This window comes from Netta rufina (assembly GCF_964035555.1).
Source record: "Netta rufina genome assembly, chromosome: 1".
NCBI lineage: Eukaryota > Metazoa > Chordata > Aves > Anseriformes > Anatidae > Netta > Netta rufina.
This window is the reverse complement of record NC_140123.1, coordinates 129,363,975-129,508,153: the sequence shown is the minus strand read 5'-3', so window position 1 is coordinate 129,508,153 and position 144,179 is coordinate 129,363,975. Positions and strand designations below refer to the sequence as shown.

At 38.8% G+C, this 144,179-nt stretch overlaps 4 protein-coding genes across 14 annotated transcripts; 1 reads left to right on the top strand and 3 right to left on the bottom strand.

Moving 5' to 3' along the window:
- Positions 1–18,026: 18,026 nt before the first annotated feature.
- BCAT1 (branched chain amino acid transaminase 1) lies at positions 18,027–41,166 on the bottom strand (the record flags this gene model as incomplete). 6 transcript variants are annotated; one of them, XM_084306517.1, is made up of 9 exons in its annotated part: positions 18,027–18,126; positions 23,471–23,545; positions 24,141–24,281; positions 26,212–26,297; positions 31,714–31,856; positions 34,432–34,595; positions 36,581–36,700; positions 37,563–37,673; positions 41,041–41,151. In XM_084306517.1, the coding sequence occupies 9 exons, from the start codon at positions 41,149–41,151 to the stop codon at positions 18,085–18,087; spliced, it is 993 nt and encodes a 330-aa protein (XP_084162643.1). In that variant the 3' UTR covers positions 18,027–18,084. The 6 variants fall into 6 exon arrangements, with proteins under 6 accessions (XP_084162643.1, XP_084162646.1, XP_084162645.1 ...); XM_084306520.1 differs by lacking the exon at positions 24,141–24,281 and having other exon boundaries at positions 41,041–41,166; XM_084306519.1 differs by lacking the exon at positions 36,581–36,700 and having other exon boundaries at positions 41,041–41,166.
- Positions 41,167–86,243: 45,077 nt separating this feature from the next.
- On the bottom strand, positions 86,244–97,814 carry GOLT1B (golgi transport 1B). Its single transcript, XM_084306238.1, has 5 exons — positions 97,694–97,814; positions 93,966–94,057; positions 92,024–92,202; positions 88,595–88,676; positions 86,244–87,202 (listed from the first exon to the last, which is right to left on the bottom strand). The coding sequence occupies exons 1-5, from the start codon at positions 97,716–97,718 to the stop codon at positions 87,164–87,166; spliced, it is 417 nt and encodes a 138-aa protein (XP_084162364.1). The 5' UTR covers positions 97,719–97,814; the 3' UTR covers positions 86,244–87,163.
- Positions 97,815–97,870: 56 nt separating this feature from the next.
- RECQL (RecQ like helicase) lies at positions 97,871–118,418 on the top strand. Of its 5 annotated transcripts, none has more exons than XR_014619047.1 (17): positions 97,871–97,998; positions 99,810–99,879; positions 101,934–102,131; positions 103,437–103,616; positions 104,308–104,414; positions 106,012–106,210; positions 107,431–107,597; positions 108,149–108,230; positions 109,335–109,483; positions 109,569–109,686; positions 111,332–111,470; positions 112,255–112,346; positions 113,967–114,186; positions 115,042–115,171; positions 115,373–115,608; positions 116,831–116,901; positions 118,303–118,418. XR_014619047.1 is itself a non-coding variant. In XM_084299753.1 (15 exons), exons 2-15 carry the CDS (start codon positions 99,864–99,866, stop codon positions 115,559–115,561), a joined length of 1,986 nt encoding a protein of 661 aa, XP_084155879.1. In that variant the 5' UTR covers positions 97,871–97,998; positions 99,810–99,863; the 3' UTR covers positions 115,562–116,184. The 5 variants fall into 5 exon arrangements, 1 of the variants encoding a protein (XP_084155879.1); XR_014619048.1 differs by having other exon boundaries at positions 115,373–115,570; positions 118,283–118,411; XR_014619049.1 differs by having other exon boundaries at positions 118,283–118,411.
- A 1,895-nt stretch (positions 118,419–120,313) lies between these two features.
- Positions 120,314–135,733, bottom strand: PYROXD1 (pyridine nucleotide-disulphide oxidoreductase domain 1). Of its 2 annotated transcripts, none has more exons than XM_084299811.1 (12): positions 135,599–135,733; positions 132,242–132,322; positions 131,022–131,141; positions 129,463–129,591; positions 128,103–128,176; positions 126,901–127,061; positions 125,661–125,761; positions 124,499–124,628; positions 123,851–123,963; positions 122,080–122,202; positions 121,664–121,801; positions 120,314–120,865 (listed from the first exon to the last, which is right to left on the bottom strand). In XM_084299811.1, the coding sequence occupies exons 1-12, from the start codon at positions 135,677–135,679 to the stop codon at positions 120,617–120,619; spliced, it is 1,500 nt and encodes a 499-aa protein (XP_084155937.1). In that variant the 5' UTR covers positions 135,680–135,733; the 3' UTR covers positions 120,314–120,616. The 2 variants fall into 2 exon arrangements, with proteins under 2 accessions (XP_084155937.1, XP_084155938.1); XM_084299812.1 differs by having other exon boundaries at positions 124,499–124,547.
- Between the last annotated feature and the right edge of the window lie 8,446 nt (positions 135,734–144,179).

The window sequence follows — 144,179 nt, the reverse complement described above, 5'->3', positions numbered from 1 at the left end:
TGTTCTGGCAGCCAGACTATCTCACCTAAGACTTCTCCAGCTGGTGAAGCATCTTGGCGTTCTTGCCTCTCTATGCCCACACACTTTCATCAACTTCAGCAGTAACCCTTTTAAGTGTTATCTTGCAGGCCTAATTACTTCAAATACATTTTCTGGCTGACAGTGTTGGACAGGTGGAAATTTAGCGCCATCTATTGCTAACTAATAAAACACTGATTTGGTAAGAAAGCGAGACAGACCCTTTCCTTACAGTAGCCTTGGCTGTAGGATTTGAGCAATCCAGCTGGAGCATCCCTGTGTCTGCAAGGAGCTCTTCTGCTTTCAGCTAATGAGTAAAGCCTTGCAATTTTCCAGAGAAGACATCTATAGGTCTGGAATATGACCCTACCAAATTTATTCAATCTGGAACTACTGAGAGAACCAGCTTTTTTGAAAGATTTCTAAAATTTCTTAATTAAAGCTCATCCTGAAATACTATGACATTCATTTTGCTCTCACCCTATTATCCCACTTGTACTTTGGTAATCTTTGCACTGTACATCTCCCACAGACAAAAAGTAAGCCCAGACTCTGCACAGTTTGTAGGCCCAAGCCCTTGGCAAAACTAGCTTTATCTCCTTTCCTACTTTCAAGCAAATGAAGAGAAAGAAGTGAGTAGTCCCCTGAGGTCAGCTGCAGCCAAGGCACACCCCAACCACCTGGGACAGAGTCAAAGTGGTCAGCATTGCTGGCTGGTGGGGAGAGGACTATGCTTCTGAAGAGTCAACGAAACTGAAGGTCATAATCTTGTCAAAGATTTTGGGACTTTTACTTGTGTGTGATTTACAAATGCATATCCCCAATAAGACAAGAATCCTGAAGAACCCTATTGAGAAACAAGGTCTAGAGAGTAGGGTGTGCTGATTTGCACAGAAAGAGCAGAGGCTGGGTCTTTGCACAGCTCCAGAACATTCAAATACATCTGAATTGATGTGTGTTAGCTGCATGACATGTTAGCACAAAGTTACAATGCTGCTAATCTGTTTCTCACTGTAATCAACTAGTCATACTGCAATATTTTTCACACACACACACACACACACACACACACAAAAAGTAAAGACTTTTCACAGTAATGACAATTCAAGTCAGTGGGATGGATGGATAGACATTTGAAAACACTAAACTAGGCTGCTGCTATAGATAACCTGCAAAGACTGGAATTGTGTTGTCTAACTCTGCAATGACTCCAATAGATATGGCAGCAAAGATTCCTGAGAAATGGTGAGGTAAGGGATGACAAATTGCTGGAGCAACACTGCTTCAAAATATCTGCAGCCATGAAGTAGGGACCTCTTAACATTGTTAGAAAAAAATACCCGTTAGAGAGTAAACAGCTGCCTATGTTTTATTGCAAGCTCCACAATACCTAGTACTTTTTTAAAAAGCTCCTCATGCTGTAGACAAGAAAGATTCATTTTTAAACATAATTTTTAGCACATCTGACAGGGAGAAAAAGGTAGAATATGCACATCAGGCAGTTTAAAAGTATGGAAGCCAATAAAGAGAGATACAAATGTTTAGTTTATTTTGCAAATGATGCTTGCGTTTTTAAGGTTGTATCAAAAGGTTGTAAGACCTGACTCATGATTTTGTGTTAGGCAACACTACTGATCCTTGAAAGCCAGCATAAACCATGTAGTCAGCATGCTAATGACTTCCTGTTTTTTGTAAATGAATTAAAACGTCTGTCAGAAGCTGTTCTTCCTCACAAAGAAACTGAAGGGTGAACATGAAATCAAAATGAGAATCAAGTAACCCAGATCCAGGCATGTTCTATTTAAGACTGCAATTCCCTCAGTTTAATATACTGTAGCCCAGTGTGGCCACATGGCCATTCCCTCACCTCTCTAGGCAACAAGCATGGAGAGTTTAGGAGCATAACATTGTCCTGTGTATGCCAAGGGGCATCCTCTCACCAAGAGAATGTAACTAAACAGATCATAAAGACTAACAGGTGAATGGCGGGCTGAAATTCAAACAGCAAATAATTAGAAATTACTTTACTCTGAATACAAATGCTACTGGTTATGATCTGGGGCATATTAATGAAAAAGTAGAGAATATGATGCAAGACTCTAAACTTGTAAGGAAACAGGAACCTCTTTAACTTTTTGTTAGCCCTGACGAGCTCAGGCAGTTGGACTTGGTGATCTTTGGAAGTTCTTTCCAACTGAACTATTCTATTCTAAGTAATGGAATAATGATGATTGCAGTCCGTTCTTCAGTAGGTTCTCCCAAATGCTCTCTTTTGTACATTGTTTCAGCATAAGAGGGATTTTCTTTCAGTTTTTGTTTGATTTGGAAGAAACATAGTCCTAAAGTTTTAAAATAAGTATAAAGGGGATTAATACTGTTGTGTTTGTTGGCAGGATGGATATAGATGGTTTCATGTTTAAATACACATTCTACTTCTGTTCTCTAATTTTTTTTTTTTTTTTTTTTTTTTTTTTTTTTTTTTTGAGGCAGGGTGCTGGATGACAGGGTAAAAGGGGAATGTTATTTTGTCTGTAGGGTTGAGATATTTTTTCCTGCACAAGACTTAAAGCCACAAAGGTAACTGGAACAAGATCTGATTTCTCAATCCAATGGCAAACTTCACCATTTAAAAAAGCGGTTATGGGTTAGAGTAAAAATTGTTACAGATTATCTCCTGGAGAAGACAATACACAAATCTGCTCCTACAAATAGTGTGGTAGAAGCAGCTACGGGTGAAGAAGGGGAATTCTTGTTTAAAACAAATCATAGTGCATTACAAAAGCTCCGCAAAGGACTGTTCTAACTCACACAATCTCCCAGGACTGTAAAGAAAAACACCAAAGACGTAAGTCTCCTGAGATCAGTAAGTTCAAAGGCAATCTGTTCTTCTTGAACTATGAGAGTCCTGTGAAACTATGACTCTGTTCCAAACTTCTGCTAACAGCAATGCCAACTAGGAGCATGGAGAATTGTGATTTCCCCAGCAGAGCTGTGCCAGCCAAAGCCCCAAATGACTCCGTTGTTCTAGCAAAAATGTGGTTTTCCTGGTATAGTTTTCCTGTGTGGGGTTGTGGCTAGGTATGGTCTTACTATATAAGCAAAAAATGAAGCTTCATGGTAGAGCTGCAGCTGTATGTCTGCACTGATAAAAAGCACCTAAACATAGACATAAGAGCATAGTATATCAGACAGGTTGTAAGCCAGCTTGGAGGTTGCATATGTATAGCATGTCTAAAAACCCACTGCTACCTAACAGAGGCTTTACTGTTCTCTTTCACAGTGTTGTGTTTACTCAGATGAAGCTATTGCAAACAGAAAACATGCAGGGCTTTTTTTTTTTTTTTTTTTTTTTACTTTATTTCTTTTTAGCATGAAAATCAGTACCACTTCTTGCATCTCCTACTGTTTCCAGGGGAGCAAGAAGCTGCACATCTCTCTCGATGAACATCTTTATTCAGGCAAGAAGAAAAATCCAGCCATACATCTTAAGGTAAAATATTTTGCCTGGAAAGTTAGAATTGTGATAGAGTTATTCCACCAGTGGAAATCAGAGAGGTCACAGCCTGACTGCTGGAGAGAAGACAGGTTTCAAGTGCAAAGCTAAATGAAGAGAAGTTGGGAGTTCTGTGTTTTCTCAGGGAATTAATGTTCCCGCAGTTCAGGCATTTGAAAATCGGATTAACCTGGAAGAGACAAAGCAGGAACAAGCTGCAGACATGAACATAATAGATACTAACTGCTGGGGTTTCAAGGCAGATATCAGGCCTTACTTGTGCAGTGGAAGCCATGGAAGAGTCTTTTTAGTAATAGGTGCTTCACTTTTTTAAAAACAAACAAACAAACAAAAACAACACAGCACTACAGAGTGAGTTTAAATAGCAAAAATAGTTCACTTGTGGGCAGAAAGGAAGAGGCCAAGCATGGGTCTTTCTTTCTATGTCTCAGCCATCTTACCTCATCTTGTACACCCAAAGACTATCTGGTCAGCTAAACAAACGTGGTGCCAGAAGGCAGAATAGCCTCCTTGTGAAGGGGACTCTCCTGCAGGTACAGAAAGCAGAGCCAGCCTGACCGCATCCTGCCTTGGCCAGGCAACAGTCCACAATGCTCGATTCTTCACTAACACACAGGCACCAAAGGGCTCTTGCAGCTATGAACTGCACATGCAGGCAGGCAATTTTGGAGCAGAAAGGTCTTGGGTAAGTCACTGAATTGCAATTTAAGTCCATCTTTTCTCTTTTTCTCTCCTAAGGAACAGCAATATGTTCTTCCTTCCCTCTTCCTCCCCCTCCCCTCCCCCCCCCCCCCCCAACCCCCCAGATGGCTGTGGGGTTTCCTAGTTCTGTGGGCTTGGGAGACGATCACAAAAATAAACACAGTAAATGTTTCAAGTCTCAACTGTGTGGATTCTTTTACTCTATCCTGGTTAATAACATAAAATAACTTGACGCTTGCAGAACGACTGGTCCTCTATTAAGAAAACTACATATGCAAAAAAAAAAAAAAAAAAAAGGCCACTGAACAAGTAGGCACAGAAGTACCTTCTTCTCACAACCTGCCCCCCTCATCTGAGGTCCAAGTTATATTTGGTCTACATGAAAAACAGAAAAGGATTTAGATTTCAGGTAGCCAAGCACCCTTTTGCAAAAACATAGCACTGTACCTAGATGCCTCTTGTTGGTATAAATACTTCTCTTATGAACACCCATAACCCCTTGGATCCAGAGCAGAGCACTTAGGTGATGCAAACTCTTCCAAGGTTAGTGAAAATGAGCTGGATGTTTATTTGTTTAAACCAGATCTGTACCATAGACTGACAAGGCTTGGAATTATACAAGGTTTGGCCATGAATAAGCTTGGTTTTCTTGCATTTAAATGTCACTGTCAGCTGTAGGCAATGTTCCAACTTGTGAAGTTTCACTGAAACTGGAAGCAACACTAAGCTTGGCAGAAATGTGATTGTGAGGTTTAATTGAAAACGCATGCTATTACAAATTAATGTGGAGAAGGCAGCCATGGTGGAATCTGTCTTCAGTTACATATGGCCCTCCATTGCTCATTGATCATGCAGCCTGTTCTTCTGCATTTATCCTCACAGGAGTCTCTCAGCTTGCTGAGAACTATTATCCCCATTTTACAGCTGGAAAATAGGAGCTAGGAGAGTTACCTGCTTTGCTCAAAGGCACTGAAAGTAACTGATGAAGGCTAACTGCTAATCTTTTCCTTTTCAGATTGCTTATAATTTTCCCCTAATGAAAATCACTTATCTGATAAACTTATATTATGCACTGCGGAGGAAACCAAGAGAAGCAGTATCTTTTAAAAATAAATTGTTAAAAGCCAACAAGGTTTTAGCAATTTACTATAATTGCAGTTTGATTTTCAGTTTTCCCATGAAAGATCTCAAACTTATCATCTTAAGACTGAATGAAACAGTAATTGTTAAAATATACTCAGTTGATTACTGATGATCTGTGAGTCATAATTTTCCTTTTTCCCTGAAAAAGTACTTTTTTTTCTTTTTTTTTTTTAATGAAAACCATACATTTTTCTGGCTACGAGCTTTACACAAACTAAAAATTACAAAATTATTTTTCCTGACAACATTTGTTTTATCAGAGAGAAAGCAACAACAACAGTTAAAGCAGGTTAAACATCTCTACAGCAGAGGAATTCTGCCCTGACCTTCACAGATGACTTGATGTTAGTCTCACTGGGTCAAACATTACTGGCTCTTCTTCCTGTTGCTTAAATCATAGTAACAGATAATAAAGCCTTGCTCACGTTACTCTCTCTTTCCAGGAAGAAGTTGCCACAAAGAGGCTGCAAGTTCTGGCAGAGATCTACGCTCTCTGATCTTTTCTGATCATGCTCAGAAAATAAAGTTTGTGTTTAAATATGTTCCTATCCTGTAAAATTTTGGGAATTTCCATAAAGCTTTTCCTGAACTTTGGCCTTATTGACATCTGTCTTAGCTGCTTATTTGATGTTGTCCTAGTATTAAGAAAGCTTTCCAGTATTATACATATGCAAAAATGGGGAAAGAGTACAAATGTTCTTCTTTTTTATTTTTTTTGTTAGAATGTGAAATGAAATGTGGACTAAGTTCTCATTTGTGTCTCGTTTGCATGTAGCAGCATGTAGACTAACAAAAGGAATCCTTCCAATGGACTATGAGAGTTAAGTAGCTGTAAGAGGTGCAACCAAGCTCTTAAGTTTCCCCTTAGCAGAGGTAAGGAGTTGTAAGGTAGAAACCCAGCAGCACCGATCTTTCAAAGACAGAGCACCCATCTGAACTGAAAATCTACTGTTTGGTTATGCTTCATATGCATAATGCCAGTAGCAGTTGCAAGGTTTCACGCATATACTGTTAAATAAAACTGCCTAGGCTGATACACTGTAGTCTGGTCTCTGAAGTAAAAAATAAAATCATGCTTTAGCGCTTTGGAGGTCATATTGCACAAGGGTGAAAGTAGACAGCATTTAGGGTCTCACCAGATTCCTTCCACGACAGTGAAAAACAGGCAATGAGTTAGGTAATATCTCTATACTATCTCTTTACCTCGCTTATTTGTTAAAAAATAAACTCATATATCAGGAATACAATGGGAGCAAACCACAAAAAGGTAGGTTCCTCATGCAGGAATCCTTGAGTGTGCCACGTAAATAAACCTTACTTTCCCCAAAATTTGATTGCTCCTTCATGAAACAACAGACAATGCTATGTTTCTCTGCTTTGCACCCTAACACATACACAGGCAACAAACTGTGCAAACTGAAAAGCCCTTAGCACAGCCATCAATAAATCTGAAGATCTTCAGATTAATGACCCACCTGATAGCAGCTATTAGTACTTCCCAGCCCAACACTATCACCACTGGTAAACGGAGATACCAAAATAGAGCAAGAGAAAATGCAATTTATCTCAGTAAAGCAATTTACCATAGATACATAATTCTCTCACCTACACAATACCCATAATGACTTTGCAATCTTATATGACTTTGCAATCTTTGCATAATGGAAGATTGCCACCACCTGATAACTAAGTAAATATTTTGATACAACAAGATCAGGACAGACAGGGTCTCTCCTCAACTGACATTGCCCCTTTTGGAGGGAGAACTCTCTGTAAAAAAAACTGATTGGCTGCTGGGATTAGGAAGGATTTCTAACCTTGAATTTAGCACAACAGTTTTTCCTCAAGAGCCATAAAAATATTCCACCTTGCAAGAGAATGGCAAAGGAAGCACGTGCTATGGATGATGCTTACTGGATGATAATTGAGAGATGTCATTTTCCTGACAGGAATACAAGCAGCTGGCAAACCACTCAAGTTTTCTGTTTTTTTGCATGATATAAGGGCATAGTTTGTGGCAGAGGAAGGCAGCGATTTTAAGTTTACAAGCATTTGGGAGAAAAATGAGTCTTAGCTGGTGGGATCCAGAGCAATAGGGTGGTCAGTGACCCCTCCCAAGAGGTAAAAGGTACTGGTAGCAGTAGTAGCAGCTGTGCTGTAGTCTGAGCTGTGGCATTTTTCTTACTTCAAATTTTCAGGCACTAAGATTTACTAAAAAGATTTAAGTATTTTTCACTGTTTTTATTCTAATCACTTTTCAGCCATACCTTTATGATGAAGATACAAAATTTTTCAGACTTCTGTTTCTTTTCTAACCTGAAACCTCACAGTAAATCAAACATTACAGTCTTTGCTCAGGCACAAGGATTGCATGAGCTAAAGGAAGAAAAAAAAAAGAATACAGAATTCATTAATGACTTAAGCAAGGTCTGGTGCATATAAATTTAAGAGCCATAATAAAAGTGGCTTGCACGTGGGAGATACTCAAATCCTAACATTTCATATGGATATGACTTTTTAACAGGCTTAGTCCCTTAAAAACTGCTACTACTAAAAGGGCAATCCTACTCTTCCCACACATGGGCTCTGCATATGTCTTCCTTTCTGTGGTCAACGAGCAATCTGGTCTCTCTGAGACTATTTTAGTGCCATTATTGCCATAAGAGAAGAGTGGGGATCAAGCAGCAGTAAATAGGAAGAGCAATGCCATTCCCTTCATTAGCAGCTCAGAACATGAAAGTCACCTCAGTCAGGGTGTGAGGCAGTACCAGATGAATAGAAAGATGTTTCCTCTGGCTTTGCTTGGTGTTGGTTTATGTACATTTCACTAAAAGCCAAGTGAATCACAGTCTTTGTTTTCTTCTTCAGTGCACAACACCAGATGAACTTCATCCCTTTTAAAAGTGAAAGTCAGTACAGCCCTAGCTCTTGTATAGGTGATAGTGTCTCTGGTAGTGGCAGCCTCCTGGTATGTATTTACTTTGTACATCTACCCAGGACAGATTTAAAGGCACCTCCCTCACACGTACAAGCCTGCAAAAGCACATGCTTCCATACTGCTATGCAGCTATAGCTGCACAGTCACCATCTAGACCAGTGCTCTACCTACACCTGTCTTCTGGCAGACCTAGAAGGATCATCAAATACCTTCTGCGTACAGAAGATGAAAGAGCTGTGTGCCAAGCATTTACAAAATGCCTGTATCATTGGTGTTATCAAATCAGTATCAACCTGATCAGTCTTTTGTTCTAAAGACATTTTTTGCAGACCATGAATATGCATATGTGCTTTAGACATGTAATTGTTACCTCACTCAATCAGAATATAATTTAAAATATTTCATTATTAAGTCCCTTTGATATATAAAGTGTCTAAAATTAAAGGGTGGATGTATTTTACAGTCTGTAGTTAGGACATTTAAAACATTTGTTTTTCTGTTTGCTTTAAAGTCACGTATTTATCCCACAAACACAGAGTTTAGTTAGGATATTTTTCTTGCATAGGAATTCTCTTCAACTCCATCTAACAAACAAACAAACAAAAATTTGGCTTACTTATACTTTATGTCATAGTAAAGAGTAAATGCATATTTATTACTGAGTGTAAATTAACCAATGTTGAAACTATGTTGAAATGTTGAAAATTAACTAACAATTGAAACTAACAATGTTGAAAATACTTGTTCCACGAGCAAGATATAAAAACTTTAATAAAACAAAAGTTGCCTGAAGTTGTTCTGAAATAACATAATCTACTCAAAATCGCCATAGTGATGACACAATAACAGAACACTGAGCAAAAGAAAGGAAAAAAAAATCCCAAAATTCATTGATTTATCCTTAAAAATGACCTATTTCTTACATTGACTGTCCTTGTTGTAATCTCCAGCCTGATTTCTTTTGTCCTGTTCTGTATGTACAGAATGCATTATTTTTGCTTCTGCTTCTTCCTCCACTTGTAATATTTTAAAAACTGTTTTTGTCACATCAGCTTTACAAGACTCTGTATCACAGATCATAGTCCATGGAATAGATACGCTCCATCCCAAGAACACAGTGTTGGTGGTGATACTGCTACAAGTGCTTTATTAAATGAAACTATTGCTAGTTACTTGGATGTTTCAAAAGGCAGGGAAAAAAGGGATCTTCCAAGTTTTACTTAAAGGCACAGGTCTGTCCATGTCTGCAGCCCACTCAGTCCCTTGCAAAGTCCTCAAATTATAACTACTTGGGATAAATGAGTTTTGAAAACTTACTAAAGATCAAGCTTACAGTTACAAAAGGTTCCCTTAGGATAAAAGTAGAGAGGTCAAAAACACAGGAATAGAGTTTGATTCTGACATGTTAGGTTTGTTTCACCAGCAGCAATTAACAACTCTTAATACTTACATGTCTACAACTTCTTTAAAGTGTCCTGTACCCCTGCCAGCCTTCTCTGAAATCACTGAGAGCCAACCAGATGGAAAATTTACTCTGATGTGTACTTTACCACAGCATGGATCTGTACTACCTTTAATCACAGTATTCCCTGCCCTGAAAAAGGGGAATACGTCAAGTATTTTTGTAAATATAGCTACTACACATGGCAAATGTCAAGATTTTAATGACACTCACTTTCCAGTGCTTTCCATCTTCAAAGGGCTTCCCACTGGTTGACGTGCTTTAGAGTAATGACTACTCAAAAGTGCCCTGTGAACTAAGTGCACAAAGTATAACGTTGTTTTCTGGCTTCTCTCCCTTGAGTTTATCACCCCAAACTCCTTAGAATTGGGGGCTGTATTCAATCACTGCTACCTAGTCTTGACATATTATAAGCTGTTTCATGACAACATGGCTAGCGGGTAGGTAGTTTTGCTGCTTGATTCGTCCAGCAGTAGTGAAACAACCATCTCAACCTCCAGGCTTGGCCGGGCAGATGCATGTCTTCCATTGGTAAGGCCTCATTCTTCCCTTTGTTACAAGTGCCATACCCGTGGACTTTGGTGGAAGCCAGAAGGCAGAATATAGGCTCTGCATTTTGGCTGTAGATGTAGCTTATCTTGCACCACTTGCATCATATTCAGTTGTACTTAAATGCCACACTTCGTTCAGTAGTTCTTCTTTCTTTCAAGCCAATCTTCAAGAAAATATTTAATAACAGCTCCCATCTATGGGATAATTATGCTTAGTTAGCTGTACTCGACAGTGATGATTTCATAACATGCCACAAACAGGTACCCATTAAATTCCTTTATTGGAGACAGAAACATTGCATAATTACAGATTTGATGAGGAAAACTGCAAATAGTATAGACTGTTTCTATGGCCAGCAAAATACAGTTATTACAGGATTTACAGACATACAAATATAAAGTGTTTCTTTCATGCCAGATGGTCTGTACGTAACAATGCCATTAGGAGCGTTTAATTGTGCTTCTACAAAACCTTTAGAGAAGAATGAGGTAGAGTTTCCTTTAGTTGATGCAGTATTTTTTTTCACACATCTGTCCTTTACTGCTTTTATATGCTCAGATCCCTGTAAAATACCCTGTTAACTTTAAGACAACAGAGACCCTTCAGATGTGTTTACTTCTCACTCTTAAGTTACTGATTTCCCACTGCTACAATTCCAAGTACTACTACTGCAGCTTTCTAAATGCCTTGAAGGTCAGGTAGATTGGGATATCTGTCTTTACAAATTTACTGGTGTGACAAAAATTGTTTGCAAATAGCTTTATATAAAACTCCTGCTTGTCTCCATCATGGCAAAGAACCTTCTGTCAATCTTTACTGTAATGGCCAGGTTTCCAAACCGTTTTCCCAGGTGGAGGGAATAGATTCACTCTTTGTCAACATTCTTGACTAATGGGTAGAATTAATGATATATTGGTCTCCTACCTACAGTTCTGGTCAGCTACTGGGCCGTTAGAAAATGAATTGAATTTATGGGGACAAAACAGGCCACTGACACGTAGAAATGTTTCTCAGTTTTACGTGGTCTGGATCACTACTATTTGTTTTTATCTATTACTTTACATTTTCATGACATATATAAATGTGTTGCAGATTTTAACTCAGATACTAGGGCTAAAATTATGAAGAATGTAGGCACAGGTGTAGGCATTTAAGCAACTGAATAGGAGCATTCATAAATAGCAATCTACCATGCTGCCAGATATTTGGTACACCTGGGTTGTCACTATTTTGGACTGAATGAGAATGGTAATTACCTTCCGAATTCTTGTCTTGACTGAAGTAAGGAGATGGGCAATTTTACTCATTCCTAGCATACCTGTTCTGGAGACAGAGGACTTTTCACTTTGCTTTTCGCTCTGACATTTGCTGCCAGCTCTTAGTACTTACCAAAAAGCCCAGGGTGCACTTGAAAGACACAGTAGAGAAAAAGACCTGTTATTTCACCTGAAGAGGTCACAATTCTAGCAGAGACCAAATCATAATAAATAGGGGATTTGGTATACAGGAAGAAGTTGATTACATAAGGAATAAGAATGCTTGCATTCTTCTCTTAATCTACCAGGACATAATAATTTAAGATAACTGTTCAGTGACATTGTATCAAGTTCTAAAATGATAAGCATTGTCTTTATAAAAAGATGCAAAATTTAAAAGACACCATGTTCATATCTTCAAGAACGTGATCATAAAGTGAAAATCAATCTGTTCCTGCATGATAGTACTGCCTAAGATAACTTCTGAGCTCTTCCATCTCACACTTAAATGACTGCTAAAAGCATGAGAAAATCAAGTCCTAAAGAGTTAGCATTATCAAGAGAACCAGCTCTTAGAAACTTTCCTAACCCTTGCTTGGTTAAAAAAAAAAAAAAAGCACTAAGCATATTTGACCTACTTCTCCCTGCATGCCTCTTTGGTCAATAACAAACACGATCCTGGACAGGAGGATGAAATGCAATATAATGGACTCCAAAGCATTAGAAAATCATTTGGTATGCTATAGCTATTTTTCTCCACAAAGTTGTCTTCTCTTTTTCTACCCTAACTACCTTAACTACATTCAACAGATATTTTAAAGACTTTCAAAATGTGTTATCAACCTCTTTATTCCTCCCTAAGATCCTTCTGTACACATTAAATTTAATATTCTATTTTTTAAAGCATGGAGTAAGAATTCAGAACTGTGGTAAATTAAGACACAATAATTTAAGTTTTATGGTAAGCAAGCTCAGTATCAATTCATGTTCAAAGACAGGCACAAGTGTCTAGCCATGCTATTACTACTAAAGAGTTAAACACCAGCATTTTTAGAAAAGTTGGGTGTGGTAAACCTTGCTGGTGCAATCAATAATATTTATTTCCATCTGAGATACTAATTCCAAAATTTCATTTAAAATCTAAAGCTTGACTATTATAATTCAGCATTGCACACATGCTAGGTCCCAACGTACTTTATCATTCAGAGTAAGAAAGAAGTTAAATTTTATTTATGGAGCTAAAGATATATTTGCCAGTTGTGCTACAGACAGCACTCAGATTTTGCGTGGTCAGGGAAAATATCCCGAAATTCCCACTAACCATTGGGCTTAAAGTAAGAAATAGGCATGAGTGCAACTGCATGGTTTTCCACCAATACAATATCAGTAGTCTCTTTTGCTATTATGCGAAGAGATTAGTATTAAATTGTTTTTCCAAATCTTAAGGATAGTGACAAAACAGAGTAAAATACAGCTCTGACACTTCCAAAAGCTAAAGACTGCAATTCAGAAAACTTGTAGCCAAGATTCATACAGAGGTTTGTCTCAGTGCTATGTGGCAAGGTGTACCTCTACAATATCTGCAATCTAATGATTCTACATTGAGAGGTACAATGCTTCCTCCAGGCATCACTTTTAAAGAAGATAGGAAGATAGTACTGTCTGAGAGGAGGAGGTGAACTTTCTTTTCATGCATGCTACTACATTTCTGAACTACGTATTTTACTTGTTTATGGATTCACATAGCAAAACTTAAATGTATTGCACTGTACTTGGTATCTTTGTCTGCTGCTTAAAAAGCTTTCTGGAAAGCTTATTTGATCTGTAATAAAATAACTTTTTTTTTTTTTTTTCTCCAAAAAACTTTGGATTAGAGTCAAAAGCAGCAGGATTGGTATTACTACTACTCTGCACTTAAAAACAGATTAGAATACTTGTCCAGGGTCAGCCTGTTCAGGCATTACATGCTCAGGTAGAAAAATGAAATTCTGATCCCTGCACACCTGCAAGATAATTTTTTTATTATTATTATTATTTTATTTTTTTTTTAACTACCACTACTGCTGAAAGCAAAACCAATGCAAAATTTTCTTAAAGAGACACTTTTAGTTTTGAGACCAAAGGACATCACGACAGGAGAGGGAGAGGCACAGGCAAAGTGTTTGCAAATCTGTATGCAAATCTGTTTGCAGGGAGAGAAATACAAAAGAATGGCCTACCTCAGGCCATGTTAAGCCATTGTTTACACCTTCCCACCTCTCGGTATACAAGCCTGCCACTAAGATGTTAAAATTTACCATTGGTAGGGTGTATCCCATGCAGAGAGAAAAACATGTCATAGTCTAACAGGATGAGCTATCATCTTTTATTCTACTTTGTAGCAAGGCACTATCAACAGACAGATCACCCTAAGCAATCTGCTGAGATTAGGTAGATTGTTTTGGAGAGGCCACTGAATTCAAGAGGGTTTCTCTTCTAAACAGGTGGCTATGGAACCCACTCCCAGCTGTTTTTCTGTCTACCTCCATCAAAGTCCATGTACTACACACATTTCAAAAAACTCACATTACAAATCATTCTTTCAAATATCCAAATAATCAAATCCAAACTAATGTTCATTCCTGAGGAAAAATAAGAATATAGTAAGTGTGCAGGAGAAGATCAATAATATCTCTCTGTTGAATGAGGTAAGCTCTAAACAAGAGTTTACCTAGAAAGAAGAGTGGAAGACAGTTGCTTTTTGGCTTGAGAGAGATGAACAGGTGTAAGTAAAGGCTGGGGCAGAGATCTCGCACTACCTTGGCTTTTGTCTTGTCAGATTTCCTTTCTACATCCCAGAAAAATCACATTTGCTTTGCTCTGCTACAGACTGGAAAGATTATCTACTCTAAGCAGAGACCTTTATTAGCATTCTTACTCAAGTTTGTCACTATAAATCCTCAGTGAATTTGCCCTCATTACAGCTAAGAATTTATTTAAGTAACACCAGTTGCTGATGCCACAACTCTTGGCATCAGAACAGTCTGCATGAAATACCAATTTCATGAAGCAATCACTCATTTGAAGGACTTTCCTGAAACATGAATCATACTCACCAAACTGAAAATTAAGGACATGTTCAATACTGAAAATAACAATCAAAAGAATGAAAGGGGGAAGAAAGAACATACAAAAATTAGAGTTCATCATTATCATTTTAAAGTACCAGTGTTTGTAAAGCACAAACGTGTGAAAGTCTGAATCTCATTTGATCAACCCAATTAGACATTAAATAATTGCAGCCAATTATGCAAATATCACACAATATTAATTTGTTGATCTTTTTTGAACAGTCTCAAATCCTCCTAATGTTAGACTATCTTATGTCTTAAATGACCAATTAACAGAACCATAACTAAGTAATGAAGAACGGATAATTGCCTAGTTATGATGTACCATACTCTTTCTATGTAAATCTGTTGCAATTAAACAAATAGGGCACATGGAAAAGAGATGTGCAGATGTTCTTTTACAATCTATTAGTAGCTCAGGGAATACCACAGTTCCCTCAAAGAAATTTTACAGGCAAAAAAAAAAAGAGGGGAGGGGGGAGAACAACACCAAACAATTATTTACCCATATTATTTCTTTCCTTTGGTTAACAGGATAAAAAACAGTGGTGTAATACAGGGTAGGACATCATGCAAGATCAGAAGAATTTCCTGTATGATGCTGACCAAATAGCTCCCTTTATTTAGGTTTTAAAGTTTAAAATCTAGAATCTATCTACCTGGATTTAGAAACAACCAGAATGTTGAGTTTCACGTGAGAAACAGCCACAGCCAGAGTAAAGCATGTAACCAAGACATTAAAGATAACACTTGACCATACACACACTACATTTTCATTCTTCTCTGCTAGAAAAGTTTATGCATTTCTGTGGGTCATTCCAGCTTCAACCCTTTTAATTTTGAAGTCCCCACAAACTGAATATGTACACTAGAAGGAGAGGTGTTTCTCTGTTTGGTATAGGCAACAGTGCAAACCACAATAAAAGAAACTACTTGGTTTCCTCACATTAAATTACTTGCATCCAATTTAAGAAGAGTTTTACACAGCTTTCAGCTTCTAAAGCACAGTAAAATAATTATTCAAACTGGTCCCTATTCATTCCAACTAGTGAATAGATTAATACTGGTACTCTCATGCCTTCATGGGGATTTTCGATACAAGATACCCATCAACTCTATCAAGATTTTGAGATGCTAATGTATCGTTCAACCACTTTTCCATATATCTGAAATTAGATACTTCCACTTTTCTTTTAGCTGCTAAATCTAAGATGAACATAAAGGGACAAATTTAAACAGTTCAGTAACAGAAAGCCATGTGTAGTTGCTCATTATATGACTTTTACAAAGTTACATGCCACATTTTAGTTAAAGGCACTCTTTAGTTATGATACTTGCCTCATTGGATAAAATTCTCTACCCCACATTGCATCTTGACATACTCCTCATGTTAATTTTCTACCCACCTTCTTAAAGAAAAATGAAAGACTACCAGCAGCTTATGACACATAAGATACTGAACAAAGTTCAGTAAGATACTGAACAAAGACCAGCACACCAGACCAATTCAAATGGTTGGAAAAGCAGACACACAGTACTATTGCTACTATAAGTGAAACAAATTTTTGTGCTTGCAGTTGTATTCTAAAGACAAAACTGTCTAATATTTTAACAATAGTTACACTGTCAGAAAAAAAACTTCAACTGTTCTTCATTAAAAGATCAGATTGGACCACAGTGAAAGACAGTAAAAGTCATGATTTGAGGGAGCAAAAAAAAAAGATGGCTAAGTAGGGGTATGTCTTTAAAATCTGACCAAAAAAAGAACAGGAAAGCTATAATGTTACTTTTGAGCAGTTGTATAAGGCATGGATGGTCTATTAGAAATTCTACTTTGCCTTTTTGAACTATGTTAACAGATGACAGTAACAACAAAGAACTTATAAACCATGGGAGAGATGTTGTTGGGTCTTCTTAAAAAACAAACAAACAAACAAACAAAAATAAACACCATACAATAAAGTGCTAAGCATTTCCCTTAATACTGGTGGCATCTCTACTGCAAACTATGGAAATACACTTTTCTTCTTACAGAACTCCATTAGTGTCAATAAAGTTCCACCAGTTTTATACTGAAGTAGCACTTTGGAACACTGATACAGAATATGATGATCCTTTTTGGCTAGAGATATCTTAAAGCCATTTGACAAATTGGTGTGCAAAAAGACAAAGCTAATAAATATCACAGGATATTTCTTAGCGAACAGATGTTGTTTCTCTAACTATGGGATATATACTTTATAATGTTTCCAGAAAGTATCAAGACAGCATGTAAGACAATAGCAGAATATGAAGAATATGCTTAATTAGAACAAGACCAGGGCTTGCACTGAATCTCTTTCTGTCTTGGGCTACGTATTTTCTGCTGACAACATAGCTTGTTCCTCAAACAGGAAGACCCCGGTAAGATGCATATGTAGTAGTGGATGCTGGATATATTTCACAGTGAACAGTGAAGGATGAGAAAATATTTTGCTGATCTAAGTCATGTGACTAGATGTTGAAGGAAATTCCTTTTAATTTATTCATTCCAAAGGCTTGGTTGCTTTCACTTTGTCCAAATGAAGAGCGGTTCAACTTCTATAGCCACTGTTTTGTTTAACGTTATTTTCTAGACATTCACCAGAAGGTGACACTGCATCTGCAGCTCTCTGTTAAGCCAGACAAAGAGTGATTCTTGTTTTGGCATGGTCTAGCTCAGTCCTGAACATCATGTACGGGAGGATGTATTCAGCTATTCGTGAGGTATGCCCTGCCCAGGCAGCCACTGCTTATCCCCACATGGAGGGAAAGGCAGCAGTCTATCAGGGAGCATTTTGCATGCTAAATCCACTCTGAGTGTGTGGGCCTAAAGGACAGAGCTGTTATTTGACAGAATACAGATGAAGGAATCTGTGGGACTACACAAACTAAGAAATCTCCAATACAAGTGGGTTACAAAAGGAAAGAGCATATGGCTAAACTTAACTGTTTCTTGAACACAGAGCAAAAGGCAGAATAATGTCAATAGAACCGTGCAGCCAACTAACAGGCAATGTCTGTGTTATACAACTTGCTCTGCTGGTGATGACAGTTAAAACAAACAAAACAAACTGAAGAGCAGTTGAAGAGCATTTTACAAATTTTTACACTGTACATAAGATACAAGGAGGCACTAAGAAACCATTAGGGAAGTTCTATTGCTAACATTTAGCACCTCTACCAAGAAGACAGGCTTCTACTAACAGGCTTACAGTAGAAAACAAAATGATTGTGTTCACATTTGCTGGATTGTGGAAACAATCATCCTGGGAAGTAAATTGATAAAGAAACTATGCTATGCACAGGCAGCTACAGAAGTTGTTATTATTTGTGTTTGTTCTGTCTGGAGGGTCTGAATTCTTTCACCTTCACGACACCAGCACAGCCCAATCGCTGTCTTCTCTTCCATACTGAAAGAAAGCAAAAATGGAGTTTAAGGATAAAATTTAAAAGTAAAAGTGCACAGTAATTATGATAATTTCTTCTTAGATCTATCCTCATAAGGATTCATATCCAGCACCCTGATAGTAGCTTACATTATTTCTTATGCCTTCTGGTTTTGATTTGAGCAAAGCCTAAAAGTAGCTTGCAGATTTACACATCCTCCAACGAGTAAATTGTAAAGGGGTGATTCTGATCCTCAATTAGAGAAGGTACAGTATAGTCCTGCCTCACTAAAGCTTTCCATCAATTTAATATTGTTATTCCCGGAGGTCAGATTCCCTGAGCTTATTCCTAAGTATGCCCCTGCTCAAGCTCCAGTAAACATACACTTTTTTTTCTTTCTATTTTCAAGGTGTCATTTTATTACAACATTCTGACTGAATGTGCAATAAAACCAATCACAAATACCACAGAATGCAGTTAGAGAGAATTGCAACCCAAATAAAACAAGGTGTCTTCCCATACATGAACGAGTAGGATCACCAGGCAGAAATGAAGGTGACCTACTACATGGAGCTGTTTTCCCTTCCAGGGAAGCATACAGTCCCAAGGCAGCACTTTTGGTTGTTAAATTGTCTCTGTGTTCTAATGTCACCAGGCCTGTAAGCAACACTCCAGAGAGCCCCAAAAATGCACATATGGTTCATGTATGTAAGTAAAGCAGAGGTGGACAGGCTAGTGGCAGATGTAGGTTGAGAGCCCTTCCCCTTACAGTACCATATTCAGTGAGCTTGGAAACACTTTTTAGTGAGGAATAAAGTACTGTTTTTGGAGACTTTCTGTATGCAGAAAAGATCACTTGCTATTCACTCCAAGAGAAGGTAAAAGAAAGTTCCTCCAAATCCAACTTGTTTATCAGCAGCAAATGAGATAAAGACACACTAACATAGGGAAGAGAGAACATCTCCAGATAAGGATATGCCAGAAGAACACAATTCTAGATGCACAAAGAAATAACATTCAGTTTGCTTGCATTTTACTCTTTGATCCAGTAAGTAAAGCCTCTAAATGAGCTGCAAGTATATCTACTTTTTTTTTTCATTATTAATTTTGGTGTGCCTGTTCTGCAGTTTGTGACGTAGTTGACTAAACACTGCTGTGGTGCTGCACAGGACCTTGGAAAGAATTACTCATTGAAAGGATCTCCAGTTTACATTCCCAGATGTCAGTGTGGTTGTTTTGTGAATTGTAACCAAGAAAAAACAGATGTATCATTAGTTTAACCACAAAGTACTGAATTACCCCGATGTGAGGCAGTTTTGCTGTGGATGGGGGAAATGGAGGAGAAAAAAAAAGTCTTTGACCTTCACATTGTTGTTTCTCAGAGAAAAGATGACTCCCCCGCCACTCACAAATCAGAAAGCAAGGAAAAGACAGGAGATTACTTGGAAGTCTTGATGGCTCTAGGTACTATCATAATGCTCTGATGCTGATTTCAGAAATTGCAAGATCTGGTCTGAGTTGCCATTTGACTACGGTTCGAACCTACTTCCAGAATTAAAGAGAGAATGAAGATTCTGACCACAGTCAAGATGTTTTCATTTTGGAAATCAAAGCAGATTTAGTTTCCTTTTCTGACTCTGTCAAGAACACTATGACCTTAGGCTAGGCTATCCCATCCTTCTTTTTCTCCCACAGGTCCTGCTCTGTAAAAACGAACACATCCATTATCCTTCCCTAGCTGTCTTCCACTGGTCTACCCATATAGATTCTGTGACTTTGAAAAATATGTGCTTTTTGACTAAACCTCTGTTCACTGCTGTCTTTGACTTCAGTGTTCAAATGTATTTTTATCTCATGCAGTATAAACAATACATTTTACTTTCTATTCACCTATTCCAAGTTGCATCCTGATCTACATTTTAAAGAGTACAGCAAAAGCTTTTTTATTCTCAAAGTATGGAATGCAAAACCACAAAAACATTTGACTGCTATTTCAGTATGTTTCCAAACAAAAGAATCTCATGTCTGTATCTCTTAACTCAAGCAATTACAGAAGACAGTCTTCTATGACTAATCCATTCATAACTACACCATTACTGTATACATTGTAAATTATTTATATAAAATCTTTATCAGCCTTATGTAATCATGATTTCCACTCAGTGACAGGAAGGGAAATGTATATTGCAGTACTACTACTGTCTCTTTCAATTGGTGTGAGAAATTAAATAAGTTCTGCCCATGAGTTTCTAATTTGTCACTCTAGCTCTAGTTCCCACTGAACAGCTGTTCAAATCCAGAGAAATCCTGTTGAATACACAAGACTTGCAAAAGAACAACGAGCAGCATGAAAACAGACTTGAAAACACAATAATCAAGATAATCTGAAAACATTAAACAAGGATGTTTTGTACTCAAAGGAGTCAGTATAATGATATTGGATATGGATCCCTGCACCTCTTGGTCATAGGTTCAAATCCAGGACACTGTTGGTACTGACAGCTATCACTGCCTCACAAATGTCCATTGTCCAGAATGAAACAGATACATTGCCTTAATTCAGGCAACACAATGGCACAGAGACTTAAGCTATGTCTGGCTGTAATTTCCATTGCATTTTATTCTTCAGAACCTGCATATTCGTTGCAGTAACAGTCTCAGACTGCTCAAATGATAATAGCACTAGTCCAGTGGTGCTGCAAAGAGATCTTTTTTTTCCCTTCTGGTAGAATATATATAAGATCTCTGTGAAAGAGCTTGAAAAATGTCTTGACATTCATGAATATTATATATTCAATTTTGTGTATTACAGCATCATTTTCTCTATGACACTCTGTTGTCCACTTGAATGTAAGCTCATACTTCCATAGGTAGGAATGTGCAGAAATATAACCAATAAATGCTGAGTGACTCTTAAAGAGAAGGCAGCCTTGAGTCTCTTTAAAACCATGTTTCTAATGGTAAAGCATTCGAACTCCCATGGCTTTTTTAAAGAAGGAAGAAAACACAGAAGTATATGTGTTATGTAACAATCCAGCAGATTCTAGGAATGATGGATTTACTGTTGGCCTGCAACTAACGAACACATGCTAAGTACATTCAACTCTGTATGCATAATTGTAATGTATAAAGGTCCAAAGAAGATAAAAATTAGAAGCAATCCATACTTTTTCAGCCTCCTCCTGAGCCTTGAGGGAAAAAGGAAAGCTAACGATGGGCAAGGAGGAGAGGGGTAGCAGGGAAGGAAGGTAACCACAGGGAACAAGCTGGATGAATTTGTCTTGATTTGCCTTGACTCATAATCTACTGGCCAGGGGAGGAAGACTCATATTCCAGTGTAGTCTTCTGAAACAACTCCGGATTTCACAATCCATTCTTCTACAGAACAGACCTGCTTGTCTTGTAATACAAATGGCTAAAGCAGTACCTAACACCTCACACACAACATTCAAAAAGAAGGTGCTAGAACTGGCCTGAACTCTTTCCGATGCTGAGCTGTTCCATGACTGCAGTTAGAAGCGATCTGTGGAGACTCAAACTGACCATACGTTGTTGAAGGCCCTAACTTAGCTTTCAGAAGCACGATGTAGGCATCGGAAAATAACACAAGAATTACACAAACGACAGTAGATGTTAAAGATCCCTGACATACTAACAAGATGTCTTTAACAGAGCAGAGCACTATGGAACAGTGATCAGTATACATCACAATAAAAAGTATATCAATAAAATTATACAGTCCATAGCTTGTCCCTGACATAAAACCAGACAGATGGCAAGAAGAAGAATAAACTGATGGACACCAACAATGATGTGGTCTATTAGGCACTTAGGAATGAGAAAGATGAAATAGGACTGTGGTATGTAGGATTCTGGAGAAAATCCATGGTGTAGCATTGTGTACTGAGATGATAAAAATATTATATATAATTGACCTGGGAACACAGAGTACTAAGCCTCTCCCTCCCCTCAACAAATAATAAAAATTAGAACCAAAGATGCCTATGCTTCTTCCTAGCTGTCAGTCCTAGTCTTTAAAGAGAAAGATACAGATCACAAGCCATTATAATTGGCAGAGCTGAAACAACAGAAAAGTGGCAGGAAGAGCATCTTTTTGCTTTCCATGAAAGTTAACTCAGCCACCAACACAAAAGTAACACAATATCAGGACTTCTTTATTGAGCTAGCAATGCTCAATATTATTCTAAGGAAGAAAAGACATGGATCTTGTCATCCTTTTAATGAAAAATAGTCAAGTGGTCTTGCTGCAATATTTGAGCTACCAGGCTTAGAAAATATTTGAAAGTAAAAAAAAAAAAAAAAAAAAGCGGTTATGTTGGAGACCAGTACCTGTGAACTTTAAAAATATATAGAGAAGCAAGACTAAAGAAGAATAGCAAAAGAACCCTGTGTCAGATTATTTCTACACGCTAGTAAAAGGCCTGTAAAACAGAAAATTCAGTTTTAGGAATCTGTCTTAAGAAGTTCTGATTATTTTAAGGGATCCATACTGTTGCTAGGTACTGCAACAGAACTCAGTGTTCACTGACAGGAAGATAAAAATTTTAGTAGCAAGTCTAAGAACCTCCTTGAGCCAAAAGCTAAGAATGCAGAGCAGTAACTATCAGATGAAAAATCATGACAACACTGGCAAACAGCTACTACTATCAAATCTAAAATAAAGGGCCTAGCAACTTACCAATACCTACTCCTATCCCCAAATCCCCCACATTATTAAGTACCCTAAAAAAAAAAAAAAAAAAAAAAAAAAAGGAAAATAAAACAGTCAAATAAAATAAGGAGGGTCATCATGTTCTGCTCATTTATGGTAAATGAAACAATACTGATTTCCATGCCCAGACATGCAGGACAAGCACAGATTCCATATAGAATGTGATATTTAGCAAATCACAGAGGAAGAAACTGTTTTAAGAACAAAAGGTGGCCTTCTGATTGGAAAGTACTGAGAAACAGAAATGATGATCAGCTTGCTGTACCTAGTGAGTGCTTACTACTGTACATATCTCTCAATTGATTAGTCCATACTCATTTATGATTGTGGTTAATAAGATGATTCATCTATTTTTTCCCTTCAAAGGGAAACTTGTTACAACTGTGCTGGATTTTTACAGATAAGAGTAATATCTTAAAACAATATCCATTTTGGAAGATCAAGGGAAAAAGTATACCACTCTCCATCCATATAACTTTTTTTTTTTCATCTTGAGAAAATAAAGCTAGATAACCACAGCAAGCTAAGACATAATACTATGCCTATAGCACCATTATTAAAAATACTTGTTTCCAATGTTTTCATATTGTCACTTTTTACTATTTTATTTGGTTAAAGAAGAGCAAATATCTTACCTGGATATCACTCAGCTTATTCAGGAATCGGGTTGTTAACTGAGGTCCATTCTCCATAGTTGGAATGTGCAAATGCTAACAATGAGTAAAGAAGGTTGGGGTGGGGCATTGGAGAAGATGGAAGGGAGATAAGATGGAGAGAGAAGAGAAAGAGAAAATAACATAATAATAGCTTTATATAAATATAAATTCCTTTGGGTCAACAAGAATTTGAATAAGTATTTATCAAGCTTCCTAGTCCTCCTTAAAAGTAGGTAAGGTTAATTGTAATGTTTTAATAGGAGAGCTTGCTCAGCCAGTGAAAAGTTAAATTAGTTGTACTGTTATGCTGTTTTGAACAAAGGCCAATCTAAGCCTTCCAAGAGATCCATCCAAAACACACAGTTAATTGTACAGGCAAGATACAATTTCTTAACTAAGAAAACAAACAAACAAAAGATGAGAGGGAATGCCCTATTCTGACAACATACTAGTAACTCATTTGGCAAATAACATACTGACACTTCATCTCTCTACAAGCCTCAGGCAGCACTCTTTTTCCACCTCATTTGTGGGTTTCTTTGTTGTTGGTTGTGGTTTTTGTTTTGTTTTGCTTGATTGTTTTGTTTTTCTTTTGACTACAATTCATTATGAGAAAATTCTGGAGAGGCAAAAAAAAAAAAAATCTTACCTTGCCCTTGTACAAAATTTTGGAGATAGGACATACAATACAAGCTGTTCCAGCACCAAACATCTCCTTCACTCTGTTCTCTTCCAAGGCAGCTGTCAGGTCACTCATGGTGATGTATCGCTCAGACACTTTAAATTCTCCCTGCACAAGAAGAATTAAACAGAAATTGTAAAAAGTTTAACAAATTATGGTGTTTGTTGTTGCTTGTTTTCCATGGTTGAAACATCTCTGATAGAACTATCTTGTGTTTTTACTTAGCCCATTTGCAACCAACTAAGTTTTGGCTGTGATTTTGTGATCTTTTCCAACCTCATAGTATCACACAAGATAGACTCTAACAAAAAGGAAGCCGGTGATTTGCCAGGTAGAATGCTGATGACTAAATGGTACTTCCTTTTTATTTGGCACACAATGCCAAATATTGCATTAGGGAATAATACAGCAGAATTTGTCATGGGTTATGTGACACAGGATCTTAGTACTTATGGTCTCTAGAGTCCAGAAGTTTGTACAAAAATGATTCTTGTACAAGAACTTTCCATCCCACTCTCGGACAATTCCTAAGCAAAATACTTTTTATTAATTCCACCTGTAATGCCAGTTGGATGCAGTACTTTTCTGTAACACCTGGTGAAATTTTACATTGCAGTCTGCACGCAACTGTCACCTACAAAAATTAACTGTACTGCAGGTATGCATAAAGCAATTCACACTGGAAGCAGTCTTTAAAAAGGAGAAAAGTTTACCTTCTATAAGTGTTGAAGAACAAATAGCAACTGACTGAGGGGAAGCTTTTAAAGAGCAATAGTAATCATTGACCTTTGTAATATTCAAGTGATGGCTTTATGTAGACTTTATTGTCCTACCAGACCAAACTAAAGTTTAGCCCTTGTTTTATATGCAATCTTTTAAACATGGAACAGAGGTGCAAAAGAGAGCAAAGAAATATGATTAGCTCTGGAAAGGACAGCATTTCAAGAGAAAGGCAGGGACACCATGTAAGCAAGGTATCAGACAGGTTAGTAAATGGAGGACAGGAAGATGAGAACGATTTTTGGGAGAGTAGAAGACACCTAATTATTCATTAGCACTAAGGTGAGAGAGATTCTGACATCTCACTGACAGGCCCTAGCAACCAGGAATACCTGTCTGTCTTGTAAAGGAGACAAGTCTGAGAGGTGCATGTGCATATCTATACTAGTTTTAATCTAGATCACAGTAGTACTAGTATGAGTAAAGATGCATGAGAGTTCAATGTAGATCAACAAGTGACATATATACCCCACGAAGCATGTGCTTAGCTCTCTCCATTATGCTTAGCTCTATTCATTACATTGAACTGCAAACTGTATTTCAGGAAGTTTTTCAACTACAGGCAGTTGGAAGCTTGGAGAATACCAAGGGGAAAGTATCACACATGCCTACTTTATTCCTGTTATTCCTCCCTGAACATAACCCTGGGCAAAATGAGGAGACATGAGAATGGGCTAAATGAACCTTTGGCTGTATGGTATTTTTACCCAAGTAATACAGTATAGGCAGAGTGAAGAGTTCCCTGCATTTCAAGATATGAGCTAGTCCATTCAAGTGCCAGATAGGTACTTGGGATGGGTACATTACACAATTGGAATCTGTAAGCAGATAGATGGCTAAGATTGTGGGTTAATTTTAGGTTTCATGCTAGATATTAGGAGTAAGGGTGGAACCATGAGAAATAAGTGGAGAGACAGGCAGACAGCGCTGATAACTAAAATATAGTTGTGGTCACACATGGTAATTGTTTCTATCCTTGCTTGATGTTGTTGGTACTGGTGGATTTAATGAGAATTTTCATATTAAATACTATATGGAGCTACTTTAACAAGCTCAGTATTGTTCTCTGTGACAGGTTTGGGTATTCTGATGAAGTTGCTAGGAATCTATGAATCAATAGGCTTGTTAGTTCCCATTTAGGTTAATGGATTTGACTAGACCAGTTGAACTTCCAGATACTGAACAGCAGAAATACATATTTTTGTAGGTATTATAATATGATGTTTGAAACCATTACTGGAAAGGTCAAAGCACTTACCCAGTTGCGTGCCAGATCCAAAATGCTCTGTCTTGTCACTCCTGGAAGGATGATGCCATCTAAAGGTGGGGTTGCCAGTTCATTTTCTGTCAAATACAAGAGAAATTAAACAAAACAATCAAAAAACACCGAAAATGAAAATCAAAAACTTGTTCAATGTTATCAGAAATGTTCTCTACCCTGTAAGATGCAACATTTTTCAGAGTTTTGTGAACACAGACTGCTCAAATTTAACTCCAACACGTTACTGTTGAGTGTTTGAAACCTTTTGACTACACATGAGTGGACAGGGAAGAAATACATTTAATACATGAATAAATACATGGTAAAGGCTAGTAGTAAGATTTATTCCTCAGCATTATTCCATAATAATGGATTCACTGAATAGTTATTGGGAACCACTGAACAGCTGTCTTCAAATTCAGGCTAGAGAGACACAAGGGAAAGCCATGCCTAATAATGCCAGGGCAGATCATGACTCTCCCTGAACCACTTTAACTTATTTAGGAATATGGTGTTCAGTATTCCAAATGCTATAATGAAACATTTCCCAGGAATTTTGAAGCTTGTTTACTGAATTAGCAAAGCAGTAAAAATCTTGCCAAATTCATTTTGAAAAGAGACCTTCTTAATGATCTTTCCACTTAGATAAAAAAATAAATGTTCATCCAACACTAACTAACGAAACAGTAATACATGGTGATTCATACTTGGTAAATACTTAAATTTACAGTCAGTGGGTCTTTCAGGAATACTCTTCTTTTTTTTTTTTTTCTTTTTTTTTTTCTTTTTTTTTTCCTAACTGTTTTCTTTTCCCCTTGAGGATCCCCTATCTTTGTTGAACATACATAGATATTATCCAGATCATTAAATCCACAAACCATAATGTTTGGAGCAGCCGTAAAAAATCTCTAAAGGTCCTACACAAATTTGCAGCTGGATAGAAGACAGAAACATGCTATTCATCCTTGCATTGAGAGAGACCAATCTGAACTTAGCAGCTGAACACCCTGTTTTCAGCAGTCAGATAATGTGTGCACAAACACTGCCTGGCAGCTAGTGCATACACAACTCCAGGCTGACTACAGCATGCTCTCTCTCCTTCTCAGGACTTTGGGAGCTGGTGTGGAATAAAAGAACAAAGGATAATAAATGGAATTGTTCATTGAATCTGCTACTCATTGTCCATTCTCTTGAGAAAAGTCTGTTACTTTTTTAATGCAACCAGCTCTAGATTTATTTATTTTAATAAATAGATGTTTTTTCCAACTTATGCTTCCACATTCCTTTTATGAGGATCCACATGCACATATGTTATCGACATAAACTATCATCTCAAAACATGTAATGAGCTGCCCTAGAATAGGCTATATACATTCTGCTCTAGTTTGACTCACCAGTAGTACCATTCCCTAACCTATCCCAGATTCCTAAGTATAGGAGTGGTGTCTACTTTCTCGTGTAGTCAAGAACGATACAAAGTTCTTCACTCCTAATCACGATGCTCATCACATCCTAATTCTGGCACAGCTACCAAAAGAAGAGGACTTGAAAACTTTCCATGAGCCACAGACCTCCATTCTGAACAGTAGGAAGCTGATAGTGCACTTTCAACCTCACCTGCTATGGACTCTGCAGACACAGTCATATACAAGTCTTTCTCTAGCAGAAAGCTTCAAATAACATGGACCTTAATACCAAAGTTTGTGACTACATACCTTATAACATTCTCTTTCTGGTGCTTTTGCTACAAATCTTGTCCAGAACCCATTTAAGTTCAACATAGCATATTAACTGATTTGAGCTATTTTGAAAAGATGCCAGGTCAGACCATTCCCCAAACAGCACTGAGCAGACAGGACATGGGAGTCTCATAATGTTTCAGACAACCTGTTCTGTATAATTTTGTCAAGTATACATATGATGCCTACCAGCCTAGGGCTACCTAAAGAACATTTGCTCCCCCGGATATTTGGCAGAGCTGATAATACTATACAATAAGGTATTCCAAAATGTTTGTTCTCTGTGAATTGATGCCAAAGCAGGCTCCATGTGACATCAGATTGTCCATCTCCGGGTATGCAGGCTGTGAGCTCAGGCTCAGTTTGCCTTCTGAGTTATTCTGGTGGGCTAGGAGCCTTAAAATTTATAGCAGTTATAAAAGGGAAAAACATAATTTGAAGGAAAATGTTGGGGTTTCTCTTCTTTTGAATACTGTTATTACTTGTTATAATAGTAGCACTTTAAGTCCAGTGACCCATTGCACCAGACATGGTATAGGCACGCCATAACAATGGAACTCCCACAGGGAGTTTAAAGGTATTTTTAAAATGAAGTCTTGCATTTTACATAGCTTCAATTTTAATACACCCACATTTATGAACATACAGGAGATAATATTCCAAACATGGGATGCCTTCAGTACTAGTCAGACAACAACAATGCAGAGAAATTTACCAAAATTATCATTTACCAAATGATTTACCAACATAAAGTGAACTTCAGAGTCAATGATAACCCAGTGAACCCTGATTTCATGGATGTGAATGGCTGACTTTTGCTCCAAGTTTGTTATGGACCTTTCTATTTCTTTCTTCTCCTTATTTCCCTCAGGCTTTTCTTCTACTCTCCCCTCATGCAATCATTCCACCTTTTCATCTCTGCTGATTTCCTTTCCTCAATTACTTCTCTCTTTCTCTTTGTCTGCCGTATCATTCATGCTGCTCTTCCCTCCATGCTTTTGCTATGAACTCCTATTAGAGCAGAAGGTACAATAATTACTCTGTTAGTAGTCTACTTGCTCCCACAGCAGAAATAATTTTCCACTTACAGAACAGTAATCAAGCTTGCATGTTATTTTACCTGAGTGTTCCAGTAAGTCCTTTAAAATATTTAACCCTATGTATGGTGTTTTGAAGTGGGTTTTATTGATTCCCATTTTCTTAAGAAACTGAATTTTTGGCAAATGTGTACAGATTTCATAGTTAGCAACCTTCAGGTTGGACATTACGTTTAAATTTCAAGGTTTTCCAGAAAGTCAAGCTTATGTTCTAGGAAGAAGAAAAAAGATTATTTAAGGAAATAAGAGCTTTAGTGTTAACAGCCTCTTGGGAATATTATGTACTCTGAAGAGGCAAGTGGACAGTACAGCACGGTGACCAACATTTTCATTTTGTGAACATAAAACTATAAATAGTTATTGACAAATGGAATATCATGCTCCCTTATTTATGCAACAGTGGTGATCCAGATTTGGTCATATCACAAGCCTCAACCAGAGGAACAGGGGGAACACAAAAGTAGCATAGAGGATGTCATATTATTTTACAAAAAATTACTTAATTTCCTACAGTTTCCTCCACAATGTTACAAATGAGACATTTTTCCAGGCTCCCTCACTACCCAAGACAATGTGTCATGTTTAGTAACAATGTTGTAATTGAGAATATATAGCAAAGGCTTACAAAAAAAGCCTGCTGTCATTGGAAGCATGGATGTTCTTTAGAGTGGGCTTTACCGAGCTGGGTCCTTGGTTTGTTACACACCATGTAGAACACATTCAGACTATCCTGCAGTGACCTTTTAACACACAAACAGGGGCATTTTCCTTTTGATGATGATTTGCAATTTTTGCCTCACTTTTTTTTTTTTTTTTTTTTTTTTTTTGTGTGTGTTAGATCACTCTCTCTCTCAGCTGCAGAATTTGCATAACAAAACAAAAACACAGCCTAAGTATCTGTTGTAAAGTGAGAGAAAATAATAGCAGACACTTAAAATCACTATGTAAAGCTATAAGGCAGGTATAGGATGGCTCATATTGGCAGCAAGAGTCATTTTCAACTAAAGATATCATAAATTAAGCATTAATCAACACACTAGAAGATAGAAAAGTGCTCCAATGATGCTAATGACCATGTTGTGTGAAATGGCAGGTTTGCCAGTACACTGTTAGCCTGGGTGGCATGAATTACAAGTTGTTTGCTACGGCCACCTCACAATGGTACTATTCAGCGGTGCACTGGTAATACAGTGATTGGCAGATCTTTGGAACAGTACGGTGCTGCAGCTGGATAATTTCAGCATATTCCTGGTTTAAGTACAATGAGAACATTGAATTCTAATTATGTCCCCCCTTCACTGTCCCTTCCCTGGACAAAATGAGCCAAAATCTATTTTCATGTCTCTCTAGTGAAGTTACAAAAGGCGTGAATTCAGCCATCTAACTACACTGACAAGTCCACTGCTGTTATAATGAGATTGCTCATATTTACAGTTTCATCCACAAGACTTCACAGACTCATTCAACAATGAGAAAACATCATTTCAGTCCTTCAGAAATGGTAAAGATTTTGCAGAAAAACAAGTAATGAAACTGGAGATAGGAGTCAAGTAGCTGGATTCCCATTACACTACATTATCCAAAGCTGTCTCTATACTGCAGGTGAGCACTGTCAGAAAAATGGCAGTTTTCAAGGATACCTACAGCACTATGACTAAATCAGAGTCTAAACCCTGCATATGCTGCCATGCAAAAATTCAGTGACAATTTTCATGAAGGACCAGCACTCATGAAAATCGAGAGGTGTCCTTCCATTCACCACCATATATGCTGGCTCGTTCTTCTAAGGACTCAAACTTATGTGGTCTTCTAAGCCAGTAGTCAGGTGCAACTATTTGTTCTTAAGCACTGAATACTTGCATGCCCAGTGGGTGTTTCCAAGATGTCTAAATAGATGTCTGCTTATTAACTAGATAGTTTTCGAAGCAACATGTACATTACTCAGAGGTGTAGATGCAAAAAGTTAAAAACTGTTTTAAGAATAGCATATCTTGAAAGTATCATTTGAACACCACTGACATAGAATGCTGACTGACACATTTCTGTTTGCCTCCATTGGACATTCAAATTCTTCAAAGAAAGAGCTTTATCAGCTAGATGCTGAAGCACTTTTGGCCATGCTTCTGAAACATGTGACTTGCTGGAAAGTGATGATGGGAAAAACCCATGTGCAAAGGGAGAGTTTGAAGAGTTGCACAGCCATAAGGTGGTTTTAGTATGTGTGCATTGTTTCTGACACATCTCCAGGATAAAGAACGCAGCTAAAACTGACAGCAAATCTGCTATGCTACCCATATGTGACTAGACTCTGTCCTTCTGAGCATGTGGAAGGTTCAGCTGTTTAAGTATGTTGTTAGGCATTGCTCATGGCTGCTCTGGAATCTCCTCTTTCATAACGGTAGGACTCACCTATCAGTTCTCAGAAGGGAATAGACATTCCCTTTGTTAAGTCATTTCATTAAAAAGTTTATGATTGGCACTCTAACAATCATTTTGTGGATTATAGAAGGAGGTCACTATCCCACTAAGATGATGAAGTGGATGATGGCTGGCATTTTGGGGGGTCCAAATAGCTTCTAGAAGCCTTGTACATAGAATATGAATACCTGCCTTATGATCCCAACTGTCTACTCTAATAGTTTTCATGTTGTGTGTCACTATACCTCCATCTTCATTTATCCAGTATAGAAACAGATTCATTGTTCCAACTTCGGTTATTTGGTGATCTTCTCCATAGAGCCACAGAACCTGCTGGCAGCCTAACTCCAGGGCTTCTTGCTGGGCATAAATAGAAGAACCATAATTCCTTTCAGAAACAAAAAAGAAAGAGCAAACATATGAGTATCTCACTGGGTATTTTCTTATTTCTGTGCAAGGTTCAGTGCCCATGTCCTTTACTGCAAAGGGCTCATTTTCCATTAGAAGTACTTCACTGTTTTTGTTTGTTTGTTTGTTTGTTTTTACTAGATCATTTTGTATCTACAGCCCCCAAATTTTGAAGGGCTAAGTAGCATCAACAGCTCAAACATATCCATCCAAATTTTCTCAGAATTAATTCTTGTTTCATTTTCTGGATATTCTAATCACTGCAATTAGACACCTTAGTAAAGAATTCATCTTTATTTAGCAGTTGGAATCATGGACAGATGCAATAATTCTCATCCAGAGCATGGTTCAAAAAAAAGCAAAACCAAAACTATCCACCTAATCTTAAATATGTCAAGTGAACAGATGAGTAGTTAGACCTCTTAGAATACAGAACCTTCAGAGGTAAGCTATTTCTTTTCTAGTAAAAAACATTCACAGAACTAGTTTAACAAGAACTAGTTTACAAGTTCTTATTACTAGTTTACATTCACAGAACTAGTTTAACATGAGCAAGTGTAGAGTCCTGCACCTGGGAATGAATGACAACATGTATCAGTACAGACTGGGGGATGACCTACTGGAGAGGAGCTCTGCAGAGAAAGACTTAGGGGTCCTGGTGGATGACAGGTTGACCATGAGCCAGCAGTGAGCCCTGGTGTCCAAGAAGGCCAATGGGATCCTGGTGTGCATTAAAAGGAGTGTGGTCAGCAGATCAAGAGGGGTGATCCTCCCCCTCTACTCTGCCCTGGTCAGGTCTCACCTGGAGTACTGTGTCCAGTTATGGGCTCCCCAGTACAAAAAAAAAAGATTCTTTCTCCTGGAAAGAGTCCAGTGGATGGACACAAAGATGATATGGGACCTAGAGCATCTTCCTTATGAGGAAAGACTGAGAGACCTGGGTCTGTTCAGCCTTGAGAAAAGAAGACTGAGGGGGGATCTTATCAATGTTTACAAATATCTTAAGTGTGGGAGACAGAAGGATACGGACAATCTCTTTCCAGTGGGGACAGGACAGGGGGCAATGGTCAAAAAATGGATCATGGAGAGTTCTACACCAACATGTGAAAGACTTCTTCATGGTGAGGGTGATGGAGCACTGGAACAGGCTGCCCAGGGAGGTATATATCTCCTTCTCTGGAGATATTCAAGGCCCACCTGGACAACTACCTGGGCAACCTCCTCTAGGGAACCTGCTTTGGCAGGAGGGTTGGACCTGATGATCTCTGGAGGTGCCTTCCAACCCCTACAATTCTGTGATTCTGTGAACTTATTTTTTTTTTAGTAGCTCTAGGAGCCACAGATTAGCCTTGATGAATTTCATGTCCTTGAGGGGCAAGTGTTTTCCAAAAATGTTGCCTACAGGATGAACTTAACTACATAATTTATGTTCACCCTGTAGCTGCTCTGGGAGGAAAATAAAACAAAACAACCACAACAACAACAAAAAATGCTTAAAACAAAACAAAACAAAACAAAACAACCTTTCACTTCTCATGTTCAATAACCATCAAACCCCCAAGTCAGCAGGTCCAAAGTGCAGACTGCACTGGAATTCAGGTCTCGGCTCTGGGCCACAATTGTAAATCAAGTCAACAGTGACTCCAGAGTATTCTCTTTTTAACAGCAAATTAAAGAATGCAGAGGAAACAAAATATTTCTCAAACTCAACAAAAAGCAACAAGTAGGAGATCAAAATCTCAGAGCATCAGACCAAAGGTAGAAAAGCTCTTTTCTTGCCAATTGATTATTCTAGTAGTTCAGCTGAGCAGCACTTGACAGTTACTAACTTCCTGCCTAGAAAAGAAACTCTCAGGTAAATACAAAAAGCCTTGCTTAAACCAAAGACCACTTTTGCACAATTAAATCATTTATTTAGCCACATCCCAGTTGCTTGCTCCAGTCAAGTCCTAAGCAGCTTAATTCTGACAACTCAAGTATGTGAACATAAATAATTATGTTTCTACTTAAGTGGCACTTTGGCCTAGTTCAGCAGAAAACTGCCAGACCATGGACACATATACACAGCTAATTGCCTCATGCTTTTCCAGAAACACCCATACTTCCCTAGCTAACTGCAGATGGCTTGTCAGGACAGTCTGCCAAGGATGAAGGTCAGCAGTCAGTGCTGCTCACTGCCCAGTTGGCAGTGGACCACTATACTGAAAGCTGCATCACAGGAGTGATATCTTCAGTGTCAACTTCTGCAAGGAAAATGAGCCAAAGTACTACATGGACACCTTCCAGGTCCAGTTCCTCAGCCTGAGAGGCTGTAAAAATTGTCTCTCCCCGTAGCCCACTTGACTGTAGTATCCAAACAAAAATACACAACTGAATTGTATAGGTAATATTCATAAAAGACTGCTTTGAAATCTTTGTCATAGTATATTGTTTGCTTAACTGCTACATCTAATACCCCTACTTCTGCTAGATTAGACACTTCACTAAAAAACGCATCTCCTTTGTGAAGTATGTGGAGATAGATTCCATACAAATGCAGAATCAGGTTTTCTTACCCTCCCAGTTTGCAGTCCCCTGTTCCTCCTTTCCAGGCTCTTACATATTTGGGATCTGCCCATAATGATATTGGACTAAAGCTTCCACTTGCAAAGTAAGGGCCCACAGGGCTCAGTATGACATACAGTAGAGCTTTAGTTGGCTTCTTCACTCCAAGAGAAGGCTGAAAATAAGGAATGTAAACAAGTAAAGTTACAGGTTTACTTCACTCTGAACATCAAATGCACAATTAGCTTCTGAAACACTGTGTACAGAGAAACTGTAGCAGTGGAGTGCTTTTACCTAAAAAATGCAAAGTTCTGCAATGAAGAGGAAATATTTATATAACTTCCTCCCCCATCCTAAGCAACATGACAACACTAGTTTTATGTACAGTCACCACTCATTTACAGCTCTTTTATTTGTCGAAATATTATTTTTATCTTCTCACATAATCTCAAGCTTTTGAGAATTCAGAAATTACCTCAAGAAAACACTATATAATTATACGAATTAATTAGAGCAGTAGCCTGCAAAACCTTCTGGGGAGGCAAGGACCACCATGAGCAATAGCAATGGCGGAAAAACCACTGTCAGCTGTATTAGTGATGAGAATTAACCAATGACAATTAGAACTGTCATTGGTAGAGTCAGGTGCTGGCTCTGTGACAATCTCAAATGATTTGTCTACTGGAAATGATTCACACAGCAGGACAGAAAATAACGTGGAATGTATTACTTTTTCCCCTACAGATGGCTTCTCATGCTTCAAGTCATCACTTTCAACACCTGAAGACAGAGGTGAAAAGCCTGACACTGGTCAAGGTCTGAATTCTGCAGCTGAAGACTCTGCTTATATATATGATACTTGGCAAAGCTTTAGAGTGATCACAAAACAGTTGAGGTTGGAAGGGACCTCTGGAGACTCTGGACCATATGCAGTTCTTGGGATCTTACAGGCAGCTGTTTGGGCTACTATTTCCTCTCCACTCGGAGGAACTAGTCCCCTAAAAAGAACAAGCTCATCCTTGGGTTCTAATGTTAAGTCTCCACAACTACTAGTAGTAGTTATTGAACTAAATTATTCTAAAGAAGAAGACTTGGACTAAAGTTTTAAGCAAAATACTGTGCACAAAGCACATGAAGCTAGACTGGGAAGTACGGGGGGAAATGAAAAGGTAAACATGGAACTACTGGAAACTTCACAAGAGTCTTCCTCAGGTGCAAAGAGGATGCTTTTGATTTCTGTCCACCTTACTCTTTCAGCAAAACTTTTAACAAAATAAACATTAAATAATTGAGGTCTTGGTATTTTTCATCATTCTTACACAATTATTCAAAATATAATGGTGACTGGGTTTTCGAACTGGGCTGATTCAAAAAAGGTCAACAGGACTTGCAACTCAGGGACAACACATGATATTGTGGAAAGGCCAGATATGTTGTGTACCTTGAAACAAATCTCAACAGAATTTCCAAAAAATGAATGAGAAAAAACTCTTAATATTAACACTTTATGGTTGCTGAGTGGTGATCCTTCCATCCCCAAATCTGCAACTAGTTTACAGACTTTAAGTTAACAAAGTCCTAAAACACGTGTGTATAGTGCTCACGTATGCTAGCTACATAAGGGTATGGATATTGCAGAAAAGTGACTTGTCTAGTTGGGAACCACAAGTTCTTTAGTTTCTTTGTACTATGATCTACCACTCTAGCTTTCTCTCTTGCTGCTGCTAAAAAAAAAAAAAAAAAAAAAAAAAAGTTAAAAAGTTTTAATTCAAATACACTTCCTGCTTCTAACTTCTGTACTCTCACATATTCCCCTGATTGTTAATATTTTAAAGGCATACATTACCATATAAAAGGCATTTATACTTAAAATACAAAAACAAATAGAATTTAGGTTTTACTGTAATTGCTTATAATAGATGATTCACTTTACTTTCTGTGATCTGCCTCAGTATATCCACTAGATGGTGGTGTGGTCAACATAAATTTGTTAAGTAGAGCTACAGGTGACTAATACAGAGGTAAAGAACATAAAAACAAGTTGTCCCTGAAATGTAATACCGTTGCCTACCAACTGATGCATATTTGCCTTTATGGATGAAGGATTTTGCTTTGTGCTTAAATACATAAAAATTAAAAATGAAAAATAAAGTTTAAAACCTCAGTTCCGATTAAGGTAGGACGGATATACAGGCTGGCAGCAGTTGAGTATGGGACCCACTCCTTTTCTACTTCCACAAGTTTCCGGATGCACTCCAACAGCTCGTTCTGGTCAAAACTCTGGGAAGGAAAAACAAAGGGAGAAAAGAAAACAGAGAAATATAACCTGAACAACCTGTAGTCCTTATAGATCCATATGTTAAGGGGAACATTTCCTCAGCCCATAGGGTTTCATAGGACTTCCTTGAATTCATTTCTTAAAGATCCCATTTAAGATCCCAAAGTCTTTGCCTCTGTGCCTTCTTATTTGTTATCCCAAATGCCCTCCTGCTGCTACAAAGCATCCTCCTGAGTTAGGAAAAAGGAGCTATTGACCTTTCTTGCCTTCAAAGCACATGGAAAGAACTCCCTGTGCAGCCAACCCTCTCACTTCCGAGGGCATGCTGTGAGCTTCGGCAACATCTCTTCTGCAGAAGAGATTTGGATTAGAGATCCAAAGGGCGCACAAAGTCTCCCAATTTTACTGCAAAGCTAATAAGCATGGGAGGAAATTCATTGGCCAATATACAACTGCTTAAAAGCAGCATGAATTTCTAGCAAAACCAAAAGTGAAGGTACTCAGAGGTCAAAAGATTTAACTGAGGCAAAAAGCAAGAACACTAGCAACAGAGCAATTTAATCAGCTGTCTGCATGCAAACAGAAGCTGTCTGCATGCCTACAGAGCAGTGCTCATCTCTCAGAAATAGATTGTGCACACCTGAGGCAGTAGGGACACAATGCAGAAAGGAAAACACTGCTTTGATTTAACAGAAAAAATAACTCCTAACCATTCACAGAACAGGATCTCTTAGAGTTTAACAGAACGATTCAAGAGTTAGCATACTTGATAAATGTTACATTACCATAATGTTTCAGAGATTTGCACTCTGAAAATAAAAATACGCTCTGACTTAAGGAGAGTAAGATGTCTTGGCTACGTACTGGCAGAGTTGTTCGTCTTGCTGATCGTGCCATCCTGTCCATGTTGAGGCTTGGTCGGAACAGGCGGATTTTGCCATCTACTCCTCGGTAAGCCTTCATTCCTTCAAACAACTACCAAGCCAAAAAGGAAGAAAAAGAAGTTGGATGTTACTTGAGGCATGCTATCCCATGATGATCTGTGCAAAAGTAGAACATGCCTTTTGGAAGTGAAATAACTTCACTTTCCTGCTCACAGTACTCAAAGCATAAATGCTAACTAATTAATCCTTGCAACACACTCCTGTGAGGTATAGTATTACAAAGTTTATATTACAAAGATGACTTGTCTGTGCTTCTGATACATCTTTCTCTGTCAGGTAACTTACTGATAAATGTTCTTCTCATAATTTGGTTACAACAATTAAAATTTGTAGCATGTGTTTGACATAACTACTCCCTTACATTATGACTGATATTTAAGGCTTAGCCAAAACAGTACTCTCCCTTATGAAAAAGACCCATTGAATTCAATGATATATTCTAATCTTTATGAGGGCTCTGTCCAAAACAGATTTTGGCAAGAAGAGTTTGATAAAGTAATTAAGGGAAGTCTGTTGCAGTTCATGCTGTAGTCATAGCAAAATCTTGGTCACTCATGTCTCCCATCTGCTCCTATACTGTAGAAGGGGGGTTAGTTAGCACGTGAGACAGGTGCATCAGCTTCATACTAGAGGAATAATGTATGCAAATGTTCTATCTACTTAAATTTGTCAGAATTGTCCCATCAAACTGCAGAACATGGATGACTAATGCTGACAATAAACTTACCAGAAACTCTTATCCCACCCTGCCCTCTCAGCGGAATACTCTACAGGGTCCTCTAACTAAAGCAAAAATAAAAAATAATTAAAAAAAAACTTATACCCACTAAACATCCATAGTTATTTGCAGTTACAGTTTGATAATTTCCAGTTTCAGTTTTAGGTAGATAATACATGTATTATATAAACATATTAATATATACATGTACATATGTTAAATTATTGTTTAGATTAAGTATTAAATGTTCATTCATGCTTACTTTGTTCCAATTTTTATAGATTATTTTCTGAAGCATTTCTTTGTACGTTAAGTTTTACTTGAAGTTCCATGACTGTAACTGCATCACTTTTGTCAGTGTCCTCAGACTTATTCCTAACGGCTTCCCCAAAAATGTCTGCAAATTCATTCTAAATGGTTGAAGGCTATATATGCAATTTTTTGATTACGGAAAAAGATTCTTACATTTGTGTGTAAGTAATTTTAATATAATACTCGAGGCTTCATTATTATTACATTCTACAATATTTTCCCATAAGGATCAGTGAAATGTAATGTTTAGACAGAGTCCAGACAGAGTTAGGTCTTTCCACATGACAAATTTTAATTGTGTTGTAACTGGGTTGCAGGAATCCTGGCAGTTTCCCTTAGGCCACACACAAATTATGCAGGAGAACCAGAATTAGAACCCAGAACTTTTTGCCTTCAAAATATAACTTATTCCTATGGCAATACAAACCTTACTAAAAGCTTTGTGCACAGATAGTAAAACAAAACCAACAAAACAAAACAAACAAACTGTTCCTAAGATAGACATTGTAGCTACAAAGAAAAGAAAAAAAAAAAAAAAAACTAATGGCATAGCTGGTGTAATGGTTGATACTTTTATATGAGTTTTATTGAATCAGTTTCTTATACCACATTTCTGTAATGCTACAAGTTCTTATCACAGAACAGTTTTTCCCCCCCCACCCTTCTTCCAAAGACATTCACCAAACTTATTAATGAGAGGGAAAAGGAAGGAATGTTACTACTAAGATTTGATCAATGGTTTGAGAGAAAAAAGAATCACATCATTACTGAAACACAAAGCGTTCTCAAGCTGTTAAATCTTTTGTTCCAAAATACTTTTAACCTTCAAGAGCTCAGCAAAACCTCTCACTTATTAAAAAGGGAGATAGTGATGTGTTCCAGAAATGCCCGTCTTGAATGAGAGCAACTGCACCAAATGTTGCTTGATGGTTGGTTACTACAGTGGTGTGCAAACAATATTATCTGATATCTGTACATCACAGGAACTGGATCTGGAGTTCAGCAGATCCAGACAATCACACTGCATCATGAAGGGCAAGGAGAAAGGGGAGGAAATGCCAAATTCATCATTTTTTTTTTATACCCACTGTGTATTCATTGAGCCACAGCATTGGCACCAGACTCTCCTCTGTCTGTCCTCTTGGCTAGAGGAAACGTGATGCAGTAAGGGTAAAAGAATAAAAAAAAAAAATGGAAAAAAAAATAAGAGCATATTCATATTAGCAATGACTTCAAACTGGGCCAGAGGCCAAGCATTAAAGCAATATGCTACTAAGAGTGAAATATAGATTTGGGACTCCAGCGTGGTTTCTTACTCCTTGGGCAGATCAAGAGCTGCAGCATTATTCACAGGGGCCTGTTGTAATTTACACAGGAACTTCGGGAACTAGGTGGGAAAAAACAACAAGCACAAAAAAAAAAAAAAAATGGTGAAGGGAGGAGCACAGGGACAACAAGCAGGGAAAAGCTCAAACCTTCCCTTTTACTAGCGGATTAAAAAAAAAAAAAAAAAGAAAGAAAGAAAGAAAAAAAGAATAATAAAAGAAGCATGAGAAACTCCACTAACTTCAGTGGAGAGACTCCCAGACTCCCACCTACACAGAGATGGGAGGAGAAGCAGGCTTCCATTTCTCCTGTATGCTCCCAGGTAGCTCAGTGCACCCTACCAAAGCTCTCACACAGATGTGAGTAGTGCTGAAACTGCCCTGGAGGTGCAAAAGGCAGCTTTAGATGGTAAGTAGCTAAGCACGGAAACTATTAACCACGCTGGTTTCCGACTTAACATTTCACTTTCCAAAGTTCCTTGCCGAGTATTCTCTGCGTCAATACACTTCTATATGCCAGATCTCTCAGAACTTGTTTAGAGTTCTCCAGACCAGTTTGGATGTGCAAAAAACCATCTGTGTAGTCTATCCTGCAATCCAAGCTATGAGCCTTTAAAACAGCTTAAAATTTCACAAAGTGCGTGTTCAGTCCTCAAATTAAAGTTATGCTTGGAATCTCACACAGTTGTATCCAGGGCTTCATTAAGTCACATCAATGACAGCAATTGCACTGATCCCCTGTCAGTGACCTAGAATGCTTTCTCACATGAATTTGCCACCATACAGGAAAGAGTTCACCTTCATTAGGCTAAGAAGTTAAGTGGGCTGGAATCCACTGACCACAGCTGGTTCTGAATTATACCAACATAAGCACACCCCTGGCTGTAAATAGGAAAGTATTCTGAAAGGGCATCGGTTATCAGATCAAAATGTAACTCAACACTAAGGCAGTAATAGTTCATGTATTAGAAAGCTACAGTTTCAGAAACTAATTAAAAAAAAAAAAAAAAAAAAGTGGTTTCCAAAGGGATTTGGGTACTCACTTCTATAGCATAATGCAAAGATGAAGAGGCTGGATGCAATGAGAGGTTCTCAAGTGGTTTAATATAAGGTTTCTCCCATCCTGATGCCAAAGACCATTCAATCGTCAGCATATTATCAGTGAACACAGTTCCAAATACCAGACCATTGGGGTCTGGTTTTTCCTTGAAAGTTGTAGCTGGTATGATAACCAAGTCTGAAGCCTGAAAAAAACATGAAACCCAAAAGTAAATAAAGTAATTAAACCAGACTGATTGAAAAATACTCCTCCACCAGTGAACATGGAAAAATACAGTATTTTATCTGCAGGGGTAATTATGGACAGAATTGCTAATTGTGACTACCTCTAAGTAGTTGCCAGAGCATTCATATGTACGCACCCATACCCACAGTGCTGCTTAGATCAGTTGTTCACATATTTTGAAGCACTTTTAAGTGAAGAAAGCAATACAAGGTGGAAAAAAAACAAAACACAAACACACAAATAGAAAATTATCAGATGAAAATTTCTTGGACAATTAGATTAACACATCTATATAAGTTCCAGAAACTGCCAGATTCTGTATCTCAGAACTTAAGCTGATCATCAGAACCTCACAACTAAGTATGTTGCACTGATTTGCCTTTAATGCATAAAACCAGAGTGATGGACCTAAGTCAGCAGGTTACTTGGGTAGCACCAGCTTGTTCATTCACATTTGTGTTTTCCTAGAAAGATCCTATTAGCACAAAGAAGGCTAAATGTTTCCCTGCATGATTAACAGTAGAGTAGAGACTTTCCCTTATGAGCCATGACTAGCTGCAGAAACGCAACATAGTTTTTTGTATTGGTTTTGGTTAGGAGAGAGTGAGTGTTTTTCATAGTAGCTTAAATAGTGTTAATCATAAAGAACAGCAGAGGAAGGAGGAAAGCAGGATCTCTGGCATGTCACTTCCCTTTATAGATAGATAGGGGCAAAACAACAGGAGAAAGCTATAAGTCTTGATCCACTTCTCTCATTCTCTTTCTACAGTTTCTGAGTATTTAAGCTGTGCTGGTCAGAGAGTGAAGGAAGAACTCAAAAATCCCATTCGAAGCTCCGTTTTCTTTCCTAACGTGACTCAGAAAGCATCAACCCTTACTACAGAACCCAAAGTGAAACCTTACTCCTCTATGCTGGGTGCATATAGAACAGACTAGACTGCAGTACTTCAGATTCTTTTCAAATTACTTGTCTGGACACTAAAAAGGAGGGTACTACTAAAAGGATGGTGTCACTAAAAAGGAGATACCACTAACTTGTGCTTTTCAGACCCTGCATATATTTTACAAAATGAGAAACAACTAGTCCCAAGCTTTTGAAAAAACACACAGGCACCATCTCTGTCAACAACCTGATTTTCAAGATGTCTTTAATAACAGTGGTCTGTTTCTTATCGGTATTTTTTGTTGTTGTTTTCCCTAATGGCTTAGATGTGAAATTAACTTAAGAGCACATAATTACATCCTTGCCTTTATCTCAGGGCAGAAATGCTTGAATCATGGTCTCTAAAGAATTCCTAGTGCCAGTGGTGTTAACAGCACTCCCTGAACTCAAAGTTCCAGTCTTATTTTGGGTCACTTTTGTTAAGGTAATTATCCTGACACTGAATGGGCCTGGGGACAAGAATATGTCCCCATATTCAGTCTTGTCCCCTTATAAATCCCACCAATGTGCTGATTTCTGCCTGTATGCCACATATTGCCCCTTCCTCAGTTTTAGCAGCACAAGTAGTTGTAACACAGCTCTATAATACAATTTGGTAAGCTTAACTGTATTAACAAATAGCCTTTACTTTAAGGATGATGAAGGATTTTAATGTGGTCCTTCTGATGGGCCCACAAGCATGTATAGAGGGTGTAGCAAGCTGCAGCCATAAGCAAAGAAATGATCCTACGGGAGCGTTTGGATTTATTTAACCAAATATGTCATCTTGCTGTAAAAGATATTCCTCCAGATTCGGAGACATGAGGTTCAAAAGATCCTTGGAAAGAGTCTCTATGAGTGATAATTTAATAAAATTATGTCACTCAAATATGAACATACTGCTGTGTCCCGACAGCTAGTACAAAGAGAAGCCCAGAGCCAGAGTCACTCCTGTTCTGCCTCATTAGAGACAAGAGCTGGACAAAGAATTTGCTCCTGCAAGCTCAGTAAAACAGGTACTGCTGTGTGACAGGCAGTCCAACAGCAGCACCTATGGCTCAAAGCAACAGTCCAGGCTGCTTGGCTCTCAGCCCCAAGGACTGGGGACCTTCTGCAGTCACAAACAGAAATCACTAGACTAGATTTCGGATTGAGTCACATGAAGGCAGAAAGCCTAGAGAGGTAGCTATGATACTTGTACTGAAAGGAAGCAAGTGCTTCCAGACCACAGAGCTTCCTGGAGCTGCGCACTGTGGACAAGGAGCCTACCTGCTGTTTCTCACCTCTTTCAGCAACAGGAAATCCTATTTTTCACCTTTCCTTCAGGCATTTTGCAAACACCAGACCCAACATCAGGTAGGACACCTGACTTGCCCTTCAAACAGTGGTAGGAACATCCTTCAAAGGGGCTCAAAAATAAGCTTAAGTGCAGAGTAATAGGGCAGCAATCATCGAACAGGCAAGAAGGCAATCTTCCTGGTCCTCATAATGCTGACAAATTCTGTTAAACTCTCAAGAGAGATTTAAATTTTATTTTATTTTTTGGCCATTACTATTCACTATTTTTTTTTTTTAAGGATCTTCCCCCTTTATTCATTCTATTGTATTTCTCTCTTTCTCTGTTTTTACTAAGCAAAACCCTAATGCTTTTTATGTCAAGACACCATCAAGTGCTGCAATGCATTTTTAATTTTATTTTTTATTTTTTAAATAAAGGAATTGAGGGTGGTGCTGGTTGGAGAGCCCACCCTGGCATACTCCTTCTTGCTGTGTCATCTGTGGTACAGAGTATTTCCAGGACCCTCAACCTCTTTTAGGTCCCTGAGCGATAAGGCTCCTACATAACACCTCACCTGGCCAACAGACCCCTTTCACTTAGCTTGCCCCAAAGTCCTGCCCCAGCATTTTTTGTTGTTCAAGCAGCACCAGTGGGAGGGAAAATGGACACACAAAAGAACCTGCACAAAGAGAGCAGAGAAAGGGCAGTTGACTATGTCGTGGTTTAACCCGGCCGGCAGCTAAATACCACGCAGCCGTTCGCTCACCCTCCCCCCTCCCTCTCTGGGACGAGGGAGAGAAATGGAAAGTGAAGCCCGTGAGTTGAGATAAAGACAGTTTAATAAGACAGGAAAATAATAATAACAAAATAATAATAACAATAATAATAATAATGTTACAATGGTGATAATAGGAAAGTAATAATAATATGTACAAACAAGTGATGCACAATGCAATTGCTCACCACCCGCTGACCGATGCCCAGCCTAACCCCGAGCAGTCCGGCCCCCTCCCCCCGGCTAGCCACCCCTATATATTGTTTAGCATGACGTCAGATGGTATGGAATACCCCTTTGGCTAGTTCGGGTCACCTGTCCTGGGTCTGTCCCCTCCCAGCTCTTACTGCACCCCCAGCCTGCCTGTTGGCAGGACAGAGCGAAAGGCTGAGATGTCCTTGGCTTGGTATAAGCACTGCTCTGCAACAATTAAAACATCGGGGTGCTATCAGCACTCTTCTCATCCTAAGCCAAAACACAGCATTCCACCAGCTACTAGGAAGAAAATTAATTCTGTTCTAACTGAAACCAGGACAGACTAATACAACAGTACTGATTAAGTATAAATGCCTGTTACTTTTACATTGTTAAAAAAAATTATCACGGTACTGCCATGGCATCACCTATGACCTTTATAAATCACCATTTCTTTCTTTGCTTTGTCAACATTGCCCCAGCCCTGTAAGCAGCATTAAAGTTTGTCATTAAGATCCACCCAGAACCCCGCTGTTTGTACTGCTTATACACAGGGCATTTTTTAATTACATTTGTGTTTTGCTTGTTTTGTTTATCAGTGTACTCTTAAGCACTTTCTGACACTGCCACCTAATAATGCCATTAAACTGGAAGCAAAACCAGTAAATGCTGGGACAAAAAGGAAAATGGAGATGAAGAAATAGATGAGACACACAGCTGAGTTTCAGCCCTGTAAAGTCTCGATGTCACAGCAGGATAGTACCTACAAGGTGTGTGCCTAGGTCCAGCTCTGGACAACCTTGTAAGAAATAGGAGTGCCTGCACCAGGCAGAAAGGGGTGGTGGGAAAGCCAGCTGGATACTGCTGCTTTTAAAGGCTTATATAATAACGCTGCACTGCAAACAGCCACTGGGTGCATGTTTTCGAATAGCCCCTTATCTGGGAAATGCCTGCTGATTCCAACATGACTTCACCCAGAGTGAAGCTCTGCCCAGCCCAGTGAAGATGCACTGTGACCTGAAACTAAAATTCATCATTTGATCAAAATAGATCTTGTAAATTACAAGCTAAGTCAAATTAAATATGACATGCTGATCAGTGTCAATTTTAACCCAAGCCACAGCAAGACATCCTGGTGCCCATAGCCAAGATGTCACTTTAATGTTTATTCCATCCAGCCTATGGAATAGCCATAAGTGGATTTGGAGCTGACAGTAGCCTCTGGACAGTAGTCTAGAGTTTTTACTACCATTACTACACTCCTACCTTTCTTATCCTAGAGAGCTGCCTGGGGTAGGTGCAGATAGTGTTTATTTTGTCCTATTCTTTCCATCAAATTTTGCCAGTTCCTTCCTAAATGATCCTTGGCTGTGGCTTCCCAAATGACCCTTGGCTGCAGTGATTTTCACTGCACTGAAACTACTAGACCATAATAGAGTTGAAGAACTGTAAGAGGTCTAACCCTAGCTTTTCCAAACTCTGTACTGGGCCAAGCATTTCTATCATTTACTTGAATACAAACAGAACTGGCAGCCTCAGCTGTACAACAGCTTACAAGTTACCTAGCTGTAACAACAAATTGCAGCAGACACCCTCAAAACATTAACATATTTTCAGTGAAACTGGCTGTAATCTATTATGAAATAAGTAACCTCTCTGACTTCTAGTCAGGGTGATTCATTCAAGATCACAAAACAACTGCAATTATTACTTTTTATGACTTACACTGAGTTTTTAAGCATATCCTAGGAAAGATGACGCCTTTTGATGCCATAACAGACATGGAAGCATAGATAAAATTGAATAACTTGTTTTGCCCTTGCACTTGAGAACAGTGAACTGAGGTTGCTGTTATGGAGTAGATTTTGAGGAGAAAACAGATTACAAAGAGCATGAGGCATTGTTATAGAGGAAAAAGTTAACAAAGTGTAGCTGGGGGAGTTGGGCAGAATGAGGCTGGAACAAAACAGAATGGTTTTGAGGAGGGCATCAGGGATGAGGATGTCATTCTCCTGTCTTTCTGACTGTGGCTACATCATCACTGCCTTTGGGCCCTCCCTAAGACACACGTCTCTTCTTCAGGAATCCATTCTTTCTGCTGGAACAGCTGCTTCCTCCCCTCAACACCTTCTGCCTGGCCACTTCAACATCAGGCTCCTTCTGTAAGACGGACTGAGGAGAGGACACTTGCACTGCCAAGGAGAAGCAGTGGAGAAGCTAGGGTGGGGATACTAACCAGGTGAGTGAAAAGCTCCTCCGTCCTCTGGAAGCCGAAACCCTCCCTTCTCCTGGACAAACTCTTTTTGGCCTTGCAGCCAATGAACAAATGATCTGTACTGCATTAAGCTCCTTCTCTTCCCATATGTTAGGTTGCAAGTGGCAGAGGATTGCCCACATTTTATTTATTTCTGCTTACCTAAGCAATGTTCTCAGCTCTTTCTGAAATATTCCAGCCCAGCAGCCTCCTGTGGGAGGGTTCAGGCTACTGTGTGCTGCACATAATTGCTTCTGTAGAACAGGTACTACGAGCAGCCCACAGGGAATTGCAACCCGGTCCAGGAAAAGCCTTCATCATATGGTCCTGCTTTCTGTAGGCTGACATCATAAATCACGCTTAACAGCTACTACTGCACAAACAGAAATGGCTTGTGCCAAATTATTGCCAAGCCTGAGAAATCAGGGATGGCATGCCAGCTCCTCCATCAGTGGCATCAGACCAGACAGCAGCAGCGCTGGGCTATGCAGCCAGGAGATGGGAAAAGTTATAGAGGCTGTGTGTTGCGTCAACTTAAGGCAACTGGTCCTTTTCTCCTCTTAGGACAAAATAAACCATCATTTACTTTGCCTATTCCTAAATCCTGTCTTAGAAACAGAAATACTGAACGCTGCTCTAGTGGATGCAATCAGTTGCAAATTCTTCTAGCATGTCTTATATTTGTCTCATTTGTCTGACTTACTATCTCTCACCTCTATCTACTAATCACTAGCAGACACCACAGCAGCATGGTCTATTTGAACAAAAAGTGAGAGATTTACTTCCTATTAACCATGGACAAACCACTATTCCATGCTTTTGTTTCTTTTCTCATCCTCATCTTTAGAAAAGCTTGCTTGTTTTCTGGGGCAGAGACCATCACTTTCTGTATAGGGCTAAGCCCAGCATGGCTGTGAAAGTCTACAGTAGAAACAATAAGATCAAGAAGAATTATATCAGAATAAGAAAATAATAAACAGAACAAAAAATATAAAACAGAATAAGAAAGTTTAAAAAAATCTTAGAAATCTGTTACTAGCTTGTAGGTATAAAAATAACGTAACCTATCCTACATTTCCTTTACTGTCACTACTATTTTAAATTTACAGTGGAGCCTGAGGCTTGAAAATGGAAAGTGTGTCAAGATATAATAAGATTACAACAGGAAGAAAATTCAAATCTTCCTTCTATTAAAAAAAAAAAAAAAAGAGAGAAGAAAAAAAGAAAAAGAGAGAGAGAGAAAGAAACAAAATAAAATATATTCTGCAACCTCAGGAAGAATGTCCAGAAATTTTTCAACATAAAGTTTCCCTGAGACTTCATCTGGGAATATTTGTTAGCACATGTAATTGGAGTGGGGCCTGGAAATATTGCATCAGGTTGACAGTACATTGGGTAATAAAAAACAGAGTAAGTGACAAAGCAAAAGAGATTCAAGACCCTGAATCATTTGTGAATTAATCATGGAAGCAACAGAAAATATGTCTGGAAGGATTTTGTCTAGCTTTGTCCAGATGTTGTTCTCTGCAAAGCACGTATCTAATCTATTCACAACAGATATTTATCAAATATTTGTCAAACCAAAGAATGAGTTTCTACTACATCCCCAAGCCATGGGAAGAGAGGAGGGAACAGCACATTGTTGACTTCTTTAACCTTTCCCGTCACCTGATGAACGCTCTGTCTGATGCAGCAATGTTTGATTTGGCACAGTAGGCAAGTAACATAAAAACCTGATGTTGAATCCTAACAAGGCAACATATATGGGGTTGGAATTGACATAAACTTCTTGCCTAAAGGGTGAAAAGGGAACGCATGGCAGCAGACCAACTCAAACTGCTATCTCAAGCTTCCAAAACAGGAAGGGAAATAAAGGTGGTGGAAAGCTAGTCTGGGTAGCTTGTAGGGAAAGCACTGAAGAAACTAGCCCTGCCCTACAAAGAACTGGAGCACATGGATAATGCATAGTATCGTTGACTTAAATGGCAGCAACTAAATTTTAAGTTCTTCTGCATTTGCTCAAATGTTGCCCTGCACCAACTCCTTTTGATCTGGTCCAAACATCATTAAAGTTAATCAAGACCGCTTCCTCCAGCTTTATAGAAGTTTGGATCATAACGGAGGCAAAACTACCCACATCTTTATAGCCTCACCCATTTCTGCTGCTTCGGGAAACTTAAATGGACTACTAATCCTTTATTAGTAGTAGTAGTAATATTTTAGGTCCCTTTCTCATTAGTCTGGTTCTCCGCTGATATTTTCACATCTACTAAAAATTCAGTCATCTAGTATCTTATTTATCAACAAATTATAGAGAACATTTTGAAATATAACTACCACCTAAAATATAAACTATCAGGATATTGATAAGACTGTTAAACAGAGAAGCAGAAACTGGATATTGATACATTACATTTTGGTCATATTAACCACTACTTTTTGCCAACAGCTATTCCACTTACCTAGGGCAATCAGAAAATGTCAATAGGGAGGAAGCATGAGCAAGCTTTAATGCAGTCATTGCACTGGACTGAAAAACACATTGCTGCAGCTCGCTGCTATGGCTGGCCAGGTTAGTTATATAAAAATCCTTTTTGGCACTTCATGTATGCAGTGTAGCTGCTTTTGCTTAGAAATAAGCATATAGGACAATAAGGGAGATCACAGACTGAAGGTCTATAATAGCCCAATTCTTTGCACAGGCAGCCCTCTCAGACTCACTCAAACATTTCCTTAAATATAAGGCTAGGGCCCTTCTTCACTAAAAGAACACATTAACTAGTAACACTACTCATGTTATTCACTGTAAGTACATACTGCTCCTTCTCAAAACTCTGTCAACTTGGTTAACATTGTGGTGCTTCTCTGTGCTTACAGCCACTATATTTCCGCATTGTAGCATAAACACAATGTTCCATTTTTAGAAAGTTTGCCTAGAAGAAGGTTTGAGTCTAACACAAGCTGAGTGCTCACACTGGCCTGTGACACATAACTGCAATAGCGAGATCTGTGACATTTTACCAATACCACATTTTTGTACAGAGACACAGTGTTAGATGTTTGAATAATGATGTAGGAAAACATAAATTTGGTGTGCAAAGATTAGAGATGTTGTTGTCTCTGGGTTCCAGAAATACTGTCATTTCTATTTCACACAATTAAAGTGAAATGTTCACTTTTTTACTTTTTTTTTTTTTAAAAAAAAAAAAAATAGATTTTTTAAAAAAAAAAAAAAGGTTATCTGCCTTAATGAAGGAAGAAATGAATTGCAAACCTAAATTTCAGACAAACAAGTTTGAAATGCTTCACCTAAGCAGCCTGGCCAGTCAGAAACATGCAAATGTGTTAACGTGGGATAGCCGAGAATAGAACCATAATCTCACATGCCCAAGTCCTGGGCAGTTGCGATTAAATCTTCTTACCCTGATTTTAATGAGCTTGCAGACATGCAGGGGAGTGGATTCACAGAATGAAGGCATTCAGAATTTATTATAGAATCACAGAATAACCCAAGCTGGAAGGGAACAACAAGGATCATTTCACATGGAATTTCAAAACCAAACCAACCAAACAAAAAAACATGAAAAACTTCTCTTTGGGGGAATATAAAATGCTTTCATGGTACAGTCTCTTACAGAGATTTAAAGACTTACTTCAAACCTTCAGTTAATCGCACCTGTCTTTTTCCCTAATTCCATCTCTTACACTGGTAGACAGAAGATAAGGTTTACAAATTGCCATAAATTTCATGGCTTGATCTGCCACAGAAACTGTCATACTATTCCAATTCATTCTATTCAGTACTTTCCTAGAAATAGGTACTATGCGTAAGATTAGGATAAAAATCTTTCAGCCCTCTAGGCTGTTAGCTCATGAGAATTAAGATATAGAGATGATTTCAGAAGCAAGCAGAAAGGGCCAGGGTCGGAGGGGGGGGGGGGCAGGGGGGAGAACAAAAACAAAAACAAACAAACAATCAAACAAAACAAACAAACAAAAAAACTTGCTGGTGCTAAACCCTCGCATTTTAAAAATAACGCTTCACTTTATGAAAAATAAGTCCAGAAAAAGATAAATCCATATGGTTTGTCCAACCTCTGTGCTTTAACAGACACCAACTATATCTTCACCACCTAGTTAAAAAGAAGATAAAGCATCACTTTCTTTGCGCTATAAATTAACTTAGCAAAACTGTCCCCTGGCTCTGTAATATCTTTCTTTTATCTTGGCTAAAAGCTCCTGCTATTTGTTGAAGACAATTAGCTTTATTTGCAAATCCTACAACTTCAGATAATTGGACAATCAGTTTCTCTATTACAGCTTAGAAAACCTATTTGCTTTAGCCTGCAGCTATTAGAGGGACATTACTCATCTGAAGAGAAACAGAACTACTTCTTGCCACCAAGCTAACACAGAAGTTTTAGCAGTATAGAGCTGCCACTGATGTCAAGCACTCCTGTAGAGGTGGGGCCCCCATGACACGAGAAACCTACTCGCAGACTGCTGGGAAAATATTGCGTAAAGTACCACAGCGGAATCACAGTGACTTATTTCCATAGCACTAAGAACTTGTGCTCAGCAGCAATTCTTGGCTCCTCCAGTCCTGAAGCAGTGACACTACTCTACTTGCTGCTACTACTGCATGTTAGCAGACTTGATTTAGAAATGCTGATCTGCCAAATTGAGTCATCAGCAAAATTGAGCTGCATTAGTGGATCTTCCACCTGTGCACACACTTAGAGAAAGCCATTTTCTCCTAGAGAACAGCAACCACTGAAACATTCAGTAACACACACTGGGCTTTTCCTCACCCGCATCAAAACAGGACACAACTGCAAATGCACTGTATGTTGATCATTACTCTGACCTAGACGCATACTTTCTAAATAACTGGAATGAAAGCAGCAGATACGAAATGCAGTCAGTGTTGCCCAGCTATTATTAGTAATACTCATACGACGTAATGCCTGTGTCGGTGCACAGTGCCACAGAAACCACTTGGCCCTCAATCTTCTCTGTGCTGTAGCTGGTTTCCTTCTTGGTAGGTGAAGGTGAGGGTATATATTTGATTGTAAATCACTGGAAGTAGTTCCGCAGCATATATATCCTCTACTAGGAATCATAATCAAGTGATGTGAAGTAACTGCAGTCTAATAATATTATTACTCCCCAGTTTGTTTTGGAAAAAAAATGGAAACACGAAAAATGTGTAGATGCACTCAGTAGATGAAGCCACAGCTGACCTGATCTAATGCTGATGACAGTCCCACTGGGCTGGATGACCTATGGTTCAAAGACACAAAACTTACGCCATTTGGATGATGTTACACACATATGTATCCACTCACAACTCCCCACTTGGTCATATTTTACTGCTTCAAGACAGTTTACATAAAACCAATATTCCTCTATACTCATTTTGGAGAATGACTGCCCATTACTGCATCAAGATATCGGGAAGTTTCTGCAGACAATATTTCCCCATACAACTTAAAGAGCATGAACTTCTTTTATGATTTATCTGCTCAATCTACATTTAAAATGGGGTATAACAGAAAATTATATAGAATTTATATATAAAAATAGAATTTAAAATGGAAAAGCAGGGCATTTTCATAAAAAGAAAGATAGAAGAATCAACAGCTGCAATATGATAAAAAACTTTATTGAGTTCCCATATGCTTTAGCAGGTAAACAATTTATTGATGTCAGTAGAAAATGACAAATTGAGAACAAGGTAGAGAGGAAAGGGTATGAAAATATATAAACCATGTAAAACTGCTTTATACATAAAGCAGTTAGCCTTATACATAAACTGGTAACTAACTACAAGTGCATGTATGTCCTCATGCCAAAAAACATTTCAGAGTTCCCTTGATGCACATGCTCTGGTCATGTCAGAAACTCTACCCTCTGTTCGTATAAAATAAAAGTGCTATATTCTTCCTAACCTCTTCAAGAAGTGAAACTCTGACCACGTTCCAGTATTATGTCAGTGTGAGAGTCAATTAGTTCAAAATTTAAAAAGATGTTTCATAAAAAATAAAGAATTATCTGGTTTTATGTTTTTAATCATTGCATTGGAGGGGATGTAAGAAAATTTGGCAGAAAAACACTTCTCTTTAAAAACAGTGCCCTTGGAGAATTGTTTGTTTTTATGTGTCAGCAACATTTTCACAAAGACAGTATTTTTCTAAAATAAAGTGTAACTGCCTAATATGTCAAAATGGATGGGTCATTCTCTCTATTCCCTGAATAAGGAATACTACATCCTACTGTATTTGGTAGGAATTATAGGCAGGCTTGAGTTACATTAGTATAATCATGCTAGTGAATCATGACAACTAGTGAAGTTTCATTAAAGCAAATATACAATCTCTCATTAGTGAAGTTTTCCATTAAACAGACAGTTTTGAAAACAGAGGTATCTTCCTCCACAAGAAAAAAATGTTTGCTTGTTTGTTTTTTTTTCCAACACTTTCTAACATATACTACATAACAAGAAATGCTGCATAATGTAGCCTACATTTTAGCTGCATAGATTACTCCTGCAATACTACTTTATTTACAATTTTAATAATTTTCCAGGCTAAGATACAGACTTTATTTTCATCTTTAATGCTATTACATTGTTTGTAAAGAACGTGAAACAAGGCAGGGAAACAGAATGAGCATAATGTTTTGCAGAGAGCCAGCCAAGGTCATAGACATATGATGCAAAGGCTACATGTTTTAAAACATGCAGCTAAAGGTCCTATTACAAGAACAGCTACATCTGTGTGAAGAGACCTGTAAGAATAAATCAATAACTGTAAAACTTGAATTGTCAGTTTCTCAGTTTGAAGCACAAATGCCTGCTCTGGAATTGCATTTTCAGTTTCCTCATACTTTATTTAAAGGTGAAATAGACTAAAGATTTAGGCCTCTGGAAAAACTGTCAGAGATTTTGGTTATTTATTTGTAGACTATACCAATAGCAAGGAAGTAATCTTCATGTTTTAAGTCTTACAATACTTAACACATTGATAGATAGTTCACAGCTTGGGCTCTAAACCATTACAACGATGCAAGAAACAAATATTAAAACATACCTTGTTACAGAAAATACCCTCTATCCACTGTCTTGCACAGTTCGATATCAGCTAGTGTCTAACTGGAGGCCATGCAAGCATAGTAGCATAGCATTGCATTCCACCTTGTAAGTCCAAGATCTCAACAGGGCGCATCAGACAGCACTCAGCACCAGCTGAGCTTCCAGCCTGCCATGGGCTCACATCCCACTGGCTTGGAGCCCGGAATGGCTGGCTCTGTCTGTAGAAGACAGCACAGGAGCACCAAGAGTTGCTTGGAGTAACATGAGAAGTTGTCCAGACACAGAAACTCCATTCCACTACCATAAATCTTCTTATTAGCATATCAATCTAGATCCACTCATGAACTACGGCTACTTTATTCTGCTTTAGTATAACAGTATCCCCCAGAAGGTCTGCACCATTTTGGCACAGTGGATACGCCTTTAAAAATTAAAATATAAAAGAACTATATTTTGCACCAAGAAGATGCCCAACTAATTCTACATGGCTTCAGACAATCAGAAGCACAGAGAAACATAACAGATAATACCTCCTTAAAGTATTCCATGTGTCACTCTCAATAAGAAAATAAATTCCATGACAAAGTTGCATAAAAACTAAAATCATCTTTCTTCATACAGATCGATAACATGAGGGAAATAAAAGGCAATCACAGATGCCTTTAGTTTCCTAAGACCAAGTATTATGATTTCAAAGTCAGAGCTAATAAACACATTAAGAGAAAGCAAATTACAATGAGTATGGAAGCACACCATTACGTTACCCAAACAACATTCACTGTCTCGTGACAGCACAATGAGAAGAATGAATTCATTAAAGAGGTTCCCTAACCTCGAATCATAAAGTGCCTTAGACATAGCTTGTGCTGTTTCATGGTAGTACTGAATGCAAAAAGACATATATAATAGCAAAAACAGATATGTGCACTTCTTGGTGCAACATTCTGTAATACATTTGGTGTTAGAGAGGATGACTGAACATTCAGTTAGTGGGTTTGTATGCCTCTCCTAGAAATCCAGTGCTCACAATGCACAAAAACTACATTTTTTTTGGATATAGTCACAAACCACAGCCATTTTATATATATACTTTCACATAACTATGTGTACATATATGCATATATGTATGTACATGTATGTATATAGATAAATAAATGACCAAGGGACTGGAGCACCTCTCCTATGAGGAGATGCTGAGAGAGCTGAGACTGTTCACCCTGGAGAAGAGGAGGCTCAGGGAGGATTTTATCAATGTATATAAATATCTGATGGGAGGGTGCAAAGAAGACAGAGCCAGGCTCTTCTCAGTGGTGCCCAGTGCTAGGACAAGAGGCTATGGTCACAAATTGGAGCACAGGAGATTCCATCTAAACATCAGGCAGCACTTTTGTGCTAGGCATGGGCCAGAGCATAGGCATAGGCTGCCCAGAGAGGCTGTGGAGTCTCCCTCTTGGAGATCTTCAGAATCGACCTGGACATGGTCCTGGGTAACCTGCTCTGGGTGGCCCACCTTGAGCAGGAGTTAGACCACTTGGCCTCCATAGGCCCCTGCCAACCTTAACCAGTCTGTGATATATATTTATATATATATGTACAAACAATAGTTGAAGAGAAGATATACATTTCACTCTAGTAGAACGAGCTGCATACATTTAGTTCTGGGTATTTGACCTTTTCTACAATACAGGAAGCTGTAGCATAAGAAATGTCAAAGGAAATAATATTTATCTGTTCCACTGGTTGTGTGATAACTCTAAATGCAATAGATTAAGTACTTTATAAATCACATAGCAATCAGGATGAGATTTTTAACATTGAAAGGGAGTAAAATTGTGGTATTTCAGTTGCAGTTAACATGAACAAATTGCCAATTCTGACCTGCTGACTAGAGAGAACTCCATGAGAACTGAAAACAGTAAGCAGCTAGCAGTGGGGTTCACAGCTCTCTAGATCCTCCATGTTATACTCCTTCCTTCCTTCCCAGTGTATGGGAACACTTCATGTCCATCTTTTGAAGCCAGACAGAAATTGCAGGTAAATTCAAAGCCTACCCACACCTAAAAAGCACAGCACTACATTCTAAAATGAAAAACTGTCTTCAGAGGGGTAATCTTGGATTCAAATATTGGCATCATCCACTTTAAATAATATGTTTTATATAAGCATAAAGCAAAACCATGCCCTGTTATCTGTATTTCCATTCCCACAATATTGAACTACTTAAATTACTGGCACAAAATTGCAGCTTTTTTTAGCACAGGCAGCTCCATGGGCCAACTCTGAAATATCATTATCTATAGATTCTAAAGTAGCATCTAACTTTTTCCCAGAACTGTCTGTGAAGTTCCTTAGAATGAACCCAGGCTATTTTATTTGTCATTGCCTAGTGCTATTTTTCCTTCGTTTATAAGCCTTTTTCTTTATAATTTGATAATGAAGCTAAAGAGACTGCAAGTAATTATACACAACATTGTAATCAGTTGCAATATCCCCATCATAACTTCCATATACACACGCATGCCCCATGGTAAAATATTTTCTGAAGAACTGTACCTCTTTCCTGGTGACAGCAGCTGATCTTCAGAAACAAAGCCATAAGGCAGGAATGGACTTACAAATTAGACTTCAGCTTAGGCCAGCTGTTTTTCTAGCATTATTCCCTCTATGACCATCTGTCCCACCTGCTAGTATATCTTTCCCCTCACTCAGACTCTCCACTAAAATGATTTGCCATGCTGGCTGATATGCAAGTACAGATAAAAAGGAAACTGGATTAAATCCAGTTTTGTGCCACTCAATATTTGGAGCTTTGGTAAGGGACCCATTTGACTGACAGTATAATTTAAATCTGTCTCAAGTCTGCTTTAATTTATGCCTACTTCACCCATGACCCAAACACTACCAGAGATCGCTGCCACTCTGTCTCTCCTTCTGGACTATGCCAACAAGTATAGTTATACAGGATTCTCTTTTCTTTAAAGCAACTTTTGTTTTTAAATACACTAGCACACTCTACTGATTGAATCCACTGAAATCTATCTTGTCTATATCTTAAAGGTGTTTCCACAAAACTCTGCACTCCATACATGTGAAATCTTGAAGCTCCAAATCTGGATGCATGCCTGGATATATCAACATTTTCCCAAACAGATCTTCAGGCTGAAAATTCATCCTAAAACATCATTTGGGGCAGAATTACCAGAAGGACACAAAGCAAAGAAATAAGGAAGAGAAGAACTGGAGGGGGTTGAGATTTGGGGAAAAAAATATCAATTACATGTTGTTACATCGTAAAATCCTGCAGTCATGGGCTCTTAAGAATTTTTAGCCATTTTCAAAGGGACCAGCATCAGAATAAATCTTATCAAGGAGGCCAACACATTTTCTGCAGCATTTATTTTCTATATATAGTTAAAGCTTGGAAGCTAAAAGGGAAATAACTACTTAAGCATAATTCAGAAGACTGCACAACCGTGACACTGCCTGAGAAATTCAGGAAGAACGTGATGGTTACAAAGTGTATCATTATAATTTCGTCTCCTGTACTGCTGACAATAGTCAGCAATAACAGGAAAGGAACTGCTGAAAAAGCACAAGTGAGGTCAACAGTTTTGGGGTAATTTTTTAAAAAACATCTGCAAAAGATAGATGAGGCTTTTTCAAGGTTGCAAAGCAGAGAAAGTGAGGGAAAGAAAAAATTACAGATATGTGACATAAGGCATAAATACAAGAGAAGTATAAAAGAGAGGCAGAAAATAAAAAGGAATGAGAACAGAAGGTAGAACTCAAAGGACTACATTTTGATAGTCTCTATGTTTTCAGCAGAAAATTAGAAGTTGGCATCTGTGTCCATATTCTGTTTAAAATGAGCTCTTATTACTAGCACTACACTCAGTAAGGAGGCAGAGGAGAAAAGTGGTATCTTAACTGAGCTCAGTTTTAAGCACAAGATTAAAGAAAAAAAAAAGAGGGATTCAATTTCATGTCAGTTCCTGGCAGCTGCTCAGTACTATGATAATGAAGAATGCTGTTTGCTCATTGAGTGCTGATAATATGCCAGAGCTGTGGTGTGCTTTAGAGTCCTTCTGAGATTCTTAGCTCTGTAATTTTGAGACCAGATGGTAAAAACTACTTTTAAACACTGTTTACAATGCCAAATTTTAACAAATAATAAAAGCATAGAGTGTTACATAGACTTTGTCTGGAGAAAAACAAAAATCAAACAAACAAAAATAAACAAAAACAAAAATCAAACACTAATGTGGAAAAAAAAATCAATTTTGATATTGCTTTTGAAGCAGACAAGTTTAAAAAAACACTTATAATAGATTATTTATTCTTAATGACTCCTAACCTTTTAGCTAGTACTTAAAATGGTAACAAATTAAAGCTCTTCTTATAACTTTCTTAATTTCTATACTGAAAATATTTTTATCAAATGCAACTTACAGAACTATGAAATTCAAGCAGTAGCTTGTCAGTAGCTAAGTATGCCTGATAAGGATGCTGTCTGACACCACCTACTGAAATGCTCCAGATGCTCATCTTTTAGCAAACAACATACCTTGAAAGATTCAGTCACATGCTTTGTTGCTTCACCTGAACATCCTCCAGCCATACACTCGTTCTGACAGCCCTAGAAGGAATAAAAATCAAATTCAATACTTGTTGCAGAAAGGTGAAATACACATTCAGCTAATGCTTTTAGAGGCAGATTAAACTGAATGATCACTCAGACTTCATCATCAGTAAATATATCAGCAAGACCTTTCTTTGTAGTTTCTTCGCATAATTTTCCACCTTCTAGGTTTTCAGTTTCACTTCAGTTGTGTTATTTTTTGTAACTATTTCAGTACTTCAGTAGGAGTGACAACATCTTATGTTAGATTATTGCTCTGAAGGGTATAAATCTACAGACAACAGTATGGGCATTCCAAACTGAATAAATACATTGTGTTTTTACACAATTTCATCAGATCCTAATTTCTCTACTAAAGCATCCACCCCAGGAGATTTGCCTCTGCTTTAACTCAGAGAAGTGTAACTAAGCAGAATGGAAGAGAGAGAAAAAGGATTTTAGTAAATCCTTTGTTTGGCAATGATAAGCAATGCCCATCAATAAAAATATATAAACAAAGTATTTTGAATTATCTATGTGAAACTTCAGAGTTCTGCCACTGACAACACAGAAGCTGCACAGGCTGCAAAGAAAGAAAGAAAGAAAGACAGACTGACTATAAGAAAAGGAGTGATAGTTTTAGATATCCTTCTGTTTGTCATCAGAAGGCTAACATGGACAGGTGCAAACAATCTATCCAAAGCCACAATTCCCAGTTCTCACAGTATCAGGATAGCACCTTTGTGGAGTCTCCTGCACTAGCTAGACCTTCCTTGCCAGTGGCCAGGAAAATGCATATTACACTCAACCGCATGCAGGGAAGGAGACAAATACAGCCTGACAGCGTTTCTTGTTTCTGAGCAGCATATTTAATGCCTGGGAGCAGTGAAGGGGATGGCTAGAAGGCCACGAAGGGGATGGCTAGAAGAATGGCTAAAGGGCAGCGCGACTGGTGAGATGGAGGGGATGGCAAAAGGAAGAGCTAGCTGCTGAGATGTGGCAGAAAATGGCTGGGCCTGGGGGGAACAGCAGGCTGGTCGCAGGGGCTGCCTGAAGCAGGGAGGGAAAGACAGAGGCACTAAGGGATGTTGCTGCTGAGGCTGACAGACAATGGGCTTTCGGCCCTCCAAAGAAAGGCCCTGAGAGGACCTGGGGAAGTCCCACCCCAGGCAGGAAAGGCCCAGGTCAGAGGTTTAATCCCCTAAAAGAAAGAGGAAACCTTTTGGGGCAGACACCTCACGGACTGACTGCAAGACCTTATCCAGGGCAGCCCTCACCCTCTGAGGAGTGCTGTGTGAAGGGCGGGTGGCAGTGTCGTGGAGAGCACTGGCCAGCTGAAGCCTGCAGCAGCCGTCATGTCCTGTGGGGCTGAAGCTGCACGGGCTGCAAAGCGTGACCCACACACAAGGCAAACAACATGGTCTTTTTCCTTTCTGCAGATCTTGGGAACTTGGCAAATGGAGGTGGGGGGAAAACAATGTGATCACTGAGCTGTTAATGGACAGCAGGCTTGCTAACAGCAAAAGAAAAAACAAACTCCTAGCCACAGAAGATCTCACTTCCTCCCTTTCTGCCCCAACAGCCAAGGGAGGCAATAACATCCCTCCTGCCTTTTCTAAGTATCAGCTTTAGCCCTTCTCTTCCTCTTTTCTTTTTCCTAACCCTCTACAGTAAGGCATGCAATCACAACTACAGACTCTTTCCTATCAACTAAAGGAAAAAAAAATCACAAATCCCTTTACAATGCACAAACATAATTTCTATTAAAACAATATTTTTAAAAAAGTGTTTCATTTGCCATAAGCCTTGGGGCAGAGGGGAGATTCTCCAGAAAAACAAATCTTTTTGGTAGAGTCTGGTCAACAGCATTTTGTATCAGACTACAGCAGAACTGAGGTATTACTTAAACTGAGGGTCAGCCTGAACTAAGCACTGTATAAACAGGTCCTTGCTTTCCCTGTAATTCTTCATACACCTCCAAATTCAGTGGTAAAATCCCAAGAGACCTCCACGATACCATCAGTATATAACAGATACTTTTTCTGCAGGTCAATTAGATTAGAATAGTTCAGTTGGGAAAGGACCTGCAAAGACCATCAGGTCCAACTGCCTGACCTCTTCAGAGCCACCCAAATATTAAAGTGTGTTACCAAGTGCATTATCCAAATGCCTCTTGAACACTGAGGGGCTTGGGCAATCAACCATCCCTGTAGGAAGCCTGTCCCAGCATTTGACTACCCTCACAGTAAAGACATTTTTCCTAATGCCCTGTCTGGCCCTCCTCTGGTGCAGCTCTGGGCCATCCCTGTGTGCCTTGCCCTGTCCTTGGTCCCAGGGAGCAGAGACTGATGCTTCCCTCTGTGCCTCCCCTCCTCAGGGAGCTGCAGGGAGCAGTGAGGTCACCTCTTGGCCTCTCCCCTCCACACCAGACAAACCAGTGTCCTCAAAGGACATGCCTTCCAGCCCTTTCACCACCTTTGTTGCCCTCTTTTTGGATGCTTCTGAGGACCTTACTGTCATTTTCATACTGAGGAGCCCCGAACTGTACATGATATTCAATGTGATGCCGCACCAATGCTAAATATAGCAGGAGAATCACCTCTTTTGACTGGCTGGCTGTGCTCTGTTCAATGCACCCCAAATGCAGTTTGCCCTCCTGGCTGCCAGGGGACACTGCTGGCTCATGCTGAGCCTGGTGCCAACCAGCAGCCCCAGTGCCCTTCTGCTGAGCTGCTCCCAGCTGCACTTCTCCCAGGCTGTGCCTGTGCCCACCATCACTCCAGCATTTTCCTTTGTTGAACTTCATGCCAGTGCTGACTTCCCAGTGCTCCCATCTATCTAGAGCCCTCTGCTACGCCTCTTGTCCCTCCAGAGAGCCAACAGCACTTCCCAGTTTAGCATCATCAGCAAACTTGCCGAGGATGCATTCAACACCTGCATCCAGGTTATTGTTAGAAATGTTGACTACAACCCTTTGGGCTCTCCCATCAAGCTAGTTCATCACCCAGCATGGCACGACCCTGTTTATCTCACAGTTGGACAACTCGTTCACAATGATGCTGTGAGGGACAGTATCAAAGGCCTTTAAAATCCAAAAAAATATTACATCCATGGCCTTCCCTTAACCCACTAAGCAGGTGATCATATCACGGAAGGAGAACAAATTACTAAGACAGGACTTATTACCAAGACAAAACTAATTAAGCCAACTGATTTTATTCACACTGCAGAGAATTAGGATGGAGGCAGAGCTGACAGGATGGTAGCTGCCAGCTATATAAGCACAAATTTCTCCAGCAGCTCCAGCTCCACAGGTGGCTTTTCTCTAATATCCGGTATGCAAAATCAGATTTCCTAAGATTAACTATTGGTAAGAGCAAATAGAACAGATAGTTATGATTCTTCAGTTTCTTCTCATCTCTGCTTTATGAAGTTGCCCTAAAGCAAGTGTTGACATCAGTGCAGAGAGGATAGAAGCTGGATGTTGTTTAATCTTTGCTTTCATCTCTAAGAAGATACAAAAATTTAGGTGAATTTCAAGTGTGGACCACCTACAGGAACAGTCCCTTAGGGGCTTGATCATGTCATTCAGTTCAAGGCTCCCACTAAACTCAGTGAAGTCAACAGCTCATTTTTTGGGCACATGCCATTGGGGCCAATCCTGTTCTCCACATAGTCATTCTTTTTTAGAGATTTAAAATATGTTTAAAGCAAGTAGCTAACTGCCTTTGTTAACCACACTGAGATTATATTGAGTTAATCCCTGAGCACTAGAAAGACATACCACAACTGCTTTCTAATTGATGGAGTCATATTTTAATGGTTCCATGGCTTTTAAATCTGAAACATGTTGTTAAATACAATAGGGAAAATTACTCCCTGGTTTAGTGCCAACTTTGCCAAGAGAGATGTGCCAAGCATAAATTTGCCCTTTGTTGTTAATAACATGGTAGATTTAAAACTGCATCCATTAAAACACTGATGTTATCCTAAAGATACATTTGAGCCACAGGGTCAATGTTTCCTCAAAAGTGACTCAGGTCTGTAAAACCCTTGTAAACCCAAAATATCAAGATGCATTACACAAGCATAACTTCATAAGTTGTAGCACAGACCTAGCAACATTTTCTTTATGATACGTGTAACTGCTCTTTGTAAATTTTAAATAGTACAGTATTCCATAGTTTTCCCTAAAAAATACTGGATAAGTTTGAAATTGCACAGTTTTTTTTATCATTACCATAGAGCCTGTATGAGAAAAAAGTCTGATATATTACACTCCAGATTAATTTTTGTTTAAAATTGTGTTTTAAGTGTCCCTGTATGTGAGAAATGCAACTAAAATAAAGACCTGGTAATGAATAATTTATCATTTATTTTTATAGAGGAGCTCAATGGTATAATAATTATCACAAATCCTTTGGTGTTTGCAAAACTAAACACAATAAACTTGGTTGGATAAAAGTACCTCCTCCTCATCACATTAGTACATAATTCCAATCAAATAATAACAATAAAATCTAAGATATGTAAGATATAAGCTTTATTGTAAGGATTAGTCTCTTTCCAGTAAGTGAAGGACTGCTATGTGTAACTTACCTGCGCTTTTGGAAATTTTATGCTTCACAGTTGTCACCTGCACAACTGTTAGAGCTTCCTCAAACCTGAATATTTACCTCCTTCATTTGGCCCTCAGACTCTTTTAGATGTGAGAATTGTAGCAAAAATACTGATCTGCGATTAACCTCACTATTGCCCTTTCGTCATGCATCTATTTATGCTCATCTTTTATAGTGTCCTTTTGTTGCTCATGGTCTCTTCAAATCAGAAAATCCACCTTTTTAATGCAGACAGATTGTTCATCCTTTAGCTGAAAGAACTTTCTGCTACAAAAATTGGCCTGTATTCTGCCTAAACACTCCCAAGGCTTCTGAGAGTTCACGTCTTTGTTCTTCCTGTGCTCTCACATTAGATAGCTTTTGAGACAGAGTGGCAGCATCAATGTTTCCATTCTCACTTGGGATTCATCTATTCTGTAAAGAGTGATAGATCAGATATTCTATCCGATCCTTTGTCAAACTGCTCTTCTTGGGCTTTAGCTATCCCATTATCCTGTAGGCTGGTCCTGTTATGAAATAGAAACTGAAGATTACCAGAAGCCTCACTTATTTTTAAGTGCTCGATTATTTTTTCTATGTTGTTTAATAACTCTTCTCACCACTGGGGAACAGAAAGCTTTCCCTAGTGGAAGGCAGGAGTAAAGAAATAGATTACAAATTATTTCTATAGAGATCACAGTTTCAGCTAGGAGGTTATATTGGCTGCTTTTCAAAACAACTCAAGATTTGCAGCTTCACAAACTCCTTCACCATCTTTCTGGTTTCATCTCCCCCACAGAACTGATGCACTGCTGATCTTCATTAACACTCAGTTCTTTCTTAGGCAGTGTTCTCAGGGCTACTAGAATTTGAGTATTACAAAAAGGAACTTGTCATTCAAGTTCAGCTTTTTTGATAAAATTATTTTGGGGCATTTAGTACCAAGTTCTGTGCAAATACCTCTGTAAACGTCGTCAGTGTGCCCAAGTCAGCCTGCAGACAGCTCTGATTACTCCACACTAAGTCAGAATTTTACCAATAGCTCCAGTGCTCCAGTGAGAGTACTGGTGGCATCAGGGAACACCAGACACCCAACTCCATTCTGCTGCTGCCTACAAAGGAACTGCAGTCAGTGCTTTGTTGGCAGGAGTTGGCTATTTATGAAGGACAAGAATGCAAAGAAGCCAGAGACACTCAGCTATGGTTGTTCCTTAGACTGAGGTGACCCCATCTCCTGCTATGCAGAGAAACTGAAAACCAAGACTATCCTACAGCAGTCCTCAGGCCCCAGTGAAGATGAAATGGAACATTCATCTCAGTCAGAAGTCATATGAAAAACAGTTTTCAATTAAAAAAAAAAAGTCCTTTCTGAGACATTTCTTCAAGCTAAAACAGTGTCTTACTGCTTTTTCCCATGCTTGCTTCTGGCAATTAAGTGTCTAAGAAACATTTCATGCTCTGATTTACACAAGAGGATAATGAAATTACAATATTTATCAAAATCTATGAATCTAGCAAAAAATAAGTTTAATACATGACTTATACAATGGTACTGCCTATAGGCAAACCAAATTAAGCATGTGATGACAGGTACTCCTTCATTCAAAACCATAGAAATTAGTTATCTTTCTGTTCCAGATATAAAATAGAGTGCAATGTACGCATAAGCCACATATTCTCCGTATTGCTACAGTTATATAGAATATTTCCATGTTTTTAAAACAGTTTTCAACTACCTCTAGGAAATGTTATATGATTTGACAGCCGCAACACATAGAAAATGATTTTGCAGAAATAAATAAATAAATAAATAAATAAATAATGATCATAGTTTAAAAAAAAAAAAAAAAAAAGAATGACCCACTGTCTGACAGACAAATTCTTAATAGTGCTGCAGGACTGAGTCAAATAACACTATTTTTGATATCAACTAAAAAGACATTTACTTAATGACCATTACAAAAGACTTGTACAGCCTGGGAAGCTCAGGTTATGGAACCTAATAGCCAGACATATCTACTTCAGATGTCATAGCAGTAGTTGCATGATCTAAAAATATTTTAAAAGCATCTTTGTGTTGTGTGTATATGAACATGTACATACACATTAGTGTGTGTTACAATGCCACCATCACCAAGTAACTTCATCAGACTGGGTTATTCACATGATAGCATGTCTTACTACACACTACCATCACAAAGCTTATTCTCACAACTTCTTTTACATCTACTCTTTTCAAGATCAACAAAACAGAAGGAGCAGGAAGATTAATTCTTAAATTGTGTTTCTAACCACTCATCAAATCAGAGATCTTAGACATATATTTTTGTTGGGTCAGAGCACTCTGCATTCTGTGTATTAGCTCACTGGTCTTCAATGATGTATTCAAAGAACATGGACCAAGCAACTCCACTGATACACCTCAATGTATACACACATCAGCGCCAAGAAAACAATGGACAATTCAGCATGGGCAATTTCAGTGCTTAGCTTTTTCCTTAGTTCACCAACAATCAAGAGTGTTGATTTCTGTGCTTCCTTTTCTTTAAGAGTACTCTTATCTGCACTGATGTCTTGTTAGCTGGATGTTATCACCTTACCATGACTGCTTTCATACCAATTCCTTGAGCTGGCATTAACATTAATTACACAGAGAAGCAGCATAGTAGCAGCATACAATAAAGGAGAATAAAATGTGACTATCATATCTGAAAAAGAAAGCTTCCACTTTATTTAATCATGATCTTTATGATTTTGCATCAGAGTGAAAGCGCCAGAGATCAGAATATACAAGAGTTTATTTATCTAAGACAGCTGCACTGCATAAAGTAAGATTGAATTGAAATAGATTATCATTAAAGCACTCCCAAGTACAGACACTTATTTCTTGGCTTGAGTAGTTAGTTTAATATAAAGAAATTTAAGGAGCTTAACCAAACTAAAATATACTCCTCTTGAAACAAATATCACTGTTTTTATTATGTTTAAATAAAAGACTATTTTGTTTATATAAACACAACTTATTGGTTAGAAAAACCTTAAAACAATGATCATAAATCAGTGGAAATATTCAGTTAATCTGTCCGAGAGTCATATTTAGTATCATTAATAGCTATATCAGAACTCTAAAAGCAGACTAAGATGGCGTCACAAGATTAAATAAATGCAGGCTATGTTGCCAATATAGAGTCACTGCTGTCAGCACTCTAGGGAGAAACATGTCTAGGAAAAAGTGCCAGTTCTTTGACTCAGTGTTTAAATTAATATCTGAATAAGTTCAGTAACATCTAATCCATTGTACAAGAAAGCTTATATCAGTTCACCTGGAAGGCAAGGTGAAGAATAACGATTTCTGAAACCTCCAAAAATGTATGCTTGACAAACTGGTTTATTAGTAAGGCTAGAGGGCAGAAATGAATTCAGCATAAACACAAAATAAATCAACACATAAATTAATACAGTCTATTAACTCACAGATTAGATAGCAGAACCTAAGGATCTATTCATCTTCAGGCTTAAGGTGTTTTTTGTTGTTGTTCTTTTTTTTTTTTTTTTTTTTTCTTTTTCTTCCAAAAAATTAACAAGATGAGCTCTGAAATATGCAACATGGAGTCTGGAAGGTGATCATTCCCTTTTGAAGAGCATTGAAAGCCTACCGTCACTTTAATCCAATAGAGGACATAAATCAGCCATACATCTCTGTTCAACAGTTAGATCTGTCTTTATATATTTCTTGTACAACCATACAGTCCTACTTCCTATTTTGCTATTTTTCCTATGTTTTCTAAGCCCACTGCTCATTCCATTCACATTGGTTTTCCTCCCTGTGACCTCCTGTTGCTCTGTCAGTCTCTGGTGCCATTTTCTCTGTCCTCATCCTCTTGCTCAGTTCACCGACCCTTCCCTTCTGGTAAAAGAAAACAGTCTTGTACTATTAGGAGAACAGGCAGATGACCTAATAGATCTCTTCCATCTCTAACTCCTATGAACAGTGCCTTTGAGTGCCTCTTTTGTTGATTTGTTTGTCCACTCTAGCATTAATTAGGTTTTAACAAGTGCATTGTTTGCTAGAACGGCATAAAGAAAAACATTAAAGCAGCCAGCTGGATCTAGTTGACCTACAAATTCACCCACCTGTTTTCTAAACAGACAGAATCTTATGACTATATGATATGGTTAATGCTCAAACAAAATAAACAAAAATCCTGAAAGTCATCATGGGTTAATTGTGTTTAGGCCCTGTTCTCATTAATATGAGATCCTTTACATCACACTGGGACAGGAAACAGCATAAATGCTATTTAATACTCTCTCCTACTACTGTAAAGGGCTTTGCTGTTAACCACAAGGAAGCTTGTGCTCATTACCTTTTCTCTGTTTTTTCCCCTTTGCTCATCTATTCCATAATGTCAAGTACTAAATTAAGGTCTTAAGATTTAATAGCAATGTTAACCAGAGCTACAGGATACATTTTTAACTACATTGTTACACTAACAATGTTGGCCTAAGCACAATAAAAATTATTCTGCTTATTTTCCTCAGTCATCCAGCATAAGTTATATTGTCCATATTTTGTATGTTGATACAGCCATACAGGTCAAGTACAGATCAATTTAAAAATGCATAAAATATGTCTTATAATTAATTTAAGTTCTCAGATGGTAGAAAGTACACAGAGATCCTGCAGCTGATGACCAAGGAGATTGGCTTGATGTAATTACCAAATGATAATGTGAAAAAGATGAATGCATACACAGCAAAAACAAACAAAATCTTTGTCTGAAGAGTTACCAAGGGTGTACAACTGAAAGTAGACAATTTACTGGGGGAAACCACAGCTTCTGCAGTTTGCAGAGAAATCACTGTAGACTCTAAGGAGAAAAAACAAAACAGCACACACACAAAATAAAACAAAACAAAAATCGCAGCAGATAAAAGGATGAATTTCAGGATGAGAACTGACATGCTTAAGGAAAAACACTAGCAGATGAAATCCTGTATATAAGGTCATACTCCTGTTTCCAGTCTTGCTTATAACTACAGTCACACCAAATACAGGGTCAGGCCTGAATCAGTGGCCTGTATAAGGGGTCATTTGTAGCTATTCTCAGAGTGCTTAGACCGTGTCCCATTTAAGTCCATTTTCCACTGGAATAAAGGTTTACATAAGACACTGAGCAATGATGAATCACACACTGAAAACAGAAGCTCTGGGGAAATAATAAAAAGCTTTTGATGTTACTTTTTGCCCCCAGAAGTCCTGCATAAACTCCCACTAGAAATAATAAAACAGTAACTTACACAGCTGGCTTTCGAGTAACACTAAGTACAATAAAACATTATGCAACAGTGCACATGGTTGCTGGTCTGTAAAGGACAGACGTATGCTGGCTTGTTATCATATTTAACCCTGATAACTTTGCACAGCCTATTTAATTCATCACTGAGTATCAAATACCAGTGGTGCAAAAGCATGAGAAGCATGACTTTCTGAATTGCGTGAGGCTTTTGGTGCAGTTATAGCCTGTTCCCTGTTCCCCAAGCAGTTTGTTTAGTTGTTATGTATCCAACAGATGAAGCTGATAAAGCATGGCAGCAGCTATCTAACCTGGGATCTGAATGGGCTCAATACCACAAGTACACTCCACCAGTCTATTCAGAGGAGAATTTGGTATTAACGTGCCTCTTTAGCTACATTGGTCTTTTCAAACAGCTGAGCAGAGTCCCTGTTTTTTGCTTGCAGGCAGAACTGAGCACACCTAGATATATGTTCTGCCTAGATGCCTGGCCACCATGCTGCAGGAAGACTATGGCTTCAGCTTTCAAAGCTTGCAATGAATTGAGTGATCTAGTAGGTATCTTGAGATGCATGACAAAAGCCAGGGTAGAAATCACTCTCCTCACCTTTCCCTTCCTCCCCTCCCCTTCCTGCCCCCCCCCAAAAAACAAACAAACAAACAAACAAACAAACAAACAAAGCTTTGGCTCAAGGTGTTGCAAATACCCTGTTTTTTTCTTGAGTTCTGATGGTGGACTAGTCTCTATGATGCTTGCAGTCATTTTACACTCCTTGTTCCAGATAAAGAACTGAGATCACCATTACTTATAATCTTTAAACAAATCTTCTCATCATAAATACCTGAAAGCCTTAAAAATTTATCCTGTCTACAGTCACAACACCTAAGTGAAGGCAGATATAAATCTCTCGTATACAGACAGGAAATTTAGACATGGCTTGTCCCATCAGCACACTTCACGCGTGTTGGCTGTTGCTTCAGAGAATTCCTTGGGAGGCTGACAGATGCCAGCACAGGGCATGCACAGCTCTCCAGGAACTGAATCTACAGCTCCTCTTCCTTATGCAGACAAACTCATCACATCCATTACAGTTCTTCTCAAGGGAGAAAAGTGGAAATTATTGATGTGGTTTTGGCTGTGCACTCCTCACATGCAGCTGTGCTCTATGCAAGCTTCTTGTATAACAGCACAGAGGTGATGGCTGCCGAGGTCCTGTCTATACTAGCTCTGGTGGGTTTTCAACTTGGCATAATTGGTCTGAAGTAATGGGAGATTTCTTCCTGGCTGTAAGCAATGCCTGTACCATATCCTTGTGACGTGTCCTTTGCTGTGCGTTCAAACACTGACTTAATTAACTGGACTCAATTCAACAAAGTAGAAAGGAAGTTGAAGCCTTTCTTTTGGTGTAAAGGGAACGAGGAACAGAGATAACCTGCAAAGAAAGTTCTGGGAACATGATTAAAGACAGCACCTATGCCAATGCTTGCTTTCTTATTTGAATTAACAGCAAGCTGCAGAAAAGGCACATGTTTGTGTGATAGACATCCAGTTTAGAATATGCTAGGAACTTCTCTTGTTTTACAGTCTTGATGAATTTAGTAAGAGGTAGTAAGCATAACCTACCACACCAAGCAAATGTAAATGGTCACATGGAAGCTTACCAACAACCCACAAAAAGAACAACTACAACATTTCTATCAAACATCACTTCCTCGAGTGTGGAAAAATATAAGACAAGAAACATAAATCAAGATAACAGCCACAAAAAAAAGTGTTTTTACTGATGACATCTGCTCAAAAGAGGTAAAGTCTACTAGGCTAGTGACAAAGCTAGATACTCCACCTACTTAGTGTATATTCAGCTGAGTAATGACACTAAGATTGGAAAAAACAGGCATCATAACACTCCAAAATTTTCACTGTAATGCTTTAGCATGAAAGTTACCCTACATGTCCTTTCTAAAGTCCCTGTAAGCAAGTACTTCATCTGAAATCACTCATTATTTTTTGACAGTGCCCAGAGCAAACTTGATTCTGCCGAGGGAACTCAAGAGCAAAATAACACTCAGCACATTAAAAGTGTCCTTGAAAAAGTATGGTCACAGATGAGGTATTTGTAGAGGTAGCAGCATTAAGCTCACATAAAGCACACAAAGCAACCACCTCTGCCAAAATTACAGCACGGTAAAAGGTCATCACAAGTTAAGAGCGATACAGTCTCTCTTAGAAAAATTATAACTTTAGTACTAGTCCCATTTTGTAATAAGTCAAAGATAATAAACAGACTTATTGCAGTTAATGCAGACTTGTTCTCTTATGATTCAAGATTGTATCAATAAACAACCAGCCCTACTCTACTCAATCTACTTTGATAAATGACTTACTTATAACACCCCCCATGAACCAAGGATTTTGTCCAGCTTCAACCCACATGAATATTAATGCTCTTGACTAGAATGTCCCCATCGTTTCTGAGTTAATGAAGCTAGTAAACATCTTAAAATACTTTAGAACTGGATCTGATTTGTCCTGTTGGAATCCAGTTCACCTGGGAATGGCAGGACAGAGCATGAACTTTATGTATGTGTCACAATAAGTATTTTGGCTAACTGACAGGACAAAAATTTAAAAAAATAAAAAATGCTGGCTACAGAAGAACCACTTAAAAGAAGATCCAAAAAGAAACAATTGTAAATGCAGCATTTCCAGGTTACTGGAGAACCAGAAATGAATGCTGATGTTACTGATGGCTTCAAGAAGAGAATCAACCTGTAAATGTTCAAATCCTCTAATGGTACAGACCCTTGTCAATTTAAAAAAGCATTGGCTACAGAAGTTGTCTTTTATTCCATGGCCATAGAATGGATTGGGACATAGCACAGGATCAGATTTAGAAACAAGCACATATTTAGAAAAAGTTATAAGGATATGGAAAGAAGAACAAGTGAACTGAACCCAATAAAGTTGAACAACCAAATGGACTTCCCTTATGGTTACAGAAATAAGACTCTTCCCAGCATGTGAAAGCTACTTTTGTTTGTCTCCCAAACTGCACTTCTCTTTCTAAAGACAGTTAATCCAGTTTAAGGCAGAGTCTGCAATTTAGTTCTCATGTACACAGAAATAGGTTACAGGCATATCTATTTGTTTAGAAAGCTTGTGGCAGACAAGTGCCTCAAATATATAAGCATGTGAATACAGTGTAATTTTTTTTTTCTGTTTGTATGCATCTGTACAGCTGTGGCAGAAATTGTGCCTGTGTAGTCACTCACTGTATGCTACTGGAAATTATGACATACCTCTTCCCTTCCTATGGCCAGTTCCTACTAGTACAATGGTCCTTGTTTAAAGAATTATTCTTAAAATACATTGTAAGAAAAAAAAATCAGAACTTATTCTGCTTGTAGAGAAAAAGTACTACCTTGGCACTCTAATGCAAATTGGGAAAAAAGTATGCTACTTCAGGGGAAGATGTTGTGCGTATAGGGGAGAGGTACAGTCTTCTTCACTGATAGACCATTAATAAACTCTACCATGGATCCTAATGACGTAATTAAAATGATAAGACTCCTGAAAAAAAAAAAAAAAAAGAAAAAAAAAAAGCCCCAAATAAAGTAACATAGTTGTCAAAAGACTTGCCAACATTACTGTTCAATTTATTATTTTTTTTTGGGGGGGGAGACACTAGAGAAGAATAAGGTATTACTACTACATCAATATGATAAAGAAGTGATCTTTCAAAAAGAAATCTGTCTGGTGTCGTGACTCTGAGAACTATCTTTGCACAGAGTTCTTTGCAGACTGTTAAAAGGCTAGCAAGTCCTCAACAGACATGTACCAATCTGCACTACTATGTCAAAGACTAAGACCAGATTAAAAATTTATCTCAGTTCAGAAGCTTTTCTACTGGGGAACTCACTGCAGAGTCGAGGATCACAGGAAGACCCAAGCTGTAGAGGTCTCTAGCCCAACCTCCTGTTAAAAATGGTGTCAGCTCTGAGCTCAGACCAGGTTTCTCAGGGCTATATCCATTTGGGACTTGAAAGCCCACAGGGAAAGAGACCATAGAGCTTCCCTCAGCAACCCATCCCACTGCCTGACTGTCATTCCTCATATCCAGTCTCAGATTCTTCTGTTTCAGTTTACGCTGGAGTCTCTAGTCCTCCTGCCATATATCATTGCTGAGCCTGCACCTGTCTCCTTGATTTTCATTGAGATTTTGGAAGGCTGTTATTAGGTCTCCCCAAAGCCTCCTCTTCTCCTGAAGAAGTCCAGTTCTCTCAGTTCCTTGATGCCAAAGTTTAAGAAAGTTAATTCTTGGTAAGGATAATCCAAATTCAAGCATTTATTACAGAAGTGATGAAACTAAGACAACAATCTAAAAATTAAACAAGCGGACATGGCGCATGTGGCACTGATCTCTCTGAACGCTAGTGGAAATGAGTAAAATCAGCACCTTGCTGAATTAAGCCCTACTCATTTACCAGGGAAAACAATCTGTTTTCTGTGCTTACAGTGTGTGCTTTTATCAAGTGGTGTACAAAATGCTCTAATAGGCAAACTGAATTAGCAATAGCTGTGTAACTGCTAAGAAGTCATATGGTGCTCTTCAGGTGTTCCCTAAAATAAAGCCTGGAACAAACAGAAGACCTCAAGGGAAGAAAAGTAAATGAGTAACTCTGTTGCAGGTTATTATGACATTAGTTTGTAGAAACAATAATAAGATATGGGCCAAGATGCACAGGACAGATGGGTAGAACTTCTTGATTGTTTTAAAGATAACATGAATTGAACAATTGAAATCAACTCTTTTGGATCATTTAATACACACATGAAAGGGAAACATTAGGCTTTTTCATAAGCATAATACTGTTTTTCATTTGCAATAGCATATGTTAATATTTGCTAAATTGCCCTTCTACAACAGCTGCTCTATTTTATGAGATAATATTGACTGTCCCTTTAATGGATAAAGTCATAAAGTAATAAAATTGTTTCCAAGGTAAATGGGACCACCCATCCATTTAATGCTAATGTAAAAAGTGGAAGTATTGAGTCACAGGCACGCGAGCGACTATCAATAATGAATTATGGTCAGGTACTACTCTGATCTGTACCCAAGGATCACCAGAATTTAGATACTCAAGGCAAAGGTCATGCATTCGATCCCTGCATTGCAGCCATCATGGCAGTTGGGCAGCCACGATTTGCTGTCAGATGCCACCATCAGTATTGAGTGGTTTAAGCCCAGAGTCCCTGACGAGGCAATCTAACATTGCAGAGTACACATGTCACTGAAGTGACATAAAAGTGCCAGTCCCCAGGCGCATAGCCTAAGAAGGCAAACTGTGCAAATTTTGTGAGCAGTTAACCCCTTAGCTCCTTCATTCCATCAGCACTGAAGGTCCTGACTTCAAGCCTACTAATAAGCTGCAGTTTGCTATACATTTGGTTATGAGCATTCATTTAAGCAAGCAGCATAACAAAAGGGAGTTACAGAAATAACGTCTGTTCTGATTCTGTAGCGTGTTCAGCTTAAATAAATTGTTTTTAAAACGGCTGGACTCCTCCAGTACAAACTGAGTGCTTACGCAATTAACGAACTGATTTATCTCCTTTCCTAACATTGGCCTTCAAGGGATAAATTCATCACTAGTGAATTCCACTTGAATTATTTTCACCTATCGAGTTAAACCAAGGATAAGTATATCCTATTGGCTGGTTTAGCAAGATGTCAATTGTGTTAAAGCTACCTCCCGATTTTGTAATCTTATTTTTTTGCCTATGACTTTGTGGCAGATTTCAATACTCGCTTTCCACAGGAAAAAGTCAGAACATCCACTAGATCGCACACCGCTAGGAGAGCTGGGCCTGTCAGTAACAATCAGTGCAATAGGTAGACAAGGCAGGACTGCAGAAACCAGCGGCACAATTCATTTCTTATACATAAAATTCCTTCAAACAGGCCAGAAAGAGAGGGCTGAGGGTGGAAATGGTTCAAGGGGAAAGGAAAGATTGGGACTAAAAGCAAGAAATGGTGAATGGGGAGATGAAAGGATACAAGGCTGTAATAATGCTGTTGTTTACTGATACCTTTATGAAGTTACTGTTTTTTTTGCAGGAGTATATTGGTAATTTTCTGCATCTTTGATACATGCACAAATACATAGTGACAGCCATAACCCTGAAGAGCTTACAGTCTGAATAGATGAGGCAAATAAAGGGTAAAGGGCTCAGACAGAACCGACTTGCCCAAGGCTACACCACATGAGGGTGACAAGAGTGCACAGATCTTCTACTGCTGCGACTATTGCTTCACACTGTCTTTTCTACAGTTAAAATACAAAGTAAAATCAGGTTTCGTGCAGTTGAGAAGAATCCACTGAGAAATCAGTGCTGCTTCGAACAAGCAAGCATGTCTGTAGTTTGTCTTGCTACTTGTTTTCCACTGGGGCTTGCCATAGCATTACTGTCGGGTACTGGATAACACCTCGGGAGATCAAGCCCTTTTTCCTAGGCACACAACAGATTGAACAAAAGCAGCATGAAATGTGGGAGTCTGTATCACTCCTTGACACACTTGCATTCTGTCCCAAAGCACTCTCCCTGGAGGAAGCTGCGTGGTATTTTTCCCGAGCTGTTTCAGATCAGCTTTCTACTGGGATTGGTCTGCCGCTCTCCCCAGCTGCAGAAACTTCCAGTGGGACTCACCAGGGCCTCGTGAGGCCCCTCCAAAGCCCTCGCCTGTTCCAGACCCACTGTCACCAGTAGCACTGCACCACTGGTGCCCACCCAGGAATGAGCAGTGGTGGCAAGACCCCAAGTGGGATGAGAGCAATGCTTGCTATCAGCAGCGCAGAGAAGCTGAGGAGACACCTGCCAGGCACATACCTGTTGTGCCCCTATTCCATCTGTTACAGTTAACCAAGGACAGCAGATAACTCAGTCTTGTATTTCTCAGCTGTTAACTTCGGCATCAGGCTGCAGCTGTGAAGTTCACAGTCAGCCCTGCACCTACCTTCAAAACCCAAGTATTTTTCTGAGAGAAACTGTTCCGCAGAGTATAAAGTTGCTGTGATGTTCCCTCAATCTAATTGAGATGCACCCCTGCTACCTCCATGCCCTTTGTCTTGACAAGCAAAGACTTCATTTTAATCCTCAGATCAGCCTCACTAAGCAGAACACAAACATGACTTGTAAAAGGGTAGTTCTCACAGATGCTTGTCTCTCATGTTAGCGTTCACTACCAGCAACTCCTCTTTCATTATTTAAAGCTATTTCTGAAATTACTCAGAAACTCTAAACGTACATTACTGGGTTTTACCCAAAGTCTATTTTAAGTACAATGGCAGACCTAAGACCTATAACGAACTCACAGACATAAAAAGGCACAATGCCTACCAGCACACCATACCCTTGACAGTTTCTTTTCTTTTTAATCATTAAGTGTCCCATGTTACAAATAAACTGTAAGAAAAACCCCAGAGGAAATTATATGCCTTCCCTTCCCCCCTTCTCCCTCCCCGCTCATTATTTCTTTTCCACGTATGCTGACTGCAATGAAACAACATGGAAAGGGACAGAATCACACACATCCTGCTTCTCAAACAAGAAACCTCCTGGGGACGGAAAGCTCCTTCGCCAAGCCTAAATAACAAACCAGAGCATCAAAATCCGTAAACACAAAGCGGCCGGCTACCGTTTTCCTTGTCTGCCAAGGCAAAGCCCCTCCGCTGCTCCGCATCCCCCGGAAGGATGGACGAGGGGATTTGGGCTCCGCTTACCTTGAGCATGCTGGCAGCCGGGGCGAGTGCTCCTGCTCCGCGGCGGTGCGGGCTGCCTGCCGCCTGTCCTGCGCTCCCTCGGCTGCTGCTGCGGGCTCAGGGCCGCCCGATCCTCCCGCGGGCACCTCCGGGGCTGCTGCTGCCGCCGCTTGCGGGCTCCGATTGCATCAGCGGGCGAGGGCGGCGCGCACGCCGGCCGCCGCGGGGGAAAGGGGCGACGGGCTGCAGCCGCCCCGCCTCGCCTCCCTCCTTCCCTCCTTCTCTCCTTCCCTCCCTCCTCCCGGCCGCACGTCCCCAAATCGCCGCGGCTGGAGGCTGGGGCTGAGCAACGCGTCCTCCCCGGCGCGCCTTCCTCCTCCTCCTCCCTGCCCGCACGAACCCTCCGAAAGTCGCCGCTTGCAGCCTCTGAGTCATTTCCTCCTCCTCCTCCTCGCCTCCCAGCTGCCTGACACGGCAGCACCTCGCAGATCACCCCTCGGCAGCCAGCCAGCCCCCAGCTCCTCACAGGCTCACCCCCAAGCCCACCTCCCCACCCACAACTTGCTGCAAGAAACCCAGGAGGGGTCCACGCAGCCCCTTTGGTTTCGAGCCAGGTGGGCTTGCTGCGTGGTTCAGGATGGGGCCCTGGGTGCAATGCCATGAACTTCAGCATGGCCTGCACCTCCACTGCTCTTCCTCCCTGCAGCTGGGGGGTACCTGGTCTCCATCTCTGTGTGCAGGCACCTGGCAGGAGGGAGGTAACCAGCACTGCAGGCGAGAGCCAGGCTGCTGCCCTGCCGGCGACACTGTGCAGTCATAGTGGAAAACTGGGAACTCTTCTTAAGAGAAAACCCCAGTGTAATCAGAATGTAATGTTCACAAAGTGCTTACTTTCATCTTGACAAATCGCATAGTTAAGCCAGGGAGTCGTTTGGGTTGGGAAGAACCTCTAAGATCATCCACTCCAACCTTTAACCTAGTACTGACTAGTCCACCGCTAAACCACGTTACTAAGTTCTATGTCTACACGTTTCTTGAAGACCTCCAGGGATGGTGACTCAGCCACTTCCCTGGGCAGCCTGTACCAGTGCCACGCAACCTTTTCAGTAAAGAAATATCTTCTAATATTCAACCTAAACCTTCCCTGGCACAACTGGAGACCATTTTCTCTTGTCTTATCACTTGGGAGAACAGCCCCATTCCCACCTTGCTACAACCTCCATTAAGGTAATTGTAAAGTACAATTAGGTCTACCCTGAACCTTCTTTTCTCCAAGCTAAGCAATCCCATCTGCCTCAGCTGCTTTTCTTCCTTTATTACTGTTTTCATAAATGTTTTCCCCTTCTCCGCTTAAGAGTAGTTGTTGAAAGCTGTTTCACTTCAACTCAACTTACAAAAGCATCAGGTTCTGCCTTGCATGGTCTACCTGAATTACTCTCACTTGCACAGTGCTGAAGATTAGTTATAAAAAACAAAGTAGGTCTCCATACCTGTCACTCTGGCCAGGCAAGAAAGTACTATTTAAGGGAGTTACAAAAATTTGGATTCCAAAGAAATACAGGTAAATGATACGACCCAAAATGAAAGTTCATGGAAAAAATGATGCTTTAGTGGCTATTTAGGAGAGAAGAAAGACAGATCAAAAAATGGAAGGCAGAAGGTAGCAGCAAAGAAGCATCAGACAGATGCAATTTACCATCAGTGAACTGCTGTTCAGTGCTCATGTAAGCAATTCAATCCATTCACGATAAATTGTCTTCACATTACAAACACAACGCAAGAACAACCATACTGTGGCAGGCCAAAGGCACATTTGATCCAATAACCTGTCTCTGACATTGTACATGTATAGTACCCACGCCTACAAAGGAGTACAAAAACAGAACAAGCATGCGGAGGCATTTCCCTGACATGCTCTTGTAGCCTCAGGGAGTTTGTGCCACAGCAATTTCCTGAAGGATGGATTCTGCAGGCTTAACAGAAGTGCATGGATTTTTATCCTACTGATTTATCTAACTGTTATTTGAATCCATGTACATTTTGGCGTCTACAAGATCTTGTTAACAGGTTCCACAATTCAGCTCTTTTTTTGTTTGTTTGTTTGTTTTGTTTGTTTGTTTTTGTGGAAAAAATACCCCATTTTGTTTTGTTTTCAACTAGACACTTGAAAATTTCATATGATCCTCCCTTCTTCTGATATTGTGAGAAATACTGTAAACAGAAGTGAAGATGAAAATATTCATCTCCTTTATGTCATTTGTGATTTTATAGGCTACTCTTGAATCCAATGTCAGCCATGGCCTTTTCCAGATAAATCGTCCCAATCTTTTTAGTCTTAATACAAGAGCAGTTACATACCTTTGATCACTCTTAAGATGGGCACATGAACTACAGAAAACACTCAAAATGCAGATAAACAGGTTTACTTCTCATTTTCTCTTGTTCCTCTGTTTCTTGTCATTATAATCCTGATGTTCTGTCTCCTGAAAGATAATGGGTCATTCACAACTCACCAATATTTCCTTTTTTTTTTTTTTTTCCACTTGCATCCTTTTATACTTACCAACATTATTCTATGTCATTTTGACAACTCAGTTTCATAGCCCTTCTGCAACTCTTTGCAGATAGTTCTAGTTTTGTTGAATTATTTAACGCCATACCCTGAAGGATTTAGTCTCATCAGCAAACCTTGTCCCTCTTCTATTTGCCTCCTTTTCCATATCATTTTCTCAGTTGCAGACTCTGTTTTGGTGGAGGAGGAGAGACTCCTGAAGGAGGAGGAGAAGTGGGCCTGTGTGAACATCATGAGGTTCAACAAGGCCAAGTGCAAGGTCCTGCATCTGGGCCGGGGCAATCCTAAGCACAAATACATGCTGTGTGGAGAATGGATGGAGAACAGCTCTGAGGAGAAGGACCTGAGAGTGTTGGCTGATGAGAAGCTCAATGTGAGCTGGTAATGTGCGCTTGCAAACCAGAAAGTCAACTGTATCCTGGGCTGCATCAAAGCAGGGCACAACAATCCCAAGAGTCTCAACAACCCCAAGCAGAGCTACAGGCTGGGAGATGAGTGGTTGGAAAGCTGCCTGGCAGAGAAGGACCTGGGAGTATTGGTTGACAGTCAGCTGAATATGAGCCAGCAGTGTGCTCAGGTGGCCAAGAAGGCCAACAGCATTCTGGCTTGTGTAAAAAGCAGTGTGGCCAGCAGGTCTAGGGAAGTGATTGTCCCCCTATACTCGGCTCTGGTGAGGCCGCACCTCAAGTACTGTGTTCAGTTTTGGGCCCCTCACTACAAGAAGGACATGGAGGTGCTCGAGAATGTCCAGAGAAGGGCAACAAAGCCGATGAGGGGTCTGGAGAACAAGTCTTATGAGGAGCGGCTGAGGGAGCTGGGGTTGTTCAATCTGGAGGAGGCTTAGGGGCGACCTTATCGCTCTCTACAAGTGCCTTAAAGGAGGCTGTAGCAAGGTGGGCATGTGCCTGGTGATAGGACGAGGGGGAATGGGCTAAAGTTGCACCAGGGGAGGTTTAGGTTGGATATTAGAAAAAACTTCGTTATTGAAAGGGTTGTTAGGCATTGGAATGGGCTGCCCAGGGAAGCGGTTGAGTCACCATCCCTGGAGGTCTTTAAAAGAAGTTTAGATGTAGAGCTTAGGGATATATCTTAGTGGAGGACTTGCTAGTGTTAGGTCAGAGGTTGGACTACTTGATCTTGGAGGTCTCTTCCAACCTAGGTGATTCTGTGATTCTGTGAAAGGCAGCATGGCCAGCAGGAAAAGGGAGGTGTCCCTGCCCATGGCAGGGGGATTGGAACTAGATGATCCTTAAGGGTCCCTTCCAACCCAAACCATTTTGTGATTCTATGATACAGACCTATTTTTGCAGTATTGTCATGTATTACCTCAATCTAATTACAGTTCCTTATGTAACACTCCAGAAGTTATAATGCAATGGATGCTCACAGCTTTATCTTTCTTTACCTGTACATATTTAATTAACTGTATTGATCCATCAATAAGAACATAATTTTTCTACTTTCTCAATAAGAGAAATTCTTTTTCATAAAAGAGGACATTATTCATTTCTGTGATAGATTTTTCCTTAATACAAAGCATTCTGTGAACACATGACAGCACATGTCAACTTCTAAAGTTCTAATGAGTATGTTTTTAACAGCTATGAGAGAATTTGGTAATTTAAACACTTTGACTCCAAAGAGTTCTAGAGATCCACAAGGCAAATATGGGCTGCAACACCTGGAGCCCTAGGGGCAGATTAGGTTTGTAGAACAGCCACAAATCTCTGCAATTAAGCATGTTCCATTCATTTTGTTGGTGTGCAGATGAACACAGCATTTGTTCTCTTTGCTGCGGGCTCATGAGTAGAATTTTTGCAGATGACTGAAGGGGTTTCACTCATGCAGAGTATTCAAGCCAGAACTGAATAAACTCTCATTTAAGCCACAGAAATATGAGGAACTAATGTCCAGAAAAAAAAAAAAAAAAAAAAAAAAAAAAAGCTCTATAAAACCAAATGGTGAATTTTGAAAGAGGTACCTTGTATAATTGCATAATTCTATGAAGAGTGAAGGGAAGAAAACCATAGTTTGACACACTCTCAAACTATGTAACACTGGTCTGCATAAAAAGGATAGGGTGAAGGTAGGTAGAAACTGGGTTTTCTATTTAACAGAAAACTGTGATCCTGAGAATTGTTTTCCTTCCGAACTGGAATGAGAACAAAAGACTTGAAAACTTTCTGTGGTAAAGCATGTGGAAAGCAATCCTTATCCAATAAAAAGGTATAATTTTGACAAATCAGTGTTTCAATTTGATTTTGATCTTATATGGTTTTTAATTTTTATTTATTTTTATTATTTTTTTTTTTTTTTGGGAGGGGACAGGATGTAATATAAGAACTTCTAAAATATTTGTCAGGAAAATTATCTGTGACTGGTTTCAGTCACAAAACCAAATCTGCTCAGAAGTAAGAATGTAACTATAGGAAAATATTTCAGTAAAGCTACTTTGCAGGACTGGAAATACAGTTCTGGAAAGCTATCCAAATTCTGATGTAAGTGAAGGAGAAACCTCTGGACGAGAATAAGGTCAGTGTTGTAGAAGTTTCCTAATAGAAAACAACTGTCTATTACATAGATTTTGTGTGCACACACACATGTAACATGTGTGTTTATACACTCAAAATATTAGGGTAAGAATTTGTCATTTGTTAAAGTATTTCAGAGAAGGACAGATTGTTTAGGGCTTCATTATTTGGGACAACAACAAATTAATGGGAGAAGCCAAAATAATAAACCTTACACATAGAAACTCATGGCTGCAATGACTTGTATCCATTTTGTAAAAGGGGAAAAAACTTTTAGGATTATTTATTTATTTATTTGTAGAAATGGAAAGATGAAGGCACAGGAGGCTCTCTCAGTCATAAACTCATCTCACCTGCCAGAAGAGAGGCTTGACTTAGTTGTCAGGTCTCAGTAGATATAATGTTCAGAGAACTAAGATCTTTCTGTAGTAGCACCTTTCCCTGCTGCTCATTTCCTCGCATCTATCCCTGTGCCATTTTGCTACCTCCTCAGATGCACCAACTTAACTGTGTGTGGGCTGTGCTGTAAAGCCGACTGCTGGAATGAGGAGGGTTTAAAAATGCCCCCCCCCAAAAGCATGAGAGTAGGAAGTAATTGTTGTACACGCTAAGGGGTGGAAAGTGTTTAAACTGGCATCACCATAGAGGAGTACAGATCACATAATTACACTCTGAGAAAGAAACATTAAGGAAGTCGTGAAAGAAGATGAAGGGAAACACAGCAACAGAACACCCGACAAGCACAAAAACACTTAGAAAAAGGCTGAAGGGGAAATGTTCATATGTGCAAAGGTAATTGGAACTGGGAATGAACACATCTCCTGCTCTTTCATTTCTACCCATTCAGTGAAACTTTTACACTTTTTTTTTGCACAATAAGCACTTTGTGAACGTGTCATTTGTTTCTGTCCAAAGAGGCAAGAAAAACATTACAGCCTAGGAATTATTCAAGAACAGTTTGTTTCCAAAGTTTCTTCCAGCTAGTTCCCTAGTAGTTCACCCCTCGCCTCCTCACAGCCCCCTCAGCAGCAGCCATGGTGGCAGCACAGGGCCCCTCTCTGTAAGCTGCTTCCAGAAGCTTCTGGAAGCTTCCAGCAGCCTGCCACACAGCACTGCTGACTAGGGCCAGCACCCTCCCTGCATCAGAAAACATCCACACAACTGATGAACCAAAGACTCCAAGGGACTTTTTAAATGAGGTTAGTTGCTACTGGAGGCAGCAGCTGTGGGTCATGCAGGTGATCAGAGCCCACCTCAGGTGACTCCACCTAGTGCTTCATCACCTGGGCCATGTGAATCCTAAGTTTCCATCAAAAGCAACCCACTCTTTGACCTTTTTAGGGAAGTGTTTTTGATTGACTAGTGAAAAGGAGACAGTGAGGCAACTACATTGTTGCAGGTGGAAAGGTGCCAATCTCCAAATTCCAACTTGACTACTTCAAGTACTGCCAGCTCCGAGCTAGGCCAGCTCAAATCATTTCAGAGCCAGCGGCTCTCTGCAAAAAGTTCAACACTCATTTGACAGTATAAAACCCCAACGCAGCTCCCCAGTCTAAATTTAGAATTTAAGATGATTCCACACAAGTGCGCAGCAAAGCAACTGAAAATTTTCAACACGTGGCTCCCCGGCTGTTCTCTTCCTCGTAGCACCCCCTGGTGGCCCCGCTGCCTGCTGGCAGGTACACGGCCTTCAGTCAACAAACCTCCAGGCATGCGGGTAAATCACACGCTAAATGATCAGTGTAAACACACAAAGGGATTTTGGGGATATTTCTCAAGATCTTTTAACAAATAAAAGATCGTGAATTGCACACCAAATTACTCCACATCAAGTCCTGTATTTTTTTTTGCAAATTATCACATAGTTGAAGAGGACGCTTAAACATATAAAAATATGCTGAAATTGGCTTGGAAGAGGGATTACAGCAGCTGCAGAATCTCTTTGCTGGACTAAGCAAGTCTTCTAAAAGATGCTTTAATATACCAAGACCAATACTACAGGTGTAAAACTGAGAACAAATAGGGAACACAAAAGCCAAATTCTGATGGATTAGTCTTGAAAGGGCATGCTAGTGCTGTCAGAGCTGGTAAGAGCAACCTGAACTGTAGAAGTTAACAGCCAAAGGAAGCCAGGACACAGCAGCCCAAGAGATGGAGACAAAGGTTTGGTGACGTTATCCAAGGAAGATGGCAGGGGGACATACAGGATAGAGTCAGTTTAGGGAAGTAGACTTTACTTTCCAGCTTTGTAATCAAGCAAACCAGAGGGGCAGCAGCTAGAAGTATGTACATTGAAACCTGGCAAGAAAACAGCAGTTCAATAAAGCCTTGCCTGTAATACCTACTGCAGAGGAGATGCTTTTTAAAATAACTTTTGTGATGCTGGCTCTGAAAATAGTGGTACCATATTGTGAGCAATAAGAATGGCAAAGTATTCTTGGTTAATAAATGGCAACTGTTCCCTGAAAGTAACTAGCCATGAACTATACACAGATTAACATTATGTCTCTCACAGTTTAACAAATATAACTAGGCGTAGCTGCGATTTTTTTTTTTCCTCCTTTTAAATCAGAAGACATTAACTCTTTGGAATTCTTAGGATAGAAACAACTCTGGTAAAATTGGGAGGCTGGAACTTGAGTCAAAGTAAGTTTTTAAGCATGAACTAGCACACAGAACCAATGTAACACCTCAACAAATTAAAATGCCTGCTTTGGTGTTTTCCTACTCTCTCTGAAAATAAACAACAGCCCGCTGTAAGCTTGCACTTTACCACAGAAGAGTGAGCCTCCTTATCAGGTCACTCTCTAGGATATAGAGAAGTAATGCTCATATCCATGACAAACTGAAAGCACAAGAACCAGGACCTGCTCTAAGTGCTAGACCTGTGCCTTTCTTCCTCCGAAACTATTTCTTCTCTTCCTATGTGAGGAGGGTAGGGTAGTTTAACAAATACAGCATTTCTCACCTAATTGTGATTTCCCTTTTGTTGTGATGTTTGAAAACAGAATGTCAACAACCAGCTGAGAACATGCCTCCAGTTGTTGCTCCTGCCTGAATAAACAGATTCTAACTGCAGTACTGAAATTTAATGAGAAACAAAGCAGAAGAAAGGCTTTTGTGGGTAATACTGCAGTTGAGAACATCCTATTTGTCAGGCATTTACATGTGGATTACCCCTTGATTTAAAAACAAGTAATATCTTATGTATAGGAAGATGCCTAAAGAAGAAAGAGGGGGATGCTTATGTAAAAGAAAATTTATTTTAAGAGGCAACCTTTCTATTTAAGATTAATCAGACTATTTACTATGCAAGTAACATCAGTGTAAGACAGCAAGGCAGTAACAAAGCATACTCATTAACCTTTGGAAAGGAAAAACTTGTCAAAACGCATAAAATTTGCATGTAAGGAGACACAAAGACATTATAGAAAAAGGTACCCATTTATTCAAGGTATGACAAGTATATTTACAATATTCATTTGCTCAGAATAAGATCCATCCTTATGATTTTTGAAGCAGCAGTTATAAATTACATTTAAAAGGGGAAAAGTTCTAAACACGTTTCTGTTAGAGATTTTTTACAATGACAGAAACATTTAAGGCTAGTGTAGTTTTGACTGTTGCTGCCACTCACATTTATCTCGACAAAACCGTCTGAAGGACAATGTTACCTTGAGGGAAAGACAACGCTAAATTCAACATACAATTTTGTTCCCTCAGATGCATCTCACAGCGATTCACATCTGACAAAAACTGACTTTTTAAAAATAAATAATAAATTAAATAGAGGCAAGATGAGCTGCCTATGTATCAGTTTCAGAGGACTAAAAGATCACACACAGCAGTGCCTTCATCACCTCTGAAAGATATGAGATTTCTTGGTGGTGAGTGTACTTCAGCTTACCAAGTGATTTGCTTTCAGTCAGAGTTCGAGTCACGTGGTACAATCCACCTCTCCCATTAGATTATTTCTCAAAAGACAGGAAGAAAAATCTTCAGGTAGCTGACTTCTAACATAAATACTGCTTTAAACAGTACTTGATTCCCACAGTAAGGACCACTGCTCTACCAAAGCAGATACGATGAGTTTGCCGAACAGTTGTAGTATTATTTCTAGTCATTTAGCACTCAACAGATCTGCAGGAGCAGTTAAAATTGGTTCATCTCTGAGGTAGGAGCCACAAGTCATATTTACTCCTGTCTGTAAACTGTAACAGACAAATGCTATCAGGCAAGTATAGCCAACTTTTCATATAAACATTCATAAAAACACTTTTTCAGATGTTCTTCATTATAAATGTCATAGCATTTTTTTTCCCACTGAATTATTTTGTGCCTGTTTGAGAAGAAAGCAAATTAAGTATGGAAGCTAGAAATAGTAGGCTGCAGGCATTAATGCAGTTGTAGTGAAAAAAACTTATGCCTTATACAAATAAACTTTGTAGCAACTTCCAGAATGGTTAGTATGTAAGGATTCTTCTTACCAGTTGTTTTGAAAAAAATACCAATTTTAACTGCATAATGAAAAAAATGTCATTAGACCTTTAAGACTATATAGCTACTTGAAACACTACACCATTGCATTTGATTAAGTTTGTGGGATTACACTTAAAGAAAAAAAGTGAAAAACAACAGAAAACCACAGGACCTTCACAAATACAACTTTAAATTATTATTATTTCTTTTTAGGTGAGGACGCTATGAAACTAAATCTATTGGAAGTGCACAATGTTTAGCATTCCAGTAGAAGCAAAAGTTTGACCTTCGCATTATTAGGGGACATTTATTCCAGGTTAGATAAGAATCTCTAACAGCTAAATTGTTGTTATAATTGAGAGAAGTTTTAAATTATTTGAAGATAACCCAAGTAACAATTTACGAAACATACTGAGATTGGCACTTGATCTTTAGTTGGCCTGTTAGCTCAGTTTACTCCCAATGGACTCACATACACAGAATTTTAAGTTTTCCTTTTATTACTGTAAAAAATAAGTCAATTTGTAGTTCCAGAATAAACAAAGAAACCTTAGCTTCAAACCATTTAAAAACAAATGTTCATATTTTGATAAGATACATTTCACAAAGTTCATGTCAGCACCTTAACCAAATGCATGTTTTGTGAACCAAACATATTTCAAAGTTTTCATGTTAGTGAGAAGGGGCTACATTCTCACCCAGATGCAGACATCATATGAGGAGAACAAACTGGAAGGAGTGTAAGTCAGTTTCCAGAGTTCCCTGTTGAACTCTACACATTCAGAACATTTAAGACTGAAGTTATTAAAGATTGACCTTTTGCATATTCCAAAAAGGAAGGCAAATACAATCAACTTACATTTGGCTTTGAAACATTAAGATAACAATGTTTTATTTCAGCCACATACTTACAAAAATGTTTACAACAGAACTGTGTAGGGTTTCCTTTTTTGTCACAATACACTTAAAGATGAATAGTCATCTTAACTTTCATGCAGAAGACGCATCTCTTGTTACACAAGAAGTTGTGTTGTGGTTTTGGTGGTTTTTTTTTGTTTGTTTGTTTTTTTGCACACTCTGAGGGTAGCAAGCAGAGGGTTGGGTAAGTTGGGATCACCCTTAAAAATGGAGGCCTGTTTGCTCTACTGCACCTTGACAATAAGGAGGTAAAGTACAGGCACCTTTAAATCCAAAAGGGTTTATTGCCTCTAGCATGTTTTCCAAAATCAACAAAAATAGTCTTGAACAGTTGTAACATGTTATTCCATGACTTTCACCTCTTCAGTTTACTTCCTGAACTCTGGAGTTACTTTTCCTAGAAGCATACTTGCTGAGCTTCTTTTCTAATGTATATTGTTGACTATACATTTTAAATTAAACTGTTACATAAAGAATGTTACAAGCTTTTCCTTTGTACACAACTTACTCTTTGTGCTGAGTATTCTTCAAAAGGATTTTATAAATAATACAGTAAGTTTAGAATCAGTCTTCTGCTGCCTTGTCATTATACCATGTTGTTGCTTTCTCCAACTTTATCTACAAGCTGCGGAAAAGGAGAAAAGTAGAAAAAAGTTTTAGGCTGCATTACATTTATGTACAGTGTAATTACTCTCAAATATAACTCGTTACTTGCACAGTTAATATGCAACTGAAAATGAGAGTCAAATAGTACTCACCAAGATCTCATGATTTAAGTTTGTGAAAATTAAAAGTCTTACATTGCAACCGTGTTTCTGCATGACATGTTTTCTCATATAGACATTAACAGTGCAACATGAAGATGCAACAGAATGAAAAAGGAAATATAAGAATGCAGATACCACTGCTAGCTTAATGATTAAAACAAAACAATACAGTATCAGCCACACATGCATTAGTAGACCAAGTAAGATATTTCAACTGACCATTACTGTGGATTCTCTTCTGAGCCTACGTAGGCTTTGAATAAAACATTAACAATTATCTTTTTATAACAGGATTTAACCCCATTATGATCAAATTAAATGAGTAGACAAGATCAATTGACAAGTGAAGCATTCAATTGATCACAAATGAGCCAGAACTTGGCCTCAACTGTAGGATTGGAACAGATGATGTTAAACACTAATTTTTAAAAAACAGACTATATACATCTGAGTTATATCCCCTATTATTTTTTAAGTAGTAGCTATTAAAACTGTAGCTTTGGAAACCAGGGTTAAAAACATTTATGGCAAAATACATACAGAAATTAGCACAGTAAAAGTAGTTGACCAAAACACCCTACCTAGGTTATCATCTTTCTAGCACCTGTTAATTGTCTTCAAGCCATAACTACTTAAATCAAGAAAATGGAAAACTGCATGTGATTTGAAGAAGTACAAAGTTTAGTAAATAGCAAGAATTAATCTGGTACAAGGGACCTGAATAAATATTGTACTTGATGAACAAGTATGGATCATAAGAGTTTCTGGATTCACCATATAAGGTGCATGTTAACAGTAAACAATCCTCTTTGCTTTCACAGGTCACTTTTCATAGATATATCAAAATACTACACAAAGGGGTACAGTGCCCTTCTCACTTGACAGACAGGAGATCATGCACAGAATTGTTGGCCTGAGGTGACCACCTCTTTGTGGTCACCTCAAGCCAACAATGAGGCAGGAATCAGAGCCCTGGCATTCTGAGTCACAATTCAGTGCTCTTTCTACTTCACAATGCTTAAGCGGGGGCAACTTCCACAAAGATGTCTTTTTGTTCCTTTTACATTTAAAAACCTCTCACTGGGAATGAAGTTCATCTGTATGGTACAAGACCTATACAGGAATACAACTTCAGAGCAGTGAATTTGAGTGTATCTGCTTTAATTCCAATGCATTTCTACTATTGCAATAACAATAATTACAAAAAACAGTAAAAGTCTCAAATTTTACATTGAGTACCTAACACTTACCGAGCTTATACCAGGTAAATTCAAGAGGGAACCAAGGACTGGAACTCTTCTAATAAAGCCAACCACCACAGGAAAGAACCCCCTTTGGGTAAAATATCAGAAGATTTTTATTAGTTTTTATAATTAAACTGTTCCAACGTTGTTGTGAAATGAAGAAATAGAGTTGACTCTAAAACCAAGACTGAAGTCCTGTAGCTTCTTCACTGAAAGTTATTTAACCAAATAAATGAACACATTCAGAAGAGAAAACACACAAAAAGCTTTTTTAAATGGATAAACATTTTCTTCAGAACTCTGAGTCAGCTCTTCAAAAAAAGTAACTAAGAAGTGAATATCCAACTTAATCAACAGAACTGATGCTCCCAACTAATAACACATTCTTACAATACCTAATGTAAAACACACTTCAAGTTAATTCCAAGTAATTCCCTTTGAAACTATATATAACAATCTTCATATTAACTGAAGAAAATTAAGCATGACACAGTTGAACATTCACTTCTTTGACAAGTTTACGTAAAGTCAGAAATTTGAATAATGAGCCAGGGGTTGCTGCCTAGGATAGCTGCTATGGTCTAATGTCCCCTTTGTATCTGTAGCAGTAAAACAAATTTCTATGGCAGTATCTCAGCTGATTGCAGTCAACTGTTGCAATTCAGCTGCTGCTGACTTTCTGAGTTGAGCTATACACTCCCTGCATAGAATAAGGATTAACACGTAATGAAAACTCAGTCACATCAGAACAGCAAGATTTCACTATTCACCATCCTCTTACTGGTAGGAACTTTTTGCTGTGCATATCTTAAATACCAGCAACACGTCTGTATGATTTTCTTATTTAAAAAAACAGATCATTTCACTGATCCAGTAAATCATGATATGCAGGGCACACAAACCACTTGTAAGACACTAAAAGAGTTGGTATAGCCAAGAATAAGAAAAAGTCATTATGGGTAGGATGGTATTTTTAGCCATAACTTTGAATGTATGTAATCTGAACAAGGGTCCAAAAGCAGTTTAGAGTATAACAAGAAACTGTACTGTAATAGCCTTCTCCAGTAAATGAAATTTAAGTGCATGAAGGTATAGCAAAGGACTAAACCTCTGATAGGAAACTTGTGGCAGTATCTTAAATAGAAAAGGGAAAGACATTCCAGATTTAAATCTGAGTAAAAGAGCAGTCATGGCTTTCTCACTTCAGTGAGATGATGCATGCTAAATAAATGAAATCACTGCAATCATGTCATCTCTTTCGTATTTTTGGTCACCAGTACCTAACCTTTGCTTTGTGCACAACAGGGGCTCTGCTATTACTTCTGCAGGGTATGTGAAAGATGATTGTGTAAAAGTAGTCCAGCTACACAAGATGACAACCCACACGCAAAAATTCTTCAGCCACCAGAACACCTAGTGGAACTGTTTTTAAGAGGTCTACAAATCACAAGACTGAATGAAGGATAATACAGTACCACCCTAGCTGAATATAGTATCCTATAAATCACCCTAGTGATATAGTATCACCTTAGCTGAAGTAGTCAGTAGAACAGCTAAATTGCTCCTAATAAAGTCTTTTCATATAAAAATCCTGGCAAGCCATGTAACTGAAGTCATTAGGACATGCAGAAATTCCCACCCTCACAACAGGCTGATCTAACAAATCCAAAACTGCATATGCTGATCTTGTATTCCTTGAGCCTAAGGGGATCATGTACTTCAGAGACCAGTGATAACCATGAAGATTTCCTGGTATGCAAACAAGCTGGGTGGTCCTGAGGAATTGTATGAAGTTGTGCATGAGGAAAGGAAACATTTTTTTCCTTCTTCAGAAAGGAAAAAGTTGCCAGAAAGGTGATTGTGGTTGAAATTAATGAGTCAAGCAAAACAAACACCTTTGAAGTAGTAGCTAGCTACCACTGTAGCAAGAGATTAAGATTCTGACAACTATTAAGCACTAGAAAAGATTGTCTAGATACATTTTAAGTTAAAACAGGTGAGCAGCATTCACTTGGAATTATTTATCCATTGTTGATACTATTCTGGGTAAGAGATAGTCCTACTGACTTTCTTTAATCCTTTCAACGTTATTTTATCCCGATAGCCCCTAGCTAGCACAAACGGATAATCCATGAATAATTATATTTGCTTAGACATAGCGATTTATAATTCTGTTTGGAAAGATACTCTACTCCATTTGGTACTGGCTGATTAAACCCAAGTGACATGTGCAATAAGTGACAATGTATCCAGTGAACTAGTGATTTTGAAAACATTTGCAGTGATGTTGAGTTCAGAATACCACAGTGTAAAACAATAAGAAGCATGTGTTAAAACTGCAAGACGAGTTTTCAGAAATCTGTATGTTCAACAGGAAACAAGGTAAATACTCTTGAGATATCCTATCTAAAGAGTTCAAATGTCAGATTAACATACCATTTTAGTAAGTGGAAGAAAAGAGTAGCATGAAAGCAATGTTTTGATTCCAGGTATGAGAGACTGTATTATTTAGCCAGCAGCTGAACACTTTGAAAAAAATTTCAGACGGCCTTGTATTAGATTAATAAGTATTAACGGAACAGTCTTCTGAATGGAAGTCCAAGAACCAATAAAAGCCTCCCTTCTTACTTATTAGCACACTTTCTGCTTTGTTTTCCAGAGTATGGAGCTTCAACCATGGAAATATAAATAAAAATACATATACATTGTAAGGGATACATTGTAAGGGATTCACCCTTACAATTACATTTATAAGAAGTGCAATGACATGTTGTGCCAGATGCACCATATTTCTTATAACATGTATGAAGATGTAACATGGATAAAGATTGCTGTTCAAGAACAAGAACATTCATAAGTACTTAACGCATTTTGGACAACAGTAACCAAAACCAGCACATCATATATTCTAACTATCCTAGGGCACAAGTGTGATGAAACATTACAGATGCCATCTTTCCATTCTTTCCATGGGGCTACCACAGTAATTAAATAGTAAGGTTACAAAAACAGGACATCTGTAACTAAGTATTTTTCCTGAAAGAAAAGAGCAAACTCTCCACCAAAAAAAAAAAAAAAAAAAAGGAAGACCCTAGGTATTTAAGTTGCCTATTAGAAGAAAATACTTAAACTTAGGACTGCTAACAATTTGGGCTCCCAAATAGTTTGAAGCTGTGCAATTATTTGATTAGACATAAGCAACATTATCAAAGTAATTTTGGTATCTGCCTCAAACATTAACAGATTTGAGTCCCGAATAACACCAGCTTTTCACCTCTTGCAAATGTAAACCAACAACTTCATGAAAATCCTTCAAAAGTTAACATTCAAATAATGTTATTTTGCCAGTTGCAATACAGCACCACTAAACAAGTACATTTTTTTTTTTTCCCCCCCATGTACCAATACAGAAAGCAATTCGGAAAGAAGTCTTACCTGAATAATAGGAAGAAACCATAAATTTCAAGGATCATTCCTATCAAAGGCCAACCAATGAGAACTATGAGCACACCACCCAGGAAAAAGCCCGTCGCTTTCATTTTGTGTTTTTGGAAGAAGAATCTAAATGTTCTTTCTAAACCGATAACAAAAGCCAAGCCAGCCACAAATAAAACCTAAAAGAGAGAAAAAAAATAAAGAAAACAGCCAATTAAATTCCTAAGTTTAGAATGCATATATGTTCTAAAACATGATATTGCTTTTTTGTACAACTTACTTTAATACCAAGACTGATCACGAGGGAGAATTGGGCAGTGTTTTCTTTTGTAAACTCCACCTTAAAGTGCTATACCTGGCATTCTAAATTTTTTTTAAGCAGATAGGTGAAAAATATTAGGAAGTGTACTGTTGTGATTTCTAACAAACAGTCATGTCAGAAGACCTGGCTACAAAAATTGTCTTTCCTGTAATGTAAGTACCCTTGTTATCCACAATTGGTGCTGAAGCTTAGTTGGAGGAACCTTAGCTGTCAACAGTAGTGGGAACAGACATGCCGCAAAATCACCTCTGTTCTGCAGCATGGCCATCTTCAAAAGCTCATGCTGCAGAAAGTCAAAAACAGGAAAAAAAACAAACAAACAGGAAAGTCAAAACAGGAAAAAAAACGCAGGGCATTACCAATTACCTTCTTTAGCTTTAACGGTGTAACTATTTACTAGATCCAACAGAGGCTGAACACTATCATGCTAGTGCAGACTATTTAAAGCCACTGTGAGCGTCTTTCAGCAACAGGGAAGTTACTTCATCCTGTAAGCATACACCTGGCCAACATTTTTTGCTGAAAAGGGACAGTATCTCAGATTTTACTCAAGATTAACATAAACCTGAACTTCATCCATTAGTGTTATTTAATAAACTTTAACACTTAAAAACAAACAAACAAACAAACAAAAAAAAAAAACTCTCTAAGGATACAGTACCTTTTCCTGCATTATCTTTGCCTACCACAGAGCCTTTCATTGTCTCTTCCTCCCTATTCATCACTTTCCCTAAACTGGATCTCTATTTCCACCTTCCATTAAGAAAAAAATATGCGTTATTTTATTTCTTACTCTTTTGCCATTCACCCTAATTCAAATGCATGCTTTTGAATTTTCCTTTAGGAAATCTGAGTGTTTGATGCTGCTGCCACAGAAAGAAACTGATCAGTTTGGAGCACAGACTTTTAGGTATCACCAAAAGAGGATGCAAGTCTCTTTCAGGTTTTATGCTTTGACTGGCTGGCAAAGCTAGGAACAGCAGTGGCACAGCGATATCTGATTTAAGGGAACACCACGTTATTTTTCATTTGTTTTGCATTGGGAATTTTATGCATCAGCACTAGGATTTTTTTTTAATCCTGCTTAAGCAGAAACTTCAATTTGGTAAAGACTGACGATATTACAGCTCACTACTATGAAAGACAATTGGCTCTTCTAAGCCCAGATCAAGAATTCATGCTTCTCTCTTCCCTGATAAAGCACAGCAAAACAGAGTTTAACAGAACACACAGAACATGTTAGTATTGTTATCCAAATAGATACTTAGCTTTGACAGTTATAAGATCACAAAAAAGAAATGTGTTAGTAATAACAGCCAACCTAAAAATCTTATTTGCATCAGCATAACTACTGTAAAACAAGTTGCTGCTTGTCTGAACAACATACCAAAGGCCTGACCTGGAGGTATGATGTTTAGATTGATAAGAGCTGCTCTAACTTTAATCAGGAAAAATGCTTCACTCAAATCATGAGCATAACTCCTCCTTTACACCAAGTTACCACGGTATTTTTGTGTCCCAGTTTCAATGTGATTAATATATTAAACTAAAAAGAGAACAATATATCATATACTTAATTCTGAGCAGTGCAGAATCTAAGACTGAAGAGTACAAACTTACATTTCCAATAGCCAGAAGGGCTTTGTCAAAGAAGAGAATCATTCCAAAGAAAAGGAAAAACACTCCAAAGCCTGTTAAACCCATTCCAATCTCTGCAAAAAGAAACAAAAAAATCATGTAACAAAACATGGCACCAGAAGAACTCATGCATAAAAATTGTGAGAAACCTGCAACATTTAATAAAGACATTTTAAATTCACAGACAAGCTCCCAGTCTATTTCATGACTACTTAAAAAACTTTCCTGAGCATACAAAGTCTTGTAGATACATTATTTCAATACCAGCTAGAGAAAGACTAACTGGTGGAAGCTGCTTATCATAAAAAGGATATATTTGAAACTATATACTGAAACCGAGTGCAACAAAAGCATGTATGCATATACACATGGCAAAGATCCCTTTTGATATACTGCTAGCATGGAGAAAAGGATTTTGTGAACAAATGAAACCTTGTTTTCCATTTTCAACTCTTATCCCATTTTGTTTGTTGCAGTAACACAAGTAACCCATCCTTCCCATCCTCCTGAGGCCTCACATCCCACCTCACATGGCACTACCACCCAACTTCTGGATTAAACACCATTCCAGACAAATGCTGTAGGCTCCTTCCAAATTACATGTGCTGACTGCTGTTGAATATTAGCTTGGGTTCCCTGCCAGCTGTCACAGAACTTGCAAATACTCTGAGTTCTGCCTGTCTGAAAAGGTTGGACAAGAAACACTGGGTAGGCAAGAGTAGGACAGAAACTTTGCTTCTCTGGGAAACCAGGCTAGAAGTGTCAAGCTATGATTAAAAGATACCATTTGGCAATAGCCTCCAATGCATTTTGAAGAAAATACGTACAAATACATCCTACTATTAAAATTAAACTTGTAAGGCCTTCCTCTGACTCTCTCACAGACTGAATGAAGAGGAACAGCAGCAACCTGGCTGCAAAAGCCTTTGCAGTTATCCATGCACTCACCATTATATTACCACTGTCCTTATGACTAGAGAAATTAGAAACCCACAGGATACATAAACATAGCTTAGCAAGAACAGCATTATTATAGATAGGCCAGCAATCCAGCATATATTGGGGACCCCAGTACTTTTGTATGGTCTAGCCTGAAAAACAAACAACCCCAAACCTTCACCACTACCATTAGCCAAATTAAAGCCAGAACAGTTATCTGTAGGTATTTTCTTTGCCCATTTTGACTGCAGTGTTGAGTTACTTGATTATTTATTGTTGCTTGAAGGGCTTAGCAGAAAAGTAGTATCATAGTGCCTATTTCAGACTTGTATATAACAAAAAAAACTTTATTTGTAGCAAATGAATTCAGAACAGCTCAGAGTAAAGAAACATTCAAATTCCTCAACTTCCTTAAGGGCTTCTCTTTCAGCAAGGCTGAAGACCACACAGTGTTAAATCTGTAATTGTACAATACTGTCCACCACACTAAACCTATGCTATGAACATTTTAACCACTAAGGATTAAAACTACTACATGAGCAGACATTTACAATATTTATGATGAAACAGACAAATTGCAAGTTGTATTTTCAATGAAACTGCTGACTGAAACTAATACAACAATTGCAGGCTGCCCTTTTCTCTAGTGCTCTTTACTTTAGAAGCAGCAGAAACAATCTGGGAGGAAAATAGTTGGAGGCAGTGCTCCAAAAGAGTTACCAGCTGCCAGTAAGACAGAGTTGCAGCCATTGGAAGTGAGTATTCATTCCTCCTTCAGAAACAACACAAAGTAGGGATCTAACAAGAAGCAGAGGCTGACTCCCAACAGCTGCTGCACTTACTACTCTACACATTCCTGTATTCACCTGAAACACATTTGTAATCACTGCTATGACAAATTCAGATTCTCTTTAGAAGCCAACCATGTTCTCTGGTTAGCAGAGGGGAAAAAAAAAAAAAAAAAAAGGAAAGGAAAAGAGCCCACCATTATCACATCAAAGATTCCTGCTGAAAGCTGATGAGATATTGGCAGAGGGAAGTGGGAAGTACTTCTAGACTCATCTCAAATAGATGTTACTGATCAGATTCATATTAGAACTCAGATCCCCTCCCCCTCCCCCCAAGAATATCAAGTTCAGTATAACTAGCATTGCCATTGTGTACATCATCTTTGCAAACAATAAAGAAGGAAGTTTTATAGAGGGTGTGAGCTGGTTTTGAATGCCTTCTCCCTCCCACACCAGAATTATTACTATATTGCTCAAATACAACCTCAGTGTCTAGAATGCAGAAACACACACTAACCACATGATGTTCTGATTTTTATTTTTTTAAACAACTGCTTTCCCGAGAGGTGGGAGCAATGCTTTCTCAATGTTTCTGTGAAAATCCCATGAGCTGTGAGAGAGTATTGCAGCACTACATCAAAATCACTTCGCAAATACTAAAACTTAAGATACACTGGTTGTGAAAGTTCAGGGAAGACAACAGCATGTCCTCTATCTTCGGTATGAAAACAAGAATGGAATCATGCATTATAGTCCTTCAGAAGCTTTAGAGTTGGGTTTTCAAATGTCAACTAATGCAGTGCCCCTCTCCAGGTACTTATCACACTACTCCACTAATGACTCTACAGCTAACTATACTTTTTCCAAGCAGGAGTGAGTTTCAAAATATCTGAAGATATCTCCAGAATTTCAGAGAAATAATTAAATTTAAAACCCCCAAACTATACAGTATTTTACCTACTACTCTTGGATCTGAAAGTTAAAGGCAATAGAGTCAGCACAAGGAGTTAGGTGAAGGCCCCAAACAAGAAGCTAAGAAAAGTAAAACCAGAGAATAGATTTCTTCATCCTGAAGAGATATTTTGTTTCCTCTAATGAACAGTCTGGACATGGTGATAGGTGAATACACAAAAGCAAAGCCCGCAATGATTTAATGGGTCATAAAACTGAAATTAACACTAAAAAGCTACTACCTACTCAGTAACAAACCATAAAATCACACTGAAATCATCTCGAGAAATCCCTCACCTGGAATCTTGCTAGCCTGCTTTGCTGCCTGCCTTCATCCTTTGCCTTAGCTGGCTTTCCAGTACCCAGCTATCAAGATAAGTTTATATCTGAGTTTGTTTTTTTTTTTTTTAACAGCTTTTACACACCCTTCTTCAAGTAACACTACAGTGGTTAGTGCACAGCCTTATTTCCTTTCACAGCAGCCACGCTAATAAAGGACCATGTGTGTGACATTAGCATAAATCAGAGGCCTACCATTCTGCCTTACCTGGCAGTTTATGTGCCTGTGGACCCTCCCTGTGTTTTTGCTTTCTGCATCTCTATCCCCCAGTGACGACAAGACCACGCTCCCATACAAGTTTTCCTTTATTGACTTTAGATTACGTGGCTGGCCCTCTCCTTGCAACCCCTCCAAGACCACCTGAGAACTTCTACATCAGCAGGACCAAGCTGCAAGTGGCACCGTGCAGCCACCGAGGGGGACCCGCAGAGCACCTCTGCCACCCACACAAGGGGGGCACGAGAAGGGGGGCGCCCTGCCAGCTGCTGCTCGCTCAGCACCCAGCTCCCATTCATTCAGCTCTATCCCACCCGCCCCCAGAGCCCCACACCGGGAAGCTCCCGGAGCCCAGCCCAGCCCCACAAGGCGGGGGGCACCAGCCCCGGGCCAGCAGCCCCGCTCCCCCTGCCCGGCCCGCCCAGCCCCGGCTGCGGGCCCCCCTCAGCGCGTCCCGGGCTGGGCGCGGCGCTCACTCTGCGTGTCCGACAGCGAGATCATGGCGGCGGCGGGAGCAGGAGCAAGAGCAAGAAGCAAACGGGAGCGGAGCGGAGCGGCGGCAGCGGCCACGTCCTCCGGAAACACGCAGCCCCTGCGCCTCGCCGCCGGCTGGAAGGAGGCCGGCAGCGGAAGAGGCGGAGCCCGGCAGCCGTCGGGGCCGTTTTGGGGCCGTTTCGGGCTGTTTTGGAGCCGCGGCTGAAAGCGCCGAGGTGGCTCCAGCGGGGGCGGCTGGAGGTGCGGGTGGGCCTGGGAACGGCCGGGCTGAGTGCTGGTCTGCGACGTGAGTTCGGCTTTAAGAAGAAATAAATTTGGTTCTTTAGTCGGGGGCTTATGGGGTGCTCGCCGGGGTGTGGGGGCTGCCCGCAGGTTGTGCCCTGCTGCTGCGTCGCGTGAGCGGCGCTTCCTCGGCTGTGAAGGCGATGGAGTACGTGGAATGGCCTCAGGCTGCGCCAGGGGAGGTTCAGGTTGGAAATGAGGAGACACTTCTGCTCATAAAGAACAGTCAGGCACTGGGACGGGTTGCCCGGGGAGGTGGTGGAGTCACCGTGTGCAAGGAGAGGGTGGACGTGGTGCTGTGGGACGTGGTTTACTGGGTGACACTGGGTGATGGTTGGAGCAGATGATCTTGGAGGGCTTTCCCATCCTGAATGGTTCCGTGATGGGCTGGGCTCCGTGCGCACCGTGCCCCTTGCACAGGGGGTACCCCAGAGTTGGGGGCTGGAGGGAAGGGGAGTGAGGGAGCTCCCAGCGCCAGGACGCTGAGCCGCAGGGTGACAAGTGACGCTGGTTCCCAGCTTGTCATAGCTGTGGCCACCGCCTGTTTGCATAGCGGCCTTCTGCCTCCCCAGCAGGCTGCTTACAAAAAGCTCTAACGGGATGTGGTAGTAACCAGCTGTTCGTACAGTGGGGTGAAGCTGCCTAAGGGGCACAATGCTTTCACTTGCCTTTTGTCCAAAAAAGCTCCTAAGGTATGAGTTCATCTTTATTCAGCTCCTTAGGAGCTGCATTTTTGAGGAGTCAAAGGGTAGGTGGGGACTTTGCTGGCAGTGCTGTTATAGAATCAGCTGGAAGGTATGCTGAGCTATGTCCTTTAGAGGCAGAATCTAAACTAACAGCTTACAGAGCCTCAGCGCCATAGAGGAGAACTATAGGTAACTTTAATTTGCTTCCCACACTTTGGATAAGAAAATGGCTTATGAGCTATCAGTCTGGTGATATTTGTGACTATTGCATTTATCTGGGGGGAACAGAAATAGTGTATTGCATTTGCAGATTGTCAGTTCTGTAGCTACTGATTTTTTTGTATGTCCCTACCTGCTCTGTATTTTGGAGAAGCAAACATTTCCAGATGCTTTCGTGCAAGTGACAGGTGGTGGAAAGACAGGACCGTAACTCTGATTTTGTGGGTGACGTGGAAACTGCTGAATTATCCTATCAACTTCTGTCTGAAGTGTGGGACTTTGTTTTGCATACAGATTCTTCTGACAAATTTGGTCCTTTATTTGCATGTTCTTTGTTTATGTATGTATTTTTCCACCATTTGTAGGAACACAGTAAAATAGGTAGGATACAGATCAGCTTCTAGTGCTGGTCCACTGAATTTGCTCCCTTTCACCTTCTCTGGGTGAGTATCCTCTAGGTATTATGGTGGATACTTTTCTAATGGACAGAATGTAATTGTTCTGATTTTTCTGTAAAGTAGTTGTTGAAGAGAACCAAAAAAGGTAGGCCTAGGGGAGGTCAATGACTGGTCTATATTACACCATTCATCTATTAAGAAGGAAGAGAGAGTGTTTTGTAAAATTTAAGTTTTGGTCAAAATTCACGTGGTTTCATTGGAAGGCTGGTAAGCTCTGTGTAGCCTTAGGATCTGTTTATGACTTCTTATCTGTCCTTTTTGCAGAAGGGAAAAAAGTGTGTTGTCATGTAGTTGGATATTTTTATTATGGACAGATTAAATGAACCTATACTTAACCTGTTATACTAACACCGTATATATTAATGAAAAATTTCTTGCAGTAGATTTGTTCTAAATGTAGAAGAATTAGTAATGTTGTGTTTTGTTTTTTTTTTTTTTTTCATTATTATTAGTGACAGTTTGGTTAAGCAAATTCTCCTGAGGATAGCCTTCTGTAATCTCCAGAGATGGCAGCTGTTGCAGGTAATCCAAAATTAGTATTCAGTATGTTCATTTTGCTGCCTTTTGGCTAACAGACTAGATCACATGATGTTATTTATTGTTCTTTATATGAATTTAATGTATGCAGAAGGGAGTGTGTCAGCTCTGTGTTGTTACACATTGCCCAGAAGGTCAACTGCATTCTGGGCTGCATCAAAAGAGGAGTGGCCAGCAGGTTAAGGGAGGTGATTGTCCCCCTCTGCTCTGCCCTTGTGAGGCCCCACCTGGAGTGCTGCGTCCAGGTCTGGAGCCCCCAGCACAAGAAGGATGTGAAGCTTTTAGATTGGGTCCAGAGGAGGGACACAAAGATGATCAAGGGGCTGGAGCACCTCTCCTACAAAGATAGGCTGGGAGAGCTGGGGATGTTCAGCCTACAGAAGAGAAGGGTGACCTCATCGCAGCCTTTCAGTACTTAAAGGGGTCTTATAAAAAGGATGGATAGGGACTCTTGGGTAGATAATGATAGGACAAGGGGGAATGATTTTAAACTGAAAGAGGGGAGATTTAGATTAGAGGTCAGAAGGAAATTCTTCTCTCAGAGGGTCGTGAGGCACTGGCACAGGCTGCCCAGAGTGGTTGTGGATGTCCCATCCCTGGAGGTGTTCAAGGCCAGGCTGGATGAGGCCTGGGGCAACCTGATTACTGGGTGGCATCCCTGCCCATGGCAGGGGGTTTGCAACTGGGTGGTCTTTAAGATCCATTCCAACCTGAGCCATTCTGTGATTCTATACTTCAGATGTGAAGAAAAAGGTCTTTTCATAGGATGGTAGAATGGTTTGGGTTGGAAGGGACCTTTTAAGATCACCTGGTCCAGGCCTCCTGCTTTTTTTTTTGAACTGAATAACTTTTTGTTTCTTGGATTAAAAACTAAAATTTAAGTAGGTGTATCTGGCCAAATGACTTGGCTTTCAGTGCTTTGACAGTATGCTTCATATTTTAAGACACTTTCAACTCATTCCTCCTGAATGAAAGTGGGCATTTTGGAAGACAAGTATCCCCATTTTGTGCCATTTATAATGAGAATATCTTTTTCCATATGAATGATTTTTACTCCCATAAGCAAATTATCATATCTGCTATGTTTAGACCAAAACCAGTTATTATGGAGGAAAAAAAAAAAAAGAAAAGCATAAGAAATGTCTTTTCTTTTTCAACCTGTCTCAGAAGTGGTGGTATGCGTTAAATGTTAATAACTTTTAACCCGGGGGCTTGAGTTCTAGAACACAATCCATAATTCACACAGATGCACATAGGGATGTAAAAAGGCAAATCCCTGCCAAGCATTCACTTATGTAAGTCAGCCTTTTGGGGAGTGTTTGCTTCAGCTTTTTCAGATTTGAACAGTGTGTGTAAAAGCTTTTGTCCTCCATGTTCAAACCTTGACATTTAGCAAACGCTCTGGTTCTGCATGAAAAGGGAGATCTGGGTGCAAGAAATAAAGCTTTCTGCTATTACCCCCATTTCCATCTTCAGAAGACCTTTGCTTGCTGAGTTTAATGTTGATTCTTACATGTAAATGATTTCTGCTAAAAATGTGCTAACATTGTGCTCACATTGCAAATGGCTGGATGGCTGGAGTACTGCTTTTGTGCTCATTGAAGCTGTTTCAGCTTTAATATCAGGCAAATGCAATTTGCTTTTCATTGCTCAACATACATCTGGAGAAAATAAGATAATGGCAAGTGTTTCTCTGGTGAGACACCACTTCTGAGAAATTAGGTTAAGGTGATTTTTTATTAGTTATGTTGCATATCTCTCATACACTGTATTGGAGATGACAACCTAGAGTATATAGTTCCTAAATTAATAGGTCATATAAAACCACATATGTTGTTAAGCCTTGCTAAGTATTTTTACATGGTATGTACAAAGATTAAGATGGTGTAAACTTAACTGGTAGGCCTATCATGCTGTCTTTTTCTCTAGATGCTGTTTATTTTTAATTTCGTTTGTTCTTGATCAATGTGTGAAATACAATGCCCTTTAAAACTGTGATTAGTAGTCACTATTTTGCCTTCACCCTGTTTTCTCTTCAGTGCTAGAGGAGGAATTGCTTTCCATTGAAAATGAGCTGCAGGCAGTGGAGATGCAGATTCAGGAGCTTCTGGATAAACAACAGGAACTTATTCAGAAGAAGACAATGTTAAAAGGGCTGATAAAGAAGTCTTCAGGAGACTTGGAGGCAGGGGGAAGTAAAGAAACTGAAACCTCAGCTGAAGCGTGGAACAAAAAAGGTTTGAAGAGTCAAATTCAAATATTCTAGCACAGAAGTAATCTAATTCAGTATGGGAAAAATGTGTTCATACAGAGTTTTGTTTGGATAATGATATTGTTCCATTTCATTTTGTTCAGCTGGGTGGCCTGTCATCTTAATTACATGCGTTAATATTTGTACTTACCTCACTGGACATTCCTTAATACTAATCTGAGTTCTTATGGACAGAATTATGACAAGAATGGCCTGTTATAACTACTTTTATTCTTTATATAACTACTTTTATTCTTGCTGTGAAGTCACAGCTTGACTGGAGTAGCTAAAAGAATCCAAGAGTAAATCTGCATGTATTGCAATACTTATTTTTAGATCCAAAATAATCAGGGAATAATTAGTCTGGATATTTTCTAGATTTGTTAATAAGTCTTGCACTCCTGAAGATACTTTGCACTGTCTCTCTGTTTGTGGTTTTTTTTTTTTTTTTTGCTTTTTTTTTTTTTTTGCTTGAATGGGTGGTTTCTCCTGTGGGTTATTTAGCCCCACCATTTTACCTAATGATGCAAATTAGATGGATGCTGACTGCTGAAAATCATGTAGCATGCATTATTTCGGTAGAGTTGGCCCTACTTACAAGTGTCCCATGGTGGTGTGAGGTCTGCTCTCCTTTTGGCACATCTTTAAAATTAAACATTAACTGAAGTCCTAGATAGCTGGTGGGTCTCGACTGTAATTCCTGGCAAATTCAATTTAGATCTTCTTATTATTTTCCTCCTCTTCTACTTCACATGTAATTCGGAAGTGCATTGTTAGTTCCTGCCTGTATCTATTATATGTGGCTTTTTGTTTTGTTTGTTTTTTAATGAAATTGATTTTGTAGTCTAACCTATATTTGTCCAAGTTTGGTAAAACATTATGCACATATTGATACTTCGTAATTGCAAATCACTGCTATTGAAGAGATTGATTATGTTTTGCGTGTCTTTGTGCCTCGTTCTCTCCTTCTAAGCTTCAAAACCTAACACCTTTTTAATCAGATGCTGCATATTTACATATAGAATAAGAAGTACAGCTAAATTTGGTCTCGGTATAAAGCTTGCTGAAATCATTGGGAAGCTTTTCTTGTTTTCAGAGAACTTTGGAACTTAGCTGTGATCTCTGTAAATTAGGAAGCTAATGTGTGCCCTTATTGAATCTTTGAACGCGTTCATGTATGTGAAATTACATCACTTTCAGATCTCGTTATTGTATATGTAAATTACCGTTCCTTGTGTTTTAAGAAAGTAGTTATAAAATGCATGGTTGTTTGTTTTTTTTTTCTTAACAGATTTTCCATGGTATGAGAAGATAAAAACTGCATTGCAGAACAAGTTTAAACTCCAGAAGTTCAGGTCCTTGCAACTTGAAACAGTAAATGCTGTAATGTCAGGAAAGGATGTATTTCTTGTCATGCCTACAGGTGGTGGAAAGAGCCTTTGTTATCAGTTACCGGCTGTCTGTTCTGATGGTATGTAAAGGGAGGAAACAATATATGAACAATTTGATATAGTTACTCTCTTCTGTAGTTATATGAAGAATGCATGTTACATTGGAGTCTGATATCACAGTATGGGGTTGGGGGAAAGAGTGAAGATTTGAGGGGAAGATTTACTGGAAATACTTGTTTTGTTCTTTTTTATTTATTTATTTTAAGGAGTAGTAGCAGCTTTAGATCCAGATTATTTGGGAGACAGTCTGTGTATTCATTTGTAAAAACAAGTATTCATTGTAGTTTTCAAACTTTTTTTTTTTTAATAACCCATCCAATTGTTTGAAAAAATCTAACCTACCAATACTTAGCATTGCTTAGTTATGTGTTACCTCATGACACAGCTGTGAATCTAACTTGCTTTGCTTTGTATATTAGTTCTTATACTCTGTTGTAGCACAGTTGTTTGTGGTCTAGATTTGTTGTTTGTGGTCTAAGAAAACGTTCATGTCAAAGACAGTTGATCAAATTTATCCCTATGTGACCTATCGTTCCCTTATCTGTCTAGGAGAGGAATCTGCTACTAAGCATGAAGTTTAAGTGCCTGTTGGGCAGTTCTTACAGAACAGGATTGATGCAATAGTTTTTTTTCTTTGCCCGTTTTTAAATGTATTAGAGATAACACCATTCAAACAAGGCTTCAGATGCCACAAATAATTTATTGTTACAGGTTTCACACTCGTGATATGTCCTTTGATATCACTTATGGAAGATCAACTCATGGTTCTGGAACATCTTGGCATTTCTGCAACTTTATTAAATGCTTCAAGCAGTAAGGTATGTTTAACTGCCCAATTTTGATGCCTTTTTATGAAATATATGCTGGTGTCTTGCCTCTGTTTGTGTTATTTATGAATGCTGAATGAACGGCACAGTTTTAGCATCTAATGCTATTCTGTCAACAGTATCTTGAGAGATATATGCTGCGGTATGGATAACGTGATTGAGTTATTGCATTACAGAATCACAGAAATGTAGGGGTTGGAAGGGACCTCAAGAGTTCATGAGGTCCAACCCCCCTGCCAAAGCAGGTTCCCTAGAGGAGGTTGCCCAGGTAGGCGTTCAGACAGACATCGAGTATCTCCAGAGAAGGAGACTCCACAACCTCCCTGGGCAGCCTGTTCCAGTGCTCCGTCACCCTCACCGTGAAGAAGTTCTTTTGCATGTTGGTGTAGAACTTCCTGTGATCCATTTTTTTGACCACTGCCCCTTGTCCTGTCCCCATAAACCACTGAAAAGAGGTTGGCCAAATTCCTCTGTCTCCCACACTTAAGATATTTGTAAACATTGGTAAGATCCCCCCTCAGTCTCTTCTTCTCAAGGCTGAGCAGACCCAGGTCTCTCAGTCTTTCCTTATAGGGAAGATACTCCAGGCCCCATATCATCTTTGTGTCTCTCCGCTGGACTCTTTCCAGGAGATCCCTGTCTTTTTTGTGCCAGGGAGCCCATAACTGGACACAGTACCTCAAGGTGAGGCCTGACCAGGGCAGAGTAGAGGGGGAGGATCACCTCCCTTGATCTGCTGGCCATGCTCCTTTTAATGCACACTAGGATCCCATTGGCCTTCTTGGCCACCAGGGCACACTGCTGGCTCATGGAAATTTCTTGTTTTCCTGTTGTAATAACAAGAACACATTTAAGCCAACATATTTCAGGGAATAAATGGATTTCATGGGGCTATTTAAAGGATGTGAGTTACCTTTGGTGTTTATTCTATGTTTTTACTCAGTTTCTAGGTTTGAAAGAAGGTTAGGGGAGGTGATCATTATTATCTAGTACTGACATGGTGAGGAATGCAGGCTTTTACTTATCTTACTTTGGGATGGTAAACTGATCCTGAGACCAGCAAGCAATGTATTTCCCGGTCTGTTATTAGTCAATTGCTTTTTATAGTGAAATACTTTTTTTCCTGATTGCCAGGAGGTCGTAGTCATTAAATTGCACACGAGAGTGGGTTTGGTAGGTAAGTGGCCTGATGCAACTTGCCAAACTTAGAGTGAGCTTTGAGGTAGAGCACTTTGAAAATTCAGTAATAGAAGTTACGGTTGGTACTTGTAGTACCACAGTTTTTTTTGGTACATTATAGCTTAATGGGAAAATGCAGATAGAACATGCTGAAACTAAGACAAACTTTCAGTAGTTTGCTTTTTCAAAGTTCTGCAACAAATTCTCCAAGTATTAAAATGAATGTTTTATATGTAGTGATCTGCTGCAAAGACTTACAGTAGCAATAAATACTATGCAACAGTTTATCAGTCTCTGTTAATCACCCCCGTATGAATTGTTAATAACCTCTTAAGAATCTTAGCAGTAAGCAACTTCTGTGTGTTGCACTAGTTTGTTCGCCCCTGATTTCTCCTTTTGTTTTGAACAGGAACATGTGAAGTGGGTTCATACTGAAATGCTAAAAAGAAATTCACAACTGAAGCTCATTTATGTGACCCCGGAGAAGATTGCAAAAAGCAAAATGTTCATGTCAAAGCTAGAGAAAGCTTATCAAGCAGGGTGTCTTGCTCGCATTGCTGTAGATGAGGTCCACTGTTGTAGTCAGTGGGGCCATGACTTCAGGCCTGGTATGCTCATTAGTAATCCAGTTTGCAGTGTTATTCAGGCATCAATAAATACTAAGTTAGGCCTGGAATAAAGACAAGTTCTTTCTTCATGTGTTGAAGAAGTACTTCCATATTTAGGTATGGCAAGAATCTGTGTTAGCTCAAGGACTTTAATTAACAAATGACTCTGTCGTTGTCCAAGAGCTAAGTTCATGCAAGTTGCAGCAATTTCATTGTACATTTTGCTGTCAGTATCATGAAAAGCTACTAATGAAACTGTTTTTGGCTGCCTCCTGTAATACAGCCAGTACAGTCATCTTTAATCTGCTACAGGAAAAAAAATGGGTAATTTTTTATACCACTCTGTTAACGCTGTGGGTGAGGTAAAGAATTTAATTCTAGGATGCCAAGGATCATGATCTGATAAGATATCTGCATTAGAGGTGATGATAATGTTTTGGAAATTCATGTGATATATTTTAATTGCTTCTAAAGCAGTTTGAAATAAATGTTCTTGATTTTTGGGGAAAGAAAAGGTGCTTCAGATGGTTTCTTATCTTGTCAGAAAACTAACTTACTGTCTCTTTGCCTTTAAATGAAAAACTTTGATTTGGAGCAAAAATAACTGTGAAGTCAACCTTTGCAGTTTTGATTAAAAAAAAAAAAAAAAAGTGTCTGAGCAAAGAGCTGGTGCAAGTGAAACAGGCGATGTGGAATTTGGATATGTGTCTCTGGCTGCATTTCTGTTTGGAGGCAACAAGTCATTGTCAGCACTGAGCCTTTAAAATATTTCCTGAGTATAGTCTTTATTCAGTATTTTTTTCAAATTCCACATTGCTTGTTTCTTATCAAAGCTGTGTTTACAAAACAAAACAAAAAAACAAAACAACAACAAACACAACTATTCTTAAAAATATACCTGCAAAATAATCTGAATGTTGGTTAATGCAATGCCACTTAAATTTTTATAATTTTTAATGAGTTCTATTTCAGTGTTTTGCCTTTTGAATTGTGACTTTTATAAAATTCAATTAGAAGAGAAAGTAATTTTAAGTACAACCTTCTTATTACTTCAGTTTGATATGTAAATTAGCTCTGTGGTAACTAGCAGTAATACTAATATCAGCAACATTTATTGCATTATTATCCCATCTAATACTATCAAGGTGAATATCTTTTTTTTAAACTTTGGATCTGTAGGATAAGACGTTTTTCTTTCCCCTTTTTGTATTTTTGCTTAGACTACAAGTCCCTTGGTATCTTGAAAAGACAGTTTCCCAATGCTCCCTTGATTGGGTTAACTGCAACTGCTACAAATCATGTTTTAAAGGATGCTCAGACAATTTTGCATGTTCAGAAATGCATTACTTTTACGGCATCTTTCAACCGGCCCAATCTTTACTATGAGGTATGTTTTTATTATCTGTTTGTTGAACTGCATCACAGTCTTCTTATATTCTGTAAGTTACAGCTGATGAATTTCAGGATAGATTGCCAATTATCCATTTTCATAATATGTAGTTTGCAACTTAATGACGGTGTTGTTTAATGACTTGATTTGAACTTGCAGTCATCTGCATAGGAATGTGGGCTGCCCAGTTCTCTGTGAGCAAGGCTTCACAGATAAGGCTGTGTATGGGTGAGAGGTGGGCAGCAGGCTCAGACTGCTGCAACCTATTGGAAAGTATGTCATATCATTGCAAAAAGGTGTGAATTATTGTGTTGTACTGTATTTTCTGTCTGTCTGTATCTTCTTTCATTGTTCTTTATGGGAAAATTTGTGGGCTTTTTTTTCTATGGGCTTTTGAGATGTAATCTCTCTCTTTATAATCAAAGTATGGTAATTTTGGTTAAACAACAGAGCAGTTGTATTCATTATACTGGGAGAAGTAGGGTGATAGAATTGTCTGACAGACTTTACCAACTTGAAGAACTCTGACACGTGTATTTTCCTTTAAGGTTCGGCATAAACCTTCAAGTAATGAAGATTTCATCGAGGACATTGTTAAGGTCATTAATGGAAGATACAAAGGGCTCTCAGGTAAACAGTGTAGAAGCATGTTATTATTTATAATTTTCAGCATTATAGGAATGACTTCAAATGATCATATAGAAACATATGGAGAAACATATAGAGAAATTCCACTTTCACCTTACATTGAACAACCAATGCTAAAGGAGATGAAACTTAATAAGATCCCTACCTTGAGTAATTAATCTTTTCATTCTTTACTGTTTACTTGTATCTTCTGAAGTATTAAATATAATGTTGACTTAAGTAGAACAATGTTTACATAGGTAAGAATAATAGCAAATTTTAAGACAGTAAAAACAAGTCTCAAAGTTGTCTATGTTCTTACTTCTTTCCCATATAATATCTGTGTTAGTGTACTTAATACCTTTAACAGTTCTTTTTCATATTTGATCATAAAATGAATGTATTACTCAGTGGATGGATGATGGGGTGAATTGTGTTTCTGTGATGAAGGTAGAACTGTAAAAGCTGGACTTTATGCAACCAGTAGAATTACGTACTGCAAATCAAGAGGGCGGTCATATTATAAAGGCAACAGGACACAGTTTTCTGGAGCAGCAGTCAATCCCTGTCTCTGCTGTAGAACTCTGTGGCTGTGATGGTCAGCTCCCTGTGTACAGAACTGCACTGAAATTATTACAAACTTATTACAAAAGGACATGATGGACCTCTTTAATAAAGGAACCACTTTACATAAGCACTAACAAGCATTGTCTACCTTGAATATTGACAGAATACTGCCATGATTATGCAGATTGGCATCCATATTTTCTCTTCAGTCTACAAGCCAAAGCTGGAGACTGAACTCTGTTTCTGTAGTAGGAGAAAACCCTAAAAGATAGGTAAGCCACTTTTTGCATAGTTCAAGAAGCCTGTTAGGAGGACTTTTATATTACCTTTTACCTATTTTGTCTTTTTCAAATTGATTATTTAAATTCCATTCATGGCTACCAATACCACATACTGAATACGCATGAGGACCATTTACTGATTTTTATTTAAGTTAATAATTTTTTAATTTTTTTTTTCTCCTTAAGTATTGGGGATTGTTTTATTGTTTTTTAATATTTTTGAAGACATTACGATAAAGCATGTTTCACTTTTGTGCAGGAATAGTGTACTGCTTTTCTCAGAAGGACTCTGAGCAAGTTACTATGAGTCTGCAGAAACTGGGAATCAAGGCAGGGACATACCATGCAAATATGGATGCTAAATATAAGACCAAAGTTCATAAAGGATGGGCAGCAAATCAAATCCAGGTTAAGTAGATACTTTTCATAGACTTCTGTCTCATTTAAACAAATTGTGTTTTAGTACCTTGATGGTTTCTTAATCTTATTTCAGGTTGTAGTGGCAACTGTTGCTTTTGGCATGGGAATTGATAAACCTGACGTGAGGTTTGTAATTCATCATTCTATGAGCAAGTCAATGGAGAACTACTATCAAGAGAGTGGACGTGCAGGTATTGTAGGAAACAGCATTTGCAAAGCATCAGTTGACATCTATTTAACCAGTAGAATTGTTCTTTCATTTTAGATATGTGTGCAGTGTCCTGTCTGTGATTTGGGCTACAAAGTGTATAATGCCACTGTGCCTCTATTTAGTCTTTAAAGCAGATACAAAAAACATTCATGATCTGAGGCCTCTGTACTGTAGTGTAGCAAAAATAACTGAATATTTAGTCCTTTACTCAGCATTTTTTTGAGTTACTTGATTTTTGTGTCATCTGTGGCATACCAGAATAATTCCCTAATGTGACATTAATTAGATTAGTCACAGAAAATATATTGTTTTATTTGCATAGCAACTGGGATGCATAATCTGCTCAGATTTTTCTCTAGATGATGTATGATCTCTCTGAATTTTACTGGCCACAGAAAAATAAGTGGGATGAGGAGCCTGAGGGTTGGAATTTTAAGGGTTGACCAGTGTATAGCAGCACTAAACAGCTGGTGTAGCTTTTTTTTTTTTAAAAAAAAAAAAAAAAAAGTTGTGTTTTTTGTTGTTGAAGGATGTTGGATTTTTTTAAGCTTGTGCTTACTTATTTTTTCAAATACAGATGTGTGAAGGAAAGCCTTCACACAGGAAAAAAAGGGAAGGAAGGACCAAGAAGGCGAATAGGTTGAGATGTTAACTCTGCCTGTATTACAGAACTTGGCTTCAATGTTGGCTGAAGAAATTAAAGAGCCATCAAAGTTTGTGGGAGTTTGTATATGCTTACACTAGAATCTGGCTAGTTTTAGATAGTGCTGAATGTAACAGGAAGTATAGAGATAGGTGAGGCAGGGGTCTTACGGGTGCTAAATAGTTACTTCACAGTGTTTATCAGTTTAGGGTGATTTCAACAAGCTTTTATCTGCTTCCTTTGTACATAACTTTATTTAAATGGAATTCTTCTGCAGGGGGTGGAGGGCCATTAAGCACTGCTACTCACCTGCCTGAATGTATCACTTAGCTTTTGAACCTTGCCTTTTTTCCCCAACTACCTATCCAAGTGAAGTAGTTCCTTTCTGTTTAATATTAAACTCCTAGAAAGTGTTAGTTCTTCAGGCCTTCTCAGCTCTCAAGGCCTTGCAAACATCAGGAGGGCACCCATTACATCATCAGGGAGGAAGAGGTGATTTAAGTTCAGCCATAGAAGGCACAGTTGGTTTGAAATTGAGTATTTTGCCAAATCATAAATAAATCTCTCTTCATTTGTTGTCATGAATACATAATGAAATATTTGAAGGTCACAGTGTCTTTTAATCAAGTAATTAGGCTTCAATACATATTTGGATAGAATTTTCCAAGAGATGTAGGGTGAGGAAAAGGTGATTGCATTGATTTTATATCACAGTAATATTATATTTTAGTTTTTTTAAGAATCAGAATCTTTGCTGTGTACTATTTTTAGTTTGCTTCATTCTGTAGTTGTAGAAGACTATTCTAAATATATCTTATTTCTAGTCTATATCATGCTGTTCTGTTGGCTGATATATTATGCTTGATAGTCTGTTACAGTGGTGTACTCTATGGGGGCTGCAGAAGCCAATGCAGATGAGAGTGGAATTTGTACCAGAAGATGCTTAAACTCTACATTTTGTGTTTGTTTTAATGCATTTCAGGTAGGGATGACCAAAAAGCTGACTGCATTTTGTATTATGGTTTTGGAGATATATTCAGAATCAGCTCAATGGTAGTGATGGAAAATGTAGGGCAAGAGAAGCTGTATGATATGGTGTCTTACTGCCAGAATGCAAGCAAGTAAGTTACTATAGTGGCTTGGTTGCTTAGTTTTTAAATAGGCTAATTTTGTTGTTTGTTTTTACAGGCTATTTAACAACAAACAAACAGCACAGTGTAGAGACACTGCCTTTGTAACAGAGTCTTGAGTTTGGGGTTTGTAGTTTACCTGCTTACTATGTGTACTCTTACACATAACTGTATGTTGATGTGCTGCTTGTTAGCTTCAGGATAATGTTATGGAAGATGTTACATTGACATAAAATATCTGTCAACAAACAGTGTTTGGATTTCAGATCCCATTCAGAACAATTACTGGAACACTGTGTTTTTTTACTCTAAGGTAACAGTGTTTAATGACCACAGAGGAATCCAGATGTGTTTAATGCTTTATCTGCTATACTGAGCTGTATTGAATACATCATGGAAAACGCTTCTGTGTTATAGACGATTCATGCACTCAATGCAGCCTTTGTTGGTCTTGTTCTAAGAATCAGTTTATATTATGAAGATTTTTTTCATTCTACTGGAATTGCAGATCACACTTATTTTTCTGCTTTAACAGAACTGTACCCAGTGCAGTATTTACTATTACTGAAAGCTAATTGATTTTGATTGCTCCTGTTAGCATGACTGACAGGGATGCTGTGTTGCAGTATTTGTCTTCTGATTTACCTGGGACAATTCTTTATGCTTGTTTTGAGATACAAGCTTAACCAGAGGAACTTTTGCCACTTTTATGATTTGTAACACAAGTGTGTAAATTTATCTTCCATAGCCCCTCTTTGCTATTGTGTTCTTTCAGGTGTCGCCGGGTCCTCATAGCCCGTCATTTTGATGAAGTATGGGATTCTGCACACTGCAACAGAATGTGTGATAACTGCTGCAGAGAAAACTGTAAGTAAATTGTTTTTACAAACAAGGAGGAAGAACATGGAAAAGGTTGGCTTAAAAAAAATCTAGTTCAAACAAGCTGTAAGCAACTTATGTAAAGCATGTTTAAGATACTGCCTGTTTCCAAGGTGCAACTTCTGTGATGAACATCAGTTTACAGTGACTTAATGTTGCTAAATACAGGGTGTTCAGCAGGATACCTCCTAGGTTGGCTTTTTGCATGATGCCAAACACTTGGTGTCTTTCAGACTTAGCAGTAAAATATCAGAGGATTTCAGTGCTGCATGCTCATGAGTCCTGAATTTGTCAGGAGTGTGCATGTGAGGCTTGTGCACACTGAACACACTAATTCAGGATTTTTCTGTGTGCTAGCTCTAACAGCACAACATCTGTCTGGCAAGTGCTCTTCTTTTAGAAGAAAGTTAGGTTTATAAGAGGGAAGTCATATGGGCCATATATGCGTGGAATACGGGAGAGGAACTGAAACAAACCTGGCTGCATGGTAGAAGAGGATGATTTCAGTAGAATGCAATCATCGAACACAAGTTCTTCTGTTGTTTTGCACACAGGCATCCTGGGGAATTACACTTTCTTTTTTCTTGTATACTTTTTGGAGGTAAAGTGGACAAAACAAAGATGTTTAATTTTTTTTGCATTATAAAGTTCTATCTATATAGTAAAGTTGTTTGACAAAATCAAGGCTTAGGTGAAATTTATATTTGGCTCAGAGGTTGAAAAAAGTATGGATCTTGCTTGTACCCAAGAGTTAAAGGTGCAATGTAGTGAAGTATAGTTGAAAGATGTCCTGTTCTGCTGCTTTACTGTCAGGGTCTCTTGACAGATAAGTGAGGTCTGAGGAAACCTAGGAGTAGTACTGCCTTTTCAGTAGTTAATTTTTAGTATTGGAGGAAGGTATTTGGGGTAATTCTATGCCATGATTTGATCATGCAGTAGAAGCATGATCATTATGTTCTGCTTGGATATGTGTGTTATTGCTGTGTAATAATTATTCATGATTAAGATAATCTGTATAGTGACGTTTTTTCTCTCTTGTCCATTAGTGTTTTGAGAGAAGAAATGCCTTGAGTATGTTCCTCAGTTTTTCTTTGACCTCTGATCCTCCCATAATAAATATTATGGGTGAGGAAAATGAATCCAGCTGCAGAATAATATAGTAGCTACTGTACAGAATATACTACAGAATAATATAGTAGCTACTGTACAACTATTATGCTTTGGAAGTGTTTCTTTGAAATAATTGGCAGTTTGTAATGTAAACATTTGTAATATAAACCTGTAAACATCCTTGCAGGTGTTTTAATAACAAAGTAGAAAGATAAATGTAAATTTCACTGCAAATATATCCTGCTTGGACAGATGAAAACTTACAGCTCCATTTGTTAAATTATAGTTTAAAAAAAAAAAACAAACAACAAAACAAAACACAAAAAACAACACTTAAAGCATTGGCATTATATGGCAAATATATACATATACAGAAAGATATATTTATACATGTAAAAGTGCTTGTATATACATACACACCTAATGTACATATGGGTACTATCTAAATAAATATATGTGATGACTTACAATTTAATATTATGTCATTTTTACTTGTAGCACTTGAGAAAATGGATATCACAGAGTACTGCAGGGATCTAATCAAGATACTTGAGCAAGCTGAAAACATGAGTGAGAAACTCACTCCACTGAAGTTAGTTGATGCATGGTCTGGGAAAGGTGCATCAAAATTAAGGGTGGCTGAAGTTGTTCCACCAAAGCTCCCTCGAGAGGAAATGGAGAGAATCATTGCCCATTTACTGCTGCAGCAGTATCTGAGGTATGTATGGCAGTACTCCTTTCTTCTTGAACAACTAGTAGTCATTTTTCTTTATTGCCGTGTTGTTTCTCTACAATATTAATAGATATGTTCTGTAGTCTTGTATTCTGAAGTGTTTAATGTATTTATAAAAAAATAGTGCTGTATTTCTACATGAAAATATTAAAATAGAAATGTAGGAATACATGTACTTGAAACACTGCATCTCTCACAAATTTAAAGAGTTGGTGTCTTATGCAGTTAGAAGGCCACAGGAGGCTTCATTCCAGAGAAGTCTGCTGTTTATATTGAGTATTATTTACATGCCATGTGTAAGCAAAGCAAATGGGATTGCCCATATAGAGTTTAAGTCAGGACAGGCTGGCTAATGTGGAGAGTGGTATTCAGAAATTTTAAGAAAGCACAGTGAAAATAATAGCAGTGCTTCTTGTGTCATCTAGTTTTTTGTGTCATATGTTTCTTCTTTTTATATAGTTTCAGAAAATTCCAAGAATATGCACAAATCAAACATTTAATACCTTTATTTTTTGACTAGATTTTTTGCATCCTTTTATGCAGCTGACTTTTTATACTCTAGAGAGAGTGAGCAGATGACCAACTACATTTTTTCCTTGTTTTCCTGCATGTATTCCAAAAGATTGCATATCTATAGAAGTCCACAAATTAAGCTATGCTAAGCATTGATCAGATTCACTCTAAATTAAGTGACTATCCACTTGGCTAGGTAAAGCAGAATCAAGCTGCTGTTTGGAACGTCAGTCAGAAGGGTTAACATATGTGTCCTGTTTTTTACTTGCATGCTTTATCCTGACTTTGTCTCCAACCTTCTGTATAAAACTGATTTAATTTACGCAGGGAAGACTTCAGCTTCACGGCATTTGCTACAATATCCTACCTGAAGATAGGACCAAAAGCAGGACTGCTGAAAAATGAGGCGCACCACATCACAATACAAGGGACAACAAACAAGAAAAGTGTTCACAGGGTAAATATATCTGTACCAACTTGCTATATGTATACCTTTCCATTAGAGATTTTTTTTTAAGAGGTTGGCATCTGTTCAATTTATTTTGTATAATAATACAATCAACAGGATTTGAACTAGTCATCATCTTCTCCTTTGCATGGGAACACTAAGAAAGAAAACAAATGTTAGAATTTTAATAGAATTGTTTATAACTTACAGAATAAACCATCTGAGTCTTCAACTTCAAAAGGAAGTAGTGAAAACGCTCAGACTATTTCACAGACTGTCCAAGATTCAGCGGTGAAGAAGTCACAAGAACGTAAACGGCATAACTGTGGATCTAACTTAAAAGCAAAGAAGTTCAAGCTTCAAGCAGGTGGAGATGACCAGCCAGTAGTTCTTGACTGAGTTGTACAGGTGACATTTAGGATCTCATTCCATGGACAATTCAGTGTGTAAGCTCAATTTGTGTTTTAGTAATGGTATTTTTGTGTGCTTTTTAAATTAAATTTAAAATTTAATTTAAACAAGGATCTTTAATGTCCTCAAGTCTAGAAAAAGTCTTGTGGTTAAGGGAAAATTGCTTGATATCAAAGTAGTTGGGTGTATCTTACGATACAGCAATGACTGCAAACTGTAAGTAATTACTATGTTGCTTTTAACTCTTTTGGAAATCTAATGTATAGAAACTACTATAGTAAATACTGCAGAGTCACATGTTGGAAGGGACTTTCAGAAATCTGATCCCAACCTCCTGCTCAAAGTGGGTCCAGTCAGAACAGTGTGCTCTGGGCTGTGTCCAGTTGAGTTTTGACTATCCCCATGGATGGAGATTTTACAGCCTCTCTGAGAACCTGCTCTGGTGTTTGAGCAGCTTCATGCCAAAAAAAGAATAAAGGAAATTTCTTAGAGCTAATCATTATTTCCTGTATTGCAGTTTGTCTTTTGCCTCATGTCCTATCACTGTGCTCTTCTGAGAAGAGTCTGGCCCCATTGCTGCTATGCTCTTCCATTAGGAAGTTTAAGACAACGATCCCCTTCCACTTCAGCTTTTTTTCTCTTCTTACTCTGGAACAAATCCAGTTATCTCAGCTTCTCCTCCCCAAGTCCCTTGAAAGCTTTGCAGCCCTCTGCTGAAGTCAACAGTGTGTATTAATTTCTTTTAGGGTTCATAATATGCAATATGTTTACCCAGTCTATATAGTCTGTTTCTAGCAACGAGAAAATTATGAGAGAGCATGTCAAGAGACTTGCTGAAGTCAAGGTATCCCTCAAAAATTACTATCCCCATATTTGCATGGGCAGTTAGCTCAGTCAGTTGGGCTGATCAGCATGGTTTGCTAAGGTAATGCTGACTGGTGAATTCCAGAGATCCTGCTTTTTGAAGACAGAAGGAATGTTTGCAAGGAGGGAGGCAGGAAAACTGAATTCCATGTTGAATGGTCTCTGGGCATAAAGTTGAACATCGGAAGACCTTGATGTAGTAGGTGCAAAGTGACAGAAGATAAAAATAATTGTTGAGTTATTCCTACCTTGATAAATTTGGAAAAAAACAAACAAACAAACAAAAAAAAAAAAAAAAAAAAGGAGTTGCTAGCATTTGGTAACTGGTAAAGTCTTTTGCAGCTACCAAGAATTACAAGCACTATTGCTTTTACTTCCACTTGCATTTGTCAGGTTTGGCAGTAGGAATAGCCTGGTTGAGACAATAGGCCTGAAGAGCAGCCATGTCTACACTTTCAATTCTGGTAAGAGCTGCTGAGCTTCTGTTTATGCTTAACATTTAAGCAGTGCTTAAGTTCAAAGATACACATGTCATGGTTATGTATTAAAAGTATCTTTGAACAACTTGAAGGTTGAAAATAAGAGCCAACAGATAATGTCCTTTTGAAATTTGATGTGCTTTTAAATACTTAATACAAATTATTGTACTGATTCTTTGTACTCTTTGGCTACCATTAATGAGGTAGATACTGTATGTGCTTACTATTTTGTTTCAAAATTTTAAGAACTTGAGTAAATCTTAGCACTCTTCTAGTTGTTGCATTCAAACGCCTAAGGCTAGAACATTTGTTTACAGATTCATTTACTCTGACAATCAGAAGTAAATGCTAAGCTTCCACTAGCTTGTAGTTCTGGTGACTTCAGCTTTCTTCAAGTGAAAATTTAGCCCTTTCTTTGCCCCAGGGTTCTGGATTTCCCCTTTCTCCTAAACTAGAAAATGAGGTATATTGACGCACTAATACTAGGACTACAAAATGTTGTTGGGTAAATTCATTAACCTGGAAATTACCCTCATCAACTCCTTTGAAACTGATCTCAGCTTAGAGCCTTGTGGGCACCATTATCTTACATGTATTTAAAGGCACCAAACCCTTCAGCAGATAACCTTTGACAAGATTTTGTTTCTTTGGCTGAACTGCACTCGCAGCTTGGATCAGTAACTTCTACTTTTTCTGCTAGTCTTAAATGCAGTGGTAGCTGTATGGGTATGTTGTTACCACCATTAAAGTAGCTGGTTTGAATATGCATCAATTCTAGCTGAACTGGAAGTAGTTTAGAGCTGTTTCCTTAAAAGGCTGCTCAGTATTAGTTGCAACATTTTCAACTTCTATTCTTTGCCACCTACTTAATGAAATTACCTGAAAATAAAGATTGCTAGTGATTTAAATCTACTCCACCAAAGCCTTATTCCGAGGTTGCTGCTGAACACAGAACATTTCTCTAAATGTTTATAATAATTAGTCAAATGTAAATACCAACCTTTTCTTTTTATATAGTTAAAGGTTCATTTTGATACACTAAGTGGACTGGAAGAAAGTGATACCCTTTTCTAAGCAATAAGCAAACCCCCTGACTTAGCCTTATTTCAAATTCAAGCAACCTGAAGTAGTGCTTAAAGAGTCCAGAGAAGCTGATACTTTTTAGTACATCCAAGTGTCAGTGTATGTTAAGAGCTTCACTTCTTTTGCAGTGGAGGGCTCACTAAGTGCTTTTTTTTTTTTTTTTTTTTTTTTTTTTTTTTTTAGAACAATGTACATTTATACGATTATTATCTTCTGAATTATTTAAAATGTATCAGTATCTTCTTGGTTTAATCCTACTTTGTGTTATGTAATTGTGTGCCAGGAAGCCTTTTTCTTTTCAAGCCTAACATTACCTGTAATGGAGGAATTCAGCTACCTGTACCGCCCTGCTGACTCAACCGTGGCAGTGAGTCCCTGTCTCTCCTCGACAATCTCTATGGACTTGGAGAAATCTTCAGTTGCAGCACTTTTGCATCCCATTTCAGAGGGGCTGCAGACAGCAGAAGACTATATTTCTACTACACGTACAGCTAAGTAGTAGTTGACTTCCTTAAATGCATGTGTACATTGGTATTTTCAGAAAAAGGTAACCATAGGAGCAGCTGTTGGGTCTTTACCACTGACTGCAAGAACTAGTTAGGCACACAAGAGGCTGAATAATCTATTTGCTAGATTTTTTTTTTTTTTTTTTTTTAAGATTTTAGCAGCCAATGATCAATAAGCTGAAGTCAAACTCATTATAAACTTAGGTTCTGATTGTCTAGTTGGTTTCATTTTGGATACGTTCAGGCATACAGATGTGTATCAACTTAAATATTTTAAAACAACAAAAAAATCTCAGATAATTAACATAAACTCTTCATCTTTATTTTTCTGGTATAATCTTTTGACTGAAGCTTAGAGTTTCACCTATCATTTAATTAAATCCTTTGCCAAAAAGGGAATTAATTAATTTAATTAAACAGTCATTCTCTTCTAAATAATTTTAGTGATTTTCTGGGAAAAATCCCAACATGTACCACCAACTTCATACAACGAATTGTTCCTAGTTTAAACCTAAATCTTAACTCCCAAGTAACAACTGCAGATCAAAACCAAAATCAAGTATGAAACAATTTACATCTATGAACAGCACTAAGGAATACAAGGAGTACATTAAGGAATAGCTTGAAATGCTGGGCTTTATAACCTAGGAAAGGAGACACTGAATTATTACTAGTAACAAAAAAAGAATGAACTTGATTTAAGCAAGTCTGTACATACGTATCATGATTACCAGGGTGCATCTTGTGTAACTATACATACATCCAGGTAGCCTGTTATGATTTTTATTTCAAATAAAATTTAAATTTTAAACCCTAGTTGGCAACTTAGTAATATATTTTGTCACTAGTTGCCACAAGTAAAATTTTAATTTAGTACCTCCAAATATTCCTTCCTGGAACCAATATGCAAAATGGTATAAAAAAGAAGAGGGCAGAAAGTGGCCAAGAAATCCTCCTGCATCATTTTTTTTTGTAACGGTAATGGTTGTTTGATGATGTATCTTGATGGAATTCTTAACAATCATACAAAATCTAAAAAAAAAAAAACAAACAAAAACCCTGCAAAACAATTAGCCTTGAGACTGCAAGACATCCCTATCAACTTTGCACTTAGGGTCATGCTCCTGTAGCTAGGCTTTCCAGCATTTAGAAGTCTGCCAGTACCCTCTGCCAAATAAGCTGGATGCAGCAGCCTGCTCCACAGGATTCTGACAACGTGGAGGAAGTTCAGTCACTGAAGGCAGGTGACAGCCACCCGTGGTACAGTGTTAACCTTTCCTTGGAGTGGACCCCTGCAGTGGTCCAGTTGAAAATCACACAAGATGCACTGGTGCAGCTTTACCACAATACCTAGAGAGCTGAAGTGACAAAACAGTTTAAAAAAAAATAAAAAATACTGCTCTCAATTAACATCTCAAGGACACTTCATCCTAGCTTTCATAGTTCAAAGATTGTGTTCTGCATTTATCTGAGTAGAAAATACTTTTCTTTTAGAAATTAAGTTATGGAAAAAAGGAAAAAAAATTACACAGCTTGCTGTATATTTGTAAACCACATTCCAGGTGGCAAGAGCTCTGAGTGCCCTGTGCCATAAACATTTGCCAGCTTGCAAGAGACAGTGTAATCAGCTGTAAGAAGAGACTTGAAACTTTCAGCAAGTACTCAAAGGTTTGAGCAGTGGAAGGATGGTAGTGGAATGGATGGTAGCACATTATACATGTAGATAATTCTTCCCCAAGCAAGAATGCACTGGATTTAACATGTATTACATAGAGTTTTGTTTAAGTTCTTTTCAACGGTGAAGGCTACCCTGCATTCAGGTAAATGCAGTGCTATCTTAACAGCATAGCAAAGCTTGCTTTTTAGGAGTGTTGTTCTGATATTCTCGTCTAACATATATCAAAATTCACCGCCAATACTAATTCACGTGCCTTTGTTCCTGTGCTTGTACACAGATTAACCTAATTTGCTTTTCAGTAAATTGGCAATACTAACACAAAATCCTAATAAGGAATTGCACTTATCCCTGATTTCTGGTAATCCCAAGGAAACAGTTTTATCAGCCATTAATCAGTGTCAAAAAGTTATACAAAATGGAAATGGGTTTTCATTCAATCAAAATAATCTTCTATATCAATATCTGGATTCAGGAGATCTTCACCATAGGCTGAAAGATCCATTTGATTTAAAATCAGGTTTTCAAACGTTTCTTCCAAGTCTGTTTCACCAATCAGCACAGCGCCCATCATTCGTCCATTCTGCATCACCACTTTAACATACTCTTGTCCCTTAGTACATCTTAGCATTAGTTCATGGTCTAAACCCAAGCCTTGAGCATTGTATTTTCCCAAAACCACCACCTAACAGAAGGAAAAAGAAAAGTCAGTCATAAGAACATTGCAGTGGCTTTTAGTATTTTCACTGGTAACAGTTCTAATGATATAAACATGGAAATACTTGCCCCTAGAATAAAATATAAATAAAAAATCCCCCTTGCAGTGGCTTTCAGAGCTACAGTATAATTAAAAATCCTTCACCTGGAAATGTTATCACTAAAAACAATAATGAACCAATTACCATGCTGAATTGTATTGAATTTCTTTATGAGCAGAATCTTAATGAAGTAAGATGCATGAAGAGATAATGAAATAAAAATATATGCAGAGTTGTGAAGTAGATCAGCTGGTATTCACCAATTAAAATTTATAATATGTCTGTATATACCTTGTCCTCTTTGGTTTCAATATTCAAAGTCAGTGTGAAGGGAGAAAATCAAAGATTAATTATTATATAGAGAATGCTGTTTCATCGATATCATAGAATCAAGGAATGGCTGGGGTTGGAAAGGACTTCAAAGACCATCCAGTTCCAACCCCCCTGCCGTGGGCAGGGACACCTCCTACTAGATCAGCCCCATCCAGCCTGGCTTTTAACACCTGCAGGGATGAGGCATCTGCAACTTTTCTGGACAACCTGTTTCAGTGCCTTACCACCCTCTGAGTGAAGCATTTCCTCCTAACATCTAATCTAAATCTCCCTTCTACTAGTTTAAAACCATTCCCCCTTTAAAGCATCTGCTCAGTGTTAGCACATGAATATAAACAAGCAATACCTGTGTTACTCAGTGGTTTAAAACTGATAGAGTGTATTTACTTTACCTTGTAATTGAAAAATTTTGTTACATGAGCAAACAGTTCGAAGCTGAAATCCAGATCAATAGATTCCCCTGAAGCATCTGCTGCCATGCATTTTGCTGCATACCATCCCATCTGCCTAGCTTGAGTCCACAGTCTCATCTTAAAAAAAAAAAAAATACACAGATATGTGTCACTGTGCAATGAATGAAGCTCACTGTTCTCATCAGTGCCCACTACATATTTTTGTTACAGTCAGAAAGGCTGAACAACTTGGTTTTCAGCCACAGAGATAATTTTATCTACCATCAACACACCCAGGATTGTCTATTTACTGGTTTCCAGTTCAATTAAACATTTTCTCCCATCTGTGTAACTGTGAGTAATTTACTTTGTAGATCGCATTGCTGCTGAGCGCACAATTGTATAATTTGATTTACCTGATGCCACACTGGACTAGGTTCCCACGACGCTGTGCAGATATCCCCAGCTGCATAGATATCTGGCAGGGACGTTTGCATGTGTTTATCTACTTTAAGACCTCCGTCTTCACCTATAGCAAACTAAGTATTTGCACAGATCAGTACCAAAGTAAAATAGTAATTTTGAGTGATTTAACTTTATACATGTTAAGTGGTTGACTCATTTGCTTTTTAATGGCAGACTTCCCTACAAAATTTCAGTAAATCCACTACTGCTTAATTGAAACATTTGAAGATATAAAGTATGAATTAATACTAAGGGAACACAGCAAAATGCTCTTCTACTTTTCATTTAACAACAGAGAAAGAGGAATTTGGTGTAAACGATCTATGGCTGTTCATTCTCCCATCTAATCTGATTCAATTCGAAAAGACTGACAACCCTAAGAGAAACACATTCAAACATCAGTCTTCAGGCTTCTTCATTTTTAAGGGAATGAAACTGATTTCCCTGAAGAATGCCATAACAAAGTATTTTTTTGCAGTCATCCCTATAAAAAATATTCTCCATATTAATAACACAACCCAATCCCCTGCAGAATTTATCTCTAGTCTGGTCAAATCTTCAAATAATCCAAACCAAAATTAGCCTACAAAAGTAGAATTTCCTCCCAATCCACACATTTTTTTTCTCACCATGTTTAAGAACAAGTCAGTGTTGCATTTCACAAGTGACCTTCACATACCCTTTAAAATAATTCAAAGCTCCATCTATTAAAAATACCTTATAGTAGCATCGCATACTGAATAAAATTATTTAACAGAGTGGCAAGAGCTCCATGGTAAGACACAAAACCTTAAGTATTATTTTTAGAACACAGCACAGGTTTCCAACATTATTATTACTGATACCTGGCATGGATGTAACGGAGCATGCCAAAATTCAAATATGTTGCAGGGACATCTAGTCTTAAAGTTCATTTTTTACTTTTTTATATATAGGCCAGAAATACTATTGCAAACATCTAATTCACAGAATCACAGAATTTCTAGGTTGGAAGAGACCTCAAGATCATCGAGTCCAACCTCTGACCTAACACTAGCAAGTCCTCCACTAAACCATATCACTAAGCTCTACATCTAAATGTCTTTTAAAGACCTCCAGAGATGGTGACTCCACCACTTCCCTGGGCAGCCTGTTCCAATGCCTAACAACCCTTTCGGTAGAGAAGTTCTTCCTAACATCCAACCTAAAACTCCCCTGGCTCAACTTAAGCCCATTCCCCCTCGTCCTGTCACCAGGCACGTGGGAGAACAGGCCAACCCCCACCTCGCTACAGCCTCCTTTGAGGTACCTGTAGAGAGCGATAAGGTCGCCCCTGAGCCTCCTTTTCTCCAGGCTGAACAAGCCCAGCTCCCTCAGACGCTCCTCCTTGAAACATTTAATGGTTCAACATTAGTGCATGTTTCCATAATAATAGCCACCAATTACAGAAATGTTTTCCTCTCTTTTTATAGGCTTAATCTTATCAGTGTATATTGTATCTACTGATACACTGTGTGTATATATCATGAGTAGCAATATAATAAGCCAAGAACGCTAATGAAATTCGTTTTTATCCTAGTAGATATTTCCAGTATCAACATACCTACCTTATTTTGAGATGCTGTGCATTCAAAACCTCTCAAATCACTGTTTCATGTCAAAAGAAATGTAAACCAGTTGGAAGAACTCCCCTTCCTTAAAAAATCCCACAGTTTAAACTTCAAAGTAAATCAGCATACTTACATTATTGCCATCAAGAAATGGTTTGACATTTGGCACAACACCAGTTGCACTGACAATGAAATCGCATCCGTAAATTTTTCCATTAGTTAATTCCACATATACAGGCCATAGCACTGAAAAAGTGGAAAATTTTGCGTTGAGAATGTAACCAACAGAAGTTACTTTATTATTTATGTCTTATGGTAAGACATGAAATAAACAAGAAAAAAAAAGAGATTTCAGGTTTATTAGCTACGAAAATAATAATACCCACAGAGATTACCTATAGCACTTCTTACTTTCATTCAGGACCAGAAAATGAGAGTTGGAGCTTAGTTCCCTACTATTAGCTTTCTCTGGAATTTTCTTGAATCAAATCCCTCATTTATTGGGCTGCCACAAGAACAAACATTCCGCACATAGTAGCTAGGTGACTTTGTGGAAGAAGGGTCTGATTCATTGCATTTTGTAATTTAATTGTAGCCCATAAATACTCAACTGCTATAAATTGCTAAAGCTCCATTTAATTTACAGAAACAAAGGACTCTTTTTCCAAATCTGCATTTCCTTTAGCACAAGCAATCAAGATCAAGCATGCTCTAGCATTGCTTCATCTTCAACATGCTTTTCTAATCAGCACTGGCACACTTTTTTTTTTGTCACACCTACCCTCATCTGGTTCTACGTTCTTCTCTTCTTTAGGAAAAGCCAAAGACATCTGTTGCAGTTGTAAAAATTCTTGCTGTAAGTGTATTTTCTTTACTTCACATAGTTTTTCAATATGTACTTTATGAGAAAACTAAAGAAAGTTTGTCAAAAATGTAAACATAATGATTAACAATATTTTTAATAGCAAATGCACCTTCACCTAAACTGAGGCGTTACTAACCTGAGAAAAAGAATTACCATGTATCGCATCTTAAGCATTGCACATTAGCCAAGTTCTCACACTCTTTCAGATCTGTCATAGATCTAACCACAGTAAGCAGTAATTTATATGCTTTTTCAGCAGCTATTTGATGGTCCTTTAAATATCATGACAATTTATAGATTTTTCTAGCATGCCAGAAAGCGTATTCCAGTTCCTCTGAGTTTATAAACAGGGAATACAGAACTTATCAGAACAGACAAAAAAAAAAGTCAATTGGTCTTTCCTGTCTTTCAGGATTTCAAATCCTTCAATTTTCTATCACGAATTAAATTCTGATAACAATAATCACTTTAGGTTTTAAATGTTGTAAAAAGAGAAAAAGAAGATATAATTTCCACATTTCCACAGCCTTTAACGGCCATTAATCTGTGAATATCCTGAACATCCTTTAGTTAGTACTGTAAGGACATCTCTGTAGAATCTATAACTGATCAATATCTGAAGATGATGCTTGTATGCACTGGTGATTTCGCATTTCATTACCTACTGTAACAGGAGACTGTACGTCTGTACAAATTCTACTGTCCTATTTTTTCACATATTAAAATATACATAAGGCAGATACAATTAAAAGAGCGGAGGTATCACTGCTTCTTTTTAAAGCTAGGATTGACACTAGTCCTGAAGAAATGTGCAAGCCAACATTTATTTCAATATGGATAGAAAATTGATGAAACCGTGGCAGTAGATCTGATTTATCACCTCCCTCCTGAAACAGAGAACAATTCTATTTGTGTTAACATATTTTCCGATGTGATTCTGACGAGAGAATCGGTTCAAACTCATCTTATTTTTCTTGTTCTAATAACCCTAAATGTTATACTTCATAATCATAAATTCTGTAATCCTTATCAATTTAAAGCAACAGTTAAACAAATGTAAGCAAGGTTATGACCATACCTCTTTAGTCCCTTTAAGATGTAAGCCCTCATGCCAGTCGGGGCCTAAGGCACTGCCCACTCTGTCAGATGCTGCTACAGGTCTTTCTTTTTTCTCACTTCCTGAAGACAAAGAATATCAGATTTAGCATATCCACTTCATTGCCCACAGAATTCAGAACAAGGATTCCAAATTAAGAGAAATACAATCTGATTGCCAAAAGGGAAGACAAAAACATCTAACAAACAAGGTAAGGTGAAGTCCCAAACATGGTTAATTGGCAGACAAATCAGACTCCAAACCAGTATTTTTGGCACCTTTTGGTTTTATGCCTTTCACTACTTACTCACCTCTGAACCAACCATGCACTGTTAGGTACCTGCATGGACCCGTAAGAGCTACAGGAGCAACAGCTTCTGAGGCACTGGAGTTCTAGAGTCCAGCTGTGAACTCAGTTGCTTATTGTCAGTGCTAATAGTGAAACTGATGTCCATCTGCTAGCAAATGCGCATTAAGTGGCTTCCACTGCATGAGGCTGCAAATTCTAACATGATGATACAAGTGAAGAATACTGGGTGTCACTTTGTGACTTTTAGGCTGACTCTTTTAAAACTTATTCTTCCAACCTGAAGTCTAGAAACATGCTCTTCTTTTTATTATAGGTCATATATAGGTCATATATATGTTTGTGTAATATTTGTTCATGCAGTTCTAGTTAACTGCTGCTATAAAGAATGCAGCTTCATTGCATTTGTAAAAGTTCTATGAGGTTTCATCTGATCATCCGATAGCTTAGTGTGGGACAGCACCTTCCTTCATAATGCTGACATAATTCAGAAAAACATTAAAATATGTCAAGTAATAGAAAAGGTACTTCAGCAGACTGAATACTGAAAATCAAATTTAAACTTGGCATAGACATAAAGATAACTAATACTGCAAAATGCGCTGTTACATGCTGTCATATGTCTACATTAATTGAGTGAGTTTTTGCATTGCCTTTTTTTTTTAATAAGGAAGTTCCACTGGTAACAATAGTAAGCTATTTATGGTCTGCTAAATTAACTAATTTCAGGGCTATATTTAATATTAATATACATATTATTATATGTATATATTATATACATGTAAATATTTATAATATATAATAATATATAAATATATAATATAAATATTTAATATATATAATATGTATGAACATATTTAATAATTAATATTTTTAATGCAGCTGCTGCAATGCTAGGAGACTAAAACAACATACCTTCCATTGTATACTTGGTTCTTTTACATTCAATTGGAGTCTCTCGTTTTTCAGCAGTTAGCTTTGGAATAAGAAATTCAGCTGCTCCTGCATCAAAAAAGGTGTTCCCAATGGCTTTGTCTTTGATAGCCCAGATTACTTCACAGCCTTCAATTTCATACCTGCATACATTTAAACAACGGATAAAATGACAGACTACCCGGAAAAGGATTTATGAGTCTTAGCAAGACCACTAGAATTGTGCAAGGTTAATTCCAGAAGCTACAAATAAGGGATCCAAGACTTTCAAACCTATAAAATCTACTACAGGTTCTGATTATTCACGTGAAGAAACCATAAAAAAAAATCTTCAAATTAGCAGCTTATACTTTCTCAACAGCACATCTCAACTGAACACAGGGCAGAAAGGAAAGGCAGACTAAGTTTGTAATAATAATACTTAGTATTTCCTGTTCCCTGCAATGAAAAAACAAATGCGTCTTTTTGTCCAGACTGCCCACTGCTGGTGACAGGCATTTAGATCTTGTTCGTATCCATCAGAAAAACTGCAAAGATGTATTACCTGAAACATGAACTAGACTGCAGATAATGATTTATAGAATCATAGAATCATCTATGTTGGAAAAGACTTTCAAGATCATCAAGATCATCATCAATTTAGTAGCTGTCCAAGTTAAGCACCGATTCCCCGCAATGCAAAACAAGAATATGTAATTGTATAATACAGATGTTTCTGCAATCTATCAGACTGTCGGACCCTATGGCTTGATATCCTGCCTGTGACAAAGGTCACATCAGACACTTCAGCACTCTACCAAATTAAATTTGGCTGGATGCAAGATAAAATGCCTCTCTATTCCTGTTACCTCTTCTGTCTCCACAAATCAGGCAAGTTTTATAATTTAAATATTGCTCTTTCTATCCTAAACAAATTTCTGTTGGTGCCAAGTTAGAAAAACACCGTATATTCTTGGAATCTTGAATCTTAAAGCTTCTTTTGAAGCTTTCTGAATTTTATGTGACAGTAAGCTCCACCATATGGTGAAAAATGGTTCTTAATCAAATTTTATTACTAAGTGCCTTAAGAACTATAACTTTATTGTACATCAACCTTCTCCCAAACTCACACAGACAAGATTTAACATCAAATTGGTAAAGATTTTATTTGCATATGTATGTTTTCAACTTAGTAGTTTACTTACACTAATTCAAGTGCAATTCCACCATTTCCTACCACCACTATTCTCTGAGCTTGGGCCAAATGCTTCTGAAAAGCCTGCGTTAGAAAAGAAAAAAATTAAAACCCAACTAATGAAATATATCCTTTCTAGTATTTTCTTGCCCTCAGTCTTTTTATTTTGATTTTTCTCAGGCTACTCATATACATTCACTTATACTAAGAATATGTTGCAGAAACTTCACAAGCCTGTGAAGTTTTATCACATTAAAGGCTGAAGTTATTTCCACAGCCTTTTAAGTCTCAAACTGAGCCACAAGTAATTACATTTAAACAAAATCAAGAGAGCCAGTAATAGAATCCAGAAAATATTTGTCTATTCTAGAGACCACTAGCATTATTATACCTATCTATTAATCCAATTTTATCATAATTTGTAAAACTTCCCCAATAATTTGTACAACACTAAGAGAACAAAGATAGAGACATTTAGCAATTTAAAAATCCCTGATCATAATTCAGGAATTTAAAAAATAATTTGTAGCAAATCTGAGAACCAGCTTTATTTCCCCAAAAAACTTTTAAAAAGAAACAAGTCTCCAAATCACATTTTAGTATCCAGAGAAATAAAAGAAACGCAACCCAATACAACTTCTTTTTTTGATTATCCTTTTTAAAACCAAACCAAACCTCAGGTAAAGTTTTAATACCCGAAACAAACCACAACAGTAATTTCATGGTTTCACCTCAATTTGCTTGAAAAGGTATCTCCTTTTTTTTGTCATTTGATGAACTACAGAGCTCATGTTATGGAGAAGCAGTGTTTACTTTCCTTGTTCCTCCTCTCAATCTGAAGATCGATAGCAGTCAAACTTCACTTTCTATTTCCACATTGAAGTATTAGGCTATTAAGTCATGTGAAAACTTTTCCACATCTTTGTCTACAATTGTAGCTCCATTCTGTACAGTAAGGAGAGGCTACACTAGAATCTGAAGAAATCAGTCCTTCTGTAGCTTTTCACTGTGAAAAGCAGCCCTTCATATTGTTCACTAGATGCACCTTTTCAAGTTAGTTTCTACTGGTGCCTACCTCCTGTTTATATTTTCAAATCGGCTTCTGCCTGGAAGGCAAAAGAACAAACACCACTTGTTCCAGATTTTCATGTTACAAACACTATGAGCCATCTATAAATGTAATAAATTTAGTGACTAATTATTTAATGCTATTTTAAAGCTATTTCTCTGTTACTGAAAATGTTCTTAGTTAAGGATATATAATAAAAACCAGCACCTTATGTTTCTACATTTCATTCTGCAACCATTTTTAGTGTTTTGCATCAGAAGCACAAATATATTCTGTAGGTGTAAGTCCAAAGAGCATTTACCTGTGCACTGTCAGTATCCCGGATTCCTAATACATATGGATTTCCTTCAAAAATTAATTTTGGTATTGCTCCAGCACATAGGCAAAGTTTTTCATACATATACTCTTTCCCATCTTCAGTGAAAATTTTCTGTTAAAAATTAAGAAGAAAGAAGAAACTAATGGAGACATCTAAGAGAACATTATCTTTTTTTCCTGAATATTTTACTATTTTGCAGATATTAAAACCTGTAAGTAGTTTCTTAAAAAATCTCATTCTCTCATTATGTGTTACTTTATTTGTATTACACTCACTACAAACTTACAAGTCTAAGTATACAATATATTATGACCAATAAGGTAGAACATGTACGCTTAAAGACAGATGAAATATTAAGATTACCTCTTGGTGGCACTCTCTACTCACTATCTGTGCTGACATAATCAGTTTTCTGTGATTTTATGTCCCCCTCACCCCAGTAATAGATGTAGACTTATGCACTGCTATATAACAGCAATTATGAATCTTATTCAAAACATTTAAACAACTGTAGAGTTGTGTTAATTAGGTACTGGATAGAATACAGTTTAGAAATACTGCAAATTCTGTTCTTTGCTAAAGACAAAGGGTAGGCACTAAACAAGTTACATCATTCTGCAGCAAGAAATATTTAAAGCTTAACATGATTTTTTTCTTTCTTTTTTTTTTTTTTTCCGTATTAGAAGCTAACTAGTTTACAGTTAGTTACAGTTGCACAAAGGGACTTTTTAAAGATTTGGGGATAACAGGCAAAAGATCCTTCAAATCCACATACGTGATATATTGGAGTCCATACAAACTAAAATAAAACAATATAATAATGAGGCTACAATAATATAATTGGATTCAGAACATTAATAGCATTATAATCTGACTGAAATCATAGCTCTGCAACTTAAAAGGAGAAGGAACAGTTCAGAATCTGAACGTGAATTTCTAATAAACACTGAAATGAAAAAAAATATGTCAAGCTGACTTGGACTCTAAATAGGACCTGCACATTGCTCATACTTGCAACATTTTTCTTGTTAAAAAGAAGAAATGTTGGAAATATTGGTTCTTCTGAGAATTCATTTTCTGTGCATCATTAAGTTGTTATCATTTGGTCTCTGTAGCAACAAGCAGTAATTTAGGAATCACAGAGACCTCCAGTTAGGGGTTACAGAAATTTTCTGACACCTATACTGGTATACAATATTGGTTTCATTGTCAGTTTTCCCTCCTATTCCAATCAAGTATGCTACGCCATAGATCTAAAGTGTCAAAGAATTAAAGCTAGAAGATGTGGTTTCTTAATTAACAAGCAATTTTTGATCTATAATTATATCCTCTGTAGATATTTCTACTCAAACAACAGCGTAAGTGATATGTAAAATTAAAGTCAGCAGGTATTCTCTCTAATTTTAGTAACTTATGTTTTAGTAACCAGAATGGTCTTGAACAGAATTTCATGCCAAAAATATTCAAGTGTTTCTTAGATGTAATTTTTTTAATAACTTGAAAGAACACACATAGGTAAAAGAGAGAAAACAGTAGCTTACATGCTCATCACTCTTCAACTGTTTTACTCCAGACTGTATAACTTTAATATTGGTATATCGTCTTTCTAATAAGGAACTTGGTTGCTCTTCTACATCAAATTCCTCAAGCGTTTTGGAGATCTGTAGGAATAAGAGACACATTTAAAAATATGAATAATATATCCATGTTTACTTCTGAAATTTGCAACAAAATGTTTTATGTTCATTTCCAATAAGTAAGTCACAACATAATTGTGTTCAAACATGTTCTTGTGACACTGCTAAAAGTACTTTTTATGTGTTATAGAATCTTTTCATGCACATCCCTGGTAAAGAGTCAAAGTAATACACAGAATTCTCATTCAAAAGCTATTTAACTTGATGGATGCAGTAACTGCTATAGTGGTTTGTATTATTAGAATTGTTAGCATTGCTTTTTAAGTTACCTGATGCATTTCTAAGACCTACATGTTCTGCTTGTTAAACTTTGATAGAATAACATGATGTTACACATTACATGGTGAATGGTCTGGAACACAAGTCCTATGAGGAGCAGTTGAGGGAACTGGGGTTGTTTAGTCTAGAGAAGAGGAGGCTCAGGGGAGACCTTATTGCTCTCTACAACGATCTGAAAGGAAGATGTGGGGAGCTGGGGGTCGGACTCTTCTCACAGGTAACTAGTGATAGGACTAGAGGGAATGGCCTCAAGTTGCACCAGGGGAGGTTTAGGTTGGAAATGAGGAGACATTTCTTCTCAGAAAGAGCAGTCAGGCATTGGAATGGGTTGCCCAGGGAGGTGGTGGAGTCACCGTCCCTGGGGGTGTTCAAGGAGAAGCTGGGCCTGGTGCTTAGGGACATGGTTTAATGGGTGACACTGAAAGTAGAGTGATGGTTGGACCACATATCTTGGAGGTCTTTTCCAACCTCAAGGATTCTATGATTCTGTGTTCCCCCATGCAAGCACCTTCCTCTCATGGGTATTCTGGGGGAAAAATTCCCATTAACAAAGTAGTGTAATAAAGCTTCAGTATAAAAGCAGTAAGCACTTCAATCATGTAAGTACCCAGTTCAATCTTTTCTTACTCACTAATATTGTGAATATAATTATGAACCACTATAAAATAATGATCATAAGCATTTGCTTATAATCATAAACATTTTCAGGATTAAACTCTAAATTTTCTGTACATGTACAAGCTTCTGAAGAGGTATTACCATAACAAAAATTAAAGCTCTCTTACCTGTTTGAAATTTGTTACAGCTTTTATAACTGGAGAAGCTGTCACTAAAAAAATGTCTTCTGATGGGAATTCCACAGCCAGCTTATAAAGAAATAGAAATCATGATGAGCAAATAATTATCCATAGAATTTGACTTAAAGACAGTAAAATTATTGGAGAACAGTAATATGCATTGCTACCTTACATTAGTCTCATCTAACCATAATTGCTGTTTCAAGATTAGGGAAGAATAAGACAGAATGACTGAAACAAATGGAATTTGGAGACCCAAGATTTTAATTCATTCACATACAAATACATCTTCAAGAACTGCAGTCACTGTAAAAATGACTATTCAAAAGACTATTCTCACAATTTTCTAAAGACCAACTGTAGGACGACTATGATCACATGATTTGTGGAGACTCCCAACTGCTGGAAGTACTTTTTTCATTAAGTACCAGTGACTAATTGTTCACAGATTTCATTTTCACAGAGAAAATATTGATTCCTATTGGTTATTTTAAATGCAATTTACTGAACTGCTACGAGGATCATCACCTTCAGAGTGTTATAGGCAACACACAACTCTTACAGGCCCCAAGCCAAAGTGCAGAATCTCCATCTTAAATGCTGCATTGCTCTTCCAAAGCATATAAAAAACCTCCTTCAAGTACAAACCACTCATCTCTGAGGCACTAGCAAAACCCACAGTTCCTTGTCACCTGTATTCTACATGTTAACGGCATGGTTATATAAGCTGCCAGGATGCATGTTTTGTGTCATCCATGTGTAATTGAGCTATAAAGAGAATCACATATATCCTTGTACTTCTGATACAAGGAGTCTAACATAGTAATCTGAAGGTCAAAGTTTTTCAGCATTGTAGTAGATTTAAGGGAGATTAACATGGCCATACTCTGGGCATAAAAACACAGATGAATTTAGTGAGGCTATGTGAAAACTTTATGTAATCCACACCTTATAGCACAAATCCCTAATATGTATTTCATAACTATTGCAGCTGTATGCTTTGTATTGGCAGAAAAAAGAAAGGTTGACAAGTTCATGCAACAGAATAGCACGATGTGCTTCTGCAGCTGCTCCCATCTGTACCTAATAAATAAGCTTCAGAAAAACTTCAGAACGCCACAGGCAGCATGTGATTAGGTGATCATCATCAGATGTGTTTCAGACTTTTTTAGACTGACATTATGTCCTCTGCATCACTTACACATACTCTAATGCTTATACCCTCCTCTTACTATGATTGAGTAGTTGTGTGACATTTTCATTCAGTGTCATTGAGGTTGGTGCATTATCTTTTAAAATACTAAAATTAGAAATCTGCCAGATAGAATATTAAGTTTATCCATACATATGTACACATGCAAATCATCACAAATCAGAAAGAACTATTACAACATAAACATGGAAAGTAGAAATTATGTAAGATGTAGAATCATAGAATCATTAAGGTTGGAAAAGACCTCCAAGATCATCCGGTCCAACCATCACCCTACTACCAATGTCACCCACTAAACAATGTCCCTATGTGCCATGTCCCAAAACCTAAAACAACAACAACAACGAATCAACAGATTTTAAGACATTCTGTCAGGCTGTTTTGAAACGTACTTAAAAAGTACCTAATTCCAAGTGAACTTTTTAAGACAGACCTGAAACAATGACTGTTCTCATTTAGCAGTGTGAGAAGCCTGAACTACAAGGCATCATGTAAATACATACCCAAACTGTAATATATATGATGGAGAAGTTGTTTATTGCCACTACTATGTTCCAGGGAATCTTACTTGTTCAGAATCAGGACCGAGAAAGATTGTATTCAATCTTCCCCTTTTATTTCTGTATTATTCTGTGATTCTATATTACCTCCAGGCAAACATAGTCTCCTGGACTATTAAATATTGACCCAAATCTTATTCTTGCTAGCACTTAAGGATACACAATACCTTTAATTATGTGAACAGTTTAAACAATTTTTAGCAATTACTCATATTAATATAGTATTGAAGTGCCTGTAGTATTAGAGCCCACATATTGCATCAACTGTGAAAAAAATCAAAGGAAAAACAACTAGTAAGTGCTAGAAACCAAAACCAATTCCATACAGGTGGAGAACAATCATTTTTCCCTTGTAATTTATTCTACATTTAGTTTACATAAAATGCCTGAAACTGTCTGAAATAATCTCACTCCATCACCAGAAAACAGTCTGAAACAGTCTTTATACTGCTTTACGGTCTGACAAATAGAGTAATTTTCACTGAACTAGTATCTACATAATTTCATTCCATGTTATGGGTTAAAAACTCCCTCCAGTTACTGCTGTTTTGGAAACACCAAAACCCTTGAAACCTAGACGTAAACAAAAGTGATTTTTGGAGCTCAGGGAAAGCTGAAGGGATTAGCCAATCTCCACAGGTGTGCAGCCTTAAGCATGGATTCCACAAAACCTGATGCACTGCTTTCATGACGAGGAGCACAGCACAGCAAACTTCCTCCTAGTCATGGTACAATCCTCGATGGCTATGAACACAGCTAACTTTTGAGCCGCTGACCTCTTGACTGGCACACAGAATGCCAACCTTCTCATGATACAAAGGTTTAACTCCTTCTTTAGGAAGCCTACATAAACTGTTATCAGAATATGTGCAATGCAGTTTTATCCTCTTGGCAAGTATTGGCAGACAGCTGAGTATGCTATAGTACCACTCTGCTTTGAGAAGGCTCAGGGGAGTCCTTATTGCTCTCTGTAACTAACTGAAAGGAGGCTGTGTCGGCCTCTACTCACAGGTAACTAGTGACAGGACTAGAGGGAATGTTCTCAAGTTGTGCCAGGGGAGGTTTAGGTTGAAAAAGAGGAGACATTTCTTCCCAAAAAGAGCAGTCAGGCACTGGGACAGGTTGCCCAGGGAGGTGGTGGAGTCACCGTCCCTGGGGGTGTTCAAGGAGAGGCTGGGCCTGGTGCTGAGGGACGGGGTTTAGCGGGTGACATTGGTGACAGGACCAGATGACCTCGGAGGTCTTTTCCAACCTTAACGACTCTGCGATTCCAACTGCTCACTACTCATTTATAGAATACTGTTTCTTTTAAAATGAACAAACTTCTCTAAAACGCTGGTGCAGGCACAGAACGCTTAGCGAGTCCCTGTATAAAGCTCAAGCCCCGCCGGCTGCCCCTGCGGGCACGTCCCCCCCCGGCCGAACGCCACCGCTCCTCGCCAGCCACCCCGGCCCCCCGCCGCCAAGATGGCGCCGCCCCCCAACAAGCGGCCCCCACCCCCTCCTCCCCCCACCCCCACCCGGCAGGGGTCGCGCGCATGCGCGCTGTGGCGGCGGGGCCGCGGCCCGCACCTTCTCGGCGCAGGTGACTCCCGCGATGCCTCCGCCCACCACCGCGAAGCGGCTCCGCGCCGGGCCGGGGACGGCCGCCATTGCCCCGCCCGCCCCGGGCGCCGCAGCGAGGAGCAGAGGGCCGCCGCTCTTCCTCGCTGGGGCCTACGGCGAGCGGTGACGCCCAAACTTCCTTGGTGTGCGGCAGGGTGGGGCGCGGCCCCGCCCGCTCTGTCTGTGGCCTTAACTCGTTCTGGGCTTGGCTCTGCTGAGAACACGCAAATAAGAGGAGTGACAAGTAAAATAAAAAAAAAAACCTCAAGCCTTTCTTCATTCCTTAACAAGAAATCAGGAAAAAGAAACATGAAAGCACGAGACTGCGTTCGTTTCTCACAGGCTTCCCCCCCCGCCCGCAGTTTTGAATGCAGTGCTGTAGGTGTAGCTTGGATCATCATGTACTTGCAAAAAGTGAAACAAACTGAAAATTAATAAAAGAATAAAGTCAGTTAGAGAATGAGCAAATGTTTCTGAGACACTCATGTCCCCACACACAGCTCCCAAACCGTGCAACTCTTTGTTGGAGCATGTGGCTGCACCGAGGGACGTGGTCCTTCCCTGTGGGCGCATGCTGCTGTCCAAAAACAAAGCTGCTGGAGGGGGCCTGTCAGGGTTTGGTGGTGGGAAACCTGCAGTTTTCTCTGGTGATCGGAGCAAATAACGTTTTTAATTTGAGAGACTATGATTAATGTGAGAAGTGTAATACACCATAAATGTTTGTTCATTGTCTTTTGTATTATAAAAACAAGGAGTTCTGTTTGAGGAGCAGGAGTTGCGAAAGCTCCCTGCTGAAGTAAGGAGCTGTATAATGCTTGGCTAGACACTATGAAAATTCTTTTGCTTAATGTAACAAAAAAGAGAACCCCTCCCCTTCTCTCCTTCTGCATCTCAGTTGCCTCTTTTGTTCAAAGACACTGCTGCAAAGCTCATGTAACCATCTCCTGATAAGTTGCTAAACTAGTGTATCAACATCCTACCTTCCTGTCTCATGCTGGGCCAACATGACCAAATAAAAAAAGAAGTTGAACCACAACGCCGAGGAAGACTACGGCCTTCATCTTCACAACCACCAGAGGGACAGAGACGACCCCCTAGCAACAGTGCGTGCAGTTGCAGAATATACCAGGATGTGCTGCGTAATCCCGGAATTACCAAGATATAAAAAGGGACCCTGGCGGGGGTGAGGTGCACGCCGTTGGCGGAGCCGAGACTCCCCGGCCGCCCAGCGCTGCTTTGCTTGCTGTTGGCTTACTCGATAAATTCCCTTCTATGGTTAATACAATGCTCTCTGAAAAATTAATTAAGGGGGCAACTTATAACAAGAAGTATATAAAAATAACAAAGCAACATGTGATAAACTGTCCAGCAATGCTAGTTGTTCATTATAACACACTTAAAATGGATTCAGGCTTGTACAGTCCATTTACCTGACACTTTTTAACATACATTTTTAATTTGAACAGTATTCTTTAATACTATTTTTCCCTTTTGGAAGAGAAGATGAAACTACTAATTGTGTGCACCATGGAAGATGACACAATTTCACAGCTGATACCTTTTTAGACATTGCTGCCAAGACATCAATCAGCCTTCAAAATAGCAACTTCCTAATGGCAGTTAGTTACAAATACTTTTTCCCTAGCATTGGAGGTAATTTCACAGTCCAGACAATTGCTGACCATTTTGGTCATAAACTAAATTTTGTTCTCTGAACACATCCCATTCCACTGTGAATTACTCGAGTAAATGACCTGACCCAAACAGTGCAAAAAAAAATTGGATAGACTTGCGTCACCAAGTACAAGAATACCTTCCAAGGATTTTATTTTGCAGTATAAAATAAATGGCAAGAGAACTCATTTTACTTGGAGCATTTGCTTGTGAAAACTAAGAAAAATTATGACTGTTTCCTTTCACAAAAAATGTAAAAAACTATTTCAAACAACGGGTCAAATGAAGACTGAAAACAGTTGCTCACAATTATGCAATCTCCTTAATTTCTAACTGACAGCACATGGATGATAAATGCAGATCTGTAAAAACTTTTCCAGATTGATAATGTTTAGTTAATGTAGGAAATACAATGATCTTGGCTTTAATATCAGTAACCCATCAAAAATTAATTCCTGAGACTTCTTGCCAAGCTTCGTAGTACGCATACGTAGGAAAAGTGTAGCAGAGGATGTCAGAGTATGCAAGTAGATGGCTGTCTTTAAACATTTTTTTTTCTTTATTAATTGAGAGCTCAATGTTCCAAAGAGTCACTGTGCACCCACCATGCTGCCCATGTCATTGCATAACTTTCACAGAGAATGGCTTAGGGTTGGAAGGGACCTAATAAGGTCATCTGATCCACGCTGCCCCCACTCAAGTAGAGACACTCAGAGCAGGTTGCTCAGGACCATCTCTGGGCAGCTTCTGAAGATCTCCAGGGAGGGAGACTCCGCAGCCTTTTCCAGTGCTCTGTAACCCGCACAGTAAATAATTCCTCCAAGCCATCTCTTCTCTAGGCTGACAAGTCCCAGATCTCTCAGCCTTCCATCACAGGAAAGAATCTCCATTCTCTTAATCATCTTCTTGGCTTGTGTGTTGGGTCTGTCTGAGCTGGAGTCACCTTTTCCCTGCAGCAGCCCCCACAGTGCTGTGCTCTGCACTCGTAGCTGGAACAGCACTGATATCACTCAAGTGTTGTGTCTATTGCTGCGTAGTGCTGGCACAGCATCGGGACTCCTTCCAAACACCCAAGAGCCAGTAGGCTGGGGGTGGGCAAGTGATGGGGAGGGGACATTGCCAGGGCAGCTGACCTAAACCAACCAAAGGGATATCCCATAACACTGGATGTCACACTCAGCAGTAAAAAGGGGGTCTCTCGTGGGGGAGGGGGCTGTTCCTCCTGAACAACCACTGTGCGTTTTGAGGCCCTGCTTCCCAGGACATGGCCGAACATCGCTCGTTGATGGGAAGTAGAGAATAATTTTTTTCCCTCTCTCTGTGCTTCCGCACAGACTTATTGTTTCTTTTGTTTCTTTTTTTCTCCCCATTCCCTTTCCCTTTAATTAAACCTTTCTCATCTCAAACCTTGAGTTCTCTGTGTTGTATTTTCTCCCCCTTCCTCTTTGAGGAGAGGGGGAGTGAGAGAGCGGTTGTGGTGGAGCTCGGCTGCCCACCTGAGTAAAACCACCACAGCTTGTTGTTGGACTCTTTCCAGAGTGTCGATATCTTTCTTGTACTGGTGAGCCCAGAACTGGACACAGCATTCAAGGTGTGGCCTCACCAGTGCTGACTAGAGGGGAAAGATCACCTCCCTTGACCTGCTGGCAGGGTTCTGCCCAGCACAGCCCAGGATGCCATTAGCCTTCTTTGTGGAAAGGCCACAAACTTGATATCCACCAGGACCCCCAGATCCTTTTTTACAAAGCTGCTTCCCAGATGGTTGGCCCCCCCCAGCATATACTGCTGTCCGGGGTTGTTCTTCCCCAGATGTGGGGTTTGGTTAAATATCATGCTTTTGTAACCATTCTGTGATACTACCTTCCATCCTGCTGACTACACCAGTTTGATGCAAATAGATTTTTTACACGACTTTGATTTAACAACATTTTTTATGCTCTTACAGTAAATAAAAAATAATAAAAAATAAATTTGTATGATTCTTAATAGCACTTAATCAGCATTTAATCATCAGCCAGTTTAACACGGTGATTTCAACAGAATATGCTCTAATGGAAGCAGGAACTTAGTTAAAAGTTCGAGAATGGCAAGGTTCACACAAAACCTAGTACAAGGGCATTAGGTGTTTCTAAGTTCAATTGCTTGCTTACAAACTCCCTCCACCCTCCACACCCCCTTTGGGTGAATTACTCGCCCTTCTCAGTGTTTGTCTGTGGATGAGCTTTGATCCTTGAGGAATCAGCCCTGAAAGACATTCCACCTCAGGGGTACCATGAGAGATGTCCCAGCTCAGTGGGAGATCAAGGATTACAGCTTGCTGTGATCCCTGAAGAGCTCAAATAGACTTTCTCCAGCCACTGGAGATAAAAACTTTATCGTTTTTATACGATAAAGTGATTGGCTTGTAGTCAAACTCAGGTTCCTTAATGTATTGTTCTTGAACTCTGAAGTGATCATTTCCCTGTGAGGGATTTCAGTGGGTACCTGCTTTAAGGGAGTGCCCCCATGGCTTTGAGCATCTACCTGCTGCTCTATTATTGATGAGCTGTCCAGTTCAAGGAACAGGCACCACAGAGGCCTACTGTGGTTCATAAGCCTGAACAAGACTTACGCCAAGTGCAGTAGTAGAGCATACCTGCCACACCGAGGCTGCCTTTGACCTTCACATTCCTAACAAAACTTTGGGAAGCTGGAGGTCTAGCAGAGTACTTCTCCTTGTTGGCTCCTCTATCACTTGGAGGAAGTTATCAGGGCACTACAGGAACCACCTGGATTGTTATTTCCTGCTACGTTGTCCCTCCAACAGATACCAGGGTGGTTGAAGTCCCTCATGAGGACGAGGGCCCGTGAACATGAATCTGCTCTTATTTGTCCAGAGAGGGCCTCATCTGCTTGTTCTACCTGGTCAGTTGGCCTGTAGCAGATGTCCACTATGTCATCTTTACTTGTCCTCTTTAATCCTAACCCATGAACTCTCGGTCAGCTAGTCATTCATCACAAGTAGAGCTTCATGCACTCCAGCTGCTCTTGTCTCATAGAGGGCAGCTTCTCCTCCTCATCTTCCCAGCTTGCCCTCCTACAAAGCCTGTATGCCTCCATTACAACACTCTAGTCATGGGAGCCATCCCACCTCATCTCAGTGTCATCTCATAGTCCCAATGAGTTTGTAGCTCTGCAATTATGTTTATTCCCCATACTGTATTAGTATATAGGCAATTTAGAGAGGCATCCATGTGTGTTGATTTTCTAGACAGGTTTGGAGGATTTCTCCATAATGGGGCCTTCTAGGCATTTCCTTGTTTACATTTGAAGTCTGAGGCAGACCATCCTTTTTAGGATTTTGCGATCTCTTCCTGTCACACCACCCCATGCCCTTTACTCAACTCTGCCCATCACTCCCTCAGAGTGGTTACTCTCTCTCTTCCCCAACATTCTTAGTTTAAATCCCTCTTTACAATGTCAGCTATAAGTACTGGGAAGAATACCTTTGCCATGCTTAGTGAGTTGGATCCCTCTCTCTCAAGCAGTCATTGGTTTGCAAACAGGATCCATGATCTTAGAGCCCCAAACCCTGTTGCCAACACCTGTTCTATAGCCAGTTGCTGAATTGTCCTGTAAGTAACTTTTCCCCTCATTGGGGGAATTGAGAACACCACTTGGGCCTTCACTCCCCTGACTACCACCTCCAGGGCACTATAGGCACTTTTATTATTGGCTAAGTTTCCCTTGGAAGTATCATTTGTGCCAATAAGAAATAACAGTAGGGGGTAGTAGTCAGAGGGTTAGACAAGCTTTCACTGTGCCTCCACAATATCCCAGATCTAGCTCCCCAGCAGACAGCATAGACCTCTCTAGCTGATAGGTCAGGTCAAGAGATGGATGCCTGTGTGCCCAGTAGCTGAAAGTCACCCATTGCAATGACTTACTACTTATTCCTTTATGTTTTGCATGATTTAGGGCTAGGTGGACTAGCTCTTTGCTTACAGATACATCTTACTCTTCATCTGCTTTGAAGGCTAGGAGCCTACTTTGTAGATGTAAGCAACTCAGGGTGAACAGGAGGAGCCTTCTTCTGGGTACCAGAAGTCACCATCTTCTATCTTCACCTTCTCCAGAGGTTGTGCTTACCTTAACAGTGGGGATGGACACTGCCAGCTTCTCTACTGCAGTTGGGGTCTGACACTCTTCAAGCTGTTGTGTCTCAGAGAAGAACCTGTCCATCTCCCTTTCATCCTCTTTGATGCTGCACAGCCTGTTTACTTCCTCCTGTAAATCTTCTACTTGATGATACAGCTCCTCCAATAGAGCACACCTCCTGCAGGACAGAGGGTCATCTCTTCTGGCATTAGAGAGACTCCAGGCACTCCCAGCAGTATGGGACTTGGAAGGCTATGTCTAAATTTAAAGCTTGGTTTGCATTGAAACTTCCACACTAAAGGGGTAGATGGGCCAACAATTTCTGGAAGAAACAGCTCTGAGGTGTGTCACTACCATACCCAAGATTGTTACAGTGATCCAAATTCAACTGAGGACCCTTTCTTTACTCTGTTCTACACAAACTGCCACCTCTGGGAGGCATACTTGAGGCCTGGTTCTTACATAGGCCTCACCCAAGCTAGAGGGTTCTTGACCCTCCCTAATAAGGAGACGGCTGTATCAAAGGCTCCAGGTATCCTGTGTCAAGAGCAGATGATAATGCTCATTAGAAGCTGCTAGAGCTTTCTCTGGTCCATATGCTTGTAGTTCCCCTTACCTCATCCTTACCTGACAGTAACAGGCAGTCTGAGATTTTTCAGAGGGTTCCCAAGAGTTTCCCTAAGATACTGGACCCTAAAAGTCCAGAAACTCCTAAAGCATAACCCACAGACTTCTGCACAAACTAATACATCTGTTGGCTGCCTGTGTTAGCAGTGCTTCAGTGAAACCTCCAGTGCTTGGTTTTGCCTATCTAGCATGCACAATCCGTATACAAAAGTGACTTTCATAATCCTCCCAAACTCCAATAGTATAATCCTTGCCGTAGAGCATAGATGGAGTAGGCATTGGCCTGGGGTAGTCCACAAAAAATATCTGGAAGAAATCCATTTGTCCGTAAAGCAGAATGCTTTTTCTGGTACTCCATTTTCTATGAAGGAAAAAAATGATGTGTAGTTACAGATTGACTTAGTCGCTACTACACCATATCCTCTGGTAAATTGCCACTGTGATTTGGGACAGAGTAAGGACATGTAGATCATGGCTCTAATTGCAAAAAGCAGAGTCCACTAACTGCCAGTGGTGAAGAACTTCATACTTCTGTCCTTCCATTTTTGCAAGTGTATTTGGGCTCCTCAGGTGTGTGTGGGTCTTTCTTGATTTCGGTCAGGATGGTTGGTTTTGACAGGGAATATGAGTAATGAACCAGTCATGAATAATGAATTAAGGTACTGATAATTACAATAAAATCTTTAGAACAGTACATACTACAAGGAATTCTTTTTCTTTCACTGTCTTCCATTCCTCAAGCAGGTGAAAAGATTGTTTAGACAGCGAGACCAGAGGGAGGCAAGAACTGCCCCATCCACTGATTGAATGATAAAGATGAACTGAAAATCACATACTATTTGAGCAGCCTTTGGAAGGGAATTGGAGAAGTGATAAAGTCTTAGGAGAGCACAGAACCTTTTACAGACTGAGTGACGTTAAAAATTCCAAGATGATTTTTTTGTCAGTTAGCACTTGGTTCACATGAAAGACAGATGTAATATTATCATTGAGATTAATCTGAATGACATTTAAAACTACAGACTTGCTTCTGGGAAAACACCTGAATGTTTTGGCACCAGGAGGTGCTGGTTCATTTTGACTACAGTAAGAAAGACACTCAGATTCTGTAAAGTATCGGTTAAAAAATGCTATTTATTGGAGCTAACACTAGAAGGAAACAAGCAATAGTGTAGATAATCTTGTGTCTCTCTGGGACTGGGAGCCCAAAGCTGTGCAACAATAGATGGTTTCAGTGAAAGCATGCCATACAGATCCTGCCTGTGTAATGGTTACCCAGCATTTTCATCTTTTGAGCTCTTATAGTATTTTCTTAAAAGAAAGCATTTCTTTCTTAATTTTTACTATGCAGCAAAAAGGATGTTCACATGAGAACTTGTTGCTGCACTTTTAGATAAAGGCAATGCCATGTGAGTGGTGTAGTTGCCAGTACCTGGTAGGAGCTCAAGACAGGCTCTTCATTACAATCTGCAGGCTAAATTCATTATGTGACCAAGGGTTATGTGCAGCACAGCACAAGCCTGAAGGCCAGGCGGTATGTGCAGCACAGCACAGACTTGGACAGCTCAGGTTGACCGCTCTGTGGATCACTAATTCTTCAGTGTATGATGGACTTCTGGTCTGGATCACTACTTTCTGCCCATTGATCCACAAACAGTTGGCCTTTCCTACAGATGCTGTAAGTTTCAGATTATACCATTAAGATTTTGGGCTACTAGAAAGATTCTTTTATACAAAGTAATTACTACAATTAATAATATGAGAGTAATAAAACAAATACTGGTTGTAAGGATAAGTGTAGGATAACTGACATTGGAGCTAGGACCAAAAGAGATATCCTGCCATCGGTCTCCACGCCCAGTTTCATGTACCCCAGTACACGATGGTGCAAATTTCACCAAACTGTCTGGTTGCTTATGAGGTGTAGTAGACAGAGAGGAGCTTTGGTGTGTCTGGAGGGCAGGAGACTGGCACTTTGAGTTTATTGATATTCTAAATGCAGAGATCAAAAGCACAACTGGGAGGCTCCACATAGCAGTTCTGTATGAGATAAAACAAAGAGTTTCTTTTACACATGGCATAAGTTGAGGCATGTTATGAGGGATGTTGT

What these genes read in the sequence shown, in the direction of transcription:
- PYROXD1 (XM_084299811.1), bottom strand. Translation starts at nt 135,679, where the DNA reads ATGGCGGCCGTCCCCGGCCCGGCGCGGAGCCGCTTCGCGGTGGTGGGC. An exon ending in GAGTCACCTGCGCCGAGAAG is followed by an intron (nt 132,323 to 135,598) that starts GTGCGGGCCGCG and finishes TTTCTTTATAAG; the next exon opens with CTGGCTGTGGAATTCCCATC. An exon ending in AACCAAGTATACAATGGAAG is followed by an intron (nt 125,762 to 126,900) that starts GTATGTTGTTTT and finishes CTTTGTCTTCAG; the next exon opens with GAAGTGAGAAAAAAGAAAGA.
- GOLT1B (XM_084306238.1), bottom strand. Translation starts at nt 97,718, where the DNA reads ATGATCTCGCTGTCGGACACGCAGA. An exon ending in CCCTTCTGGCTATTGGAAAT is followed by an intron (nt 92,203 to 93,965) that starts GTAAGTTTGTAC and finishes TCTCTCTTTTAG; the next exon opens with GTTTTATTTGTGGCTGGCTT. An exon ending in ATTTACCTGGTATAAGCTCG is followed by an intron (nt 87,203 to 88,594) that starts GTAAGTGTTAGG and finishes CCTTTTCCGCAG; the next exon opens with CTTGTAGATAAAGTTGGAGA.
- RECQL (XM_084299753.1), top strand. An exon ending in TGAAGCGTGGAACAAAAAAG is followed by an intron (nt 102,132 to 103,436) that starts GTTTGAAGAGTC and finishes TTTTCTTAACAG; the next exon opens with ATTTTCCATGGTATGAGAAG. An exon ending in TACTGCCAGAATGCAAGCAA is followed by an intron (nt 111,471 to 112,254) that starts GTAAGTTACTAT and finishes GTGTTCTTTCAG; the next exon opens with GTGTCGCCGGGTCCTCATAG.